This window comes from Galendromus occidentalis, unplaced genomic scaffold, assembly GCF_000255335.2.
Source record: "Galendromus occidentalis unplaced genomic scaffold, Mocc_1.1 scf7180000077495, whole genome shotgun sequence".
Lineage (NCBI taxonomy): Eukaryota > Metazoa > Arthropoda > Arachnida > Mesostigmata > Phytoseiidae > Galendromus > Galendromus occidentalis.
Genome location: NW_003805483.1, coordinates 636754 through 759004, shown reverse-complemented (window position 1 = coordinate 759004; position 122251 = coordinate 636754). Strand labels below are relative to the sequence as shown.

The 122251-nt window shown below is 52.0% G+C and overlaps 15 protein-coding genes and 1 non-coding gene across 16 annotated transcripts; 7 read left to right on the top strand and 9 right to left on the bottom strand.

The window, feature by feature from the left end:
* The first annotated feature begins 629 nt into the window (after positions 1–629).
* TRNAT-AGU (transfer RNA threonine (anticodon AGU)) lies at positions 630–703 on the top strand. The gene has a single exon. It is a non-coding gene; the product is annotated as a tRNA-Thr (tRNA).
* An 8284-nt stretch (positions 704–8987) lies between these two features.
* Positions 8988–32897, bottom strand: LOC100908743 (collagen alpha chain CG42342). Its single transcript, XM_029112324.1, has 6 exons — positions 32477–32897; positions 20280–20489; positions 11396–11539; positions 10370–10582; positions 9844–10281; positions 8988–9575 (listed from the first exon to the last, which is right to left on the bottom strand). Exons 1-6 carry the CDS (start codon positions 32895–32897, stop codon positions 9457–9459), a joined length of 1545 nt encoding a protein of 514 aa, XP_028968157.1. The 3' UTR covers positions 8988–9456.
* A 736-nt stretch (positions 32898–33633) lies between these two features.
* Positions 33634–34411, top strand: LOC114828389 (uncharacterized). Its single transcript, XM_029112337.1, has 3 exons — positions 33634–33853; positions 33980–34188; positions 34283–34411. The coding sequence occupies exons 1-3, from the start codon at positions 33634–33636 to the stop codon at positions 34409–34411; spliced, it is 558 nt and encodes a 185-aa protein (XP_028968170.1).
* A 1357-nt stretch (positions 34412–35768) lies between these two features.
* On the top strand, positions 35769–38329 carry Dlc90F (dynein light chain 90F). The gene is made up of 5 exons (XM_018640653.1): positions 35769–35921; positions 36295–36330; positions 37563–37686; positions 37793–37870; positions 37975–38329. Exons 1-5 carry the CDS (start codon positions 35898–35900, stop codon positions 38043–38045), a joined length of 333 nt encoding a protein of 110 aa, XP_018496169.1. The 5' UTR covers positions 35769–35897; the 3' UTR covers positions 38046–38329.
* A 188-nt stretch (positions 38330–38517) lies between these two features.
* On the bottom strand, positions 38518–44734 carry LOC108864622 (general transcription factor 3C polypeptide 1). The gene is made up of 10 exons (XM_029112326.1): positions 44648–44734; positions 44443–44523; positions 44136–44288; positions 43953–44019; positions 43762–43862; positions 43545–43676; positions 43282–43415; positions 42951–43189; positions 42593–42828; positions 38518–42446 (listed from the first exon to the last, which is right to left on the bottom strand). Exons 1-10 carry the CDS (start codon positions 44732–44734, stop codon positions 38520–38522), a joined length of 5157 nt encoding a protein of 1718 aa, XP_028968159.1. The 3' UTR covers positions 38518–38519.
* Positions 44735–45903: 1169 nt separating this feature from the next.
* On the bottom strand, positions 45904–49161 carry LOC100908605 (uncharacterized). Its single transcript, XM_029112336.1, has 10 exons — positions 49009–49161; positions 48776–48922; positions 48411–48678; positions 47856–48252; positions 47473–47716; positions 47160–47395; positions 46847–47062; positions 46504–46764; positions 46208–46394; positions 45904–46084 (listed from the first exon to the last, which is right to left on the bottom strand). Exons 1-10 carry the CDS (start codon positions 49159–49161, stop codon positions 45959–45961), a joined length of 2235 nt encoding a protein of 744 aa, XP_028968169.1. The 3' UTR covers positions 45904–45958.
* A 1666-nt stretch (positions 49162–50827) lies between these two features.
* Positions 50828–54723, bottom strand: LOC100908465 (sodium-coupled monocarboxylate transporter 2). The gene is made up of 12 exons (XM_003746359.2): positions 54177–54723; positions 53684–53752; positions 53460–53579; positions 53207–53361; positions 52965–53105; positions 52731–52860; positions 52554–52639; positions 52263–52378; positions 51883–52037; positions 51550–51752; positions 51263–51360; positions 50828–51124 (listed from the first exon to the last, which is right to left on the bottom strand). The coding sequence occupies exons 1-12, from the start codon at positions 54507–54509 to the stop codon at positions 50946–50948; spliced, it is 1785 nt and encodes a 594-aa protein (XP_003746407.1). The 5' UTR covers positions 54510–54723; the 3' UTR covers positions 50828–50945.
* A 2682-nt stretch (positions 54724–57405) lies between these two features.
* On the bottom strand, positions 57406–60022 carry LOC100902705 (protein AAR2 homolog). Its single transcript, XM_029112340.1, has 7 exons — positions 59765–60022; positions 59017–59101; positions 58606–58882; positions 58389–58501; positions 58142–58284; positions 57863–58070; positions 57406–57735 (listed from the first exon to the last, which is right to left on the bottom strand). Exons 1-7 carry the CDS (start codon positions 59874–59876, stop codon positions 57555–57557), a joined length of 1119 nt encoding a protein of 372 aa, XP_028968173.1. The 5' UTR covers positions 59877–60022; the 3' UTR covers positions 57406–57554.
* A 1080-nt stretch (positions 60023–61102) lies between these two features.
* On the top strand, positions 61103–64411 carry LOC100902561 (dipeptidyl peptidase 3). The gene is made up of 10 exons (XM_003746319.1): positions 61103–61381; positions 61485–61728; positions 61854–62046; positions 62273–62435; positions 62513–62769; positions 62877–63127; positions 63219–63343; positions 63421–63666; positions 63781–64007; positions 64146–64411. Exons 1-10 carry the CDS (start codon positions 61281–61283, stop codon positions 64364–64366), a joined length of 2028 nt encoding a protein of 675 aa, XP_003746367.1. The 5' UTR covers positions 61103–61280; the 3' UTR covers positions 64367–64411.
* Positions 64412–64428: 17 nt separating this feature from the next.
* On the bottom strand, positions 64429–65343 carry LOC100902281 (diamine acetyltransferase 2). The gene is made up of 3 exons (XM_003746318.1): positions 65135–65343; positions 64823–65033; positions 64429–64729 (listed from the first exon to the last, which is right to left on the bottom strand). The coding sequence occupies exons 1-3, from the start codon at positions 65231–65233 to the stop codon at positions 64530–64532; spliced, it is 510 nt and encodes a 169-aa protein (XP_003746366.1). The 5' UTR covers positions 65234–65343; the 3' UTR covers positions 64429–64529.
* Positions 65344–69779: 4436 nt separating this feature from the next.
* Positions 69780–72578, top strand: LOC100908322 (vasorin). Its single transcript, XM_003746358.2, has 7 exons — positions 69780–70044; positions 70229–70417; positions 70554–70700; positions 70779–70844; positions 70925–71156; positions 71463–71726; positions 72556–72578. Exons 1-7 carry the CDS (start codon positions 69799–69801, stop codon positions 72576–72578), a joined length of 1167 nt encoding a protein of 388 aa, XP_003746406.2. The 5' UTR covers positions 69780–69798.
* LOC100908178 (probable 4-coumarate--CoA ligase 5) lies at positions 72489–74317 on the bottom strand. The gene has a single exon (XM_003746357.2). The coding sequence runs from the start codon at positions 74260–74262 to the stop codon at positions 72607–72609; it is 1656 nt and encodes a 551-aa protein (XP_003746405.1). The 5' UTR covers positions 74263–74317; the 3' UTR covers positions 72489–72606.
* Positions 74318–75655: 1338 nt separating this feature from the next.
* On the bottom strand, positions 75656–85809 carry LOC100901988 (uncharacterized). The gene is made up of 5 exons (XM_003746316.2): positions 85600–85809; positions 85134–85232; positions 78193–78284; positions 77378–77454; positions 75656–76223 (listed from the first exon to the last, which is right to left on the bottom strand). Exons 2-5 carry the CDS (start codon positions 85207–85209, stop codon positions 76154–76156), a joined length of 315 nt encoding a protein of 104 aa, XP_003746364.1. The 5' UTR covers positions 85210–85232; positions 85600–85809; the 3' UTR covers positions 75656–76153.
* A 614-nt stretch (positions 85810–86423) lies between these two features.
* On the bottom strand, positions 86424–87308 carry LOC100902421 (uncharacterized). The gene is made up of 2 exons (XM_018640656.1): positions 87163–87308; positions 86424–86699 (listed from the first exon to the last, which is right to left on the bottom strand). The coding sequence occupies exons 1-2, from the start codon at positions 87200–87202 to the stop codon at positions 86479–86481; spliced, it is 261 nt and encodes an 86-aa protein (XP_018496172.1). The 5' UTR covers positions 87203–87308; the 3' UTR covers positions 86424–86478.
* A 472-nt stretch (positions 87309–87780) lies between these two features.
* Positions 87781–89515, top strand: Ostgamma (oligosaccharide transferase gamma subunit). The gene is made up of 3 exons (XM_003746315.2): positions 87781–88027; positions 88220–88498; positions 88605–89515. The coding sequence occupies exons 1-3, from the start codon at positions 87950–87952 to the stop codon at positions 89229–89231; spliced, it is 984 nt and encodes a 327-aa protein (XP_003746363.1). The 5' UTR covers positions 87781–87949; the 3' UTR covers positions 89232–89515.
* A 5272-nt stretch (positions 89516–94787) lies between these two features.
* LOC108864621 (uncharacterized) lies at positions 94788–100341 on the top strand. Its single transcript, XM_029112335.1, is given in 5 exon segments — positions 94788–95763; positions 96671–96976; positions 97323–99311; positions 99454–99753; positions 99854–100341. Coding segments are annotated over 5 exon segments (4059 nt in total).
* The last annotated feature ends 21910 nt before the right edge of the window (positions 100342–122251 follow it).

Below are 122251 nucleotides of genomic sequence, written 5' to 3'. Positions count from 1 at the left end.
CCCACGGGAAGCCATTCTAGCGAGAGCGAAACACCGATAAACACCGAGACGCTGCAGTGCACCACGGCGCAGGGGGTGGGAGACCGCGAATCGCTCGTCCTCCTCCAAGAATCCGAGCAGGAGGTCACCGTCACGATAAGGCTCAATTTGTGAATCGCTCCTCAACGGATCAAACTGGATGACTGGACATGCTCTGAGTCAAGTAGGAAAAACGATAATGGTCTCCTTGACGATACTGCGAGTCGGAGCAAATCTCAGTCAGTGGGTCAGCTTTGATTAGTGCGTTCGAGCAGATGCGATAGCGCTCCGCTGTCGCGGGGACACAAGCAGATGACTTTGTGCGGATTAAGCAGTTGTCGCCATTGCTAGCGACAGTCGGGCGGCCGCTGATGCTTTGTACGGCCCTGCGCACGGACATCGATAATGGTCGGAAGAATCGGCTGGGAATACAGGAACGTCATCGCATATGTTGACAGCATACTTGATAGTGGATTACTAGAAATATTTCATCATATTGAACATCAGTCCTGCGAAACCTGTTTCATCGGGAGTCGAGAACTATCGGCTCCGAGATGCGCAGAGCGGAGTCAAATGGATTGAGCTCGGTGTACAGACGCCCATGAGGCGCCGGCGCCGTGGCTTAGTTGGTTAAAGCGCCTGTCTAGTAAACAGGAGATCGTGAGTTCGAATCTCGCCGGAGCCTTCTTTTTCTCGGTGCTCGTACCGAGCTGCGTCGAAGAGCGAACCGCCTCCGTCAGACCGTGCTTCTTGCCGTTTCCGGCACCTGAACGGTAGGCCTTGTGACTCGTGTGCAGCGCGAGACTTCGCACTGTGATTCATCATTTTCACGTCGCAGCGAAATCTTGAGAAAAATGATCGCATGACTTCTGATGCGCGATGCGGAAATTTCGTTCTCTCCCGTGGATCCTGTGCATGATTTGATGAATAATGGCAAGGAGTCATGAGGAATGCTTTCTCACAACTGAAAAATCGTCCCGTCCACCGCATACGGTTCCTCCCATGATGGGTTCGCGTGTTCCGGTGCGCGATTGATTTCACTCGCTCTCGTTCCGGATGCAAGCCTGTAAAACCGATTCCGAAGTTGGGGATTTCGAGCCTGCCGTCCGATTTACTATCAGATAGATAATTCAAGTTTTTCCTCGGGATTCACCAGGGAAAATGTTCCGGCTATCAGGTCGGGTGCTCAAGAGCCTCACACATATGGTACCGCGTTATCGGAAGAGACAGACGCCGCGCCAGCGAGCGAGCTCGCTTCGCTTGTAACATTGCGTGAAACTCATTTCGGGTCCAGGATCCGAGAGTCGGGCGTTGAATTCGAGCTTGCAAAGGCGAGTGAGTCGAGTGACCACGTGGGTCGGAACCGCGGGGTGAGTGTGTCCGAGGTTGCTTGTTCGTGTGAGTTTCCAACGGACCCGTCGCTATCTAATCGGCTTCTCTATTCATCCTCTCGCGCACTACTGGCCGGCACCCGATTCAGAAGTCAGCATCAACATCAGCATTTGTACCAGTCAGCAAATCACAGCAGCAGAAAGAACGGTCACCTAGCCGACGAGACCTCAGCTCCGTCTGTTGAGAGCCGTTCCTTCTCTTTCGATAAAATCTATTTCCCTCGATTTCTCAAAGCATACGAGCCTCTATCCTACAGCAAGAGTTTATTATTCTCCTTTGTTCCGCCATGCGATAAGGATGTTCAATTATTCTCACATGCGGGATGGAAGACGTACGAGTCTCCGAGAGCTGAGCATGATATTTTCCCATCCCTAGAACTCTCGTGAGATGCATATTGGGTTTTGAGAGCGAATGGGTTGCGAGAGGTGGCCGAGTACCCGAGTATTTCACTTGCAGCGGAGAAGGCTTCGCAACTAGGCCTTTCATGCGCCATCAAGGCCAGACTAGAACGGCTCCAGGCTCGTTCGCAAAAACGTGCGTCAGTCGTCTCCGAAAGGTCAGGGTCCGTATCGCGTTTTCCGTCACAGAGCGTTGCTGTAACGGGAATGCGAGCTTTCAGCTTACCCTGACGCATTTCCCGTTTGTCTTTCGAAAAACGTCCCGTGCTCGTTTTGTAACTGAATTCATCGCTGATAAATGTGGTCGTCAAAAATCACGAGCAAACCAATGACGAAGGAAAACGCGTCGAGATCGAGTCGATATTTGTATGGGCGTCGCATTCTTTTTTTGTCCGCGATCCCAAACGTATGCTATCTGACACCGCTGCTGGAGAAACTATTCATCATGCGCACACCTCGCACGACATCGCTCGTTCATTGGTGGTCGGAGCGGACTCAGTCAGGCATTAATTAGCAGTCCATACGCCCTTCCCCGGACCGAGATAGCGCGGCCATACGTTTACCACATCTGTTCCCTCCGCTGCTTATCGCTCGAACAGTTGACAGCAGAGGACGCGCTATGAAGCAAAGCCGACCTCACCGGCGGACGGGGGACAGACGCGCAAGCCGCTTCGGAGAGGGTCCGCTGACGAATAACTCCCGTGGAAACTCGAAGCTGGCGGAGAAGAGACCGATCGGAGTGCGTCTGTCTTTGCAGGAGATCTCGAGAAACGACGACACAGCCTCTCGAGGAGACTGAGCCGTCCGGTGCTGCCGTCAACGTGCACGTACTAAGCCAAGATCACCATTTTCATCATCAGGATCCGCAAAGGTACGACTACTTTGCTCTGAGTCAGAGAATGGCGATCTCCTGGAAATAGGTCGCGCGCGATAGCGGGAACGGGGAGGATGTACTGTGAGCGAACACTTGCTCTCCATTAACTAAATGACTGATCTGCATATTCTGGCGAGGCTCGGAGTGAACATTCCAGGTGCTTCGAGTTTCCGCCTCCAATGTTCTTGTCTAAGAAAACCGCGCGACGCAACCCCCGCCCCCTCCCCACGGAAAGACATCCCCCTTGTAACCTCCGTAGATCTTCCCCGAGAGATTCCCTCCTAGCAAGCGAATATCCGCCTGCCAAACTGTGGTACGGCCTTGGGAATATTCTTGAAGGGTGACCTGAGAGTGTCTCATGTGCGGCTTTGTTTCAAGCTAGCTCCTTTTGTGCGTTCAATCCGCTCCCTCGGAAAGTCTGTCCGCGGAGCACCACTAAGTTTCGTATTACGGGGACGGATTTGAAGAGCGCTCTGCTCTTCCAGGGGAAATTCCACGAAAACGTCGTCGTGCATCCGACGTCAACGCGAACTTCCGTGGATGTTATTCGATACCGCCGATAAAGGCTGGACTACCGCTCCGAATGTTTGTCCGATTTTTCTACACACAGCCATGAGTGGGATCGATCCTGTCGCTCAGAGGTCGTGAACGCTCGGTGTTCGGCAAGCTCCCGCATGCTCATCGCACCAGTAGACACGGAATGCACGGAAAATGCTTTCTTCCGAATTCGGCCCGAACGATGAGATCGGCTGTTCCTATGATGGCAATCGTGGAAAGCTGTTCCTCGAATTCAGGATTTGGAAAGAGTCTTTGTCGGATGAGAGGAGCTCGAATCGGTGAAATTTCCCTCTCGTTTCTCGTCGATCCGGATCGCAAAGGACCAGACTCACAATTAGATACGGCGGTGCCGGAATCGGAATTCTCCAAGGTTCTGTGCTCTAGCATTATATCAGTCCATGATATCATACCCCATGTTCAATGAGCGGCAAGAACCATTACCGATTTCCGTGGAAAAAAGAATCGTTGTTTCGCTTGGTCAGGAATCTGTCCCCTTTTTCTCCTCCAGTCAGACGCCGCTCGACTGGATGGGTTCGTGAACGACCGATGGAAATCATATTCGACAGGAGCACAGTGGAAATAATTTCGCGGCTGTTGTCGATCAACTTTATGTCGCTGTCTTCAATGGATTCAGCTGGCAGCTTGTCATACCTGGGCGGCCCAGAGCGAGCCCTCCGGCTAGCACCGGGTCCCCAGAGATCCCGCGAATTTATGCAAATTCTCACTTGCTCGATTTTCCAGTGACATAATTCCTTGACGTGGTGACGAACCCGTCCTGATGACAAGCGATGAGCGATAATCCATTTTCCCCATCCCATGGCTTTGGGGCGGCGACTCCGAGCGGAACAGCGATGAATAAATCAGGAGCAAAAATGGTTCAGACGAGTCTGCCAGTACCGTGCCCGACTAGAAACATAACGCGGGGAAGACGATCCGGGATATCCAGGGCGTCCGACAGAACATGGGGTCAGAATCATTCACATTCCGACCGTCACGTCCGAGTCGAAAAAGCCCTGATTCGCTGTGATCGGACCAACGACGTGCAAATTAAACTAACAAAACGTTTCGAAAATAATAGTTCCGTTCCGAACAATTAATTCCGTGTTCGGAGTGGAACCGAGCGTGGTGTGCCTCGATTTTTTCTGTTTTGGAGGAATTTCTCGACTTCGTTAACCTTTCGAAGAAACTCACGGGTCGGGGCGCATTGACAACAATCGATTGATACCCGCCGAAACCCGAGCGCCTGCATTCGGTGCTTTTCCGTCCTCCCTCACGTGCGTCATTTTCTCACCCTGGAGATCTCGGAGCCGGAACAACGTCATCAGCTGTTGAGGGAACTCCGTCCTGCTCACCATGGACCGCAGGAATGGATCTGTGAGGCTCCGGGTTTCCAAAGGTGCGAATCTGCAGCAGCTTTTGGCGCGAGGGAGCACTGACGGCGTGGCAGTCTCGGGTACGAAACTCGAGAGATGTCCGAGAGGTGCGCCTCCGCGGGGGATCGTGTACCGGAACTTTGGTAAGACGCTGTTGAACTCCGTTCGACGCTGAGGAAGCTCGACATCTCGATTCACCCACATAAGCTCTATCCGAGAATCGATGAGAATGTATTATAAGACCTTCCGAGCCACTATTTCATCATTGCATAGCATCATGCGGGAGGCATGTCTCTGAATATTCGATATATACCGCGACGTGCCTGAGCAGCAAATTCACGCAATTTGGCAGCGAAGTGGCAAGCGCCTCGCAACCGGAGGAAGAATGGTCGAGGAGGCGCAAGGAGAGTCGTCGAGGATCAGATATGCGCAGGAAAACAGAGGGTGGCCGCTGGTGTACAATTTCCAGATTCCCCTCTAGGCTCATCTGGAACGGAACTTTTCCCCGTCCGAAAATTGCTCGCTCGGATGTCCTTGAATCACTCTGATGAGGTAGATGCCGCTATGTTGCAGTATAGAGCTCGGCTTTCGACGGCTGCCCGGCTATGGTCTCGCTTCGTTATGTCGTTGCGTTGCGTGCCTCGGCGACGAACAGGAAACTCATCAGGAAGTGGGGCATGCAAGAGGGGGACGCCTTTCGACAATGGCACCACTCCTTCGGAAATGCTTGTCGGGCTCTCCACGCGGAGTCGACTCCGCGCGGATGGTCCCTCAACGCCGGCGGTCGATTACAGTTCTCCGCGCGCGACCGAGCTGCTCCGAGAGCGTACCTGCGATTACAGCTCCTCGCGCGATCCGCAAAGAAAGTCAATCAGGATCTGCTGAAATTTCTATCAACGGAACATCTAATCCCCGGGGGAGCTCGTATTGTGCGAGATCTTGTTTCAAGGAAATGAAGCCTCCGGCGAATTTTTTTCGGGGAGCTTCGAGTTTCCGACTCGTTCCGGAGATTGCGTCGCACAGGCTCTAAACCAATCCGGAAATTTCCAGGCTACGTCATCCGCTACGATGCTCCGCGGATTGAGTGGCTTCGTTCGAGAGCTCACTGAAAACACTCGAAAGCCCCACAATTCTGTCCTCGAGACCGATTTACGCTTCCGTGTACAATATCTTGCAGGTTCCCTGTTGTCACGGCCCTCCTCACCCTGGAGGGAACTGCCGATATTGGAGCGTTTTAATAAAGATTCTCTTGGGCTTTTGTTCTTGCTTGAGCCATTTTAGGGGCCAGTCGATGTAAGCCCACTCGAGCGGGACAAGGAACGGAGCCTCCGCTGGCAATTGGCATCGAACTCGTACGGTGGAAATTCAGGGAGGGGACTGCGAAGAGAAGTCCCCCTCCCGTCCTCGTCGGACTGGAAGGACTCGAATCTGCTTTGCGAAACAACAATCGAGTTTACAAAGCTCAGGATATATGTCGGCGGCAGCTCAACTGTACCCGACGCCGACGCCGCCGCTTCGAGAGCTGGTTTCGATCTGTGACGAAAGCTGTGTCATTTCCTGTTGGCGGATCGTCGCGCAAAACCAACACGATCTCAGACTCATTCCCCGGCGTTCGTAACGCGCACTTCCGCTCAAATCTACAGGAACTGCGGTCCACAGAGCCCGAACGCTCGTTCGTCTCTCGGAAAATGAAGTCCCTCGGAGCGATTCTTCTCTGCGGGAACCACATTCCAGAACCTACGATTCTATCGTGGATTGCGCATTATTCACGGAGCGTAGGACCTCACACGGAATGCGGGGAATCTGTAGGCGGGATCGTGACCCCCTCGAACTCCGCATGGCGGGTCGCGTTTCGGAATGATTAGTCTCGACTTCTCCTCATGAATCATCGAACTGCACCGCAGATGAGCTCCCTAATGTGTCGCGCAGATGATCTTCAGCATCAGGGCGAATCATTCTCCATCATCTTCTCCAGGAAGAGAGTCCCGAAGGAAAAGCTTCTTCGATTCCGCATGATTTCAGGTTTGGATAATATTCAGGTGAGGAAACTCGCCCAGTCTAATTCCTGGACAGAGATCAGAAAATATCTCCCTTGAGACTTGAGGCACAGCGGATTCAGTCAGGGTGGTGAATGAAGAGAACATCGAAAGATCCTCCGCTCTCTGAGGGTAGAAGAGCAGGATTCGAGTAGGAGCATTATTGGAACCTGCTCCAAGAGCTGATATAGATTTTGCTCGCACAAATTTGCGCTGACTGTATGGGTGGAATGCAGAATCAACGCGGGTTCACTCAAGGAAAACGTGTTGCATAAAAATTTTAGTCTTTTTTATATAAATCGTAATTGACTCGCTGCAGAGAAATCCTTCATTAAGCTTGCAGCGGCTCTGAGCCACCGCCAAGAGTTTGCTGCATTTGTGGTCTGTGAAACATCTCGGAGTATCCATCTCCGTACTGTAGCTGTGCATCGATTCGGCTTCCGGCTCCGTCCTTCCTAGGAGTGTCGGTGCATCTCTGTATATGAGCATTGATGGTAAACCCACTCCGCTTCATGGGCACGTTTGTCTTCTGATAAACTAAACAACACACTGTCGTCTGGCAGTTTCCGAAATTCTCGCGGGGACTGCTCATTTGTATATCAAGTCGTCAGGCCTCCGCAGACTCTTTCCATGTGGTAAGAATCGATCAGATCTGCATGTGAGGGCCTCCGTGGATACAATGCATGCGACCATTCCATGAGTTTATGTCATCTCCGTCGACGGAGCCTGATCAATGCAAGCAGCGCGGATTCCCGGAGAGATCTCGATTCTTGTCTCCGATGAAAAAATCCTGAAAGGCAACGAGGAAGGTGCCTGCCAATCGATGAATTCGCGACACAACGGAGGAAACGGGCAGAGGAGGAGGAAACGATCGATTGATCAGGTTCCCTCGGCATGTCCTATGCTTCCTCGAGTCAGGACGGTTTCGCGGACTGAAGGTTGGCAACTTGAACTTTTCGAAAAGGCACCTCCTCAGCGTCCCTGTGAACTCCGGCTGGGGAATTTCCCCCAATGATGACACTGCTTGGGCATCCTTGAAGTGGGGCACTCTTTGTAGCGATCTGTTTGGATGTCCGCGCTTCTTGCTTCATTAGGACCCGCTGGTCCCAGCGCATTGGCCGTACGCTGTTCATTCTACATGCAGGTGTGCTCTGCAGTCACGGAGTTCCCGATCAATGCGGTTGGTCCGGCCTCGTGCTCTCAAATTCGGGACGGGGGATACTCGTCCACGGGAGATGTATCTAGCACAAGTCACCGTTCCCTCCCATGATTCTTCTAGAATCTCGGGCGAGATCACTCGACGAGTGGCGCAAGCGGGACTCCAGAGAATTTCTAGGGGAAAATAAGAGGACGTCTCCGAGAGATCCGGTGGGAAGTCCTCCAATTTCAGACAAGCTCCTTCCGAATAGGTCTCGATTTCCCGTCCGCTCGTCGTTGACAGGTGAAGTGTCGATTTTTCTTGACAGGGTCGATGAAATTCCCGCTCACGACGACACGTGTCACATGAGACCCGGTCGAAGACCGTCCTCCCAGCGACGAGAGCCGACACTGACTGGCACCGCCATTGAGATATCTTCGAGGACCTCATTTGCCTTTCTCCGCTGGAGCTCTCGAGACCCACATACGCTATGTGTTTACCAGAGCGCTCAGCTCTCACGTCACTTACATTCGATCTTAGAGGCGCTCACATCCGCCTCATTTTCAGAATATGGGAGGGGGACAAGAATCCATACTTTTGGAAGAGATTGATTATCGGGAACAATACCCTTCTTCCAGCCGGAAAATTCTCGCCCACGGGACTCCTGTCCAAGTTGCACGGGAGACAGGGAGCGGATTTTTTTCCGAGAGGTTTTGGCATGTGATAGAAGGAGCAGTGAGTGATGACATCTTCCCGAAAAAGTCTTAAGCTCAGCAACCCTTGATTTCGGATTCTGCCTCCCTTGACGTGTTTCTACGGAAAGTGGTTGGATTAGATAGCGGAGTGCTGGAGAAAAGCTGATGCTGAGTGCAGAAAACTCGGCTCGTCGAGATAACTTTAGAGGGAGCGACCTCCGCCTATATCAGCAGCGTCGCATAGGCAGCAAAGAACAGAGACAAAACACACAAATGACACACCCTCAGGACCTCACCCCACCGGGGCGATGTTCTGCCGAGTCCTTCGGTATCCGAGCCAATGATGTGAACATGGCGAATCCCGTGGGATGTGAGCGAAGAGGGCAGCGATAGTTTTTTAACCAACTGTTTTTTATTCGTCATGTTCATCTCGTTTTTCCCTTCTCAGCAATCAAACTTCTCCACGACCCGGAGAACCAGTAAGCTAACACGTGTAATCAAAATCACTAGTCGGAAATTCTCCTCGTCTTCTCTCAATAGAACAGTCTCGAACCTCCGCCAAGTCGAGAAATTTCGGGCTATGGCTTTATTCCGGGTGAGATATGCAACTTGTGTTCGTAAATAAATAGTTTGTACGGGCTCGCGTTCGATACAGAATTCCCTCGCAGAAAGCCTGCGGGTGAAGGATTGAGTATTCTCTCCGGAAAACCCACAACGGAGAGCGATCGCGAAGCTTTCAAATCTCCGACGAATGAATGCGACGAGCTTTTTCTTCACCGAAGTCGAGCCCGTGTACAGAACCGGTACCAGCTCTGGAGGAAATGCAGGCCATATGGAAATGTGGAAACATGAAATATACACAGTGGACTCTATGAGTACGGCTGCTCCGCGAGACTGTCGATATTCGCTGCCTCTCGTTTTAATTTATTCGCTATGTACACAATGAGAAGAGGGAAATATTTCCACGAGATCCCTTAATAGGCGAAGGACTCTCCGCGGTCTCCCTTACGACCTGGCCGTCCCCGTGTACCGGCTTCTCCTTTCTGACCGGGAACACCGGGAAGACCCATGGGGCCATCCTGCCCTGAATCACCTGTAATACGCAGGAGTGGGGTCAGCAAAACTGCTCCTCTAAATTTCGAAGCTGAGGGCAAACGAGGAATTCGTGACCATCCAAGAAGTCTCCCGGTAAGCTTTCTATCTGACCAGAATGTATGTTTCATCAAAAGTGGAATAAAAGACAGTTAACGAGGCTTTTGACGATGCACCGATATACACTCATACATGATGAACGTATTAATCGAGACGACCGGTGAAACCATTGAATGAAATCGAGAATGACATTGGGACCTCCCACTTGCCTTTTTCTCCAAATTCTCCTTTCTCTCCGATGTCGCCCTTGTCACCCTTGATTCCCGGGGGGCCCTGAGGACCCGCGGGTCCAGGTGGACCGGGGATATAGCTGTTCATCATGTTGTACTCGCGATCGAAGGTATCCGTGTTGATCATACCTTGGTGCGCTGCAAACTGTGGGGATGAATCCGAACCTCTGTCGCCCCGCTCTCCTTTTTTGCCCTGAGATCCCGGCAGACCGGGGGGACCCATCATGCCCATATCACCCTTGTCTCCTCGGGTTCCTTTGTCCCCCTCTCTGCCGGGTGCTCCTGGGAGGCCTGGGGGTCCCTGTAAGCCGAGGTCGCCTTTCTCTCCGTTGCGGCCAGGTGCACCCGGGAGACCGACGTCTCCCTGGATACCTCGCTCGCCTCGTTCGCCTTTTTTGCCGACCTCGCCCTGCTCCCCTGGAATTCGAGTGGAGATGTCCAGTCGCCGCCGACCTTTTCACTTTCGATGAAATCTTCCAAGAATCAGAGCAAAGATTGTATTTACCTTTGGGACCCATTTCGCCCTTTACGCCCTGGAGTCCGGGTTTTCCTATCGGTCCTATTCTTCCCCGCTTTCCGCGCGCTCCTTCTTCGCCACGATCGCCTCGATCTCCTTTCGATCCCATTTCCCCCTTCTCTCCCTGAGGACCTGGGGGACCTTCGACGATTTGCACCTTTCCATCGGCGGAATCAAGCTGCACCACACGGCCTGGATCCCCTGCAAGCAATTATTTTCCCTCGCTCAGCCTTTATTGAAAGCTCGTCTTCATCCTCAGCGAAAGGCGCTATAAATACCGCTGCCAATAACAAAAGCTAGGGCCCGCCTCGCCGCCGACTTTTACAGCGAGTAGCCCAACGCATGATCTGAGGATAGCACATTCTGCGTCTTCTGCTCTGGAAATTCCGGTGCCTCGAACGAAGGCTTCACAGTGAGTACGATCAACGGACTCCTTGTTCGACTGGGGCCCAATACAACGAGGAGGTCGGAGCCTCGATAGGTCGGTTCTTTTTTTTCCTCTTGCCGGCCTTCATATGGCTGCCTAGGCTTCCATTGTCGACCGCGATAGACGAACATTCATATCCTCGCCGGGCTCTCGTGGAATCTTTCTCGTCGGGTCTTCAGAGACTCCGTGCTCGCCGAACGGACAGCTCAGCAATTCTCCATCACAATGAATGATTACAGGAGAGCACAGAGCTCTTGCTTGCCAGGGATTAACGAGAGGACGTGCGGGAATGGCCGCCAATCACTAAGATGTGCTGGAGTCAAAGTTCATCGTCCATATCCATTTGTACTTAGAAGTCAGTCAACGTGGTCAACTTCTTCCGGAAGCCTTCCTGTCGATGTCTTCCTTCTAGTGGGAACAGCCATCTCGCTCGACAAATTGAAGCGAGATTCCCGTCCGCTCGATCGGGATATTCCGCAACCGAATGTCCAGCATCTGATTTGGTCCGCCACGGACCTGTACAAGTCGCATGCGGAATCAGGGCACTTCAGCAGAGAAAAGATAATAGAGAGAAACTCGCAACGAACCTTTCGGTCCTGGCGGACCCATCATGCCGACAGATCCGGGAATTCCATCTTTGCCAGAGAGACCGTCCTCGCCGTCTCTCCCGGGCTCCCCTGGGGAACCCGGAGGTCCCGGTTCGCCGGGTGGACCCAAGCCGCCGTGAGAGCCTAGAACACGAAGAGAGCCAAAGTTAATCGTTTCAGCTTACCGAGATGCAGGCTCTGAATAAGCAGACCGTGACGGAATTAAGTTGCCTTCTAACACCATTCGAGCTTTTACGAGACTCACAAGCGACAATTTTACGACTGCGTCGACAAACAGAGAATGGAGCCGGTACGAGCGGACAACTGTTTTCTGCCGGGAGAGCCGTGGAATGGTGTAATGAGCGGGGAATGCCCGGATTGGGACTTCGGGGGGAACGACAAGTAGAAAAAGTTCGCTCCTACGCGCTCTATCTCTTAATCGCAAGCAGGTAGTATAGATCTCTCTCCGAGCAAAGACAGACTCGGGAGTCGCTCCTTGTTGTCGCTCCTTGTCCCCCCTCTAGGGGGCTCCAGGCGGATGCTGATAGCAGATGTGAGATAAGGGCGCTTTGGCTGCATATTTTTCTTGCAGAGCCAAATCAGAAGCCTCGATCTCTGACATCCGACAGATGACTATCACTCGCGATCGCTTCATTCCTAGGCTACAATTCTCCTTTGAGTCGCTCTTTGAACCCTCGAGAGATTCAAGCAATCTCTCGTCCCGCTTAGTTCCTAGTCTGAGCTACAAGCGGGATTTCGATACAGCTTCATTCCTCCTGCCGCGATCGAGTCCGTTCGCAGCTAATTGCCCCAGACTACTATTTGCTCTTTTCTGTATTATCCGAATGACGTCCATAGACCGCTAGCCGGACTTTTTGTAAATAGGGAATGGCGCGAGATGATCCTCCCCGGATACTGGCGAAAGCCGTTCGCCGTACACTATTATGAATGGTACGCCAGGGATCGTTTGATTACCGGAGCTGCGGTTTCGGTCGGGTAGGAGAGTTTCCGCACAAAAATAGAAAACACACAATTCAATTTGGCTTTCTGGCAGCTGGCATGGGTGGGCGGCTAGTTCCATTACGTAGCAATCAGGCAGGGCAGGGCCCCTTTACCACGTACCGCTGATCAGGCGGTACCCGACCGACCGACTCGATTGACGTTGAATTTCAAACAATCGACGTCATCGCTTTTTCATCCCTCACGCACGCTTCGCTCGTCTGCATACGCGACAATACGAATATTCCGAAGGGAGAGGAGGACGCGTTCTGAGCTCGAGGCTAAGGCTCCCGTCGTGTCTCGGGGCTGGACCGAATCAAGAGAAAGGAGAATCCAACCGAGCTGTAACAATAATTATTCCCCTGGAACACGGGCAGGGTCTTTTGAAACGTGAGTTATTTTTACGACACTGAGCTTCTGTCCAATTTACGCCCGGACAAGACTCGAAGTCACACCGAAATGTGATCGCGTCCTCGCTCGGGATGTCAGATCAGCTCAGCTACACCCACATGGTGTCGCTCAGATCACGTCCCCCGCGTGCTTCTGTTCGTCCTCCTCGTCTTTTACTTTTTCCTCCCTTTGCGCTCGCAGGCTCGACGAAGCCCGCGCCTCGAGCAGCGCGGTCTTGAGCATGAGACCTCTTCTCGTGGATGGGAGTCACCCAATAAATCAGCTGCTTGACGGATTGGCTACCGACTGCGACAGATTACGATCCGCCCACATTCTATTGACACACTCAGAGTAAGTAATCGAGTTGAGAGAAAAATCCTTGCCGAGCACCTCCGAGTCTCTCAGACCGCGCTTGTAATTGAGAGCGGGGTTCTGTACTAGGCCTTGTCCTGTGGAAGAATGCACCCTCAGGAGGAGTCAATTGAGGAAGCCCGGCATGGAGCCCCCTATTTATTCCGCTTGGGAAGTTTTCGACCCGGGGAATTTCCGTTGAAACGTATGTTTCAACGGATTTCTGAATGCGGAAGAATTGCTTCTGCGACCTGCCATCCCCCTGTCTGAATTTCGTCCAACGGGTTGCGGAAATTCCCCGAGGATGAAGCGCCCCCCGGTCCGTAAGGTCCGCTTAGGTATGGTCATTCTGTGAGACTTCTTGCGGTCGTTCCAATTTCCCCATTCCCGAATCCGCGAGGCCGTAGTTCGCATCAGTTCGTGCCGAATTCGCAGTCTGGCGAATAAAGTCGAACAGAAGAAAGATCAAAGAGATTCGGAGCTCGTATGTACGAGCTCCATGAAGACGGTCCTACCCGCAATTGGCGTAATCAGTTCCTTTTGTCCCGACTCTATGGGTTCGTTCCTCCATGCTATAAAAATGTCCATTGACTCATGTGTGGGTACTTTCCCTCCCTTCGAGTCCGCGCGGTTGTATTCCAGTGGATAAAAATGCTTTCCGGTCCGTCCCATTCAGCTTTGTCCGCTCTTTCCCGGATTTTCGCGCGACTCGTTCACAGACATGGGATTGTCGTGCAGCAGTCAGCAAAGCTGGATAGTCGGTTCCTCCCTGGGATCTGTTGGTTTTTTCCTGGTTCATGGCGAAGCTACCGCGAACAACTCGGTGAGTCTGAGAGCCGATGTGATTGTGAGGGCACAGAGGCTCACGATTTTCACTCGACGACACGGTAGACGTTGGAGCGGCTCAACGTGGGACACAAATTATCGGTGATGCCCAGGTGGTGTTCTTAGGTTTCCTTGATGGTGAAGTGACGAAATGCACGCATTATACGTCAAGTCTGTCTAGGATGACACCCATCGGGACTGTCAGCTGTCCGGACCAGAACTCCTCGTCTGACTGAGTGCGAAGTCTTTCGATCGTCTCATGCGAGCGTCCCGGTTTTCCCGCCTCTCCGAAATCGAGCGGAGCCCGGGAACGTCCTCACTCGCATGAGCCCGGGTCAAAAGTATCCAGATCGTTCCCCCTGTTCTGCACCTCGACATGTTCCGCGGAATGTGAGCCCTCGCGATTCCATCTTGCTCATTTTGTTCCGCGGTCTTCAAGTGAATTTCGTCGTGAGGATCCGCAAATCTCCCCGATGCAGAAGTGATTGCCAAACGTAAGCCGCATGAGTGCAGTGCGAAGACCGGAGCTTTTGTGTCTGGCTCTCGCTTCGCCGGCGGCGGCCCCTTCTGACTGAGATGAGAACCGCAGAAGAAGCGAGAGAAAAGAGATTCTGCAAGATTAAAAATACCTAGGCGGATCGTAATTCAGGATCAGCGACCGTTCCGCGGAACATCTCCTAACCGACATCCTCGCCAAAGAGAATAATCCCACTTGAGTGTCCCATTCTTTTCCGATTCCTCGTCGCCGAAGCGATCAATGTTCATTCGAAAGCTCGGCAAGAATGAAGCCGCCTGACGTCCGAAAGTCCCTTGTCGTATCTCACCAGGGAAACTTCGACTCGCTCTCGTGTTGCAAACTCGTGCAACTGTTGCTCTGCCGTCCCCGGTGATTGAGAACGAAGTTGCGGGAGAAGGCTTGTCGCCAGAGAACGAAGAGTTTGTTTTAACGCATAACAAACGCAAGATGGGACGTGATTTATTCACATCGAGCCGCATGGAGGGATTGATTTCACGATGAAATGAGACGACGTGTCGAGTATAATGTAGCGAGTTCGGTCTGAGGGAGCTGCTCGGTGCGCATCGAGACTTGGAAACAGCAATAATCGTAACAATAGGAATCTCCCCGATGATCGATACCTGTCAGAGTTTATTCAGAGCTCGCGGAAATTCGAAAGTGCCGAGTGATTACGCGAAAGCTCTCGAGATGCCAGTCGACTGTTTCGCTCGATCTCCTGGGATGCGTTGTTATTCTCTTCTCGTAGGAATGGGTATCCCGTTCAAGGCCGACGCTCCCCACGCCACCGTCCGAGATCAGGTCGCTTGGTTGTAAACGTTGTAGAGCCACAAATCTTCACCGTCTTTACAGAAGAGTTTGCGTCGTCGAATGAGAACTGTGGAGCTCTTTGTATCGTCGATGGAGGAAGGGGAAAATAAGAACGACTCAAACCGGCTCGTTCGGTCCCGAACAAACAGTCAGGGAACGGAAAACGTTTCTGCTGAACCGTCGTCGACGGCTCCTCCCGCGCCCGCCTCCCCATCCGAGCTCCTTAAGAACCAGTCAAGCAGCCCGGCTCCTTCTGTTCCTGAAACTGGCGATTGAGAGCGAAGTTCCCGCACCCTCGAGCGGAGATCCGTAATCTCGGAGTGCTGGACGTCGCGATCGGAACGATGGGATCGGGGATGCCGCTCCGAGCCGCTTTGGTGTCCCCCATTGTTCGTTTCGAAGAGTCATAATTTTCTCAAGAAGAATACAGACTCCACGCTGTCGGAGGATTCGAATTGAGGGTTGCTCCATCGCTCGGCTCGTCCGTCGCTTCATTTGTCGACTTGACCTGCCGTTCGCCTGTCCAACGCTCGTTGTGTCAGCGATTTAGTGCATCCGAATTGATACTTAGCGGTATATCCAACGACGTATGTCCACAACAACAAATATCGAATGGAGGCCACCCGCATGTATCCAGGCAGTCAAACGAGGAACAGTGTCTGGCGGCCCGTTAGGCCGGCCGGTCGACGCTCAAGGCTTCAACAGGCGTCGAGGGGATTATCCACTCCGCCTGTGGGATTATTGTTTTGCCTTCAGTCACCTTGAGCGAGATAAACACGTCTAAATATAGAGTCTACCTCTTCCCAGGCCTCTGGCTCCCGTTGACTCGAAAACCCCCGTTGGAGTCCCGGCCCAGTGAAAATCTACGGAACCTTCCCGCAATCATCGACTCTCTTCTCCGCGAGCGAGCGGAGGACTTCATCGCCTCTGAGCGAGTTCCCCCGATCACGGTTACGGAGACGATCGGTGGAGGACCTATCGATCATTACATATTTTGTTTGCCTCGAGGCTTTTCGTTTGCGCTTCAGAAGACGCTGCGGCAAATCCGAAAACACCAAGCGTGCCAGCCATCCGTTATGCCACCGTCGGTCGTCGGCGAGAGGGCATTTCTGCTCTTTCAATCACGACATAGACACGACGAGAATCATCCCGGCGTCACCCATGGCGCGACGTCACCCACGGCGCGACGTCAATTCCGCAGAGTTCCTCCGGTTCTTAGAGAACGACTTCAGTTCTCCGACATGGAGAAGACTCCCCCATCCGGCTCAGCACCGAATGGAGTCACTTCCCGGCCGAGAATCCCTGGAAGTTCGAGTGCTCCATTGGATCTCCGCTAGACCAATAGCCCCGCATCCCGGCCCGAAGGAGAGGCTTTTTTTTTAGCAAAGTTCAAAGTTCCGAAGTCGTAAGGGAGGGATCGAGCCGAACAGCGGCTGCAGATTTAAGTGGCACCCAGACGGACCAACGAGCGAATGGACGAACGGACGGTTGACCGGCCACCCCGGAGGTTCCGTGTCGCCGATGCTGTGGGGTACTTGATGCGAATCTGATAGAGCCACAGCTCGGCACCGATCCCTCGCTGGGTAGCAATCGACGTTGAAGAGATTGTTCGGGGCTTGGATTGTATTTGGATGTGTTTGTATTTGTGTTTCCGGTCGTCGTTTCCGAGGAACGCGTCTCGCCCCGCGAATCGGCACCGACAGCAGCGACAACAATATCAATGAGAGACATCGCAATTGAGCAAGAGCGATCTAGAGATGTTCCCCAGCAGAAATCGAGAGCTTCTGAAGACGCCTCTAACCCCATAGGGAAAAACGAAGAGGCCGAGCAAGCGACAAAGAGGCCGAATCGAACCCCAAGCTCGCTAAGGAGCGCTGACGAAAATTGAAAATCCCCCTGTTCGAAGATGTCGGTGACAGAATACCTGTGGAACATAATTGGTATTCCTCGGATTGGAATCCCCGACGAAGCTGCCAGAGCCCGATCCGGGCCCATCTAGGACCATCGGTTCTTCCGCGGGGAATAAATATCTTCTCCACGAAATGCGCTTTTGGAAGAATCAATGTCGACGCGGGACCACGGACCGATGAAAGGCCCGAGTTGCTGGCATCTTAAAGAATTGTTCTTCTCGGTCCCGAGACTCGAGCTCACAAACGACTGTTTGGAACGTTCTCTTCGCGGGAGACGTCGCGGTGGCTCGAAACGAAATTCATCCAAATAATTTATGGCCAACCGAGCGTCGGACTTTTCCTCCAATCCCATCGATTCTTGGCCGAGCTCGTTTTCAACGTTTCATAGCTGTTTATGGGCGTGGTGTCGATGCTGGTTGTGGTGTTGGTGCTATCTCTCCTTCTTTTTGCTGCGGCAAAGTATGTAATTTGCATAGTTCAATAATTCCGGCGATGTGGAATGTTTTCCAATTCTCGAGCAACCCGAAGACGATTAGCCGCGAGTTCCATTAAGCATCGATTCCAATGTCCGTCGCCGTCGACCACGAATGGGACTGATCTGTGTAAGGATTCTTGGAGTTGTTGGACACATCATCAATAACCGCAAACATTGCTCGATAAGACGAAGACAGTTTGCAGCAAAACCGACCTGGAAGCGAGTCGGAAACAGATGGGGGGGGATTGATGGATGATGCGCTTCTCAAGCCCGCAATCGCCGTGAATTTTTACTCAAGATCGTTGTCGGGCCTGCGTAACCTCTGTGGGATCCTGGGTGCTAAGAAAACTGGGCACGTTCGTAAGAGTCCACGGGACTTACGGATCCGGAGTTCGAATTTCAGATCCATTGATCCCCTCGAGAACAGGACGACAGCGGGGGAAAGAGAGCGAATGTCGCTCGAAAATTGGTTCTGACTTATTTTTCATGTTCTGAAATATTCCCGGACTCCACCGCTACGAGACGTCTGGAATTCTTCGATTTCTCAATCGGATACAGACAGAGCAGTGATTTGGAAGAATTCCCCGCTTTCGCGACCAAGCACCCAATCAGGAAAATTCGACTCGCCGTCAGTCGTAAGCATCGAGCTTCGAAGGCAGCGATCGACAGAATAATTATATCATCTCGAAATCATGCTGGCCAGAATAATATGCTACACTGCTGTTTGCCTCGTTCCGCGGCCCATTACGCTACGACAGAGCTCATCACGTCCCGAGTCACGACTTTTGGAATTATCGGATTTACGTCCAAGCAACGAGGAGCGCAGTTTTTTGTTTTTGCCTCCCGATCGCCTATTGATTCCGCCGGGCAAGATCGAATTACGTGTGAGAAGGAATAGCCTTCGCCGTATGAGCCCCGATTTCGAACGTTCGAATAGTGGGAGACCAACAAAAAATGTCTCGGCTAATTATTATCGATATCAAAAAGTCGCAGATGAACAGCGGGAAAACATCTGGTCGACTGCGCTGCACTGGAATCCATCCCCCGCATGAGGAGATCTCACTCAGTCAGGGGAATAATTCCGGTCGGTCCTTCCCCCTGCGGAGGGAGAGCCGAGCTAAACCTATTCTCGTATCGCAGAGATTCAGAAGACGGAGAGGATGATCATGTACTCGTCGGAACGATGAGACAGCGAGGAAAGAACTCATCCCGTCATTCCAACTACATATAGCGACGACCCCGTTGTCTACCAACACTGCTAACACCGTACGAGAGGAGTCCGGATTACGGAGGCCGACATGTCGCTCTACGAGGCCGACAAATGCGGACCAGCCTCGCCGCTCAGCTTCACTCTCAACGGCCGTGATAACCTCTCCTGGAGGAACATGGCTCCCACGACGCTCGGACACCGGTTCCAAACTCCGGGTCCTGGTTTTTCCTCCTTCCCGGACAGGCAGACTCCCACCCTTGAGCTGAGGTGACTTTTTGAATCTCTCCCATGCCGATTTAGAACCGCGAGAACAATGGTCATAGTTCGGGAACCCAGGTAAGGAGTCGAAGTTCCTAATCTTCGCTCGGAAAGCGAAGAACTCGAATTCTCTAACAACATTTGACGTTGAACGGACGCAACGGAAAGCGGCGGCATCCAGCTAAGACGATTACTTCTCGCTAGTCACGTTACAATGACCGCAGCGGAGAGATCACGAAGAAGATTACGGGAGCTGACAATGCCCTTAACACCGATCCGGGGCATCGTCACGCGCAGCCACGCCAAGCTGTAATCAGGTGCTCGGCCGACACGCTCGACCCGGGCTGGTCTCTAACGGCGCTCGCGTGCTCTCTTTGATAAACGTAGATAAGTGTCCGACTTACTACCGGATGTACGGACTAGCAGAGCTCTTCTTCCTCAGTGCGTTGGTCAGGGATTCGATGTTTTCGCCGAGCGAAGGGTCAGAAAATGTCTCGGCGACGCTACGATCCGGTGTAAGGCGATCATTAAATGTCCCGCTCGTCACCCGGACTTCGAGTGCTTGACCGATCGCTTGACCGATCCGCTGAGTGAGTCGAGACATCGAATTACTCTGATTGCTTCGCCGTTTCGCTCGCTGGCATCGCCGACGCTTCTCCGTGCCGCTGACGCACCTCTAACAGAATTCGGTTCCGACGCTGAACGACGCACGCATTTATTTGCTAAGCCCAAGATCCCGCTGTGCGGTGTGGGTGGCACGCTGGCTCGTTTGCCCGCTCGTAGCGGAAACTTTTGACTGGTATCATACAATTTGACCCTGCCGACCAGAGGGAGTCATGGAGTTTGCGCAAACGCACCGTTGGCCTTCAGCGTCGAGCGTCTCGTGTGAAGAAATGAAGCGACCAGGCAATTGCACGTTCGGGGAGTTGCTCTGTTTGTTCAGGTGCGAGGCAGTGCGAAACCTCACGATTCTCCAACCGTGGCTCGTACGGAATTGAGGCAAATGAAGGGAAGGAACGCTTCCTCTGACTGAGTGAATGCGGAAAAATCTGAATACCGATTTTTTTTCCATCTTTAAGGTGAATCTACCCCCCTCCCCTTAGTATGGTACCCGCAACGGAAACGAAGCTGTTTGACCTTACCTTTCGGTCCTGGCGGTCCAGAATTGCCAGGCAATCCCACGGCGCCGGGTCTGCCGTCTTCGCCGCCCTTCCCGGGGGGTCCTACAGGTCCAGGCTCTCCTTTTTCACCTTTGATCGCAACCACTTCCATATATCCAAGAGCGCCTCCCTGGTGCAGTCTCGTTGCTCCTACGGACCGTTTGCGGCTCTGCAGGATCACGTGAGCGTCTCCTGAAATATCAGAGGGATCCCGTCAGTTTCGCCATCGATTAGAACAGGCTCGGAAGAGGGTCGAGACGAGAAAAAGTCTCCGGGAAACCCACAACAGTAGCGATTGAGATCAACTCCTGCCGTAATTTATCATCGCAGCATAGCCAGCGAGCGATCTCAAGCGCTCTGGCCAACGAGAATCAACTAAAGAAACGTTTTATCTGATTCACTCCGATAGATTTTCTCACGGCAATTTGATCAATGAAGACAAATAGGAATGGGCAATAAACGAGGCCCAATAGGCGTACGTCGTTCCCCAGCGTGTTTGATCTACGCAAATTCTTCTGTATACGAGCGTTCTGATAGAGCTCAGAGTGCTGTGGAATTATGGCGTGGCCAATCGCGCCGATAAGGATGATTCCTCTATTTGGTCATGGCTCCTCAGGATCAACATGGGACACTCCATCAACAGACGATCTACGGAGAAACTCATCTCCCGCGGTACCTGCGCCCGTCCCGAGGAAATTTCCCTTGACATTGGAGTCAAAAGCCTTCGTCGAAATCAAGATCCGCCGCGTGGGCATTTCCGCATTGTCTTTCGCCCTTGTCCCGCTGCTTTGATTTTGAATTTCAGGATCTTTGCGGTTCAACACATGACGTGCTCCTCCCAAACATCGGTCCCGGAGGAGGAGTTGAACCGCACGGGCCCTCCATGGGAATGCATATTCATCATGCGAGAGTTCCCATGCGAGGTTTCCGGGTCAATGCCATTCGATGACGTCTGATGTTCCCCTGAGAAATCCCAAGAATCCCGCCTCGCTCTTGTTCCCGCTAGGACCAAAGAACGAAAATGAAGAATCTAAGGATCCAAGGGACCAACCTCAACGAATCCTCCTACAGAGAGCACAGCGGCGTGGGCTCAGCGGGATCTCGGGCTTGGGGAAATCTTGGCCGGCTCAAGCGCCCGGCTCTCGATGGCAATGGACAGACATACATATAATACTGGATGTCTCCTAAGACAATCGATGATGGCAATATATATGACGATAATGCTTCTGTTCATGCTGCGTTTCTCCGTGTTCACTGAACATCCAGTAATGATATGCACCCGACCATTCCAGCGCTTGGCTCCGAGAGCCTAGCTTCGAGATATTGCTGTTTCGATTCCTTTGGTGTGCAAATGCGCGAGGCGCTGCAGAGCCGAGTACGCGTTCGCTTCCTGAGCCGTCGTTTGGGAGACGGTCGGTACAAACGCGAAACTGCAGTTAAACGCTCGCTGTGACGTCAAACCTTGCCGTCCTGTTAGCTCAAGGAGATTCGCTCCGAGTGACGGCGGAGTGCAATGAACGATTCGACTCGCGGACTCGCAATAACATTCGGAACGATGCGCGGTTGGAGCTGAGGGTGGAAGGACGAGGAAGAAACCTCACAAAATGCATAAGAAGGCCACTAAAGTAAGCAATGCAAATTTATGCTCGCCCAGTCACTCAGCGCTCTGCTCGTGTAGGTGGGCGCTCATTTTCGGCTTGAAGCTTCTCTGAGCATTCGCACGGGTCGGAGTTCTCGCCCGTAATTTTCCGATTCCCGACGCGGCGAACGCCTCGAGCTCCCAACGTACGAGCCGAAGGTGTTTGGCCCACAGCAATTTCAGGGACTCCCGCCGCAAATTGTGGATCGTGAGCAAAGGGGACAGATTGAAGATTTTGCTAAACCGATCTAGTCGGGCCGAAACACTTGCCTGAAAGCCGAGAGGCTTCGATCGGCGGTCGTCTCGGTTTATTTTTTTGCAACGCATCGATTGGGTCGCCCACCACCGCCATTCGAGGAAATGACCGCTGAGAAAAGCGGCGTCTCGTCGGCGGTAATTAGGCGTCGCGTCGATTTCACCATTTCCCGCTTGGAGGGGAAGTTGGACGAAAGTGGACTGAGGGCAGCTAGGAAACGGCTGAAACATCCCGCCCGAAAGCGGACCGAAGACGAGACGAACAGCCACTTCTTGATACAGCGCGTTTTTCACCGCTTATCCGCTGGTCGCGGCGCTGACTCTGCGCCAAACTCGTATCCATAAAAGATTTTGGCTCAGTGACGAAAACACAGAAATGTCGCAGCACCCCGGTCGGCAGAGTCAGTCTTCTTTTTTCCTTTTGAGCGGCTCCACGCACGCTGGAGAAACCGCACGAACAAGAGCAGCAGGAACAAAGACGAGATTTTTCTACCTCGTTTTTTTGCGCGACAGCTTGAGCTACCGTTCGTGGATACGAACCATGCAGCAGATCTCGGTTGACAGTGATCTCGACGAAAACCCAATCCGTGTTACTCCGTGATCCCCGTATTCGGTAATTTATGCTGAGTTGGAGATGGCCAGTTCTTCATCTCCGTCGAACAATGAAAATTTCCCAGCAACCAAGGGACTCGGGGATCAAACCGCAAGACATTCGACGAGGAGCTCACAACTCGCTGATTGATGGACTGGTTAGGTGGCTGAAGGTGACTTGTGGAACAGACAAACTCGTAAAATTTCACTACGGGCGGGACGGCACTCCGATAAGAGAATTGACGACCGACACGACAACGTCACCATCCGGGCCGGAGATCTCGAGAGATACTAATCGACTCTTGCGGCCTTAGCTCGGGGATTCCGAACTTCTGTCAATACTATTGGGATTGGGATCGTGCTAACTTCGTCGAATATTTCGCTCTCCTCTGCAAGATTCGAGCCGCACCTCGAGATGCTTATTTAATCGCTGAAATACTACCGCGGTCGAGCTGCGGGATGACCGAGAACCTTGCGGTTTGAAGACGTCGGTCCCCGAACATCCAGCACGAACAGATCGTCCGTCGAGTGAAAACAGTACGGAGATGGAATGAGAAGGCCTCGCGGAAGCCAAATCGAACTCGCCTGAATGAGACGAGCGAGAAGTCGAGGCTGCGGTCAGAGCAGAAGACCGAATATCTCCGGCTTTGGCTTATTTGATGATCCATCAGATGACTATGGATATGTTGCCATTTCGCTGGTGGCAACTATCGATAACCAGCCGGACGACGACGCCACCGACCGAGTCGGGCGGCATCACCGCTGGCGAATACCCCGCCTTCCACAAGTCCGCCTGACAAACCATCCGACCAGACTGCAGATCCAATAAAGCCGACCGAATAACTCGACGAGCGAATCGTGAGGGAACCGAGACGGCCGAGTCATCAAGAGGAAAACAACCCATGAAATCAAGGCGATTACGGCGCTCCGCAAGACCTTCGGGAATTCCCAAGTATACTCTGATCCCCCAGAGGGTGGTCGCTGTGGCACACCACCGAGTTCTATGGAGAGATTTCCATCGGACATTAAATCTGTCTGGAAAATAAGCAGCTGATCCCTGCCCTTTCCGCGAGGCAAAAATTGTGAAGAAAATACTGATATGTGTTCCCCTCGCCCACGGAGGATAGTAACTGCATCTTCGTGTGAATTTTCATTCGCTGTCGCAGCTTCCCGCGCCATCTAAGCCGGGAGCCGGTGACAACTGACTGAGTCAGACCGGGCTTGACATTGAAGAGGTTTATACTCGGGACTTGGCACCTCCGAAAGGAAAGCCACCATTGTTCTCGGCGCTCGAAATGACCAATGCGAATTTCAAATTAGGAAGAAAGAGGAATAAGGAAACTTCCCTCCGGCCCCTTTGTTTCTTCTTCGAGCCTCGAGGGTCGAATAAATAAAATTACAGCGAAGCGCCTCGCAGGTCCCCGCAGCTGCCGAAAAGAAAAACCTGCTGACCTTCTTGCGGCGCTTCCTCCCGAGGTCGGGACGCTCTCGCAGCTTCGCGCCCCCTTCGTCGCCACTATTCCCGAAGTGGAGCGCCGAGCGGCAGCCCAAAAAAACGCTGCTGGTTCCGTACTCGACTCGAATGTTTCCATTTCTCCGCTTTCTGTCGCTCGCTCTGGGACTTAGCGGGATACACGTCGCCTCCTCGTGAAGTCTCTCATTAAAGTCGTCTTCGGATATACGGGAGTCTGGTCACGTTCACGTCAACTTCGATTCAAATTAGGGGAGCCGAAGCAGATCCCCGAGGCGTCTCGTTTGCTCTCGGGAAAGGTCAAAGGGGAAACGCGCTCAATGAGAAAGTAAGTGACTTCTCGGACGATTGTCGGCAACAATAATGGTTCGGGAGCCTTCGAGGTACTTGCCTTGGGCAGCGAGTATTCCGCTCCCCCCCCCCTTGCCCCGCTTTCTGGCCCATCGGACAGTTCCCAACCGAACTGGAATTACCCAGACCCTTGGCAGATGACGGCAGGTCATGTCGATACGACGTTCTCGAGGGACGCAAGATTCTACTCGTACGATGATCTCCAGGATTCGAATGAGCGAGTCGAACTTTCAGAGTCTTTCGGTGGTACGCACATCTCCGGAGAGAAGGATCCAGACCGCGACCCCGGAATCGTATGAATGAGAGCGATCAATTTCGGAGGAATCGGATGAAGGGAGCTTTGTTGAGAGCTGAACCGTTCGGAGGAACCGCATTGAAAGGCCGCTATTCGGATCGAAAATCTGCTGAGCGGTGACATCGTAGGAGGTCAAACAACTCTTCGATCGATGCTTTCGACAAATTTTATCGGATCGAAATAACAGAAACCCGTGAGCGGCATCGCTTCTGATGCACGTTCACGATCTTGTGGGAATTTGAGAGTTTTATCTTTCTGTAACATAAAACACTCTCCAATAAAACACGAAGCGATGCATACGCAGGAGAAAGCTGAACCGTAACGCGTTGTTGCGTGCGGGGCTCTCCATCGGAGGGCTGCCCTACTGAATTGTACTAGTCCACTGAGTGAGAGCCGTCGTAGTGATGTTTCCTCAGGATGTCTCGACTGATATTGAGCACCCTGATCACCGAAGCCCCCGAATAGACTCAGTCAGTCAGAAAGCCTCTCGATGATCCTGACGGCTAATTGAGGTAATTTGCCGTCTCCCTACTTGCCGCTGAAGGGCTATTGGATGTAAGGAGCGAGAGTTTTCCCATCGAAGACCGAAGGCGTCGCGAAAGATGGAGATTAAAGATGATTTTCCCGTGGGGAACGGGCGATCCGGAATGAGCACGGGTGACTTTTTCTCTTCCTGTATTTCCCCCGCGTCGCTCTTTCCGGGGAGGAGGGTCGACATGGGACCAAACGCAAGCCGGAAAAAAAATTCTGACCCAGTGGAGCACAGCATGAAGGCAGGATTCGAAAGTCGTGGCGCGGAGCTCATAACTCCGGAGGAGGGAAAATAATAATCCGAGGATTGGTTCGTCGATGGAGGATCTCGTCATCTCCATTCGCGTAATGGACATCGACTTTCCCGATCAGGGCACGATTCATACCGATTTTCTCCCAATAACTCGATCGTGAAAATTGCGTCTCGGCTCGCTCCACCTACACGCTGTACCGCGAGCCGAACGATCGTCGAGATCCTCTGGTATAGTGGGAATCTTCTTCTCGTTTGGGCCGATGGATCTAGCCGGTCGAATGAGTCCTTCTCTTGCTCGCAAAATCCCGCATCCCGGAGACGCAGTCGGAATTGATCGCGGGAATCGCAACTCGGAGTGGTCTCGGAGCGTCGTAGCGCATCGTGCATCGATCATTTTTCAACGATGCGTCTTAAAGCTTCAAAAATAATGATTATCGCCACCGCCGCCGTCGTCGTCGGAGAAGTCCTAATGCAGTCAGTAGCCGCTGTCATTCGATCCGCCCCAAGCTGGGCCTCGCCAATCAGCTCTGAAATCGCGATCTGATATTGTAGCACTTGGCTGCGAAGAAATTCACGCTTCGGCTGGCTGGTTGGCTGGTTGCCTGCCTTCACCCCAATTCAACCAGAGTTTACGAGTCTACCGCCTCGTGGCGCCGACGAGAATGCTCCAGCGGGCCATTGCCTACGCGGTTGCACCTCGACCGACACTTGTTGTCAGAATAATTTTTTCACTGTACCGAAACAGCTACAGTTTTACTGTATGAAATTGAATCGCTCTGTATGACTGCGGGTTGAATGAGCCCTTGAATGGATTTGCATCGGGTCGGATACAGAGGAGCCGCGAGATAAAATCCGTGCAGTCGATCAGATGGGACGAACGAATGTTCTCTGATATCTGACAGTGCACAGAACGGAGGGTGTGTTCTTCCGACTCCACCGGAGATATATCTTTCTTTGCGCGGATACGTCTGTGAGACCTAACGGAAAGCCGAAGAAAAAGCTTGCCTGCATCCGTGCATGCAAACAATCATGCATTTTCGAAACAATAAGCGAGCCTTCTCTGAAGAGGCATACGCGCGGACAGAGTCGTAATTCTTGAGTATTTCACCGAGCGCAACCCCCGAAACACGAAACGAAAGCTTTCCCTCTCTAAACGAGAGTGTTGGCGACCCGACACGTCTCTTGTGTAAGGCTGAAGAGCGTCACTGGTTGTTCGTCTCAGAGGCACCCAGCGCTGATTTAAAATTCTCACTTCGCGAGAAGGCGAAGAAAAAGAAGGGGAAGAAAAAAACACAAAAAAAGATCCTTCGGCAGCTGAGTGGATCCGACAATTAGGACGAAGGCATCGACCGACAAAATAAACACGAGAAATTGAAAAGTTCCGATTTCCTTCCCAATGAGGATGGGCCTCGCGCGCCGGTCCCGAAAACCGACTAGGAATAGAAGCAGAGACGAAAGGGAGGATCGGTAAGTCACCGTTCTGAATACACTTTTATCGACCTACCAGGGAAAATCAGAAATCACTAAAAGTCGAGCTCGAGCCATGGTCTCGCGACGAGAATGTCGACTGTCGATCAAAATTAGTATGCCCGACGAATCGACGTGAATAGCGACGGGGGTTCATGCAGGGAGACGTGTGACTGCGCTCATTGATATGCAAACAAGATCGGTGCTCTCTTGTTCACACCGCTTGCTGCTCGTCAAAATATGGCTTGCTACGAGCGACAAAGTTCCGCTTGTCAGTTTCGAATGTCAACATTGCAGCCATCAAGGATGAGCAACGCAGAAGTCGCTGAATCCTCGGGCATGTCCCGGGAACATTCGAGCGAGAGGTCACGAAGCGGAACAGCGTATATTCTGCAGCGTATGTATGCAGCAGTTCATTTTCATTTTTTTCGGGCTGGCGTAGCACCTCCCTATTCAGATAGACACATGATTCGTAGGAAGCTCTTTTCGTTTCTTTTCCTATCTCCTCACTCGATACTGATTCGAATTGAAAGGGCCATTGCCCCTGTTGGCCTCGGTGCCCATCTGATTGGAGGGCACACAGATCTGGGCGAGAACACATGAATAGCTCGGAGACGACTCTCCGACAGCATTGTTAGACTGTCGAGTTAAACTAGTCTGGGATGAATTCATTTAGCGAGGCTTGCATCTGCCGCCGATCTCGTCAAAGTTTTTTGAGAGCCCCGATGATGGCGCCTCTCAACTTATCTCGCCGGAATATCTCCACCAAGCCGAGAAAAATTTTGAATTCAAAGCAGCTCGAACCTCCTGACAGCGCACAGCAGATGTGTCGCACCAGCCGGGAGATTGCGCGCCTAGATTTGTCCTGGGTGAGGGAGGAAGATTTTTCTCCCAATTTTCCACTCCTCTTGTGTGTCCCATGGCGCAGGGAATCCGGACCGAATTCCAGAGTCAGCCGAAATCTCAAGGAGACCAGAAGACTACCGAGTGCTGAGCGCTCCTGTCTATCCTCGATGATTTCCAAGCCTTTCAACAGAATAGGAAGGAGGAGATGGCATAAAACAGCCCAACGCTAAAGTAGGAAAAAGCATTGATCAATTCGATGTCCTTCCGCCCGTTCTCGGGCAGCGACGAGAACATCCGGTTCTATGCGACTCCCTTGTTTTCCATGGGCCTTCACAATCGAAACCGGGGGCAAACTCAGATTAGGAAGAGCATTGGCCGCACACACCCGCCGTATGCTCGCAGACACCCACTCATTGCTCAGCTCCCCACAATAAATAATACCAGCCTCATGATGATAAGCGAGGCTCCCCAGTGTTCTTCCTCCTGGTTTGCGAAACCTGTGGGAGATTAGAAGAGCGATTTGGGTGCGGAACAGTTGCTGCTCCATCAAAAGCCAATATTCGGTAGCACAATCGCCGGACGATCGGAGAGGATCCGAACCCCGCGCTCTCCGGGACAGAACATATCGACCACACTGAGTACGCAAATCCGGGTTTCATCCTGTCCCACGACGACAGGCGAATAGCAAGACCGGCATGCTAACACTACAAGTAGTGACTCTGTGGCAGAAGCGGCAGAAGTCGCGTGAGACCGTACATTATGAGCTCAGACGCAAACAGATATCGATCTCGTAAAGTATGATTAAGCCGAAAGCGAATGCGTTCGACGGAACGATGAGGGGCCACCGTAAGAAACTCCCTCGCACGAAGCGCGGACGCTGGCATAAAGCAATTCGCTGATGCTGAATGGCCTGTCACAAGGCTATGTGTAGCCTCATGAATACGGTGGCGGCCGGAGCAGCGGAAAAACGGGGAACAGGCCCGGAGACAGCGTACGAGGCTGTCCTCGAACACTAGCGAGGCGAGCACGGAGAACCTACGGTGAGGAAAATCCATATGGCGTAAATACTCGGTGTAGGTAAGACGTAGGCCTCGTCACTGCAATTTTGTCCGTCCGCTGGCTACGTATTCCGGCTAATTAGATGTACGCCGGAGGGAAGGATTTACGAGACAGCGGAACGACTATCAGGAGAAGCTGTATATGGCATTGATTCTGGGAAAGTGAAGCCCTAGCGAGGTAGTTCACAACGTTACATTAGACCGCCGCCACCGTAGCCCTTCATCTCTCGCCATTCGTCCTGCTAAATGAGGTAAGAGTCTCTCCTCCGGTCTTGGTATCCAGACCACGTTGTTCATTTGTTCCAGTGTCGGTGAGCGCAGGCGGCGGGTCGACGGCGGCGATACAGCGTAACGGAGGGGATTCAGGAGAACCGGCATGAGGAGGCGGAAAGGGACGGACGACAACCGACCGAAGACTGACGACGACTTGAGCTCCTGTTATTGAGGAGCGAAAATTGAAATTCTTTGCCGCTGTGATCAGCCAGCTTCATTCATTACAGGAACGCCAAGGCCTGCGTGAGATATTTATTTTCGCCCGCTCACTCGTTCGTTTATTTTTTCCTTCTCCCTGATGACGCTCCCCCGGTATCAGATCCTGACGGCGGCGTCGAGGAGGATGCATTTCTTATTTTTCTTCATGTACCTACTCGTCGAGGCATTCTCGTTTCGCGATGGAACTCTCTCCGAGCAAAATCAAGAGGGGGAGCGACCTACATGTCACGTGAGCTAACCCGATACCTTGCTCGATCCGTGCGTCCTTTCCGGTCATCTCACAATGAAAATAGAATCTACAGAAGTTCTTCAAACTCTCGCCGGAGCCGTGACTTTTCAGAGTATATGGAGAGACTCACAGCGGTGCAAGCTTCATGGGATTCGGAGAGTTCTCCTCCCCGAACCGCGATCACGCTCGCGCTCTCTTCCTCGATTGACCGTATTTCTTCTTGGCCTCAGATTTCTAACGGATATGACGATGATTTTCGTGCATTGTCCGGTGACTTCCATCGTATCTTTCGCGCCCGCAAGCTCTACGTGAGTGGAGACGCTAGCACCGACGCCGCGGTCAGTTTTGGCCGCGTCTCGGATATAATCTCCAGTGATCGCGACATCGTTGGATTCCCATAAATATTTTAGTCGGCGCGGCGACACAGCTCTCCCCATGGAACCCCCGCTAGAGCAGTCACCTCCGGGCGGCTTTGAGGGTGGGGCCACACGTTCTTCGAAATTCGATTTTCCAGTTATTACTTTCGAAGAGCTATGGGATTTTTTCGGGACGATCGCGTGAGAAGACGATCTCGAATTGCCTCGCTGAGAGTGGTTGCCACTCGAATCGAACGGAAATTCTAGTTGAGCTATTGCGGCCCTCATGGACAACCCTCCGTTCTGAACGAAGCGTCGAAATCACATCTTGATACGTCGGTCGTCGTGTTGGCTGCATCCGCGGCAGCCACGACCGGTGGCGCTCGCCCAGTGTGAAAGTGATCTCTGTGAAGAATTGTCTGCGCAGCGGGAATCCTCAAACAAAACCCACACTTTAGACGACTATGACGAAAGGGAGTATAAGGGACTGTTTTGACTTGCTTCGAATCGACCGCGGCACCAGTCGACTCTGCTGCGACAGTTGCCGATTGTTGCTTTGTGTCCTCGAGCAACCGGAATCGAAGCAGTCTGTCAGTATACGAATTCCACTCGGATGCTTTCATTGCAAAAAACCGGCCACTAGCTCTCATCCGCTTCTCCTTTCGAGCCGTCCGCCGACTGGACACTCGAATAGACAAGGCGGAGGCCCCCGGATTTTCATACTGAAACAAAGAAAGAAAAACAGGAGAGCAAGCTAGAAGAAGAACGTCGAGGAGGATCGGAGCCAACGGCATGGAATGGGAATGTCCGAGCAATCCGAAATTCAGGAAACGTCCCGCTATCAGTCGTATGCTGTCTGGACGCAGGACATCTTTACGGCTCTCGAGACGACTGGAATGGTCGTCGCGTCGCTCCGTCTAAATGTAAAACCCCCCGAGATTTATTCGGTGAGGAGCAGGAGAATCTGTCCTTCTTGAAACTGCAGTCCTCAGTTGCGGTCTACTTATCCCTATTGTGAACAGTCTCACGAAGAGAGATCCTCTCTGTACAATGATGATTCGGGCCGCTTGCTTTATCCCCAAAGAACTTTTCCAGCGAATCGAGTTCTCATGCTCAACGGCCACATTCTGATTGTGAGACGAGAAATCAAACGGCTTGCTCCGCTCAATCATATCAACTATTACTGCTCCCGTTGAAGGATCCCACAGCATACATATACTGTCGCTCAAGTTACGCGGATGATTGACTGACTGGCTGACTGACTGAGTGTTTGAGCGTTAATGTAAGTCGAGGGTAAATATCTGACCCCGGGAGAGATCGTCTGCCTATGGTAATGTATCGATAAAGACATTGGGGCCCCCCGAGCCAAGTTCCTGTAGCCGTCGAAGCTGCTGAGGTAATTTGAAGAGGTGTGAAACAAGGCTTCACTTTGGTCGCTTGATTTCTCGCTCGCGTTCGCCGTTTCGCTCGCTCATTCCCTCCCTCTCTGGCACTCGCTTCCTTGCCGGATAACTATTCGTCGTGTCTTCGGTCAGTAGCACGAGACAAAACCTTGTCGGCTCATCGGGAGCGCATCCATTTAGGTTCGAAGCGATGCAGCGCGTACGAGAACGTCGACGGGAGACTCGGGTCGATCGGGGAATCTCGCTTAGAATTTCCTCGAGTGACATCGCGTTGGCTCGACCCATTACGCTCATATCGCTGTATCTCCATCTCATTCACAATTAGCGAATTGAAATCAAGGACAATTATAACCCATCACTGAGGGCATCCCTTGATGAATGGGGATAGCGGAACGCGTTCGTTCGTGAGTCAGCTACCGTATGAGAAGAAAAGCGAGACAATCAGTAACAAGGGTGAAGATGGAACGATTTTCTCCCTTGAGATCACTTGACGAGAAACGCTTGGAAACGTACAAGATCTTTTCCGTAAGCGCTTGTCCTTGCGAGCGTGGCGTGCTTCGGCGAGTTGAAAAGATAAAGTATGCGCAGATTGAATCGTAGATCTCATCGAGTGACCTGTTTCATGAGCGGCCGGAAATTCAAGGGGAAACCTCAGCTACTTCGTGGCTCTTTGGAGGGATTCCTCAAATTGGTCCATAAAATCTACCCATCGGACGATCCAAATTCGTTCCGAATCGAGTCAAACGTCGCGAGGCGTCCCGACTTCAGAAACATACCCAGGTTCCCGCCCGGGCAATATCCACGAGTCGATCTTGGAGCTTGCAAAATTAGAGACTCCACGCCGATCAGAGCAAATGAAATGAATTTCCTAATTTGTCTTCGGCGAATCGCTCGAAGTTCACGCAACGCTCTCACGTACGTGCCACCACCGCGAACACCCACCTTTGTCTCCTTTGGGACCAGGGGGTCCCGGCTCTCCTCGCGGCCCATCTATTCCGATGGCACCTGGGAATCCTGGTCTGCCAGGCTCCCCTGGGGGGCCGGGAGGTCCGAGTTCACCCCTATCCCCCTTGCCTCCACGCTTGCCACGTCGTCCTGGAGGACACGCACAGCCCGTGGTCGGAGTATCTCGCTGGCGTCGGGAAAGGGTCACAGCTAAGGAATCGAGCTTATTCTGTTCAACGGAAAACGATCCGATGGCCGCGCGCAGAGTCTCGAGTTCGCGGTGCTGGAAGAACAGCTGGGCGGCACAGGCTCCGATCAGACACGTATTCAGAGTAATTGCAAACCACAGAAACCGGCGAGATCTTGGACCCGGTTTTGTCAATGCCGTATAGGCTGCCTGTTTGGCAGCGACAGTCATTTCGATGGAGAACTCGACACAATGCGTGGACCTTGGTAGGTACTAGCACGAAATTCCACACTCGACGATTTTGCCTCTCTACATCGTCGCCTTTGCGCACGCGTTGGCACTGTCACAAGAAACTTTATCTAAGCTCCCGCCTCACCGAGAGTTCAAACGCAACTAATATCCGAGGAGTCTCCACCTGGAGAGGGGGTATCGGCGGGAAAGGGTCGCGGGGAAGAGGCTCATCCAAAGGCACGAGCGACGGCTGCTACAATTCGTATCCATCAATCCATCAACCAAGGTTCCGAATCGCTCCGATTGAATACCGTATGAAATATATCGGCGATCGGGTCCGAGCTTGTTTGCATCATTCCTCCTCAGGATTATCCGTCCTGCTGGGGGGAAATCGTGCGAGTTTTCAAATTGAGACTATCTGGGTCGGATTTTAGCGTCGGAACCACCGGGTAGAGTCTTCATGTGCGAGGATTGGCTTATCTTTCTGACGACAGAGTATACTATCCGCTCAAATAAATATTTCTGACCGTAAAGCTGAGCGGGAGCTTCAACCGAGCGTCAGTTTTCGGAATTAGGCGGCCACGTTCCCGGATCTCGTTCACGTTGTGCAGGGGAAGCGCCCGGACTGAGCTCCGCAGTAGAGACAGAGACCCGCTCGCTCGAAGGGCGCGAAGCTCCGCGATTTTCTCATGTGGTTTCAGAATTGTTCCTCGCGTAGTTCCGGTTGCCCTGAAGCATGTTTACCCCCTTCTCCTCGATAAACTCCAAAAGAACGTCTCAGGACGCTCTGAAAATCCTTGTGAGGAGTTCACCGAAAGAAATCGATGCAGGCTCTTGTTCTTCGGGTCAAGGAATATTCAGGAGCGAGAGCATACACAGCGATCCTCCAAGTGGCTGCATCTTCAGCACGACAGATAGGAGCAATACAATATTCCCCAATGCGGCGCGGAAACCCGGTAAGTTGAGAAGCAAGTATTCAGAACGATATCCGGACCGTTGGCTGCCCTTCGAGCGATATACTGTTTCGACATGAAGGCAGACCTGACCCTTGCGTCGATACTGAAATCTTCTCCCCGATTAAGGTAGCAGGCTGGGTCTGAAGCGAGTCGTGACGAAAACGATGAATGAGGGTCCCCCGAACAAGAAGGAACGAGAAGCTACCCCCCTGCCGAAAGGGACTCGATGCTTCAGCGTGCTGTTCGCTAAACCCCAGACAAAGAAGAATAAGACCTGGGAGAACGACGGCTATCTAATCGTGAAGAATAGTTCCCTGACGCTCAAAAGTACTCAGGTGTGTTAACTGAGGAGATATATCATGATACGATCGCAAAGTTCAGGAGCTCGAATACGTGAACCGATCCTCTAATTATCTAATTTCCCCATAGGGCGATATCGTCTCCTGTGGACGGCTCATCAGCCAAGTTCTTGAGGAAGGCAATCAGTTCGGAGTCGGGGATAAGGTCGTCCAGATTCAGGACGAGCTCCTCGAGCTGCCGCTCACAATTCAAGGCTGAGCAGGAGCTACCAGGCTTGGCTCGGCTCAGCCTGTCCTACGACGCTTCCTCTGGAGCACCTAGTCATTTGTACATGCATACGGACCCTCTCACCATATCTTATTAAAAGGGAGTAAAAATCTGTACCCCATGTCCCAATCAGTCCATACGGGGAGGGAGAAAGGTCATCCGCGCCAAAATCGACGAATGTCCAGGATCTGTCTTGAAGAGGCACCATGCTCTCGCATGTCACCATATTCCAATATTATCTCCGCGATCTCCACTCTGTAAAACGCGACAATGAAGCCTAAAATGTTTCGTGAGTTGCACCAATTTGACACTGTTGTAAAATTGTACAAAATGCCGACACTCTTAGTTTCGTCCAAAAATCCTACGGTTCTCCTTAGACGCCTCGTAGAGGCCGGATCACGGGACATCAATCCGAAGTGAAAAAGCTGCAATTAGTTTCTTGGAAGTGAGACCTTCGACACGGGATCTCATGGAGACGGGATCCGCGATGAGTCTCTCATACGCCGACGTCTCTTATATGGAGTTTCTAATGACTCAGGAGTGCGTGCGGACACGGGGAGCGGCGATGGGAATCAGTATTTCACTCGCGTATTCTCTCATCGGAGGGCTCGACTATAGCCGGCTCAGTGTCCCTGCTTTTGCATTTTCCGATTCTTTGATTGACATGCGGTCTCGACGCCTCATTGTTCGGGAACCATGCGTGGGGAGGCAATGCGGCCGGTAGGATTACTAACCGATGCGAATAGTGTGACGGCCAATTCATATCCGAGGCGCAATAATTGAAAGTCTTGATAATTTATTGAGTAATATTCGAATTCGTGGACCTTGCTGCGCACCAAGCGGCTGCTCTGACATTCCGGACATGAATTCTATTATGGGGCTTCTCATCGAATGAGCTCTCAACCTAGGGACAGTGCTAGCGCGGCGGCTCCGACTGCCAGCGAAGGCAAAATTGACGAATCTCATCAGCTCGGACGGCTTCAACGAACTCCGTAGCCTTCCCGAGTGGTTCTGGCACCATTGACCGTGTCGTTATCCAGTTCTCGTTCCATAACCCCGGGCCGAAGGCTAGTAATTCGATTGTGCCGCTGGCGTCGCCTGGGCAACGTCGGAAAATCCGATTCTTCGAGTAATCTTCATCCTACGAGAGCTCCCCTGATCGATTCGAGACTTTACGACGGTTGCGAAATTTTTCGATTCCAATTTGTGCTCCATTTACGAGTTGAAGTTTCCGAATCGGTACATTTCTCTTCGATCGAGGCGCGCCAGGAACTCTCTCCTTCTGACAGTTCGCCGAATCGTTCCGCCGTGTGCGACCCGCCCAGCTCTTAGTGCCATCTGATTCACGAATTCTCGTCCGTTCGTTCGACGACATAGTTTCATTAGTAAGCAATCGGCTAAGAGAGAGGATCGTTCCCGACCAAGCGAACAACCGAAACTTCCTCGAGAGTTCTTGTCATCAGCGTGGACCGGAGGAATGGGTGATATCACGACATCTGAGGTTAGTTCGACAGCACCCAACGTTCAACTCGAGACAGCTCACCAGACATGTTCACACGGATTTGCTTCAGCATTCGATTCGTTCCAATCACGTCTGAGTATCCTGCTCGAGATTGTCGCCCTTGGTTCCTCTGCGTCGAGAGACGTATCAGCAGACAGAGGGAAGGTCCCTCTGTCTAGGGATCGGGGCCCGTGGGGGCCTAGCTGGGGTTCCATTTCTATACGTCAAGTTCTGAAACTTGGAGTCAATATGCTCCCAAGTTGCGGAAACATCCTGATTCCGATACATATCATGCGGGATGGTGATCGGGCTCCGGGCCCAAGGAGGTTCCGGTACTCGGGGGCACGGAGACTAAACTCCTTCTTTGTTCCAGTTCGTTGTGGACGAAGTCAGTACCGTCATTCGAGAGGTGAGTCCGACTGATTCTCATGATTTTCGAATAGCTCCTAGTGTTCGCACGGGAACGTCTGCCTCGGGAACCCGACCGACAAGAAATACTCGGAGCAGCGTCTCATGGGCAATGTTTTGTTCCTGTCGAAAGAGGCTGCCGCTGACCGTGGTCCCTCGGAAAAACACACATACGCCCCGAGATTAAAATGTCTCCATGGCCTTTTGCATTCAATCCATGATGAGTCGTCCATCCGATGTTCAGGTGCCTACGGATTGGTATAGATTTCATCGGTGAATCCTTTCGGCTATTTCTCCACTCATCAATGTCCCCCTCATTCGGGAGATGCGGCGGTGACCTATCAATTACAAGAGGCGAACCTCTGGGGCATGACTGTTCAGCCGAATGTCTAATGTCGAAGTCCGAGGGAATTGGATACTATTGGACCCCTATCGTCCCAGCAACCGAGTGCAGAAAACGTTCTGGCGAATGCGAAACGAGCCGAGCCCACCAGCGGGGCTCGGAGATTCCGCCTTTCGCCCCGCAAACAGATTGCTGAGTGACTCGCGTCAAAGCGTGGTCACCGGTGTGGCTCCTTTCTTTTTTTGTGATGACAAGCAGTATAGAGCTCGATTGCTTCCAACATTCCTCGCTTGACCTTGATTCGGATCAGAGCGTGGGACTTCACAACTGTACCGATTTTCTATGAATACAGAGTCATCATGAACGGTTATAATCTTCGTCCAGCGACAACGCTCGGCAGCCTATCCTAGGGAGTCACCCGAGCTTCACTCGGAATCAGACTCCGTCGACCTTTAGGCTCGCTCTCACCGGAAGAAAGCGAAAAAGGGCCTCTGAGTACTCGGGGGTACCTACACGATAGAGCTCACTGAGTGAGCCCGTCCACATCTGGCAACCGACTATTGGCCGCCTACGTCCGCCCCTGCATTAGGGCTTATTAGCCTAGATGTGAAGCAAGTGACGGTCGGAGGGCAGGAGTGAATCCTTTTTCTGGGTCACGGCCTGGTCACTCTCGCAGTAGATGTATCCTCGGACTCTTCCGCGCGGGAATCCTGAGCCTGTCGCGTTGTGTCAGAGCTCGTCATCATGGTCGGAACGAAACTCTATGCTCCCGTCGGCGGGGCTGTAAATTAGGCGGGATATGAAACTGACTCCTAATCGATTTTTGCAACGGTTTGTTTTTCCTGGGCCCTAGAGAATAGTGTTCTATATTCACTTTCTCTTTCCCCCAGGCCGTGGAACAAATCATCGGTGGCAACATCTACCAAGCGTCGAAAGTCCCCCAATGGACCAACACCACCGTTGAGCACATACTGTCTCAGTTGACGAAGCAGAACAAGCAATTGAAATATGTCGGTGAGTCGATCATTCCGTGTTCCGATCTTTGTCATTTAGCGAGACCTTGTGCAATGAAATAGAATAAATGAACAATCCAATCTGATGGAGACTCTGATTTTTTCAGTCACTTGTGTCATAATGCAGAAGAATGGCGCAGGTCTGCACACTGCAAGTTCCTGTTTCTGGGACAATACGACGGATGGTGAGTGTCTCCTGATCTCCTTTACGGATATTCAATAATCATTCTGTGGATTCTCCATGGAATCGTTGACCATCCCCGTCCTTAGCTCTGCTCATTCTTTCCAGGGAGCTGCACCGTTCGGTGGGAAAATAAAACCATGTACTGTATGGTTTCCGTCTTCGGACTAGCCTTTTAAGCAAAGTCATTTTGTTGAGGTTGTTCGTCAGTGCAACACTTTTGATGAGGATATTTAGAGATGCTCTTGGTCAAGAGCAGTCATCCACCTATGAGAATCATTCAGCGGCCAATCAATGCACAGATCTTTATGTATAAATAAATAATAAATGAAGCCGGAATAGTTCACGAATTTCAGTTCGGGCACCGCTAATATAAATCATACGTTTCCTGATCGTCGATCAGTATCGTTGGCGGATTATTAGGTGTTCATTGAGTTGTTTGGAGAATAAATGGCTTCTGCGAGTGCTTCCGGACGAAATTATCATGATGTGGACTAGAATCGGGAGACTTTTCGAAAGACGGCAGTAAGAAGTCTGTTCGATCATAATCAACGATAGAGATTTAATGTCTCACCGAAACGATAAATATATAATCTTGATCTATCCAAAAGCCCAGTGGGATGAAAACATCGAGTTTTTCGATCCTTAGATCGTCAACCAGAAAGATCACTTCTTTGCTGGAGACTGGTTGTGAAGAAGCTGTTGATCCGCAGCATGCCATCTTCGGTCGGCTCGTAGAACTTGATATCGTCAGTTGACTCGGAATCGTCCAAAATGCTCTGTCCGATGACCGGATCGCTGAATAAGTCTACGCTCTCGGGTCCTGGCATTTCAAGGAATGACCGTCGGATACAGCCCAGCTTCAGCAGAATGTCAACGAGGTCGATGACTTGAATGCTTGGCTCGACGACAGAGCAGAATCTATCCTGGAGATCGGCTTCGGTTATACCTGGATGATCACAGATGAACGAGAAAATAGCGAGGAGCATCTTCGTGAATATGTTGACGTTCAGGCTGCCGTCCGGACACTTCCACATCCGCGGCACAAACAAAAGAGGTTTGCAGTTCTCGAGCTGAGCCGAGATGCATTTCATCTGTCGTCTCCGCTGCCGATGGTTGACTTCCGTGCTAGCCTGGGGTCGTTCTTCCACCGGAGGCGCATCTTCCGTCGTGCTGCTCTTGTTCGAGCATCGAATACGCTTCCTAGGTCTCATATCGTCCATTGCGGTAGACACTCTCTTGCGCATTTCCTTCGGTATTCGATAACTTTTTATGAGCCACGGATTGGAATAGGCGAACGCAACGAATCTCTTCTGGTTCACGCCGATAGGCAACAATACTTTCAGATCACAGAGAATGTTGGTGATCTCCTCTAAATAACTGAATTTTCCCGACTGGATAATCCATAGCTGCTGTAGACTGAGACCCACTTCTTTAGACGCGAGGACCAGTCGGTAGGTTTTCATCGCGAACTCCAAATCGCCGGCACCGATCTTTTTCGAAGATTTGAACTCTTTCTCGATAACGGCTTCGGCGTCTAATTCACTCAACGAAGGATCGTAGTAGGACTTCAACCTCTTGATTATCTCCCCGTGCAAGTCGTTCCTGAGGATATCGCCGCCCTTCACCTTGTGGTGATAGCAACCGAAACTGAGGTCGGTCTCTTCCTTGAGTGCGCATTTTATCGGCAGAGGATTCAGTCGCATTTCCTCGTCGTAGCGAATGTTCTCCATATAGTCCATCATCCGCTCCCGCGCAGCCAGAACGCTGCTCCTGCTACTGTTCACGGTGTTCTTCGGATTCACTCTCCCGGATCCCTTACGGAAAACGAACTCTATGGGGCTCTCGCGAAACTCGTAGGAAACCTCCGCGAGCCCGTGCAAGGAAAGATGAGCGAACAGGATCATGAGCGCCGGCGTCGGATTGTCGTCGGCTATGTCCACGGTGCGGTCACGCTGAATTTTCTGCATCTGCTGACTCATCGGATTGAGCACTTCGTCATGGTACCGAAGTTTCATCATGAAGTACCATTTGAAGCTGAGACTATATGGCAGACCCGGGAGGTGCAGAATGCGATCGCACGTTTTGTAGTTCTTGCTTTTTTTCCTCGCGATCATCTGACTGTCGGTGAGGCCTTTGAGAACGACTCGGAGGAGCGGATCGGGATACCTCTCGTAGATCGTGTAGAGAAGATACGACCAGTTCGTCTTGCCATCCAAGGCGAAACTCGCGATAAGGATCGTGGCCACGGTCGCCTGATGCACGTCGACGACATTCAACGGCTCTCTGTATCTGAACGCGGTCCTCGACTCCTGGAGCTCGTCGACCTCGAAAGAATCCACCTGCTTGAGGTCGACTTTCGAGGAACACTTCACTCCCTGTCGAGACAAGGACTTGCGAGCGACCTCGATCAGATCGAGGAATAACTTGTGCTTGACCTGTGCGTTGACGCTGTCCTGGATTTCTTCGATCCGCCTCATTATCTCTGGCTCGCGCATGATATTGAAACGCATCGCTCGAGCCACCGCGTTCTTCTCTGGATACTTGAGCAGTTGTCGGAGCCGGCGAACGCTCGCGTGCCTCGTTTTGTCGTGACAGCTTTCGGGAAAGATGGACAGAAGCAAGTCTCGGAGCTGGGATGCCGGAACGACGAGCCTTCCATGGTCGGGATAGACTACCGAGCTCAGAGTTTTCACCAGGAGTAGGATATAGTCGTGTTCGGCGCGCCATTTCACTCGTTTGAGATTCTTCATGTTCTTCAGAGCTTCGACATCACGTTCGTCGAGCTTGACGGCTTTCCGTCCCTCCCGCTTGTACACGCGCTTGTTCCTGATAATGAATTCTTTCCGTTTTTTCACGGGAGGATTATTCGCAATCGGCACGCTTTCCGGGATTGCGAGCGCTCGCGACGGAAGCGGACCCTTGACATGCTCGTTCTTTTTGACCTTTACTCGGAACTGTTGCTCGATGACTTTGAGCGCCGTCACTGTCTCGAGGCTTTCTTTGAGTTTTTTGTGCGATTGACGCACAGCCGACCAGTTGGCTCTCCGATGCGCGTGCAGTCCCGAGTCGAAGCCGCAAGCCCCCTGATGGTCTCCGGGCGGGAGACCTCCATCGTCCAAGCCAGCGCTGTCGAGATCATAGCGTCGCGCAGCCTCGACGAGCTCGGGTTTCTGACCGGAAGCGTAGGCGACGTACGTCTGCGACGCGAGTTTGCTGTACATTCCCAACGGTGTGCTCATGCAGATTTCCTCGACCCGGGTCCAGAAGGCGAAAATGTCCTGCTCGCTTCGCAGGAAGAACGACTCGAGCAGGAAGTCTTTCTCGTCGAGGCCCGTCTTCAGGAATCCCGTCCGTCCGGTCGTGTCGACGACGGTGATTTTCCTGTTCAGGAAGAACCACACCTGATCTTTCTCTTTGTGTTTCTGTGGTCCGAAACGCCCCAGACCCATGTGACTCAGAGTGATCGCTTGCTCGTGCAATTGATAGAGCCAGCGTCTGTTGAAGAGCAAGAGGTCGCGCATCTCGTCCGGGAGGTACCTCAGGAGATAATGTTGTTTCACGGGATCGCCCAAGTACTCTTCGATGCCAGGTACTTCGAACATGACACTGGAGAGTTGAATGAAGAGCGACAGAGGGCACAGTAGCCACGCATCGCCCAAGATACACCATCCTGGAGAGCGTTCGGCTGCCAGCGGAGGAATGAACTTTTTCCACGACACCTCGTCGTGGTAGCTCACGATAGCGTCGATGCTCACCAGGGACCCGCGGCTCGGAACCGTCCCGTCGTAGCTGTAGAGCAGGTAGTGCAGGAATTCGTACATGAGCTTGGCTCGTTTGAATTTCGGCTTGTAGCCGTATTTCTTCGCCATGGCGGGATTCGGTGTGGGATAGCTCTTCGGCGGTCCGTCGTCGGGCGCACACGTTAGAGCCTCGCGGGTCCTCGGCGGATTTAGCGGCTTCGTCTTCTCGTTCAGGTGCCACATCTGGATGCAGCCCTGGACGAGCTCGTGGTCGTCGCCGACGTCCGAAGCGCAGATCATGAGCAGCTCGCGCTCGCCTTTGCTCGTGTCGAGTTTGCAAACGACTGTGTTTATGTAGCCGGTCTCGTCTAATTTCTGGAGGATCCTCTCCAAGCTGTGCTTGCACAACTTGTCTTTGAGTCCGGCTTCCTGCTCTTCGCGTCGGAGGATTTTCAGAAGTCTGTAAGGTTGCGGGATGACCTTCAGCTCTCGGGTGAGCTCCACGATACGCACGGCCCGGCTCAGGGTTCTCTGGGTTGCGAAAGTCTTCTTGATGTCGGTCGAGTTCGTCTGGGCGACCGTGGATCCCTCGCCGGCTGTGATCGCTGGGGGTTCGATTCGTTGGAGCGCCGAATGGTTCACCCGAGTCGTCACGTCGGCGTAGACTTTGCTCACGTAGATTGTCACTTGTTGTCTACCGATGGCGACGCAATGCGAACTTATTGAGTTTTCCTTGCAAAGCGTCTTGATGATGTTACGAACGAAGCGACGGGGCAAAGCGAGATGTGAAGCCAGTTGCGCCATGGTCATGCCCGCCGCACCGGATCTTTCGATCGCCTGGAAGAGACGCAGATCAACACTATCCGATCATCTGACTATTCTCAGAATCTCTCTTCTATCTTCAAATAATCATCATCATTACACAGAGCGGGAGAGTACGGATATTCGGTCTCCATGTGCCAAACGAACCGGCTGGTACTCACCCGATATCCGCTTTGGATCGCGGTGTAATTGAACGCCGTACGGCTACCGTCGTAGATTCGATTTATCTGTGAGAACAACGTGGCGTGCTCTTCGGGTCCCTCGATTTCGTCTTTGAGATCGTCGTCTTCATCGACTCCACCCTCTTCGAGTTTTACTTCCGCTTCCTGGGCCGCTAGATACTCGTCGAATGCTCTCCTGTTCAACTGGATGACTCTTGCCAGACGGACGCTTTGAGCTGGAAAACGACCCTTCGTTGGAAAACTGAGCCTCTGTCGTATCTCACCAGTCAGTCGGTGAGTCGAGGGTTCACTATCCATTCAAGCTCGGAATAGGATGGGAGACATCGGATTCACGCACCTTTCGTTATGTAATCCACTGGGGTTGCGTCCGGCTTGTACTCCCTCCAAGAGATGGTTTTGATTTCGAATATGTTCTTGTGAGATCCTCGGATGATGCGCTTGAAGATGTAACCGTGAATCGAAGGCAAATCCGCCTTCATGACCGAAATTTGCTCCCAATGATTGGGTTTTTGCAATAAGTATTCGGCGGCATCGCGGACGGCTTTATCTTGCGGAGATTCTATACGCCGGAAGAACCTGGAGAGTCGCGGAAATAGATTGAGTTGATTTTGGATCGGAAGAATGTCAGACAATTGTCATCGAAATTCCATGAGTCATGAGGCACGAACCGCCGCAGATGCAAGAGGTTCCCGGTCTGCTGCTTCCCGGGGAGGTTGATTCGACAGCTTTGGGCGACGACGAATCCGTAGGTGACCAGTTTTTTCTTGTAATAGAATATAGTTCCCGGGCTCTCTCGGAATACCTGTAACGACAGAGATCGGCGGTCGCCTGAGCTTCGTTTCTGGACGGATAGGAGGAAATGAATCCAGAGGATCCGAAGTGATAAAGTTCGGGAGGACACAATATTCTCGATCTCAATGTAGGTCGATACCTTCATAAGACCGTTAGGTCCTGGAGTTATTTCGCCGTTGTATCGAGAGCGTCCGACCCGCTCAAGGAGGCAGTACATGACACCCCTCATCGAAGATATTTCGTCCGATTTCACAGCGGGGCCACACAGCGTCTGACGTAGTCGGAGAAAAAATCCGTAAAATATCCCTTCTCTTTTTCTCTCTGCATTCACACAAGACGATGAGCATGAACTTTACCCTCGATCGAGTCGCCTGGTTGGCGACGATGACATGGTCCCAGCCGAGAAACTCTTCGGCCTGCTCGAGATTCTGTAAGTTCGGATCGCCCCGGACCGATTCTGAAATGCCGGCGGCAGGATGTCTATTAATTCATGTATCGACTTATCCTCTCGGAGTCCGAATGGGGATTAAGGAATAAAGCTCTTTACCTGTCACGTCGACTCGCGTATCGAAGGTCGCGCAGCTGCCCATGACGCTTCCGTTGTTTTTGACGGGCTGCGGGAATATTTTTCTATCAGAACTCGTCTCAGATATTGAATACCATGCTAAACCCCATCCGGTAAGCTATACAGCAGAGAGGTGGAAAAGAGAACACTCAATGGGTTACCCACCCCGAACGGGTACGGATCAACTCGGGGGGCGTAGTTTGCCTGTGTGAGGACCCCCATCTCGTCCATGTATTCCGGAGACATACGATCGAAAATCACACTATCGGGACGCGGTTCGGGCAAACGATAAAACTGAAGTCGCTTATCACGCAGGACCTGGAAGGGTCGATATACTCAGGATTAGAGCTGTTGGAGCCGTCATCATATTAGATTCTCCGGCTACAAACAAAAAAAGGAAAATGCCTCCGTCATGATGGGGATCTCTCCGCGCGATCGAGGACGGACCGTCGCGTCGCTCACATCAGATTACCTTGCCCCAGATGAACTCTTTGAGCTGATCGTCGAGCTCACAGCCGCCTTGTTCAACATCGTATCGCTGCTGCATGCGGCTCTGTGGGAAGAGACGAGAATATTCTTGACTTGAATCACGCCAGAGAGGTGTATGATCCCTCCACGATCATCAATTATTCCCGCTTGATCCTGAAGAATCGAGATCGTCACTATGCATCACTTACCCATAGATTGGGGAGCGTGGAGCCATCGAGGCCTTCCAGGGCAACTTCCTCCACGACGTCTTCCGAAACTGTCAGCAGATTAAGCATAGTGTTCCTTTTTCCAGTGAAAATGGAAGACAGGCAGCAGCGGCGCGATGCCGACGTTCTTCTCCGAGCAGTTCGAGAACGAATTTGAGTTGGCCGAGGAAATCTATCCGACCACGGAGAAAGGATTCACATCGTTCCGCGCTGATCGATGGATTCGCACTGAACCATGGAACTTGATTCTCATGATCGTTCCATGATATGGTGAACCATACTCTCTTGGTGTTGCATTTCTTTCCGGTGAGTTCAGAACTCGGAATCACGCTCTCGTGTTTGTTTACATCGACACGGCGCCCTTCCCCGGTCCCTCTCCACTTTTGGCTCTCCATCGCTGGGCTTCTCCGGGGACGCGCGCAACTCGCAATCATTAGCTCGCGTGTGTCGGACATGGGAGATCATGGGATTACGGACCTCGCACGTCGTGGAGAGCTCGCGTCTGTTGCAACTGCTCCATCCTAGCGGTCGGAACTGAGAAAAAGCGGCCAGGACGAACCTGCTGGAGACTTTCAGTGACCCAGCTGGCCCGATCGAACCGTATGAGCATCACTCGGAGGTGCGATCGTCCTCATCAGGTCACCCCCGACGTCGAACCGTCGGACCCTGGATCTGTATTCCCGCGTCTGCAGCCGTGATCAAGAGCTCCAAGCCACACCGGCAGAGAGTGCGTAGAATCTTCGGGCCGAGTAGAAGTATCAAGCCGATCCCATCTCGAAACCTTAACACCGAGTCACTGAGAACCGAGATACACCGGAGATTGTGGCCGAGAGACATCGCGGAGCACCCAGATGGTCAACTGATGGCTCTGGCTACGGCCATTGTTCCATCTATGGCCTGAGAATCCGCCTAAGTTCGGAGCATGTCGCGGATACTAGTCCGAGACCAACAATGAGCTGGACATCATTCCATCGGAGAGTTTTTGGTTCTGTGTCGTTTTCTTGTATTCCATTGATGCCAAAATATGAGATCGCGGATGACGAGCCGGGGAGGAATAAAAGAAACTTCTTTGAGCCCTGAGATTGAGAACGCATTCCATTCAACAACGTTCGCTGGTCATGCGATAAATTATTTCGCCTATTTATTGGTAAGACAATAAGAGCCAGAGAGCACTCAATCTCTCATGGCGGGCCATATGAGCAAAATACGGATCCGAATGTTTACAGTAAATCATCTCCTAACAACTAGACTTCCGATATATATTCTAACGATTGTTTGTAATACACAGGAATTTCACGACGTGTCCAGCCGAATCATCCGAAGTTTTAATCGATCTGCCAGAACACAGGCTGCTTCATTCGAACCTCCGCAATAATGCGACGACGAGAACACAGTCAGAAGACGTTCATTTTGCTGGACCTGGATGGATAAAGTAATTCGGTAAGTTTGAGCGGAATACGATGATGGAGCAGCTAGATGGAGTTTCCCAGATCAACTCTGAGCGTTTCGGGTACGTCCGTTTGTGATTGCTTCGACTCTCACCTGGAAGCCCGCCTGTTGAACTTCATGCGCGCGGATGACATGCGATAGCTGATTCGAGTCCAGAAACTTGCTCAAGGCCCTCGAGCTGAACATGTGCGCGGTTCGTCTCTTTGGATTTGGCAGGAAATCTTCGGAATACATCGCGTCGCCATCCTCCGAGGGAATTGCCGGAGGTTCATCGGATTTCCTGATGGGAAAAATTCTCAAAATGACGATTATCTCTCACAACCCATCGTGAGGAGTGACTAGACTCGCGAAAGGTCGTCACCGCCGATCCGGCACGGATATCTACTCACGAGACGGGGTCACTCCACATCAATTCCCAGGCCAAGGGACTCTGCTCCTCAGGATCGGACAGCGGCTTAGGTATGTGATTGATAGCTTCGATTCCCATAGGTTGACCGGAGATCTCCAGGAGCCAATCGGGCGGGATTCCCCCGTGCACGCAGAACAGTTTGTCATCGATCACTGCCGCCAGCGGCATGGCATCGAAGCATTTGTTTATAGCTTCCCAAACTCGGGTTCCAAGATTTTCGCCGAATTTTTGACAACATTCGCTGCATGGAAAAAGTTGAGTTAGGAGGCGTCTCAGCTGGAAATCGGAAAATAATCCAATGTCAGGTTCGCGAGCCCGCCCACCTGTGGAACCCGAAGATCTTCTGCACTCCTCGAATTTCGTGATTGCCTCTGAGTAAATAGAACTTCTCGGGTCCTAAAAGCTTATCCGAAAACAAGTGTGCTATGACTTCGAGTGAGTTCGGACCTCGGTCCACGAAGTCACCCAGGAAAAGGAATGAGCACGGAGTCACAACTGGCCCCATTCTCCACAACGCCTTCTCGAAGCACATCAGATCCCTGTGGAGAGAACCGGGGGAATTAGGACCGACGACGAGGCAGATCGCTCCGGGAGAGGCTCTGGTCTATTCAATCGCGACAAGGCTACGACACCGACCTGTAGTTTCCATGAATGTCCCCCAAAATATAGGTGGGGCTCCGTAGTCGCAACAATCGCTCTTCCTTCATGAGAATCTTATAGAGTGAGTCACAAACTTTCAAAACGCTATTCGCAAGAGCTGTTCTATCAACGTCTCCCCAGCTGAAAGCAAGCTTCGGTGAATTTTTCGCCGAGGGCGGAACTTCATGCTCGAAATATCGTAGAGCAAGCAACAGCTCGTTCGGATGGTTTGCCTGAAAAGAACGGCGCGGGAATATCAAGCTCTCGCTCGTCCGCAGCAATTCTCATTACGGCCTGAGAGTGTACCCACCTCGTTGAAGGAATTCACCGAAATGGATCTTCCCATGCGTTGCTCCTGGCGATTCTGTGCGACGGAAGCGATTCCGCGGTTCTGGTTCTCGTCGCGGGATTGAGCGTCCCACCAAGTCAACGCCTCGCTCACCGAACCGGTCCGCCGAACTCGGACCGTGTGCAAAGCGATGGTATAATTCTGCTCCTCGGGATTCTGCTCGTTTTCCGAAGCACGGCGACGCTTCGCAGCTTTTGAAACTTTCCTAGAGGACGTCGAGTCGAATATTGAGTTGAATATTCAATTGATTTTTTTGCCACACTCGTGGGGTACATGGAAGATTAGGGTCTGTGGGTGTCTCGCAGAGACCTTCGCGCATGTCCACAGCATGCACGTAAACTCACATTAAGCTCATTTTGTGAAAGGCGGACGACTTCGCTCGGAAGAGAGTCGACGTCCCGCGGTACTGCAGATTGCCGAGGGCCTTCGAGAAAGCACTCGATCCCAGCAGAGCTGTTTCATCGAGATTGAAGGCTCTCCGGGCTTCCGTTATAGTGTGTTCGAGATCGGTCAGGCTATCGGAAGACCGAGCCTGCTCGACGTCCCGCACCAGAGCGGCTAACTCGGCCTTGTTCAGGAAACCGTCTTCGTCCCGGTCATAGAATCGAAAAATATATCGAGAACGCATTTCTCCGGATACGTCTCCGTGAGCGGTGGACGGCTCTAGACATGCTAAGGCGCAGAGGACATCGAAAGGCCAAGCGAACGATGAGATGGGCTGGCAGCAGGCTCTGAAGATGTCTAAAACAACGAGGAATAAAATCCCTGATCGATCAATGATGATCATGAATACCGTTCCCGATCGATTCATGAGCCATAACACTGCTGAGTGAGAGCGGGTGTGAGTGGCATCTCCCGGATGCGACTCACGCCGTTTCTCGTCTCGAGATCGCGCTCACCGATCAGTCCGGTAGGCGAATCGATGTAGGTATTTTCCATGAATTTCAGAAAACCGCTCCGGGATATTTTTTCACATGGCCAAACCGAGTCCAGGAGCTCAGCCGACAACGCGCCTCTCCTCTCGTCGGTGAAGCGGGCGCTCTCGAATACCTTGTGTATCTGCGATCGCATATCTCTCTGCACTGACATCGTGTCTTCGATCGCGATTTCGTCAAGTTGTGAACTCAGGTAGTCCGGAGAGAGGAAATCGTCACTGAGGAGTGCGCTCTACGGGCGGAAACGAAAATATCTCCATGGAACTTCTATGCTTGACCACGTCCCAGAGCTCCGCAACCACGACCCTGGAGGTTGAGACATTTCCTACCTGATCGACCTCAGGGATCGGAGTCCAAATACATTTTCCGCTTTTAGAGGCCACGGCCACTTTGAAGATGACGTTCTGCCACCAGGACTCTCCTGACTTCGTCCGACGAAGGAACACGGCGGGATTTCCGCACGGCTCGATCCGTAGCTGGATGCGGTAGAATCGAACGTCATCCGCGAGCCTGTCTCTCGGCTCCTCACTCTCTGTTTCGCGGTGATCTCGCTAGAACTCACCTTCTCGATGAGGTACTTGTAGCTTTCCGCGTAAGACTGCGGCGACTGCAACACTTCGAACGGTAGCCAGAGGAGACCGTGCTGATCTGTGGACAGCGCGAGCTCTCTGCCGAAATGGGCCCACAGAGAGACCGCTTCGCGAACAGGTGGCATCGTTGTCGATGAACTCTAGTCGGGTCGCACGTCGGGCCGTACAGTTAGGCGAAACCGCTCGGACGAAACCGTTCACTATTGCATGTGATGCGATGGATAGGGGAGTAGAATGAAAACCTTTCGTCGTTCGGTTGAGAGCTCGCAGAGATCTCGTGCGAGAGAAAACGCTACTTTCCCCACATTGTCTCGTCTGTCACGGTTAGAGCTACGAATCGACCGAATTCGCCCCAGGGGGAATACCTCGGATCAGCTGTTTATTCCCTGAATTATTGATATGTGCGCACCACAACAACAGGTACTCGAAAATGATTATCTCGCAGCGCATGAAAGGCGACTGCAAGCTGATGGTGTTGCTGCTGCTCGATGATTTGCTGACAAGGCCCTCCCTCTCCCTTGGAACACTGCTGACTGAGTGAGAGGGAGGGTCTTGTCTGCTGATGCAAGGCTTGATTTAAAATCTGAAATTCTTGGGGACCTTTGCCCGGAGTCTCCAGCTCAACGAACTTATAAGGGGCGACCTGACGAAGAGGTGCCCATGGCGGGAGTTCCTCCCAGGGGCAATCCCCCCGTATAGCTTACGGGAAGAGTCGACGCAAGCACCCAGGGGGAGAGGGTAGATCCCGCCGTATAATAGCGCGAACTTGAAATGATCTCACATTGCCTTATTCTACCCCGAACCGCAAGCTTCTCCGTCTGCCCATATGTATGTATATTCCTCGTGTGCACATTTATTGGTGAGCTCCGAACGAGTTAGCGAGCACGGTGGTGAAGACCTCCCATTGCAGGACCTGCTAGCCCATCGAATAGTCATTCGGTGATTCCACAAGAGGTGCATCCAGTCCGCCGATACATAAAAACTCCTTCGGAAACTTGGGTCCGGCTCGAAGGGAATCGACCGGGAGCTCCTTTCAGTACACCATCGCCAGGATCTGTCCTACACGAAAGGTTTCCGAACCGCTCGGCCATGTGCACCGTTGGCGACAGCTTGGACTCTGCCCACTCGCTCATGACTTCTCAAGCCTCAGCGTCCAATTTGTGTTAGCGGTCAGGCGTTCGGGAACAACAGATCTACGAATGTCATCCCCCGCTCATATGTTTTAAGACCTTGCATCTCCACAGATGATCACGGTTTCGACGGGGACTGGGACGGAAAGCTCAAGCGACTCGCGGTCTTGCACTCGATGGGAGCTGAGGAAGGATGGGACAGAGAGTTCCACCGGATCTGAGGTTAATTGAGCAAGACCTTCGAATTAAGGCGATAGATAGACTGCTCTCGGATCCGATTAACGGAATTCATTCTTGAGAAGTTCTTCCGTTCGTTGGTGTCAACATCCTCGTTCCCAGACAGCTCAGATGCTCGGTGCCTCTGGTAACTGCTCCTAGACCCTGTCCGGGACCCTCGTATTCCGCTGAGATTTTCGCGGACAGTTCCACCTCTAATATCAACAATCAGAAGCGATCTTTTCATGATCCATTAGTTTCTTGATTCATGAGCTTCAGCAGCACTCAATGCGGAATTCGCCGCTGCGTTCTCTGCAATCATCGTCAGCAGACTCCCGATTCTAGCTATTCCAATCTCGGATGGGCGCTTGTAAGTCGACAAGAGCCCGCCTGAGGATCGGCATCTACGACCGAAGGGAAAAAAAGCGCCGATGTGAATGAGCGAGGTTTAATAATTCTCGAGCGAGTGATTCGGTAACTCATTTCAGGAATCGGATCGAGCGGATCCGACTGCTTGAGAGGTCCGATATTACATGAGATCATTGATTGTATCCGAGGAGCTATCAGCTCCGAATCTGCGTTTTAAGAGGTATGTCCTCGACACGACTCTCTTTTGCATCGTCGTCCGACCCCAGATCGAACCAAGAGAGGACGTCCAGTGCTTTCGGTGGATTCCACGAGAATTTCTCGTAGCAGGTGTAGTTGAATAACTCGGGGTCAATTTTCGTGGTCCTGTTGCCACCTGAGAATCGCAACGAATTCCAATGTACTCACGTGCTTGGCCGAGGGGAAGTTCCTCAGCACCAAAACTTAACATTCGAATTCCAGGCACTGGAGGATCTTTCTTGGAAACCGGTCGTCAGAGATCTCAAGCACCAACCTGTGAATATGCTGACCAGTACCGCAACACTAACACAGATCGCTAAGCTCATCGCCGGTATGACGTACGGGTGAATTTGATACAGTTGGAGGATTCCGCTAGAAAATCAGAGCGTATTGCGAAGCCTGATGGGAGCTCTTCGACGAAGTTATAGCAATCATCGTCCATCTACCAGCAAACTATCCCTGTTCCACGGTGGCTTGTTTTTTTCGTTCGCAGCGGATCCAGATCGATCAAAATGGATTCGCGATACCGACGAACGCTCCAAGCCTGGAACCTGCGCTCACCTGGGCTGGATAGTGCGGAGTACGGGTTTCGCGTAGAAAACTGTCGTCCGGTAGTCGACCGTGGAGACGGCTAGATCCGGGAGCGAGGCATTACAGAACTGAACCACAAGAGGTAATTGGGTCATCACTGCCGGATACAGCAGTTTCCCTACCGCGCTCCACGCACAGATAGTGAGCGATACGGTGAAACCAGCGATTGCGCCCTGCAAGGAATAAACTCTAGGATCTCCTCTCGGCTCTCAATCGTAGAAGGGTCAATCAGGAGTTCCGATTGGGAGTTGGCTCCACTTGACAAAGCTCCATATATATTCGTGGGTGAAGATCTCGCCGTACCGGTGTGTTCACGAAAGGCAAGGTGACACCGCAGAGGAAAACTCCGCAAGTCGGACCGATGATAGCTGCCGATATTCCAAGTGCAGCGTGGAGGATGTTCCCGACGTAAGCGCTGAGGAAACCAAAGCCTATCGTGATGACTCCGATTGTCAAAGCTGGAATTGGGAACACTGCTTCTGGAGTCGAGTCAGGTATTTCAAGATAAGGACTCGCTACACTTCCTCTTGATTCGTATGCAGCCTCGGCAGGGAATACCGGTGTTCATATTATATATTGATGGTGAGGGTGTTTTTTCGTTCTCGATGCGCGAACTGGAGGCCGGCGGGGGCTCCGCCGAAAAACAAAAGACCGATGAGCACCATGAGACGGAGACCACTCACCGATGAGCCTGGTCACCAGAGTCGCCCTGTTGTCGGCGAAGTTCTTTGGCAGATAGGGAGCCAGGAAATCTTCGTATATGCATGCGGACATCGAATTGAAACCCGACGACAGACTACTGCAATTGAAGATTGAGAGTGGAGAAGAAGAGGAAAGATTGGAGATCTTACGCTCCTCACTTCAGGTTCCCGCTGTCAGTCCCCCCAATCGTTTGGATGTGATTGAACCTGAGCTTATTTTTCCCAAGTCCTTGGTCCCATCGAGTGATATTCGCTCTCAATGGCTCAAAGTACCTGAGAGATCCCGCGAATACGGCTGAGACGAATAGTCCTGGGATTCCCGGCAGGTTCAATCGCTCGAGAACGAAGTAAGGCATCAGCTGGCAACGGAGGTCGGTATTAGCTGAATAAATTATTCTACACCATTTCGATCGGCACAGAACACTCTACATCATCGTGTAAGCGCTTAACCTGATCTGCACTTTTGATAAAGCCGCGTCCAATAGGATCGCATCCATGGTAATAAGCGTAGACGGAAAGGCCAGCACCGAAGGCCATGGTAATGGTCGAAGCAACTCCGAGCATATTCAGGTAAACAGCTCTGTCAATGAGGAAAAGAACTCTCGTCAAACTTGGCGCATCCGGAGCGTCAGAATCATCGGCTTTGCTTGATAGAACACTTAGATGCTCAAATCGAGTACTCACACGCGCGCTTTCGCCGCGGTAGGCAAACTGCAGTAACGCTGAATCTGCATTTGATTCATGCCATTTGCAGAAAACCAGAGAACTCCCATTCCGACAAAACAGTTCCAGAAAGAATCGGCCGCGTAGGGATTGATCATCATCCTGCGAAACGGGGAATGAAGATCGATAGCAAGAAAACGTAGCTAGGAGGAGGGCATTTCTTTTAGAGGTCTGTTAAGGAAAAAGAAATGATCAACTCGAACCTGAAAACATTCAGTCGTCCCGCTTCGTTCGCCCTCCGGAAAACTTCGGGGAGCCCCCCAACGTCGTAAACCGCCTTAGCGAAAACCATCACGAGTCCGAAGAACATGAGACTCATCTGGACAACGTCTGTCCAGACGACCGCTTTCATACCTCCCTGGAGTATCAGAGAAAGATCAGTCAGGAGGTGAAAACTGCAATTTTTGAATTATGCAATGCTCCGCTAAGCTGCCAACTGTCGAAAGCTCGACCCACGATAGTTGTGTAGAAGGTGCAGATCGTTCCCACGGCCAACATGCTGACTGGGACAGCCAATCCCGTCACGGCTTCCACCGCTACAGCTGGAGCATACAGCTGCACGCCGAGGAAGATCAACTGCAGAGAATTCTTCGAATTTAGGAATAATCACGGACCTCTCATCGCGCCGACATTACATCGTTACTCCAACTCTCGAAGTATGCACAGCTGAATGAACTTACAACGCTGAACAAGGACGCGGCCGATGCACCTTTGCGCAAAGCTTTGGACTGGAATCTCCGTTCGAGATACTGAAAAGGAGGATCTGCCGCTCAGGACCTTGAAACAACTGGGGATCCCATTCGTGAACCATCTTTCCCGGTATCGCCTGTATACTTTTGTAAGTATTCGTTATAATGGTGATGGTAAGCTCTAAGAATCCTGAGGGGGGAACACGGATGTTCGGCCAAACTCAGCCTAATATCGTGGCAATTCACCCTAAAGTGGATCCCGTGCAGACGTTCTGCGGATCAATTTTAGATGAAAGGAGGGGCGGATCCAGCTCCTTCTCTCGAGAAGGAGAGGGCGGGGGCGCAAGCCTGATTTCTAGGGGGACCAGAGCCGAAAATGGTGACGCGCTCCCTTGCGGCCCAGGCTATAGTATTGGGAGACGATTCTTGGGGGCATTCCCCCCTCCTTCTCCCCTGGATCCGTCGCTGAATTATTGGTACTCACGTCGTTCATGCTGGTGAGACGCAGTCTATAGAAGACCGGTACCATCAACTCGCCCGCGCAGATGGTCGCGAACATCGAGCTCATTACTGAAACACTAATTGCGGCACCTCGCGAGTAGACCTCGGCCGGATATGCGAGCACTGTGATGGCGGACATGAAACTGGCCATCAGCGACAAACTCACAGGAACGACTCCCATTTGACGCGAACCCAACAGAAACTCGGCATTGTTCTGCTTGCGTCTGTCTTTCCACGCGAAGAACATTCCGATAAAAGATGACAGCATCAACGAAAGGACCAGCACCGCATAGTCCAAGGCGTGAAACGAAGCCATGAGGACACTCGAATGAGTCTCTTGATCTCACTGAGCAGCCGTGTCACACACGTATGACTGATGAGGGCGAACGGGAGGGCTAACGTCCGCCAATCCGAACTTGTCAGTCACACTGCTGTGAATCGAATGCCGCTACTTTTCATTGGCATCAATCGTTTGCCTTGACAAAGAGGCTATAGTGTTAGTGGAGTTTCTGTGTTGGCACGTAAAGAGCAGATTCATTGGAGCGAAGGTTCTCGCCACGAAGTTTCTCTCTTTACGGCGCGGCCGTAAATAATTTACAGGCATGGACAAGGTTGATCTCAGCCCTGAGAGAATCATCTCAATCGTCAAGGGATGATTGGAGAGGGCCTGGATGGAGGGAATAGCAGCTCCGATAGACAGAGGACGTGTACATCCTCGATGATGGGGTAGCGACGCTTTCTTTCGCTCAGTCCTCTCGATTGCGACCGGGGTATCGTCCGTAAGTCTAGAGATCCCCTCCTGAAGATCGGTGGTACACTCCCGATTTCACAAGATATCTAGAGAAGGACTCTGCGATGTTCTCCGCGATGACCGCGACCATTCATCGGTTCACTAACTCGATCGCTTTCTCTTCACTGCACGGAGCCATCGCATCGACGAAGTAAATGATTGCACGAAGGAATCATCTGCAAATCACGTTATTGCACGAAACCATCGCATCGACGAAGTGCGTACCTGATTGCACGGAGGAATCGTATCTACGAGGTGAGCGATTTTATGTCCGATAATGAGGCCGCAATCCTGATTCACGGCCTAAACCACAATCGATTCGGTGGAGCGAAACAGCTAGGTCATGCTCTTCTTCTCCGAAAAGTTTTATGTGTCTGCTGACGGAATACTTCGCGAGTCGAGTTCTTCATCTGGGCAGAACTGCATGTCGGGAGCGCCTCTACGCGGACCACTATACCGTCGACGAAGATCACGAGAATTGGGAAGCGTCGGAGAATTTCGGAAAAGTCGCTGGCTCTAGGAGCACTCGGAGCGGGAAAGCTCGTGTAACTTCGGGCACGTCGCTTGCGGGATGCCCCGATCATCTCGTGACTCCATAGCGTGATTTCGACCGTGGAAAATTTCACGCAGGTAGTGTCATGACTCATGACACTACCGTGATAGGACGTGAAACGCCTACGCCAAAACGGTGAACAAAACCCAGCTCTTTTTCATCATTACAAAATCTGCCACAAATCTGTTGATGTGATCCGTTTCCTCCGTATCTCCAGTGGGTACTGAGTGCGTGCCAGCCTCAGCTCAAGTCGCTGCCGCTCAGTCAGCACTACCAACTCAAGTCGAGGAACCGCCGGTTCCCGCTCAGGGCTCGTCGGGCTCTCGAACGAAATCTCCCCAAAGGCTTCGCGTGCAACCAGAGCGCGCCGTCAAGGGTTGGAAAGATTGTGTCACCATGGCTGGTTTCAGGCGTTGAGACTGGGACAGTCGGGGATTCTCTCATGCTTCTCAGCACGGAAATACCATCATTCGGAAAATAGGGCTCGAACCATATGCAGCTCCCTAATACTCATCGATAGTTATTAGATACATATACTAGACTAGGAATCAGCTTTGAAATCCAATGTTCATAGGCTCTGGAAACATATTCATCAAGTAACCGCGGAGATTATCAGTATGATTGGAAATCGGGTCGTGAGGGCCCTCAACATTCTCAGATTCATTTCAAATTCGAATAGAAGATCGTCCCGTAAATTGTCTGCCGATCAATACAATCCAACAAAAATTCTGTGCACAATCGAGAAAGTTCTAGCCTCTCAAAAGCGGCGTTAAATCGTTACATGAAGGACGAAGTACATTGAACGCGCCCCCCAAGTTGAAATTAAAGACGTTTCACGTCAAAACGCCGCGGGAGTAGTGATGACACTCCTTTCAGGAGGAGGGCTCGATATCGCCGGCGCCGGATCAGCTACCACCGCGGATGCTCCCGGAGTATCACATTCGGAGTAGAATCTCGCACTCGCCTCCATACCCCACGTACCTCGTGACGGTAGCGCCTGGCCGTTCCTGGAAGTCGATGTGCCGATGAAAGCCACCGACGCAGTCCAGAGAAAGTATTCGTGTGGGTCTCAAACGATTCCGTTCATATGTCTGCTGTCGCGTTCTCAGATTTGATGAACTCGTTTAGCGTAACTTCAAAAGAGGTACATCTTGGACTCTTTTTCATTCTTCCGATTCTCTCCGGATCGAAGGAAGAGCCCCATCCACTCAGTCGAACGGGAACAACAAAGTACCTACAGGATTTCTGCTTGGAAGCAAATCGCTGTGAATAGAGTTTTGAGCTAATTGGAAAAAATAATTTGTCCGCGGTAACGCAGCTATAGAGCTCTGATCTCGATACCCAATGTGTTGATCTCGGAATTCCTCCTCCCCTCTCAGGGGATGGCAATCTCCTGTGAGCTCGCCGGCCCGATGCTACTGAGCTCGACCCTGCCTCAGGAATTTAGCTGCGTTGCGCAGTTTGCCCTCATTCATCTGCAGCTTGCTACGCCACTGTCGATCCTCCAGTTCAGGCAAGTGTGGTTGAAAATCGCACCGATATTCCGAAGCCCCCGTGGAGGAACGCGCCTCCTAATCGATCTTTCATGAAATCAAAATCGAATCGAACACCTAATCCATCCATATATCGGATATGGAGAGAACATTCGGGCGTTGTCAACGACCTGTCGCTTCTGCGAATTCGTTCGCCGCTTCGAATGATAGCATGACTAGAGCCCCCGCAAGAGCTCGAAAGCATCACAGCGTCCACGACACCGTGCGCTTTTTTGTTCGCGCTCACAGCTCCATCTCATTGGAAGCTCTGCGGGAGGTGTACGGACATTCCAAACATAACAGTGACAAGAGAGTATTCGATTTATAAACAACTCAATGTGTCCAACTCTCGTCACCAGATCGTACGAAGAGGGTCGTGCACGACGCTATCACATTTGTTTTTCAGACATCTCTTCCCGAAACGGTCTCATCCTTGATACTGTAGGGTATGTCATTCATTTGACCATGCTGCCACCGGGAGGTATCTCACTCCACCTCAACGATCTGAGGTAGATCTTCTTCGGCTTCTTGGTCAAAATCCCATTTGAAGTAACGCGTCAGATGCGATTGGAAGCGTTCTGCTCTCCTCCGTAATGCTCCGCCCTCCGGGGCAGAGTCTTGTACATTGCGGAAGAATGTGCTTAGAGTATCCGTCAAGAAGTTTTCCCTGCAATCAAGAACCCAATCATTGAGGAGCTCCGAGGAGGGCAACGAGTCGCTCGGAGACATCGAGAGATAGAGGTCTTCAGTCATTGGAAACGGGATTCGAAACCACAAATGGTTTCCTGCCTCACCGGGACACGATATCGAGGAAGAAGTCCTTGGGAACTTCTTTCAGCTGGAAATGCAGTATTGAGATGAAGTTCAGGTAGAAGGTTTCCAACTGGCTCGCAGCCATGGCTGCTCCAGCCGAGCAGATCACGCGCACAAGTTTCTTCCAACACTCGAATCCCTCGAAACGTTGACCGCACAAGAAAACGATGAAGGCGAATTGAAGTTCCCCTGTAACGAGACCATCATCCAGTTCACGAGAAATGATCCACTATCCTGATTCGGCACAATGGTTTTCCAACGAAGGAGCCGATAATCGATCTTACCGAGAAGATTCTCTGTGCCCACGCTGTCCAACATAACTCGGAGCACATAACTCCCATCCATGCCGTACTGCGTGATTTGAGCAGCTGTAGCTCCCTCGGGATGTCTTCTGATGGGAATCCTGCAAGATTCGGAAAGTTGTAGCGTCGCATCTTCTCGATATCAGCCACGAGGCAAGAACGGATTTCGTGGAAGAGGGTCCAGCGCGACATCCTCAGCACTCACGGAGTCAATCGTAGGGCGCTCTTAGGCTCTTCTTTCATGTCCGGTAATCCCTGGTCCTCCGCCCCTGCTGCTGGTTTTTCGGGCGGATACTTTTGTGGTATCAACTGCTGAACCTGCGGATAGGCGTCGAATCTGTTCTATCAAAAATTCCTCATGGGTAGGAAAGCTCCAATTAGGTCCTCCGGAACTGCTCCCGGGTGTACTCATGCGGACATACCGAATAAATGTAGCCGTCTTCGGGCTGGACCCTCTGAACTACTGCAGCGGTGAGTTTTTCGGTCAAAGACAACCAATGACGATACGTTTCATATGGGTAAGGACCTAGATGTCGGTCCAAGTTTCGCCTGTCGGCTACGAAGCGCTCAACTTGCTCGGGGTCTCTGATTTCTTCCAACATCTCGTCTCTGGGGTTCCATTCGTACACCACTGTTTCTCTCTCGATGAAATTGTGGAAGAAGCCGGTTCTCGGCGCTACGCTGCCGTTGAGGGCGTTACTGAAACGGTAGAAATTCGGTTTCTGATCGGATGAAGCCCGGTGTGGCTCGCCCCACACAGCCGCTAGCGACTCCGAATCGGACAACTCGACTCATATGTCCAAGCTATTATGCCTCTTGCCTGTTTTGCGTACCTGAAGTAGATGAAATGGACGCCTACGGGTATCATCTTCACACCGCGGAACCTTTCCCCGATCTCCCACTGCTTCATATCGACACCTGACGAGGGAGATCATTCCATTGAAGTTTTAGAAACCTTGAGCCAGTAGAAAATACTTGGCAAAACCGCTTAGAATCTCAAGTTCTGGAGTCAGAGGGATGAGAACCGAGATCATTAAGTGATTGGAAAGGGTCTCGGGCTGTGCAATCATGTGGGATTAATTTAGGGTCCGGAGAGACCCAAATAGGTAGTATGGATACACTGTGAGCACCATCCGCAGACTCTCGGCGGGAATACTTCCCATGACCGTCTGACACGCGAATCGCGATGGATTGACTGCACTCGCTCGAAGATTCACTAAGTTCTTCGTGGTCTACTCAGCTGAAGTCGGATGGCCGAATTCACTGGGAAAAGAGGCTCATCGAGACCAGCTCACACCGTAGCGCGTTCAGCTTGGAATGCGATGGAAATGTATGGTGGAAGAGCATAGGGCCTGGGCCCTACACTACTCCTTACTAATGCTTCGGAATCCCGTATTCCATGAACTGACTCGGAGGTGTCAAATCGTCCCGGAGCACAAAAAAAACAAAAAAGTCGTCCGGCGTTCCGGCGCCACCGAATAACGGGAAGGTTCTATGCAGAGCTTCTGCAGGATATCGATTCTGCTCGGGACCACGAGGTCTAATACTTGGACCAATAGAGGCTTCAAGAGGGGTAATTACCGAATTCAGATCCAATGGGCAGATTCAAGATCACCAGAGTAGCTCCTCTTTCAGACAGTCGTTGCACGAGCTCTGGATTCTTATCGTAAAGATCGTCCGATTCAGAGTCCATGGTCGCTCTGACTCTGAGTTAGAGCTCGATTCGACAATTCCTACCCACGATTGGGACAGACAGCGCGGCGTCGAGTTCTCTTCCGTTTTTTTCCGGGAGCTTCGCGCTGTCCGACCGGCTCAGTCTGCCCGCGGCCGATCAGCTGTGCGCTTTCGGCTGCTAGTGTGGTGATGCTGTGGTGTTATCCTCCCGGCAGCGCACGAAACAGAATAGCGTGGTAGCAATCGATTCCCCCGATTGATATCAGGCAGTCAATGTCGCGCGATCTGGTCCCTCCATAGAGCTCCCTTCGAGCCGCATAAGTGCATTTGGCATGTTTCGGGCTATTTGCATGCTATGAGTGGTTCGTGCACTTCGAATTGGTGCTCTCCTGGTGCGGATCGTGAGACCCAAGTTCAGCCGCTGGTTGCGGCGCGAATTGAATTCCTCCCATCTCGAGCTCCGTGAAAAAAGAAAATTCTACAGTGAGTATCGCCTATTAGATGCGCCAAATCGAGTATCAGGATCCACGTCGTATGCTCGGGAATACTGGGAGCCTCAAACCGGCGCTCTCTCGCAGCTCAGGCGTAGGCTCGGCAGGTTTCGCATGAATTTTCCTTTCTCGAAAACGGAATGGCTTTTCTTAGTGAATCTGCGATCATATGTTCGAAATATCTATCACATGCTTCATGGTGAGGATGTCAGGAATCGATACACGGAGCACCTCTTTGCTGCTGTGCTCAACCTTTAAGGCGCGGGAAGGAGGAATAAAAACCGTAAAGTAGTCGGGCGGTGATACAGAACCCCGCCTAGGGAAACGCGCGGAATCAGAATCGTCTCGAAGTCCGCTTGGCTGGAAGAGCATGTCAAATGAGTTTCCTGGGGGGAAGCTCGGATCGCTCGGTCTTGACGCGATTTCTTGCTAGATGGAGAGATCACCGATATATCATTCCACCGCTTCCAGAGAAAATGTCTTCGGACCCGATGTTCTATCACAAGGAGACGAAATTCATCGCGAACGACGTCTTCCTCGGCTTCAATAATCTCAGCCTGCGACAGAGGCGTTACCTTCATCATCTGTCGAAGTACATCTCACGCTTCATCGCTCCCTCGCGCAGCTCCCTCGTAGCTTCCCCTGGTGAAATCTGATGATTTCTCATCTTCGATAGGACTTCTGCAAGCAGCGTATATAGTTTCCCTGGCTTAGGGCGCTCTACCGAGCTTAGAACCATGAAGAACTCTTTCCATTATGAACGAGGACGAGTCGCGCCATAGTCTCCAGCGCAATAATTCGATAACACTGGATTGCTTTTAAGAGCCGCTTGGGAAGGACATCTGATCAACCTCGTTCAGACCTCACCCGAGAGTCCCTTGATCTTCATATTGCTACATCGTATACTCAGATATCGGCCAACGCTCGCCGAAATGAGAGACTTCCTAATTACGAGGCACAAATTCAGCCAGGCTGATGTCGACAATCTCTACCTGTACGCCGCGGCCTTCTTCACAAACGCAGGGAATTATCGGTGAGCTTTGGGACGAAAAATAGATATCTCCAAGCTCCTTGGGTAACTCTCGAACAAATTTGCGAGTTCCCCGCTACTCATTGAGTCGCTCCCTGTTCTCCAGTGCTTTCGGCGATAGCAAATTCATACCGGATGTTCCGCAAACCAAATTGGCTACAGTCACACAAGAAGTACTGGGCCCCGCAGAATTTCATTTCTACAACAGCCACTGTTTTCCGAGAATGTACGACTACACTGAGAAAGTCCGACTCCTGGGATATTTCCCACCCAGAGGTACCACATCATTCTTCTCGACCAACTGCACAGAGGAAGACGGGAGATTGATCACAGCATTCCTCATTTCGAAGGTGAGTTGCGTATTGCAGATTATCCCCCGCAGAGCTCTGCCGCCCTCTGGTGATTTTTCCGGGCGGAAGTCCGAGCACCAGGCAATAGGCAGCGAACTCAGAGGCGAAACTCATCTCCTTCCCAGAATATCGAAGCATTCAATCACAGAGTCCTCAAAACTATCGACCCTGACGGAAGAAGCGTTTACGAGATTCGTTTCGCCTCGGCCGAAACAACAGATGACTTGGACACCTCCCCAGAGAACATCATAGGGACGGCGCACGTTTACGAAGGTTCTGTGATCAAGATGACGCGAGGCGACTACAGGAAACTTCTGGGTATGCTCTGGTGGTTCGGGAAAGCAAAGTCCAGATTTGAGATCCGAGATTTCTGAGACCTCGCCGACGTTCCATTCGGCGAGACGTCGGTCGTAGGGAGAAGTCTCAAGTCAAAATTGTCGTCTACGAAAAGAAGGGGCTGCCTACTCCGTACTCCAATCTAATTTGTGAATATGTGTGGGATTCCCCTGGAACTCTTCGGTCAGGACTCGCTCATATCTTCTAGCCGCGGTCAATGAAGAGCTCCGAGAAGCGACTAATTACCCCCGGAACGGCCAAGAGGCGGATATGCTGAACTTGTTCATCAAATCGTTTGAAATGGGCTCTTTGCAACATCATAGACAAGCCAATCGGATCTGGATTAGAGACAAGCTGCCTTTCGTCGAATGGTGAGACCCGAAGAATGTCAATCATGGGGTTGCAAGCAGCCCAAAGCTCTTCGAAAAAATGCTGCTCTTGATTCCAGTCATTTCGGTTTCGTCGAACGACACAGAGATCCTGCTGGGGGACGAGCCTCTTTTGAGGGTTTCGCGGCGACAGTGACTAACGAGATGACGAATCGCCTCATGAAGCTGGTGCAAGCGGCGCCTCAAATCACTGAGACGTTTCTGCCGTGGCCCAGATCCTTCAACGTCGAACGAGAGCTCTCTCCGGATTTCACGTCGCTCAATGCTATAGCTTTCTCGGGACATTCCATCTACTCTGGCGTCAATCTTCCACACTGTGGGTTCCTCGGGCAGAGTAGAAAATCACCCCCGCACTGAGGGTCCCGATCGGTGCGAGATCACCGCTCGCGCATCTTCTGAGAAGTGGGAGACTTCCGTTTTCAGATTCTGAAGTCACGCAGAATGAATGCTTCAAGAGCATCCTATTTTCGAATCACATCATACACGAGCTTGTGACGCATTTCTTCACGCCGAGAGATTCCGAACTCCTCCTCAAGCATCGTGTGAAAGCCACTGAAGCTCAAGTGATTTTCCGCGAGCTCTTCGGTCACGGCACTGGGAAGGAGCTGCGAGAAAACCGTTTGGGGAAACTGAATTTCAGACGGGACCTCGTGGATCCGCTCACGGGGAGATCTGTGAGTTCCTGATGTTCGGCACGTATTTTCTAGCTGAGGAGCGCCATACTAATGAGCAAGTCGCGATCTCTTGACGTCTATTCTCTTCAAGGTATCGAGCTGGTACAAACCAGGTCAAACATATGAAAATGTCTTCGGGAAGTTTGGCTCCTCGATGGAGGAGTGCAGAGCGGATGCCGTGGGAATTCTTCTGACCTTGGAACCCTATATTCTGAAGTGAGTCCTTCGCAATCGATAGATGTGACTGTGAGTTTCCTTATGTGAGTGTCACCCGCCACCCGCTTGGAGTGCAGGTACATCGGTGTTCCCGACACGGAGGCGGAGAACGTTGCCTATGCCAACTGTCTCTCAATGATGATAAAAGGACTCGTGGCTCTCAAGACTTACGATGTGAAGAACAAAGTTTGGGGCAATCCGCATGCTCGTGCGCATTTCGTGATCTTGAACGTGCTCCAGCAAAAAGTCCCGGGATTCGTCTTCGTGAGAGAAGTCGTTGACAGGAATACGAATTCGCGTAATCTCGAGCTGGCCATCGACAGGTTTGTTCGGCGGGGTCCCCACCTCCTTCCTTCTCTCACCTACTGCACCAATTCTGGAGAGCAATGCGAAGCGAAACGGGAAATGCTGATATTTTTTTCGATGACATCCCTCAGGGCGAAGCTCGTTGCAATCAGGAAACCTCTACGGGAATTCGCGCTGCGATTGCATGTATTCAAATCGACAGCTGACTTCCAATCCGCCGAGTTTCTGTACGACGAGTTCTCGGATCCCGCGTCGAGAATAGTTTCGTTGAACAAGAAATTCTCTGATATCAGACACATCGTTGACCAAGTCGTCAAGGAAAAACCACTGGTGGTTCAGCCAAACACCTTGCTCAGAGGTGAGCTGGATGCGGCACTCGGTCTCTCGCTGAATTATCCCCATATTGATGAAGGAAGCGATATTCGCTCCTCGGCTCCGCCTCTCGGAGCTCGGATGGCGCAACTCAGGAACTGAGCCCATAATGATCTCATTCCAGGCTCGGAAGCCGTTATGATATCATACGAGCCCACGGTCGAGGGCTTGTTGAGATCGTTCATGGAACGTTTCAACAAGATAGAAGAAAAATATACAATTCTGAAGGATATTTACGTCCAAGACATGCATCATTTCCCTTGGGAGGCTTCTTGTTCTTCACCGACATTTGATCAACTTTTTTCCTCCCCCTCCTCCCAAGGTACTGATGCTAAGGATTCGTAGAGAACTGATATAGCTAATGAATAAAGTGACTCAAGGGTATTCCCGAATTTTACCAAGAAGAGAAACTCTAGGCTCTATCTTCCAATTGCAGACATTACTCTTTCATTATTTTTTGTCTCCCGGGGGAACTGGATCGCGAATCCCCCACCGGAGCGATTCCTTATCAAGACGAAGACTGATCAGGCTGACTTAATTTCAAACGGTATGCTCGCACACCCCTCGTGGTTGTTATATCTGAAGCTCCCTGGCTTTTGTAGAATTTGATGCTCGGTTCGTTCCATGAGAGCACGGCGAAACGTAGGGATGAGCACTTCTCCTGCACACCATGGGCTGCGACTGAACGCCAGAGAGCGACGCCGATCCCTGGAAGAGGATGTTTCATCATCTATCTCCAGTGCTCCGAGGAATAAGAACTCTCCCCATGACACTCGACACCTTCGATATTACTAGGGTTACCTCGGTTCCGGTACGCCGGTTTGACGTACAGGTCCTCCATGTAGACGCTTCGGGAGTTTGACAGGATGTCGTGCTTGAAAAAGTAAATGCTGTAGCCGACGATGTCACATTCGCCGCACGGATCCACGATCGCCGCCACTTTGGCATGAAACCAGGGCTCGCCGTCCGCTCTGAACCCGCTGCACTTCAATTGCTCGACACGCAAGCGGACCTGATTGGGAAGTTTCTACAACTCTCAGTGGACGGCCGTCACCGTGGATTTATGTTTTTCGGACTTATTCTTAATCTAATACGTTTGAGTGTATTCGCGACCTGATCAGCCATTTTCTCATAATCAGCCAGCTCCACGATGAGGTCCAGGATTGCTTGAGTGTCGCTCTCAGTTGCTGCTCGGACTATGTAAGACACCATCGTCGGATTTTCTGCAACGGAGATGAGACTGCCTTGAACAGAATTATTGCTGGAGGTGCGCACTTTCGATCACCTGGCCGTCCATGGAACTTTCGTCAGCTGGATGCCTCTCTCCCGATGCATCCCGCTTGGGAACCCTCTCCGGGAACAACATTGGGAGCGGCGCGTTTCCAAGACGATCCGCTCCGGTGGCTCTTTGAGATTTCATCCTCGAAACGGGAGTGGGAGCGTCTCCTAGATCGACTAGGGATGGCGGAGCGTTGGCTCGACGATCGACGATGACCCCTCATTCAGATGAGGGACACCAGCCGTGGGTACCGTCAGAAAGACGGAATCGTTAGTCAGCTCTGGGTTCAGGGTTCCCTGAATACCGTAAACATTCTGAAGAGTCCACTTTGCGACCGTCCAGGACCTGCCCGTCCCTGAGAGTCTCCCCGTATATCTCTTCCTGCAACCATCGGGAAAGATGAGTCCGGTCATTCATTCCGGCTTACTATTTCTAGCCAATCGAATATGACCCTGGAGCGTACGAGAAACTCACACGAGCGAGTTGGAGACAACTTCGGCACTATTGGTGACTCGTCTCCACAGAGTCCTAAACTCAAAACTGCCTGTTCACAGCAGACTGTCCGTCTTATTCATCTGTACTCCGGAACCTGCCCGTCTTCTTGACACTGCCCGAGTACCAGAATATCTACGGCATCTCAATCCAACAGCGAAACTTTCTTAAGAATTCCGGCGAATGAGTTTCAATATCTTTCTTGACATGTTTCCATTTAGTCGCCACAGCAACCAGTCGAATGTAAAACGCTATTATCAAATAGACCGTCTTAGACTCCACGTTCTGCTGACTGCTGACCGACGATGCGGTGAACGAGCCGGATCCATATCTAGACCATCAAACTAAGGACCAGATACCAGTTCATTCGCCTGACCGTCCGTTCGATTGGCGCCTGCTTTTTTTCGAGCCGAGGAAAACTAACCCAAGGTCGACTATTTGGAAGCAGGTTGAGGGAAGTTGTCCAGTCCCTGCCGATGCGAGCGAGATTCAAAAGCGAGCGAATAGAGATCCAATCGCTCCATCCCTGAACACTTCGCTGTCTCCTCCGTGGGGATTGGTTACAGGGGATGACGAAGTTGTAGGCTTCTTTAAAGTCGAAACAGGAATCACCACGCAATGCAAAGAGGTGCTCGGTGATGACGAGATCAGAATGAGTCAAGCCAAGCCGTTAAATCTCACCAAAGAATTCTACTCTATCAGGAGATCACTCGGGAATCCCAATTCGAATTTCTCAGAACAACTGATCGATGAAGCACACCAACGCAGATTTCCGACAGCGCCCATCCGCCTGGTACACACTAATGGGAGGGATTAAACTTCTATCACACTGTTAGCATCCCGCGCCTCTCATCAGGGATTTTCCGAGCGGATGCCTAATCTCTGGTGGTAGATTCGCGGTGCCCTGTTCGTCTTGCAGGTCAATCAGCGTCATCGTTTGGCACATCCTGCTGTTTATTTTCTTTGCTGCCGCATCTGGTCTGCCGGAGTCTGTCGAGGAGATGCCCATCCCGAAAAAGCCCCCGAAGTTTCAATTCCCGGTGCATCCGTGTCCGCCGGCGAGCGAAACCCACGCTTGCTCATCTCTCCACACTTCGACCGATCTTGCCATTGTCAGATATTTCCGCATCCCGCCTGAAACACCCTGCAGCGAATTTCCGAGCTGGTGGCGAGGTTTCTGGTAGATCTCAAGGGACTGGGGTTATCTATCTCTTGGAAGACTTCCATGTGATAGCCAGACGGGGAAGCTGATCGAGCGGAACTGTTCTCTGCCTTTCCAAACCACTCCTCCGACCATCGCTGAATTAACTTTGGACTTTCTCCCGGCGTTCCAGCTCTTGCTCTTGAGCATAAACGTGATCTAGCGGTCTCGCGTCAATTTCATCCGAGTATCGTTCCTTCGAGCTAGCATACGTTCTCGAACCCCGCCGCATCGAGACCCGGCGAAAGAGTTTCTTCCTTTTCCAGGGAAGCGTATCGCACCGAAGCTTCTGTGAGTGACCCAACTTTTCGAAACAACGGGGATCGACCAGTGGGACTTATCCGCTTTCCAAGAATTCAGCATTCTGGACATAATCATAGGCGAAGAGTCTTCTTCCCCCCGTTTGAACATCGCCGAGTACGGTGAAAGATATTCGAAAACGTGAGCCCGATGTGAATTTGGGTTTGGTACGAATATTTCCTTGCATAGCGAGAACGCGGGAATAATTTTCTTTCATGCTCACGACGTGAAGAGCACAGCTCACGGAGCGCTCGCGAGACTGCTTCTTTCGACGTCGTTTAGGGTCAGTTCTAACTCAGCAGTGTCTATTCAGCATTGGCGTTACTGCTGAGTCTAATGCTAATTGCGGATGCTGATACCGGAACGTCTTCTTATGCATAATATGTAGATCACTGGGACACAACTCAGGGTTTACGAGAGAAATGTCCTCGCAAGGCCCAAGCTCCGTCTTTTTCAGATTGACCTCGTTGACTTCCACAGGATTCGCGTCGATTGGTCGCCTTCCGCGCTACACCCTTCACATCGGACGTATGAGCGGACAATCCGTATCTCTGACAGCGAGCCTACTCGGAAGTCGAAAACGACAAGCAAGTTGGCACCTTCTAGCATTATTGATTCCCGGGAAGCCATTCCATTCCATTGCGATTGACGCTTGGCTTGGCTGAGAGCTTCCGACGCGGAGGAGCCGTCGATTTTCGGTGACTAGGCACTAGGCGGAAATGACACGTTCGGGGCTCGATTCCGTCCAAGGGGAATTTTTGCATAAATTGGAGAATATGGGTTCCGGATGCACCTATCCCATGATCTGTCGCTAGGTACGCACGGAATCGATTCGAGCTCTCCGAATGCCGTCGACAAATCCTTCAAGAGCGAAATTGCATGATCATAGTTGGATCTTCTGAATTCGAGATCTTAGAGAATTCAAGCCTGTAATAATGAATGATTTCCCCGCTTGTACACTTAAGTCCTGATTATTCTCACGAGAAAGTTGGTTCCACCCCGCGTATTCCTGATAATTTCCCCGGGAGTAATTGGTGTCGGCTAGAATCTCGCCTGGAGTCACTTCGCAAGAATGATCCGCATCTCTGACTGCCTAGTCCTGTGTTTCCCAACAGTTTTTCCCCAGAGGCCCACATTCGGAGTACGGAAGCTGTCCATGGCCCACCAGCGAACACAGAATATTTGAGGGAGCAGACATCTCAGAGAAAGCAAAATGACGTTGACGAGAAAAAAGGTCCGAAAGCAAATCATTGGCAAGGGTGATCTCCCTGTACGAATTCAGCTTTCGACGCATCTCGCTATGAGCCTTGAATCGATAGTACGGAAGACCCGGAAGTCCCGTGACCCCCTGGAAAACCGCCGTGACCCACCGGTGGGGCACTCGCCCGCTTCGGAAACACAGGCCTAATCGATTCGAGATGGCTCAGCCTCGTTGAAAATTTCGAAGAAACTGACTCGAGCCGAACGAACAAGACATTAAATCACTTCAAGTTTTGTTCATAAGGATCAAGGAAGGTTCTCGAACGCGCGTGAAGAGCCCGAATCTCTCGAGTCCGATCGCTCTGGCGACAGGTAGCAGAGCGTTTCACTTCACCTGAAGCTGATTGTCCCGGACCGTCTTCAGGCACGTCTCACGCTTCGTCCTCCGCTCAGCAAGAAGCACAGAACTGAGAGCAGGGACCGACTTTCCGGATGCACCTACGGTATTGCGTCTCCGTTCGAATCTTTTCAGCGGTCGGTTAAATACAGAACGCTATCGACAACAAGACCGTCTTAGGTTTCGTGACATGCTGACCCACACTCCGCCGAACAGACTGGAACTTCTGCCCGGCTACCGGGCCGAGGAGTTGATACCAGGTCGCCGGCGAGTTCGATTATCGCTATGTTCATTCGGGCAAACTCAATCAAGGTCGGCCGCCGTAATAGAAAGGAGCTGCCTAGTCTCGTATCATCAGCTCTAGACTCAGAAAATGGAAAATTTCCACGATATCGACGAGTATCGGTAACGTCGAATCACCCTTGATTGGCCGAGCTGATGTCTGAGCTCCACCCGACGAGCTCTCACGCTCAACGACCGAATACATGAGCCCGGAGAAATGTCGGAAGGATCTCAGAGAATTTAGAGAATGTTTTCTCAAGGCAGTCGACCCTTCCGAGTTCCAGGAATCGCATATTCCTGGAATCGGACATTTTTCCCATAGGTGGTGTTACAATTATTGACTCGAGCACGAATTCGTTGCTCTGAATCAGACGCTTCCAGTCGCTGGTTGAATATTCAACTCGGCGTCGGGAACGATTAAGACAAAGCCTGACGTGTGTTCGCTTATCTGAGGCAATGATTAGAAGAATCCGCGAAACTGGAAGAGTAGTCGCATTAATCTGAAACCACTTTGCGCTCTAGCAAATCCCCCGCCTCTCTTCGTGGATCTTTTAATGGAGGCGTAATCCCTTGTAATAGATACAAATGCGATGCCCCGTCCGTAGTCGGGGTCAATCGGCTCCATCATGCTGTACGTTCTGCTGTTCGTGCTCGGTGCTGCCACAGCGGCTCCGTCAGAAGCCGTCCTGGGGGAGTCGGCTCCCCAGGAGCCTCCGGAAGCCGAAGTTCCGATCCTCCAGTGTCCTCTGGCAAGCGAAACTTACCCTTGTTCATGTCTGCATGTGAGGGCCGACACTGCCGATGTCAGATGCTACGAAATTCAACCGTCGACCAATTTGCAAAAGATCTTCGGTCTCGTTTCGAAATTCCAAGTAAGTTCAAGAGTCACGTCCGAGTCAGGGTTCCATCATATCGATTATTTCCCTCTCGGAAAGGGAATCGGCTCATAGGGGAATTCCTGGTCTGTGCTCCTCTCGATCTCCTGGCGGATTGCTAGCGAATGAGTCAGATCTCGTGATTCGAGCAGCTGATGACCACCACTCGGGATGTTTGCAGATCAGCTACCTGACCATCGCGGACTCAATTCTGGATCATCTGCCTGCCGAAATTCTGCTGCCCCTAGACATCAGCGTCATCAAGTTGTCTCGCGTCAACTACACCAGGCTCTCGTTCCTGAATGACCTCGCCCGCATTTATCCCGTGCCCAGACTCCTATATAGTCTATATTCGATCGAAGTTGACCGGGTACGTGGTATTTTCACCGATTTCAATGAAGCATGAATCATTATGGGCTCTCTGGAGAGGGCTGCAGGTGTGGAGAAAGAAGTATCTACCGCGAACATTTTCTCGTGGTTTGAGATCTCGATTTCGAATCCTACAGGCGAGGGGGATTGACAAATGGGACTGGTCCGGCTTCCAAGGATTCAGTGCTCTTGATCGAGTAATAATCAGGGAGTCTTCGTTCCCTCGATTGACGAAGTCCTTCGGCAGCTTGCCCAACACAGTGACCGAGATCAGCTTCGAGGATGTGAGACCCTTGCCGAGATCCGATTCATTCGAATAATTAATTTCTCCAGTAATGAGGCTGGATGTGCCTGCTTCCCAGATACGCGATATGGAGAGCATAGCGTTCGGAGCCCTCGCCAGACTCCACAACTTAACGACATTGAGGGTCAGTTCATGCTTTTTGTGAAGGGCGAAATCGTGCGATAAAGGAGGTCCTCACTCTGTCACATGTCTGCAATCTTTCAGATCAAAGGCACTCCGCTCGACGTTTTCGAGAGAAATGTACTCCCGACGCCTGCGGCGAAGCTTCGGGTGCTTGACCTCTCTAAGAATCGTCTGAAGTCGCTACCGCTCGATTTCCTAAATGAGATGCCTGCTCTGCAAGTTCTTTCGCTCAAAGAGAACCAATTGGCTTCGTTGGCTGCGGCGACATTCGCTCCCATCAGCCTGCGGTCAAGACTTCAGCTCAACCTGGCTCGTGAGTATGCGGAAAATGGAACGGTTGACCTCGTCTTCGGCTGATCTGTGAGCGATTCCTTCCCCGCGATTCCTGCGTACAGGATATAGCGAATTCCCGCTCAAAAGGAACACGTCGCGGATCAGACGATTTTGATCCGAATAAGCGGAGAATACGACTATCCCGAACCAGAATCAATTGAGCCCAATCGATCGAGACTCCTTGAGAGCGATCCGATTGAGCGGAGGTTCCCACTTCGGTGGGACGTGTTTTGATTGAGCGGAGTTCACTGCATCGCGTTTTGAGAATTCGCTGCGACCTTTCCAGGTAATCCATTCAACTGCGACTGCAACCTCTCCTGGCTGAACTTACTGTTCTCGAAAAACTCGGCAATCTTCGGGACTGATCTTGAGATGCAGTGTTCGGAGCCTGCGGCTCTCAGAGGAGAGTTCCTGCATGCCCTGGAGCCCAAAGACTTTCAATGCCCTAGATCCTATAATTTACTGCCTTTCCAAAGAGCATACGATTCTAATCTTCTGGAGTTTGAAGCTGAACGCATTCCCCAGCCCGCGTTCTTGAGTCAAGCGGAAGGTAAGTATTGATCAGTAGGACTTGACACAATCTCAGCAAAAAAAAATCGATCCTGGAACAGAATAAATCAATTCGCTTGCACTCATTCTGTTGGATTCTATCCACGCCTGAATTTCTCCCCGACTGACACCACGCGAACTGTCAGTAAGAATGGATTCTTCGGAAGAATTTGATTCCTGTGTTTCCGGCTGGTCAATGGAATCCCCTTATCTCCCCACGGAGGAATTTCCGGGAAGTCCCCGCTCGGATCCGTGTGCAGCTGTTGGGTGGGTCAACGAGTTTCTGAATGGATCATGCGAGGACCGCTAACGACTGCCGCAATTTCTTGGCATTCATGCAACGATTCCGTGAGAGTGTATTGAGGATTTCCGCCTAGAAATCCTGGAAGCGGTCGGTGGAGCTTTTCGGTGGACTTAGGACATATCGTCCCGTAGAACCGTAGAATAATCTCAATTTTCTTTTTCGTTCTTTGACTGCAATCCAGCAGCTCGCGGAACCATGCTGACTGTGGTCATAGGCGACCGCGAGCTAAGAAGAAGCACAAATATCTTGATTATACCAGAAATGTTTCATTCGATGCGATGTCCTTGGGCAATGGGCTGTTCCGCGGGGCAGCGGAACCCGTGTCATGAAGTCATGAGCAAAATGCTTCAAGAAATCGCCTCAGTGTATATCCGACAATAACAGCAACCATAACAGAAATTGAAATGTCAGTCATAATCGCACACCGTGTAACACAATCGTCCAACGCCGACCGAAGGTCTCGCATCTATTCTGGAGATTGACGGGTATGCTTATCCCTGAATCAGCGGAAATTTTCCTCCGTCAGCGTCGCTGAAGATTCGGAAATGAGGTGCTCGAGGTATTGGGGGCAGGTGGGTCATTCTGGTTTTGTGCACACGACCTTGCCTTTGAGGAAATTGTCTCTCAATGAAAGTCGCGAAATTTTTCCGTTCCCGGTTTTCGGAACTTGATCCCACGAGCAGAAGTAAACCCCACCGTAAAGATGTTTATAAATCGATGTCAGCTTCCGTACTCTTTCTCTGAGTTCAGCCGACAAGGCAGCGTCGGCTAGGAAGCCAGGCCGAACCGTGACGAATGCCGTCGGGGCTTCTCCCAGCTCATCGTGGGGCACCCCGATCACGACAGCCTGTTCTACGGCCTCGTGTTCTCTCAAGATCTCCTCCAGCTCTCCGGGAGACAAGGTGTCGTCCATGCAGATGATGATCTGCTTACACCGATCCACGAGATGGATCGATCTATCATCAGCACCGATATAGGCCAAGTCTCCGGTTCTCAACCAGCCATCGGCTTCAATGTTCCGGGATTCTGCGGTTTCGTTGAGGTAGCCGACCATGAGCGAGTCGCTCTTCAGCATCAGCTCACCCACGCTTCCGTCTGGGAGCTCTTCCCGGCTGTTCATGTCGACGATCTTGATGGAGACATTCGGAAGCGGGCGACCGGCACTGCATTCCATGTCTCGACTGTTCCCAGTGAAGGAAACCGCGAAGTTCTCTGTCATTCCATAATTGTTCGAGAAGAGACAGGGACTGAAGAAATCAGACATCAATTTTGCGAATTTCGGTTGAAGGACCGATCCGCAGAACATCATCAAACGCAGAGATTTCATTTGATCTCTGTATCGTGGGAACTGTGGCGCAGTCGCCATGATCGCTCTGCCGCTAACTTCGAGTATGATGGCGACGGTTATTCGATTCCGCTCGACGATCTCCGGGAAGTTTATCTTCACGTCCGTCCTGGCTAGAACCACAGTACCACCAACGTTCAGGGTGATTTCCGAAAAAGACACCTCGAACGCGTAGAACAGAGAGGTAGCCAAGAGATAAACGTCTCCGTCCTGGAATGTTTTCGGTCCTCTGATGATCATTTCTGATTGTCCCGTGAGGCTCTTGACCGGATGCTTCGCTCCCTTGGGTTTTCCTGTGGTGCCAGATGTATACGTGATGATCGCGATGTCCTCTGCCGCGCTCTTGCACTCCGGCGGCGTCCACGTCGTGTCGGTTTCGAGGAGGTCGTCGAATAGAACGACGTTCAAACTGTCAGCATACGGTTCCAGCAGCTCTCGATTGCCGAAGAAAATTACTTTGGTCCGAGCGACATCGGAGTATTCTTTGAACGTGTCGCTGACGAGCGTGACCGTTTCGGGGTCACATAGAATGTATTCTACTCCCGAGTCGCGAACTTGATACACGTATTCCCTCGTCGTCATTTTTTCGTGAGGGCGACAGAGGACAATCGATGCATTCGCGAATTTCAGCGCTTGCATCGTGCAGAAAGCTACGATCGAATCCTTGAGGAAATACTGCACCTTCATCTGGGCTTTCACGCCTCCGCCTTGGAGACAGCCCGAGATCTTCTTCACGTATGCCAGGAAATCTGCATATTTCAAACGTTCACCGGTCAGGTTGTCGACGAGAGCCGTTCGCTCGGGGTGTCGACTCCACAGGCGTCCGAAGTACTCGTGCAACGGCTCTGATGGGATGACAATGTCGTCGAAGTCCGATTTGAGTACCATTCTGAGTACGTTAAGAGAACGGGGACAACGGTCAACAAGTTACGGAAATGCTTCTGGGAGTTTCAGTCAGACGCAAGACAACGTCGATCAGACCGATGGCTATTGTGGAGAGTGAAATTTCTGCGCCTCTCTTATCGGTATGCTTTCAGACTTCCTACGGAACCCATCAGAAAGAATCGCGTTGGAAATCACATTCCAACCGCTGACGATGGTGCCAGTAGTCGTCCACACGTCAGACGTGGATTGTGCGACCGAAGAGGCGATTTGAAGAGTCGCGAGCGACGTGTACTTGCTTTCCTTTGCATCCGGTGACGGCCTCGGGAGAGGCAACGAACAGAACCCGCCACAAGCAAGCCCAGATCGAGTTTCTCGTTCGGAGATATTCGGACCAATCTCGCCTCAAAGATTTCGATTCCATGCGGACATTATCGAGGGTCTCCCCAGGCGGCTTTCCTACGAGATAATTCGAAGGCGGGTACAGGCTCTCGGATATGGTTTTTCTCTTCGTTGAAAAAAAATCGTTCCATCTCTAGAAATTCCCAAACCCGCTCGAATGAATGATCGGGAGAAGCATAGGTTGTATCGGTGCCCAACTCGTTCAGGGGAGACCGAGCTGGGCTTCGGTAGTTCAGAAACGAGACGGCGTTAAGTAGATGCGGAGTTTTATTCAGTCCTACACCCGAAGCATCGCATAGCATGCTCCGCACGTAAGGTTCCGCATTTTCGATTTCCTGGAGAAGGTTGGCATCCGGAAGGAAAGTAGAGGGTAAATGGCGTAGGAAGATTAGTTCGGCAATTCAGGAATCTGGTTTCTTTCTGATAGCTCCCCGTGAGATGAGGACAAGTTTACGAGAGAAAGGCTCCAACAACTTCGCCTGAAGTCGCTAGGAACTCCCGGACCAGCGGGATTTCAGAATTTCTCAGACATCGTGAGTAGTATCTGAGGCAAGATAAGTTGCTACTATAATCAATATTATAATGAGAATCTTGGTTGGTATATTACTTGATGTGAGCTGACTTCATCATATACGGAGCTAGGCCTCGTTCGCCATCTTCTGGTTCGTATCAAACAAGTTTCCACCTCTTCGCCAGTTCTCTACCGACATTGCATCGTGAATAATAAGTCATCCTTAACATCATTCGATTCAGCGGCAAGACCCTTGGTCGAGACTCGGTCGACGCACGCATAGAGAGCGAGGAAAGAGCAATAATTCCTTTCGTCGTCGGGGCTGCTCCCCTCCCTCCGGGGACTGCTCGTCTAGCGAGAGAGAATTCCCTGAATATATGCAAATATACGGAAGTGAGTCGCCTTCCGGTTTGAGGGGGAAGAGAACAGACCTAGGCTGAGAACTGCCATCTTCACGCATTTCAGTTACGACGATCAGCTCGAATGCGTTCGCAGCTGCGAGCTGTGTCCTCATCTGCATGATATTTACACTGAGCATTCGTTGTAGGATGATAAACACAATGTCTTCTTGACTGCACCACGGATCAAGTTAAGGTGATTTGATGATGAGCTCATTTTCCATAACCTGCCTAAACATTGGCCTGCGGCGTTGCCAGAACGTCGTCTCTCACTCGAATGAGTCTATTACAGCAGCGGCTGCCGTCGGATCGCTGACTTGCCCGACTGGATTCTCACGGTATCCGACACAAAGCGCCGATCGGGTCCTGCGGGCCGACATTGACAAATTTCGGAGCAATTTCCCGCTAGGTACGCAGAATATTCGTGGCTTGCGAACTCCCCCGCTTGGCGTCTTGCGTCAGGTTCAATTGATATCGGAGGGGGAAATTGTCATCTTGATCCGTCGACGGTGGCGGCCTCCGCTTCATCCTGTTCTCTTGTCCTTTGGTATGCGCTGATACACTTTTGATCGCCTACAGTTGGCGTTCACAAGCGCGACATGGTCCCGTCGTCCTCCATCATATCATCTTTGTCGCTTAAGAACGATGCCTCATATCTGTCGAACAGAACAACAAGCACCCGTTAGAAGGAAAGAAAACACCACGACCGAAGACGACAAAAATCTCTTAGAGAGAGCTGTTCGGGACAGCCGGCTTTCAGACACCGGAGATAGTTCGAGAAACAACTACATGGCACAACGGAACGGGGGAACTGGATCTCGGATATTGCGGGAGACTCTGGCGTGACCAGAGGAGCGGGAGAACCGATTGGAGTCGGAAATGTATATGTCGCGATAAGTCGGACGATGCGATACGTCCCGAGTATACAATATGTGCGGTCCGTGTGCATGGCCGAAAACATTCCGAGAGAGGGAAGGAGGACTGAGAAACGGGGCAGAGGACAGTTCGTTCCCTCTCTCCCCCGCGAAGCTGAATTTTTAGGGAATGTCCTGGGGGAATCGGATGCGCATACTGTGCATTAGTCAGTCAGGTGCAGAAGGGAGTGTCTCCCATTCGATGAGCAGTAGGAGAAAAGCGGATGACGGCGGAAAAAAAAACATAATAACTCATAAAAATATATTCGAACCTTTAATTCAAGGGTATCCTCGCTCTTAAGTGATATATCTCATATAAAGGGAGTAGAATGCCTAACCCAGCTCGCTTTCTGTATCACCCTTGTTCTTCCCGCGACTTCGCTTCAATATTACAAGGACTGAGGTTGCGGGGATTTCGCTTGAGCTCGAGTCCATGCCCGCGGTGGGAGACTCGCGAATGAATCGCTTGGTCCTCGCCTTTATCTACAGTGATGATATGCTGACTTTAGACAGGCTTATATAACTTATTGCATACACACGGTGAGCTCGCACTGGTTTTCTTGATCCCGGCACTCTTTATCTCCGCCATGAACATCGAGCGTTTCATTCATTCTTTGTACAAAGACTCGGAGCGAGTGAGTGCCTCGTCGCCTATCATTGTTCTTCGAGTTATTTGGCCGTGTTTTCCCTCGCAATGATCGAACTTGGCCGGACTCTGCCCCTCATCTAGACCGTTCCTGGCTTTTTCTGTGATGAGAACGATTGAATTGGCTCCTGATGATGAATGTTCACATCGATGCGACTCTAACTAACACCTCATTAACAGTGATTGCTACTTGATTTGGTTTCGAGCTCTGGCTGTTCGGGCATATTTGTAGCTGGACTACTGTTCGTACCCATCTTCGATGAGGGCTCCGTTCCCTATGGGGGTTCCATTCGGCTTGGACGGTGTGACCTCCTTGGCCTCCTCGAGCTGTAATAGAAAACGTGATATGAGTTGCAATTTTCCGGCTGAATCGAGGATTACACGCGGATTCCACAAACTACGGAGAATAATCACTTCAGTCTTTCTCTGTATCTCTGAATCCAGCGCTTCCGTCTCTGGATCCATCTGAACGGGAGTTTTGACGCGGCGAACCGGACGCATGAGGCGCCTGGTGGCAGGGTCAGACCGCCATGCGGAAATCGATCGCAGTTTGGGTCGACAGATCGATATGTGCACGCTGCGGGCTAATGGTCGTCGACAATCACAGCGGCGAATGAGCATCTTTCCTGTTGCATAATGTCCTCGCTGCGGCGATGATACACAGCGGACGCCCTAATGATGTACCGATGTGTACACACACATTTACGCAAACAGATACTAAATAACCACTTTCTCCCCGCGACGACGATGACTGGCGACGAGTTTACTGTCAACACGTAACGTCGATATTCCTCACTATCCAAGAGAGCCCGGCGGCCTTGAATGCAACTCCGGGATTCATGATAGATGCGCGATAAGCCGAAAATTTCCAGACATACTTCCGTGGCCGCTCGCGAGGCGGGTCATAGATGAAGGACTACTAAATGGAATTTCGATCGAGCATGGACTCGACGGTCTCGACAATCCCGATGAAGAGGAAAACGTAGAATGGACGAGCTAGCGGTATCGAACCTGATCTAGTTTGTCGACGAACCGCGTGATTTGGAAGTTTCTCTGCGAACATACCTTGCTGGTGTCTGCGTATTGCTGCAGAAGCTCCGCGATGAACGACAACGGATCCGGAGGTTTCTCTTGCATTTCGTAGAGACGTGCCAGCGCTGGAAACGAGATGAGCATAATGAGTTGAATTCTTCTCCAGATAAGGCGACTAGGATGGGAGATCTTGTAAACTGATTGGTGGGTCGGCGTCGATCCTTCCATTTTACGATGAGAGATTCGCTTTCACCGGCGCGCAATCCTCAACCAGATAATAATCTGAGATGGCTTCATCGATTACGCAGCACAATCGATCGGGCGGCTTTCAAATCAGCGAGCATGACGTCAGACGCGAACGTCAGCCCACCGGCTAAGTGGGCATTGTCTTCGACGCTGCCATAATTTACCCCTGGTCTCCCCGATTGATTCGGTAGGAGTATCATCATTCCAATGAGAATAAACTTCTACTCTGACAGAAAAAGACGTTCACAGACAGAAGGAGGATCCACCGCTTGAGAGACCATCAGAGCGCGCGTGAAACAGCGAACAAGCGCCATATCGTTGGCCACCCAGCCGTTCCCCGACACGGTGCGTTCGATACTTGCTCAGCTATCCGTGTCTGTCGGCACAACAGGCAAACCCATCCGCGAAGTCATTGCAACAAGAGGAACGGAAAATGACCGGAGTCGCTCACATGAAACCTGACGTCAAACTTTCGACCCCGATACAGAACAGAATGGGGATATGATGCTTTCAATGCTCATGGATATGTATTCTGCGATTCCCGGTGGGTATGGGTGCGTATTCCTCAAGTACGTGGATCGCAAGAATCTTTCAAGTCTTCTCGTCGTATGCAGAGGGCGCATCTGCTTACTCCTGTCGCTGCTGGTGCTGCTGAAGGAACCGGCCATTGGAAGACCGTTCAATAAAGTGTGGACTCTTTGAAGAGAAGGTGTCAATGGTGTGCGTTTGATGACGCCGCAGCCGCCGAGCATTGGTAGCTGTTGGCAACGACTACGAGCTGATCCCCCTCTTAGCGCTTTGCTGAGCGTGTCGCTCGCGATAGCCAAAGAAGAAGCACGTTGACGACAAGGAACAAAAATCGCCGTCGCCGATCATGGCTACGTTCAATCTCACGTATCTGGACGTAAAACTCTTGTGAGCCTTCTATGTGGTTGGAAAGTGAAGAACACTTTGCAAGTGCACTAAAAAGTCTCATGAAATTCCACTCCAGAAGAGACATAAAACCGCGACGCCTGGTGTTCTTCGAATGATAAAATCGAAGCAGCACAAAGATTATTATCAAGGAGTATTCGGCTTCGTTCGTCAGCTGCGAGCAGCGAAAACTCTTTTCACTGTTCGCGTCCCGTATCAGGTCCGGAAAATGAGAAGACGACATCTGCCGATAGGGAAAGCTCAAACTCTTTGGAATGAGCGCGCGCCGATCGGAATGAACCGAATTTTCGGGCGGTTCTGATCTATCAGCAGAAGAGCTACTCAGTGAGCGAGGCGGCAACTGAAAACTTTCTTAACGACCGCGTCTTCCGTTTGTCAACGCGGGCTTCAGCAGAAGCTCGTTAGGAGCTTCGATGAAACCGGAGCCGGCGACAGCAGCATTCCCGAGCCGCGCATATGCCGCCGATGTCGACACGGGAAGTATAGCTCACTCTTCTAGCAGCGGCAGCAAACAGATAATCGGTCAGCTCCCACCAAGTGAACATTATCGATGGTGACGGCAGTGATATCGCGCGATCCTGCATCCAGTCGAGCCACGAAACACCAGTCGAGTGAAAAAGGAACCAGCACCACGCTGCCTCGAATCATGCCTGAATCGATTCATTTCCCCTAGCTCATGGAAAACAGCATCAAGTCGCGGGTTCATCGGTGTAAAAGTGTCTTTGATTCAAATTTTCATTTTAACGATCCGACTTTATCGGGATCCACCTCTTTCTTTCCAGCAACGGTCGACAATCGGTTTGTGTCATGCAATTCTCATGGAAAAGTCCTCTTTGGAATCAGATGAAATTCGAGAATGACCCATGAACTGTCGCCAGACCGAAGAGGAATAACTATTCTATACGGAATACGATTATTGAGCTGACGATGAGCTCGAGACTATTGTGGCTGTAGTATGTCGCATACAAGGATCACTCCGTCTTGCTTTCGTTGGAAACCGTCCACTGTGGATGTGCTGAAAGTAGCACAGCCGCGACGTCTCCGATTTCGTCCGGTTTCGCGCGAACCCGGCATTCCGCAAAGTCGACATTCAGTCGTAAACAAAGCAAAACGATGACTAGAATCACTTGATAATTGGCTTAAAAGAAAAGCGAGCAGCGATGCGAGGGATCCGACGTGTGACCACGTCGGGCATCGAGTGCTACATTCAGTCGCGGTCAGCCTTGAGGAGACTTCTGAGAAAAGCGGTCAATGATGAAACTTAATTCGTAATAGCGCTTCCTCGCTGTCTTCCTGTTTCTCGTCTTCTGCTTTCTGGTATGTCGACAGCTTCTGGCTCTAACGACCCTCTGGTGTCAGCATTCCGGCGAGGCTCGAAGAAAAAAACTTCTAAATTTCGCTCAGTGCGACGGAACGACATCAGCGGAGGCATCACCGATCAGCTTCGGCTTCGAAGAGAGCGTCAATCACAGCGGCGAAGGATTCTCACTCATTCACTGGATTTCTTGATCTTTAAATTGAGACTCGCCGCCTTGAAACTCGTCAAAGAATGAAGACCCACTGTTAATTTTTATTTTTATTCCCGCACGGTCTCCAAATACTCTGGGAAATGGGCTATTATGGAGACGAGGCAGGCACCGCCTTCTAAGGGTTCTTGCATGTCTGCTTAATCTCAAACTTGGGATGAGTGGCACGTTCCTCTGAGCGAGAGAGCGGCCACAGAACACGAAACGCAAGATGATGGTCGAGAGGCGATATGAGGCGTTCTCAAAGTCCCAAGCCGAGCGCAGTCTCACAGCGTTCCCTTGAATAAGCTCGCCGGGGACTGTCCAAATAAATTGGATTATCTGCTAGAGATCCACTCCGGTCATCAGGTGATATCTTTGTAACGCAATCCTTGCGAGATTTTAGGGGATAGGGATCGATGGCCAAAATTCCAGAGAATGGGGTGCTCAGGAACTGATGTACAAGCAGTTCGCGGTCGATGAGCTCTCATAAGCGGAATACCGGAAACGCCGGGGTGTAGTTCCTAGTCTGTCAAACAGATGACGAAAGTTCCTAACTTTGATCTTCCGCTGAATTCGTCGTATTCCTGGCCTTGGATCCGAAAGTGAATCGACACAATTATCCCAACAGACCACTTTCATAGCGGATATCATGAACATGTGCCACGGCAAAGTGGGTCGAAAGCTCAGGCAGTCCTTCACGGTGCGATATTCTCGATGAAATCTTAAGTCACCACTCCGAATTCTGCGTATCCATGAACTAGCTCGAGTGGCTGGTTTGCTTTGAGTGTTCCTCAAAGCTTTTCCTCGTTTTCTTTCCGTGCGTTTCCCCCGCGTTTCTGCACAACAATGACACTGGCGATCATTACCGTCACAACACAACGTCAACCGTTACACTTCACCTCGACCCGATGCGCGGGCAGACATTCTTCCACGAAAGTGAAGATCTTTCGCTTGCGTTCCCAGCTCCAATTGGGTTCACCGGAGAATCGTCGCTGTGATATTCGATCTCAGGCGCCCGAATTCCAGGAGTGTCGAGAGACTCCCTGCTAGAACACGGGATTTCCGGAGAGAATCCGAAGGGTGACCGATAACTTCAGGAATCCATATCCTAGGGGAGCGATCGAATCCCTTCGCTTCGAATTGGAGACCTGCGCTCCGGCAGGAGGGACCAGAACAGTCTCATGATTCTGACCATGACATCGGACCCCTCGAGGAGAATCGGACGGAACGTCAAAAAGCCGAGTCATTATTGTCCGACGACCAATGTCCTCGTCTTTATGACCGGATTGAATGTCCAAGATAGGGGAAGGAGCTTTACAAGGTATCGAAGCTTTTTCGGAGCGAAATGACATCGATGGTTTCGAGACTCCGGAGACAATGATTCGCTCAGCAGGGAGCCCTCCTGTGGAATGTCCCGTCAAATCTACCCAGTCGCTCACGGGTGAAGAAGATCCTAATCGAGCTTCTTTCGTTTGTTATCGCCAGTAATGCTCGGTCTTTCATGAGAGGCCGACATTTCGAACACGCACCACCCCTCGAGGCCCCCTCCATTAATCGAGCGGGAAGGACAGATGAACTACTTGTTGTCTGCTTTCTCGGGGTGTGACCAAAATCGAGTCAATCCAAGCGGAGAATTAGGAAACCTCCGGAGGAATCTCGACGTCGAGCGTCTGTCGTGTCTCGAAACGAATCCCGAGCGAAGGAAAGGCGCATCTAAGCGGGCTCCGTACGAATCTAGGCAGGCTTCCGAAAGATCCGGATATCGAAGAATACGAAAGAGGCCATTAGTATAAGGTTCTACCAATGTCGGGGCTTGACAAGATACATACTTCATGAGCAGACTTTTAATTTGGCACAATTCCAAACATTGACAGATCGCCGACACTTAACGCTTACTTCGGGTCTGAACGACGTCTACCGCTGTTTTTTGGCGGGCTGACTTGCTCCCTCTTTCTACGCCGATAAACTCTCTGAGCCAGTCAGTCAGTCGGTCGGTGGATCTATCAATCAGCCGAAGGCACCGTCAGATATTTCGCATGTTTCTGGCTCGCATGTTTCGATCGACCCGGCGAAATTATTACTAGCTTTCTCAATGACGAATCCATTGAACCGAAATCGATGAGCAGCCGCGCCGCTTCTCGAATCGACTGACAATGATGCGCATCATGCTCAGGCCCGAATAGATTGAAATTATGAATCAAATCGGGGTAAGTCAATACTAGCCGCCAGAACTAATTCTTCTGCATTCCGATTCTTCGCTTCGCGTAGTCCCAAACTTCAGGATGTTATCGCTCAAATAATGGCTAGCGGGTGATTCCGGACACGCTAGCTGGATTTGAGCACAAACACGCCATTACCGCAGTAAGGATGTTCTCACGTTGGATCCGACGAATATTCTATCCGTGGTGATCTAACAATTATTACTCGGGTCGCATGGCATCCGAAAAGGAGATTCAGGCGGATGATGTTTCCGAATCAATACTCAGATTGTCACTCATCTCGCTTTTCGTCGGGCGATGAATGGTATCCCCAAGCGGGATCCAACTCCCGATTCGGAGATTCCGCTTTCTCGTCTCAGCAACTTACGCACCGTCGATTCCTAAGGACGGCGGACTGAATTTTTGCCAAGTCATGCCGAAGAACGAGCCCTCAATCAATCCGGGTGGAGATTCTGAACGCGAGAGTCACATGGAAATAATGACGGTATTGTTCATCCCCAAGGAGCGATAGATCCGCAGGAATCCGGATGAGAAGCCGGGGAGAGCAGTTGACATCGATGGGGATTTCCTCAGCGATGGCTCACATCCCTGTAGCGGCGGGAGTATCAAGCAGCAGGCTTAGGTCGGTAAATCATTCATAATCAAGTCCTGCATTTTGAAACAATCTATGAGACATTTAAGCCCGCTGCGATATGGACGACAATCATCGCTCGTCTGGAAATAACCCAACTCGGACAATGGAGCAGCTCGTGTGCCATAGTCATGTACCAGAGCCATGCTATTCGAGTTAGCAGCGCTGGCCACCGCACTGCCGACAAATTCCATGCCACCAACCGGAACTTCTCTGTGGATCACTGCCGGTTTTCTCAATAGCGCGATGTAATCGCCATTCCCGCAGAGGATTGCGGCTACCATGCGTTTTTATGATCTCTCATCATTCCGAGCCGTCCGAATCGAGAGTAGCTGTCGCGTGTCTAGAGTTTTTCACTCCACCGTCCACACTCCTCCGCGATGTGAGACTTTGCCTCGAGAAAATCCGCTAGACGCCAGGAATATCTTGGATTTCCCGTAATCTTGGTGCGAGGTTTCGAGACTTCCCCACATGCGGTAGCTTATCTCCTCTAATCCAATAAGGCGGCGAACAATGAAGACGCCGGCTCCTCGGAGGGGCCTGATCTCGAGGATCCTCAGAGAACAACCCCAGCAGAGGAATGCCCGAAGCCATCATATGAGCGGCATGGATACAGCAGCACAGTCAAGCTGCCGGTCACTTCTGGTATTCCAAAAAAAAGTCCCCCTCAGACTCGCGCGGCCCGGGACGAACTCGCTCCGGAAATGGACGGCTCGCTTGCGGATAAGTAGCTGAACTCGAGCAGCCGGCCATGAAGACCCGCCCACGGTCCGACTGCATGGGGCGGATGCAGGAATCCTCCGGAGGGAGCGCAGTGGGGCGGTCAGCTCAAGGGGCTCAAGCAAGGGGCGGGTTGATGCCCCGGATCGGCTTCAACATGGGCGATGTAGGCTGTGGGAACCCTTGAGAGGTTCTCCCTCTGATCGGCCGCTGGGTCAGACAGAGATGGGAAGATCCCGCGCGACAGCTTGAAGGCCGCCAGACTACTGAGAGGACAGAGAATGGCGGGAATCCTGATGCGAATTTTCCGTAAACCTCTGCGATTGAGAGGACGGATGACCAGCTGTTACGATCCGCTGGCCTTTCGAGGAGAACTGAGCAACAAGCTCTTTCTTTCGGCGACAGTCGCTGCCTCGATCTTGCACTTGGAATACTACGCACAGGGAGACGGAACTCCCGACAATTATGAAGGAATTCCCACGTTGAGACTTGCACATATTCCGCACATCAATGCCATTCGGGCCGGCAATCACCCAGCTCGAAATGAACTCTCACGATCGCGAATGACAACAAGCACTTTGTTTCACCGGCGCACCAGATGCGCAAAGCCCTTATGATTGAAGGAGCTTGATTTTCGCGAGATCGGGTCACTTAACGACAATGTCCGCAAATCTTCGGTGGATCGATCCGACGCACATGGAATATTTCTGAACTCACCGCAATTGAGAGCTTGCAGGGCGCCACCCTTCTCCAGATACTTTCTGAACTCCTCTCGTTTCGATTCCATATCCATGTTCTAGGTTTTGCCGTCTACACCTGATGGAAGAAGGTGATTTTATTGAACTGTCAAGCAGAATCTGACATCAACTCCTGCACTCGTTCATGTCGGGAACGTCTGCGCCGACGAAATGTCGACTTAAGCGCGAAGCACGGCCGGCGCTCAGTTACGCTGTTCGCCTCGAATTTTTCATCGCAGTTCCCCTCCGCGTCGTCCCGATCGATAGAGGGAAAACTCCGAGCAGTGAAACCGAAATAAGAATTTCGGGGGAAATCAGACAATGATAAAAAAATATCTTCGAAACGAAGGGGGTGGGGCTGCAGTGGCGTAGCCGACGGCGAGCAGCAGCAGGTTTTCCGAGCGGGATCAGAGAACGAATGATTTCAATTTGTTAGACCCACTTACGGCAAGTCCGAGGCGAATGACGGCGGGAGTAAATTCGCGGTGTCTCGGGAGTTATTTCACGAAACAAATCCAAAATACGAGTGTCCGGCTCACTTCAGGGGAAGACCCGCACCACCAGCGGCCCAATCGGTAGCCTGTGTGAGAGTGTTGTGCGTGTGGTCGTCGGTCGGTAGGATGCTGCTGCTGCTGGCAGGCCTTGCAGTTCTACTGCTAGGGGAGCGGCGGTTGTCGAGAGGTTAGGCTTAAGTCGTGTGTGTAAACACTTCTCTTGAGAGAGGGTCGCCATCCAATCGGTGGTCACCGGTGCTCGCCCGCCAAAATTTGACTCCCGCGGATAAGTGAGGAATTCGACGTTTTGGAGTTTGCTCGTAATGGGAAGCTTGTCCCTGTTGATGTGTCAACGGCGCTTAATTTCATGTTTCCGTCATGTATGATCTTCGGCTTTCGCGTGGAGACCAATCCCCCGTTGAATAAAATTTTAAAACAGATAGAGCCCCCCCTTCCTATTCGATCGTCGGAATCCTTCCTGGAACGGGTTGAACCACCATCCTCGCTGAACGTACCGCCGGAAGTTATGGTGCGGAGCACCGCTCCAGGCCGAATTGGAGAAACAAACAGCGAGTCCTGATTCGTGGCGACCAAGAACGACCCTAGACTGATCGGAGTAGCCTGATATTCCGGGACGAATGATTGGGTCACAAATTATTTGATCTCTCTCCCCAATGATGCGAGGAGATCTTCCACCCACGGCCGCAGTCTCCGCGGTTGAGACACCCTCGGTCAGAGCTTGCAGAATTGGTGGAAAACAATCGGAGACTGTCAAGTTTACGGCATAATATTAGGCGGCTTTATTTAGATTCTACGCTGTACGACTCATTTTCAGTTTCCAATCTTGGGTCCGAGAAGGTCCGTGAAGACATTCGTCGACACCACGTATCCAACAGTAGCCACGAAGAAGGAGGTACCGATCGCTAGGACCTTGTTGCCGTACGCCGCCTGTTTCGCATACCCCTCTTGCCAGCTGCCCGAAGGCTTCGGCAGCTCATCGTAGGTTGGAACTTTATGGTTTGCGATGCGATCGCTGATAGAGCGAGTGAGTCCTGAAACGAACGAGGTAGAACACCATGAGTAAAATACATGTCACGCGAATAATGAAAGCGAATCGAATACGACGACTATCCTAAATTCCCAACGCATGACCTCCAACTGATCGCAATCCTGGAGGAAACAAAACGACTGCCGCGAAAAACTTCAAGAGCGAGTTTGTCGAACGCGAGTCGTCAAGCCGGGACCTCGAATCGTTCGCGGGTCCTAGGGAGACCTTCTGCGATAGAGACAGCCGAGAAAGGGTTCCCGAAGCAAGGTTCCGAAATTTCGACTCGCTCCCCCTTTGTGACCATTCAGAGTCCCTTCAGAGCCTGATCAGGAGCGTCGCGGCGCCCTCGGACACCGAATCTTTCAAAAAGGACACCCCAAGGTGATCCGGGTCTAAATAAAAGGACTCTTGATCCTTCCCGGAGGTTTCTACAAGCTGCGATGGGCTTCGAGGCTTCCGATACTTACGGGCAGTCGGTGGGATCACCTTTCGCAGAGCTGCGTTCATGTTTTAAGCGATTGTTTTGCTCGATGCGACCCACAAGTCAGATCGAAGATGTGCTCGCAGATTGATAGCAGAGCCAGAGGTTTCTCTTCTGCACAAGAGTAGACGTAAACAAAGGGCCCGTGATAGACAGCTCCCGCCGTCCGGGGCGGTTTATTCGAATCGAGGCGTGATATCGTCCGATAGATGATTTCCTCCTCTGCACTCCGCCCTCTGGCCCGCGGGACCAGTGTCGCCGGTCCTAGTCACGTCCGACTGGATTCAGAGCTCGATCTGAGGTCCGAAATTATTTCATCGGAGTCTCGAGCCTCAGCTTGAAGGGCCAATTTGTCCTGCCACGATTTCGGGCGTCCCGCCATTGGTTTTCATCAGATTTTTCAAGTACGAGATCCAACATCGCTCCTCCGTTCCGGGAACGAGGGGATCGCCGCCACGAGGGGCGAATCTGTGCAATTCGCGCTTTTTCCCGAATTTCTACGCACTACGGGGAATCGCGAATGAACGAATCCTTCACAGGAAGGCAAGCAGCAACCCCGAGTCGTGTGTCCTGGTTTGCGCGTGTGTGTGGTGTTATCAAGCAGCAACCCAGCTGTACACATAGGAGAGAGCCACGTCAAGACAGAAGCCGGCGTAGCTGTCGATGGTGTGCGAGCACCGGGGTTTTTGGCTTGGGAATTCTCAGTTGTTCGACCTGGAATAGATTTCATTTCCTCCATCGATCGTTCGGTTGTTCGGACGACTTCTTCGAAGATGGGTCCCCTCTTGGTCTTGGCGATCCTAACCCTCCTGGGGAATCTTTGTGATGGCCAACGTAAAGCTCTGAAGGAGGTATGTTGTGAAATTCTCGACCCCTCGTAGATGCAGATGGGTCGAGGCAGATGCTCGAATCCATGAGTCCTCATTCTGTTGGGGCCTCTATCTTTATGGAGCAGGCATAGAACGTCCGAGTTGGAATACGTTGGAGCTTATCGATCGATAAATGGTATCTCGAGTCTGACTGTCTCCCTGTGTTTCTCTCAGAGTCCGAGCCTCAGTGACAGAGTCCAGCAACTCACAGACATGAGTCTGAAACGTGCCGTGATCCGACTGAACGCAGACCGATTCAGACAGTACGTCAAGGCAGTTCCCCGGAACTACTCGATGATCATCCAGTTCACCGCCTTGTCTCCGATGAGAAGCTGCTCGATATGCCGACAGGCTCACGACGAGTTCACAGTCGTCGCAAATTCGTGGAGATACACCCCGTCCTTCACGGACAGAATATTCTTCGCCATGGTGGACTTCGACGAAGGAGAGGAGGTAAGGCATGCGGCGGAACCGGGACCGCAGAATTCTTTCGAGATCTGTCCGCTTCTATCCCCGTGCTCAAGTCTTGTGTTCAAAATCCGCTTTTCGCTTCCCGCAGGTCTTCAAACAGATGGGATTCAACTCCGCGCCCATCTTCATGCATTTCCCCGAGAAGGGAAAACCGAAGAAAGGGGACAACATGGACATTCAGCGAATGGGTTTCCAGGCCGAGGTTTTCGCGAAGTGGATCCAGGAGCGCACCGACGTCTCGATCCGCGTCTTCCGTCCGCCCAACTATTCCGGAACGATCGCGCTGTTGATCCTCTTGACGCTGACGGCTACGCTCCTCTACGTGCGCCGCAACAACCTCGAGTTCCTCTACAATCGAACGTCGTGGGGGCTGCTCGCGGTGTGCATCGTGTTTGTCATGATGTCTGGGCAGATGTGGAACCACATCCGCGGCCCTCCTTTCATGCAGAGGACCCAGAGGGGCATCAGCTACATCCACGGATCGAGTTCGGCACAGCTCGTGATGGAATCCTATATCATCATGAGTCTCTACGGCTGCGTCGTCGTAGGAATGATTTTGATGAACGAAGCTCCTCTGTTGCCCGGTGGGGAATCGAAGAAGAAGACATTCTTGGCTATCGGAGGACTTGGCATGTTCATTTGTTTCTTCAGTTTCCTGCTTTCAGTATTCAGGTCGAAAGCACATGGCTATCCGTACAGTCTTCTGTTCAGCTAAGATCTTTCGGAGCCAAATTCCAAAGCTCGGTCGGAACGACCCGAAAATTTTCCATGGGATTCGCCAAGGTCCGCAAGCTTCTAGTCCAATCGGGTCGGACATTCACGATGACAGGTGAAAGATCTTCGCGGCGAATGAAATTCTATGCGGATATCACTGGAGCCTCGCGGTTGAAGAATAAAACGGGCGGGATGGGGTTTGAATGTACAGGTGCACGATCGCACGTGAACGATTTGGATGGAGCGAGAGGATATTATTTAAAGAAGGAATAAAGAGACGATTTTTTATCGACAGGCGCATTTCCATGATTTCGGTATGAATAATGAATTTTTGTTCGCCTTAATATCATGGAGCCCGCATGAGAGGCCCTCTCCTCCTCGATGATGAAGCATCCTCTGGTCAATTCTCAGCCCCTTGAATTTATCCAGATTCAAAGCCGGATGTCATTGTTATCATCGATCCTGGGAGCCATCAGGAAGCTGCTCGGCTTCGTGAGTAGTTCAGAAGTCGCGGATGTACTCCGAGAGATTACCCGATGGAGACCCCTTGCCGAGGGAAGCGGTCGATGAGGAAAGTTGAGTCGATGAGGCAGCGTAGGCATTGTCTCTTGAATTTGCTCGGGCGTGAGGGGTGAGCTCGACGGCAATAATTGCGTCGGCTCCTCGAAGGAGTAGACGTCGCGACCGGCACTACCCCAAAACAACTGACTGAGCAATGGCATATTGGAAGGCAAACCAGCGGAAGGGGGAATGAGATGAGGGACGACCGAATCGGCATTTCACAAGGCATAGTGTACCAACCGTATGAATTCGGTTCTGAAATCGGCGGAAATTCTAATCAGACAGCTATATTTTCGGACATCGAATCACAAAGCGATTATGGAGCCTTATTCTCAGCTCCGACCCGGGGCAGGCGTCCTCGCCTTTATGTTCACTATGAAACCTGGCAACGGTGACCTTTGAACGTTGAACAGAGTTGGTATCAGTGTTCGCACGGATACTGAGTCTCTTTAGTGTCAGGCATTGCTTCGAGAAAACAGAGCAGATAGAACATCAGAGATTTCTGGGTATATTCATCCATCGTGTTCCGCTCGGAAACAAAGCCTCTCGACGTTCGGACTGAGATCTTCAAATGCCCAGCTAGGAGGATTCGAACCTAGAATACGCGACAGACTCAAAGGGTCTCGCAGGAAATGTGCCCCTTTTTGGAAATCGCTTCGGCGACCAACTTCAGAGAGCTGTATCTCCGGAACGGTTGGTCGCAGAGCGACGATCGAAGGCGCGTTGGAAAGCTGAGTCTGAGAGGTTTCATTTGCGCCAGATCGGGGAAAGGATTAGTCGAGGCGGAGATATATGAAGATTTTTGTAAATCGAAAACTACATCGACAGAGTCGCTGATTTTTCTTCTGCGGACTGTTTCCCGCGAAATGAGACTTTGTGCGAAGTTTCAGAGTGGCTGCTCAACTGTAAGTATGTTCAAGTACCCGAAAACCCTTTTTCCATTGAGTTAGGCCGATTGTATTCTACCACCATTCGGCTTGCGGAGGTTTCCACCTAGAGAACGGTTGGTCGCACGGAGCCGAAGAAAGTCGCTGTGTAGCCGATGAACCACCGCCATGATGTCATCACATGAGCATGGGTAGACCGCGGACTCGGGCTTAGCGATTCGCCGCAGCATCGGATCCTAAGGAATTTCTGCGTAGTGGGGAATCCACTACACAGAGGAGTCATGGTATCATGGACTCCATTTATCCGAGGCTCGCAGAAACTAGCCCACTGATGAGCATTCCGGAGCCCTGCTTCGGATGCTTAACCGAAATCCATGAGTCAGTCGCCAGATATCTGGAAGGATCTCACCGGGGTACTCTGACGCCTCTTCATACCGTCCTCCAGATGGAGGCTCCGCAAGCCGATTGGTGGTAGAATCCAATTGGGCTTATTCAATGAAGAAAGGGTTTTCGGGTACTTGAACATACTTACAGTTGAGCAGCCACTCTGAAACTTCCCACAAAGTCTTATTTCACGGAAAACAGTCCGCAGAAGAAAAATCATATATGAGAATAAAAATCAAGTATGTCTCCGTCCCGAGTGATCTTTTTCCGATCGGACTGGTGCAAATGGAAGCTCTCAGACTCAGCTTTTCAACGCGCCTTCGATCGTCGCTCTGCGACCAACCCTTCCGGAGATACAGCTCTCTGAAGTTGGTCGCCGAAGCGATTTCCAAAAAGGGGCACATTTCCTGCGAGACCCTTTATAGTCACCTCACTTTGACATGCACGGCCCTGCTCCGAGCATTCCTGGGTCGAGGCCGCCAATGGTGACTGTCTCTTATCCTTCTAATCTGCTTTTCTCTAGAAATCCCGAATGGCTCGTTACTCGCCGCTAAATCGTCCCAGTTCCTCTTCAGAGCAAGCGCTTCTGGCGAATCGCGACTTGTGGAGGACTCGGAATCCCTACCTGTCCGGAGGTTTTCCCTTGCCAGATCGAGTATGATCCTGCTGTTGAGCTCGGTCAAAACTTGGGTTCTCTCTTATGGTCAACTACGCGGTTTTCGAAGTGCTCACTTCAACAATTATGCGACCAGGTAACGACTGTGTTAATTCGTCGGAGAGAAAATCTTCGGAATAACGAATACTGGCCCTATAGGACTGCTGTCCGCTCAGCTATAGGGGAATCGATTCTGAGTCTTTTCGGAATAAGGAATCTGGGCATCCAGGACCGCTGTCCGCTCAGCCAACGGCGGATTCTTTCCGGAATAAGGAATCCGGGCGGATGGAGGCCCAGTAATTTTCGGACTCGATCCTTCTCATGAGCCTCCATGCTCTGCGGATGGAAGTTCGTTAATTTCCGGTTTTCGCATCCCGGAGGTTCCCGGTGTTGATTATTGTAAGGAAAGGCTCACTGCTGTCGACAGGAGTTCGATGATTCTCGGGTCTGACATCCTGGCGATTCCCGGAGTTTATTTCCCTAGAAGATTGTTCAACGCTGTCGAAGAGAGTCCAATAATTCTAGGGTCACTCATCCCGTGGGTTCCCGGAGTTCATTTCCGAGGAGAGAGCTCAATGCTGCAGAAAGGGGCTCAATAGTTTCCGGGTCACCCATCCAGAGGATTCCCGGAGTTGATTCTGGTTAGGGCTCCATCCTGGGAATAGAACTCCGATGATCTTCGGGTCTCTCATCCCGAAGGTTTCCGGATTTGATTCTGGTGAGGTAGGGCTCAATGCTGTCGACAGGAGTCCGATATTCTCGGATTTCTCGTCCCGAAAATTCCCGGAGTTGATTTCTTCAGCTTCCTCCTACCTGAGCGCTCCCGACGTCGACATCTCGTCGATTGTGGTGCATCGCCCCTCCCTCTTGGAGTACGTGGTTTACGTTGACGTCTCGGAGGAGGCGGTCGTGCGCGCGATCGCGACCGAATGCACCTGGAGCTGCCGTCCTGGAGGAATTCCTGCTGGATTCTACAAGAGATTGGTCGGTGGAGTGGCCAAGCCTCTGACTGAGTTTGATTTGCAGGAAATCCCTGGACGACGGCGTCGTCGCCTCCTTCTTCGAGACAGCTTGGATAGCTCTAGTACACAGAAAGGGGTTGCGGAGTGATCCTGAGAACGAACGACCCGTCTCTCGGACGTCAGTCAGCTGCAGGGTCTTGAAGAAGATCATATGCGATGGAATCTTGGAAAACGCCGAGGGACAGGGACTCATATCCTCACAGCCATGCGCCTACAGGAAGAAGAGGTCCAAGGATGATCTCTGATTTCCTGCGGGGGATACGAGAGGATGATACGAGTTTCATTGTCGAAGCGCGCCTCTGCCACGACGGGATGCCCGCGGGGCGACGTTCTCAGGTCTCTCATCCCGGGGATTTCCGGAGTTGATTCTCGTTACAAAGGGCTCAATGCTGGGGATAGAAGCCCGATAAATCAGCGGTCTCCCATCCTGAGAATTCTCGGAGTTGATTTCCGAAGGGGCTCCATGCTGTGATCAGGGATTCCAGCGGATCCGACGCGCGAGGTTTGCACGGTTGTCGGACCGGCCGCCCGGACTCATCAGATACATGCATACGTTTTTTTTGCATGTATAAATACATCGATGCATTAGAAAAAATAAGCAGATGTTGCCTGCAGGCGGCAACTGTCGGAATCCGCGAATCTCGGCGAATTTCACGGATCTTCGGAATCCCTAGAGATTAGAACTCCGACAATTTCCGGGTCTCTCATCGCGAAGATTTCCGGAGTGGAATCTCGTCACCACACGGCTTGGCGTAGGCTCTGTGTTGGTAAGGGCAGTCCGATAATTCTCGGGTTCCGTATCCCGAGACTTATCGGACTCCATTCTCCCGAGAGAGCTCTGGCTGGTCTCCTGTTGATAGAATTCCGATGATTTTCTTGATTTTCAACCCGATGATTCTCGATGATCCTTGTAGGGACTCAGATCTCTGAGGATGAGACTGCGATAGTTCGTGGAAACCCAATCTCTAGGATATTCGGACTCTATTGTCGAAAGGCATGGATGTTCTGCGGATCGTGCTTCGACATCTTCGGATTCTCGAAAAGCCCGCCATCAGCGCCATACTCGCCAATATGGCCGCAACAACAACTCGCATTGGGCTAGGGAGATGTTTCCCTAGACATTGAAGTACACAAACCCCCACACATAAATGCAGTCGTAGTGACGAGTTGTCCGGTTCCGTGTTCTGGAGAATACGCATTCTGCGCTCGGATGGGCACGAGCCGAACGATCATGTGAACTCGGCCAATCTCGAGAAGGCATCCTGAATGTTAAAATGAGGACACAGAACCTCCTACGAAGCTCGAATACTGGTGAAGTGCTGTTTGTTGGATTCGAAGCCAAAAATGATGAAAATCAGGTTTCTGGACAATATAGGTACATTCCAACTGCGACTACTTCTCCCGGCTACGTGTTCAGGCTGAAGCCAGTGTGAAAAGAGCCCGAACCAGAACCGAAGGCGGACTCCCAGAGCGATCAGTGCAAGCAAGGAAAAAAAATCCTATTCGGTGGTTCGAGCGTCCAGACTGCTGTCGTCCGCCGCCGCTGCCGCTTCGCTCCCCTGTACGTCAGCGAGGCTAGAAATTAGCTGTGTGCAGCGGGAAGCGGTCTTGCGGATTGTTCGGTGAGGTAAATTCGACGACGCGAGAAGGCTGTGCGAGACCCCCGTACAGTTGCCCAAGCGAACAGCAGCAGGTTCCCGCTGTCCGAGGAGGAGCCCCAGCGAGTCAGCCCCAGTCAGTACGTCAGTGAGACCGTGCCTGGCTGCCGGAGTGACTGCTCTTCTGTCCATCGGTCGTTCCGTGGATCTGTCACTCGCTCGTCCACTCGCAAGCAGCAGCAGCAGCAGTCATCCATACCGTTGTTCTGCATCCGCCAGTGCGTTTGTGTGCTTGTCTCTGGTGCGGGCAGTTCGTGTTGGTGTTTTGATTCGCTCGTTCTTTCGTTCAGGTGGTGCCTGGTGTTCACGGTCAGCGTCTTCCCTCTGGGTATCTCCGGCAGTGCCGAGTAGGGAATTCAACGAGTTCAATGTCGTCGAGCCCGAAACAAAATGACCCATGTGTTTGGATGGGTGTGGGACGGCGCACACTGGATCACCTGGCTTAATTCGTTTAGCCCACAGACGCGACCGCTCACCGACTGCGTTCTTCACTTTCACATCGTGAGTGCGAAAGTCGACTTTACGCAATTGCACCACCGGGTTCATATCCTCGGGGGGAAAATTTCGCTCGAGGAAAACCTCACCGAGCACGTCACATACGTGATCACCGATAAAGACCCCACGCGCGAGGAGCGTGAGCCGTTTTCGCGGGGTCAGCTGTTGCTCCGGAAAGCTGCCGCCAAATCATTGGGAGTGACCGAGCAAGCGAAGGAACTACGAGTTAAGCTTTGGAACGTGACTTCTTTCCTCCGTTGGCTGGAGTGTCAAGTCGACTTCGTTGGCTCGACCAACCTCAGTGGAGCCGCCGCCTTCCAATATCCGGAACACAAGCGGAACTCCAGCAAATTCATATCGCAGCTGAATATCAAGGTCGAGGACGGAAGACAGAGATTCAAGCCGCAACAGAAGCCCCTCAAAGAACCTTATTTGCATTTAGACCCCGAGTATCCGGCCAGTCCGTTCGACGAGCCAAGCTACCAGCAAAAATTCGTCAAGCGGGAGCGGCTCCGGAAACTTGAAGAAATCAACAACAATAACATTGACAAGTCGTTCAAGGACGCGAAAAAGAAAGAGGAAAACGGTGTTGGAAACAACATTAATATTAACAATAACAACAACAACAATAGTAAGAAGTCCGTTCGTGCCAATCAACCTAAGCAGCAGTTCTGCGAATGTTGCAACGCCTACTTCTTGCATTTAGACGAGCATCTTCAGTCTGAACAGCATCGAAAATTTTTCGGAGCGAACGAGGATCACTTCCGGTGCGTTAAGGATCTCATTGACAAACTTCATCCCCAGTGGATGGGCACATTGCCGGTCTCGCAGGATATCGCTGGCAACGTTCCTTCTACGACGCTAACACAAGGTAATAGTTTTTAGAATCGATATTCTTCAGATTAGTTTCTGGGCGGGAAATTATAAATGACGGATGGGACGGTCGACGGCCCGCAGCCTCACCGCGCATTCTGAAATAGTCTATGATCTGAGCTAAAGAGATCAAGCCTCGATCACTCGAATCGGATCCACGCTCTAATTTTTTTCCCGACATGGAGTTCGGACCTCCTGTGGGGATTAAGAAGATGCATCTACCACTCCCCGTCGAAAACTTTGAGGCCGTCGGGATTCGGAGAATTCGATCCGGGCTAGAGTTGATCAGCTGTGATTCGCTGACTTCGCCCAATTATGCATAAGAATGTTCCATCGAGCTCCTTCCCGTTGAATGTTTCCGTTCCCTCCGCGACGGCTGCGTGCGGAGAGCGAGAACATGGGAAAGAAAACATTGTGGATCGCCGTTACGCGACGGTAATCTTAGAGGACGTATTGGTGGTTGGCCGTGTGAGTTAGAGTGTAACCCGGAGTGCCCAGCTGCGATTGGCGGATTCCCAGCGCATGTGGTCGCTCCGCAGTCCTGGACTGGCAATGACCAAACTTGGTCTTGGCCAGGTATGATGGAGGATATTGTATGGATCAAATCTCCGCTCCTTTCCCATCGCGCCGCGAGATGCTCTGCTCGGCACCGCGGAGCTCGATTCTGTCGAAACGAGTGGACCAAGCGGGATTGTTGTGCCTCATGAAGTTGGACTCGACGAATTCAAGTCATGTTTCGACCTCGGACGGAGTCACGACGTTCGAGATCGTAACTCCCGGCTCCGTGAAAATTTGATCGCCAGAAACAGTGTCGAGAGTAAACATATCGAAATGTGCGACCTTGACCCTCACGCGATATTCCGTGGCCGTACGCTAACAGATTTGTATTTCATTTGATTTCTCAGGTAAATCCCTTGAGTATCCGGCGTTCACGCTACCGCTGGAATCGTCTCCAGCGCTCCCTGATTATCCACAATTCCCGACGACTGGAAATCAGTTCAATCGGAAACCCGTTGGTCGATCTGTGATGCACCCCGCAAGCGCCGCGTACGCCCTAAATATGCGACAACATATGCTCAATCAAGCTTACAGAAACGCCACTGCCTCGGCGCAGCAGCAAACCGGTATCGGTCCCCCTCACGGGCTCTTGGGGAGACAGGCCGGTACGAACTCTGGACATTACGATCACCCCCCGCATCATGGAGTATCAGGTAATGGAATCCTTACATTCCGGGGACCCCATTGGATAGAGCCAGAATGCGACTTTCGTCGTCGCTCTCTCGTGTTTCCGTTCGTTCGTCAGCCTATTCGCTGTATGTAACTGTTACATCAGTCGCTGAAGTGCTCACGTAACTTCCTCCCCCCCTTCCCCCGTGGACAGACCGACACGTCATTAGACTTGGAATAGAGCGCCAGAATTTCTCGCCTGTCTCCTTGCTTATATCGTAGAAACGGCTCTTCGATTCGACGGAAGACGTCGATGACGTCGAAACGTACAGTTCCTCGCTCTTTCGTCAGGTCAACAGGAATGATGATTACATTTTCGTCTCGTTCTAGGTGTCAACTTGAAAGGCGCCGAAGTTCATGAGGGGATCGCGGTCGGTGGTCATCGAACAGGAGCTCCCGGAGGTCCGGGGGGAGTGGCCCCGTCCCACAATATGGCTTCCTCGTCGACGCCGTTCCAGATACCCGACCTATTGTCGACGTCAGAAACTCTGCTAGCCGCAGCTACCTCCGGAGTCCCGTTGGACTTCTCGCGGACGTCATCGCAAACGTTTGCGGCTGCGATGATGCGCGATTTCGGTCATCTACCTCCCCCGCCGATTTCTCATCCTCATCCCATGCTCTCCCATCAAGCGTATAACCTTTCGCAGGCTGCCGCGTCTTCGCACGAGAAGATGCTCGATGACTGGCTACCCAAGCTACAAGACCAGTTGAGCCATAGTCAACAACAACAGAACTCCACTCATCAAGCCCTAGATATGTGGGGTGCCGCCCTTGGTCAGGACCAGAGCAGTCAGGCTGCCCAAGCCCAAGCCGCTCAGGCCGCACAAGCAACCGCAGATCTCTTCGCTGCTCTAGCCGGCTCGGCCGATCAAGCCGACCTCGCCTCGTTGGGTCTCCAGAACCTTCTGCAGACAATGGTTTCGGTCGAGGAAGAGAACAGGAAACGAGCCCAACAAATTTACAACCAGCAGCATCAGAATCATCTCCTTCAGTCTCAGTCGCAAGGCCAGCACAAGAAACAGTCTGACAAGGCGCAGCATCCACTGTCAACGTCATTGGCCCAGCCTTCCGCCCCAGCCCAGAATCATCACACCCAATCCCAATTGATCCCCTCCAATCAACAGATGCCATCGACAATAGCCCAAACTCGACAGGACGCACAGGAAACCTCGCTCTCTCCCGAGGAGGTCGTCGAGGATAAATTCACGCCTCGCGTTGAGCCCCAGCTCCAACCCTCCCCGAATCAAGCGACCCCGAGCCCTCAGGGAGCGAACAATCGTGTCGCCCGAACGCCCACGTACGACAGTCCCCTCCAAGCTCGCTCGCAATACAACAGTCCCTTGCCAAAAGACGAAATGGACTTCCAACAGCAACAGCCGCCGCCGCAGCAGCAGCAGAAGAAAACCCCTACCCAGCACCGATTAGAAGCACCGGCTTTCAATAATCAAAAACCTTTGGATCCCATGAAACAATTTAACTCTCCGCAGCAGCAGCAGCCACCACCCCCGCCCCCACCGCCCCAGCAGACCCTGCCCGATCTGCAGAAGTACATCGGAGCACCTCCCCAACCGGAGTACGTCCACGAAACTCCCCCTCAGCAGAATTTTCCGGGCGAGATCTCAGGTCGCCAGGCGGCCATGAACAAATACCCAGAGGTTGTGTCTCCGTTCGACGGCCAGCAGGGTCAGAAGACGCCGTTTTACGAGAATCCGCACTCGGTTCCCACTCCGTTACAAAACCCTCCTTCAGTGCCAATGAATAATCCGCCCTCGGTGCCCATGAATGAGGGTCATACCCCGCAACACACCCCTCATCATCCCGCTCATTCGAACACGCCGCAACATATGCAAAGTCCTGCGAATCTTCACGGCCGTGCGATGCAGCAGCCTGGGCCCCCACCCCCGCAGCAGCAGCAGCCGCCGCAACAACAGCACTGCATGGAGAAGTACGATTTCCAGGAGGAACTCAACGAGAAATTGCCTCCGTGGCAATCTGGCGATTTGGTGGCCGCAGCCACCGCTGTAGAAAAACACTCGTGGGGGCAGAATACTCCGCAGTTTGAAGCTATATCCAGCGACAATGGCAAACAGGAAGCCCCTCTGGCGCAGTGTGGTGCTCCACAAGAAAAAGAGATCTCCGCTGCAGCTGCAGCAGCAGCTCCCTACGAGAAAGAGCTTCCGTCCAAATATCTCAAGGGCCGCGGGTATCAGCAACCTCCGATCGGTTCGAATCAAGAGTCCAACGACCAACTCAGTTCACAGGACTCGAACTCGATGCAAAACTCCATAGCATCGAACACACCTCAACATTCAGGAGCGGGTCTTCCAACAAGGTTCGTGCGATGCGAATTTATTCAATGGTGATGGAATTTGTCAGAGAACTCTTGAGAACTGACCGAGGAGGAGGGGAGGGATCAGGCTGGAGGAGCGAATGCGGGAACTGCTTTCTTGTTCCCCATGAGGAACAAGATCGAGCTCCCATCCAAATGACTGATCATCTTTCTCTTCCAGCTTTCGGTATCAGAACGAAACGAGTAAGGATTCCTTGGACCTCGATAAGAGAACCTTTCCAAGCCAGGCCGCGGGGTCCGCCGCGAACGAAAGCTCGACCCACAATCGGTGGACGGCTCAGCGGAAAAGCGCTCGTGGCCGCTACGGTGGTATAAAGTTGAAGTTCACGCCTGCTGGTCGGAAGAGCATCGCAGCCGGCTACAATACATCCGGGAATAACCACTCGATGTTCAGCCCGAGTCAGAGCACCGGTAAGTTTCCCCAATCCGAGCTGAAGATCATCCTCACTCGCTCGCTCGCTCATCTGAAGTGTCTAGGTCTCTTCGTATCTGACTGTGATGAGATCGAGAGTATTTATCATTCCAGCCAAAGGCGACCCGTACGATTGGAACGAGGACGAAGAAGTGTCCCTTTCTCCGATGAAGCGGAAAGCCGCTGCGCAGAGCTCGCATCTGTCATTCTCGCAGTTTACACAGAAGCAACAGAATGCAATGCCCTCAGACATGGGTGTGATCGGCGGATATGGATCTCTGCAGCAAGCAAGTGGCCAAATCTACTCGCAGCAGTCTTACCAACATCAACAGCAGCAGCATCTCGCACTCCATCAACAGAACCCCCAGATGCCGCCAGCGTATCCACAGCCGGGCCATTCCCAAAACATGGCCGGCTCTTCGAATCCGGCCGGAGCTCTCGGTGCGGCGACGGATGCGGATGCGGCTGCGCAAAACAAGTGGAAGATGAAGATGGTATCGGAGACGAAAATCGTTCTCAAGAAATTCAATCCACCGAGCGGGGGCAAACCCTCGTCGTATAAGCATCATCGGAAGCGTCATCTCTAGAACATTTCGTAGAAAAGTAATTTTTGAAATTGGTACCATCTCTTTCTGCGGAAGCAGTGAATGGCCAGAGGCAGGCGAGCAGCCTTTAACCAACCCACCCTGTTTCGTGAGTGATCTATAGGAACGTTAATTTTTCAAATGCTCGGGATAACCTGTAGAGAGAGAGAGGAAGCGAGCGACTTAACTTCGATTACGAGAATATATTACGGAGTACTAAGCATCTTGCCGGAATCGGCATGAGCTCTGCATGTCCTCACTGACGCCGGTCGAGTTCAGGGCATTATGTTCGATAGTAGCCAACGCCATTGACGCGGTCGACTGACTCACTTGTTCCTTTCACTGAAGCTTCGGCGTACGATCGTCGGAAAGAAAGACCCGATCCTGACCCAGGAAAGGCGCTCGACGAATTGCTCAATGACTTCCGCTAGTTCCTTGTGGACGGAACTTCGGTTGAGAAGAAAGAGACGAGCTCATTTCGACGACACGACGACTACCATTTTTTGTACAGGTCCGAATTTTATTTATAATTTCAAACCTCTGTACCATCCGCCAACCTGCTTACTATCAGTCTGTCTGTCTGTCTATCCATCCATCTGTCAATCAATCAAACAATCGATCTACTGACGCGTCTCAGGTGACGTGTGTCTATCGGATAAGATACTAGATACTACTCCTGGTATGACTTGTCGTGCCGGTTCTTGGAGTCCACAATTTGACGAGAACGAGGGACGTGAATCGAAATCTTTCTCTGCTATGATGTAGTAGGTTTCGACAATTTCATCCCGTCATCTCATGCTCTCGATGATTGTAAACTTTCCGTCGAGGAATCCGTTTGTAAAATGATCCCGCTCTCACCGACTCAAGATTCTCAACTGTGGAAAGCGATGACGACTTAATTATGTTCTACTTCTGGTTTAGGAGTTGTTTTATTACAACATGCGATGTATTGTTTTTGTAGATGTTTTCCTTTTTTGATCGATCCTCCACGTCCGACCGAACGGTGTCCGTTGCCCTCGAGAGGAATAATGATGATTATCGCTATCATCGTCAGAAACTCATGGAAAGATAACTTCAGTGTAAATACGACGAACATGGGTAGAGCTCTATGTGAACGTACGATTCTTCTTCGTTGTTCTCTCCTACGAATTGTATCATATGTAACTCATCCCCAATGGTAGTAGCCGATCAGTGTTAGTGCATAGTAGACGGATCGCGATTATGACGATATCCTTGTTCTCTTGACGACGGATGTGGAACGTCCACAGGACTGAGCTTGCGATCGACACACATTATACTACCTATTGTCGAGCATCAAACGCATTCGGGAGGATCGCCGCCGTCTATGATAGCCGAAGAGAGGCGACAGACGGCCTCCCAATCCGTGGTCGGTGTATACTGTATGTACAAAATGACATACCAACATACTGTACATAATCGGTGCAATAAACAAATAAGCGAATTGACGACGGTGGCATGAAAGACTGATGACGACACAGCTACAAGTCTCGAAACGTTCTCATAACATTCTCGGAAAAGATTCGGAAGGGAAGCCTCACCGTAAACCTGACGGAGCAGAAAACTGCGAATAAAATAACAAAAATAGAAAATGTTATTGCCAAATATCAAGTGGCTTACAGACAACTTCACGAGTCTTCCTTTTCGACAGTCAAGTTTAGGGGCGTCTCGGTAATATCCACAGCGAGAGCGATAGCAGCTCCGAGAAGGAGCTTTGTGAATTCCCACAAAGATATCAGTGGTCGCGCCAACCGAGAGCTGCATCGTTGACAACCTCGGGAGGGCCGCGGTCACCAGTTGCATGGGCCGCACGGAAAGGCGTGCTCTATGTGGAGAAGAGAGTCGCTAGGTTCTGAGAGGAAGGGTAACGGAGCACTCGCCCTCCGCGAAGATCTCTTTCCCTTTGCCACCCGCAACTTAGGTTCGCCCTTAGTACTCAGTTCTTCAGCTCTCGAATAGCTTACGGTGTGTTGTTGGTGGAGCTTTATTCTGGGGATACAACGCGCGGCTAACTGCTTAGTGCGCAGGTTCAGTGCTCTGTGAAAGGATACAAAATTCGAGTTTCGTGCTTTCCTCCCGTTACCCTCCTCGTCGGCGTGATCCTTGTCGAGTGCTCTCGGAACACCGAAAGTTTGCAGTCGTCGAGCAACTCTGAAGTAGTGGAAAACGTTTGTGTTGCTTCAAAGTTTGGCGCGTCAGAGGCTGAGGGCTGCACGCCCCCTCGTCACTAGCTCCTTTTAGTTTTGGCTTCCAGAGCTCGAGAGAGGGAGAGTAGTGACGTCTCGAGCGAAGTTACGCAAAATCTCGAGGAATTTACTTTGATCGTGCGATACCTGCGCGCGAGTTCTGTGGCGTGTGGATGCGCAATGTGCCAGTGATCCCTTAGGACAAGTCGGGACAGCTTTGGAAAACCGGAGGTGGGTAAAACCGGACCGGATTCTCGAGGTTCGGCTATGCTTGGCGGCAACAGCGGCCGGGCACCTGTCAGAATCTATGGAACAGTCGCGCGCGGATAAAGTCCCGATGACTTTTCATGCGGTGCGACGCTTTCCGACCACAGATTCCCATTCCTCGGGGTTGTCATCGTACGGGGCTCAGGCATAGCTTGGGTCCGCCTTGCATGCTGTTTGACGCTTCGCTATCCGCGCGGTTTTTGCCACGGGAGATCGTTCGATGGAAACTCACCGTGAGCTACACGACATGTATGTAGATTCCCTCCGAAGCGACGCTCGTGAAATGTCACGACCTTGGCTTGATGCGCTGACGCTCCAGCTCAAGGATATGACAATCGCTCCCTCCGTCTCGATCCGAGAGTTCTGATCTGTAATTCTAATTCGTGTCTGGCGCACGGATCCCTATGGTGAAAATAGCGAATATGGCCCAAATGACATCTCCGATGCTTGTCAGCCATAGTCGCCTCATCGACGATGTCACGATCTGGATTTAGAGGTTCGAGCTCAACGGCCAATAACTCAATCAACGGCTGTCGAGGCTTCCAGAGTATCCTCGTCGAGCAGATGCTGAAGAACTCGTCCGAGGTCTCGGCTGGGGCTACATCCAAAGCTGTCGAAAACGGCCTTGGATCTTTATTGGTGTCCTTCTCTGAATCGAATCGAGAGTCTTGATCGCACGACTTTCTTTTCAGCATTAGAGCTCGGAAATGTTCCGGAGACGGTGCCGGCGCCGCGTCGCAACGTCAGAAACCCGCTATGAAATTTGCTGAGACTCTCCCGGCCTAGAAAATTCCGGGCGTCCCAAAGAGGGACAGTGGACGGAGTTCACAGCGTGGCTCGAGCCCGATTCGGTGAATCTTCCCAAAACTCTCCATGAGGGGATCGTGATTTTTCCTCCTACGAAATCCGAAAAGATCGATTGCATCGATGGGAGTTTTCCGGAGAGGCTCCACAGAGTATACCGTGTCAGTCCACCTGGTCGAGGCACCCCTAGGAGTACTCCAATGGCAAAATAAAGTTCCCTCAAGAGGCCTCAATGCCCTAACCGAGCATCTGGTTTCTCCCTCAGGCCGAAAAATCTCGGAGTGGCATCGAGCCATATAATTTTTAGCTTCACTCGCAGCGATACTGTATCGACGTGCGGAGACGGTGGTTGCGAATTGATAAGCTGTCTCGTGCAGCGCGAAAATCCATTTTCTCCGCTTGAGACTCATGGTTATGGGAAGCGTCCAAACGGTTCGGTCGTTTAAGCTTAAAACCCTACGATATGGGCAACTCCCCGTGAGTCTTCAGCCCTGCTGAATACAATAATGCATCTCCGATGCCCGTAAGGCGCTTTTCGCAGCATATTTTCACAGCCCGTGGATCCGCCGCGAGCGGAGGAAAAACAAGAACAACCTGTTGCCGGCTTGTATCGATTAGGTCGAGACATCAGATCAGATACCGTCAGGCTATTGAGTGCATGGCGCGTTCGACGCCTCATGTGAAGACGCGCGAGTCGTTCAGGAGCATCGTGCGATGGCGCTCCTGGAAGGAGAGAAGGTCCGCTTTCTGACGCAGCGCTGGTGGACTTGACTGGTCCTCAGTTTTGAAATCTCTCTACCGGGTTTTCCACGCTCTGGAGATCCGTGCTTGATAACTCATCGTTGATGGCTGGGACAACAAACTTGGCTCCAAATCGAAGGAAATAATTCCGATCCGGAAAATATCGTTGGAGGGAACGAAATCCGAAACCGTCTCGATTGAATATCGCCTGCGGTCGAGCAGATCCAGAGCCCAAGACAAGCGTATGCCTGCCGCATTCGGGAGTGAGTGAAAGATCTAGGTTTACACCGGAACAGCATGACCTGGCTCGTGTCTCTGATATCGACAGTACCGTTGCTCATCTGGAAGTGACGGCGGATGTTAAATTTCCCTGCGGGAGAGGCTTCCGTCAATTTCTTCTTGAAACATATTCGTCCTTGATTGAGTCATATCTCACATATCTGCCGCATGCTCGTAACAGCTGCGCTCTATTGTAAAAGTGGTCATCAATCGGAATCGAGGATGAGTGGGTCAGCGGTGGAGAACCTAAATTTTTTGAGAATATGGATCTTCGAACGCCGTCGAACGGGAAGCTCCAGCTCGGACCAGATCAAACGCAACCACTTCAACTTATCCGGAGGGGAGAATCGCCTGGCCGGAATGAATTCTGTATCCCAAAGCGGAGATGATGTCCCTGAGCTGTCAATGAGAGAGGAGTTCCACTCACTCATTCAGTCGCTCGCCTTGAGGCTGCAATCTTGGACTATTCAGGCATATCCTAGCCAGAAATGAATATGAAGAAGTCTCTCTCGGCATCTCCGCGAGCGACGCGCGCCTCCTTGAAAAATTCATTAAAGATCCCCTACTTCATCCGAGCGACGCTCGTCGGCTCACATTTCTCAGGGAAACAAATTTCCATGAGAATCCGCACGAGCGACCTTCTGAGAGCATGATGAAGCTGCTCGCGGGATGAACTCGAGCATGGAGAAGGATTCGCGACTTAGGCTCAAGAGGGAGACAGTGTGCTCTTCGGGGAATCCTGCTCGAACTATCTACCCGACCGCCTAACGGACGGCTTGATAGGAGGCATATTTCGCATTAACAGGTGACGTTAGCCATGTTTACGGCTCGATGTTCCGCTAGGCGTGTCCTACAGATAGGCATAAATCTACATATATTTACCGTCACTTCGACCAGGACCGCATCTTTCCTTGTGTGACGCGCGAAGGACACGTCACTAGCAGCGTTGCACCAGAAGAAGTGAAACTGCACTCGATAATGATCCTTGATGAGCCCCCCTTTCGGCCGAGATCCTCGGCCAGCTCAGGGGCAGCGGAATCACCAACTTGGATAAGGAAAGAGTGGAAAGAAAACGTGTCTCCGTGGGGTTTGACTCCCGAAATAAGTCCAAATCCTGAAGATCAACAGAGCAAGCAAATCGACTCTGGACCGATCCCCGCGCCGATATTTGCCACGTGGGACGATCGAATCAAATATTGAAATGAGCATCTTCGCTCTCATTACTCCACATCATCGATGAGGGCCTAATGCGAGGCCGTGGATCATCGAAGTTTCTCTCTTACGCGCTCTGACATTCACGTAATTTATACGCTCAAAACCTAATCCTTGCGGCTGTCTATTATGCTAATAAGGACGCAGGACCGAGACGCTCCAGGAGCATCTGACTACAAGATTTCGGGACAGACGGGAAATTCCGAGGGAACAGAGCGCACGGGCTCGATGGATCGTCGTCAGAAGACTTCCGCAGATACCCCGCCGTTGACAAAACGAATCCTTGAGCTCCATCGGGAGTCCGGAGCGCTTCCTCGCCCCCTTGTCGCTCAGACTAGGAACTCGTTCTCTCGTTCAGACCTCTCGGTGCACAGCTCGACCTAGCGCGCTGTGCGTAGTTTTAGATGAGTTCGGAATTACGGAATCGTGAAGGAGGGCCCAGTACCCCGTCCTAGGGTTCGTTCCACAAATCTTTCATGAGAAACGCATCCTTAAGAATTCACCCTTTTTTCAGGCCTATCCACCGCGCCGCAAACTGGGGTCCATCGACGCTCCGCGACAAGCATCAGTTTAAGCTATTAGCCGCACCGTTCGACTTATCGCTTGTTTGAATTCCGAAGGTTTCAAACTCGTACACACAGCACATCATGGCGAACGCCGACCCGATGGCCGGCATGAGTGAGGATGAACAACTGCAATACAAGATCAACCAAGGAGGAGATGAGGTGAGTTCTATGTAGAGTCGGATGACGTTCCAGCACCTGAATTTCGCCATGGGCCGTCTTGCGACACTGTTCCTTGGGATGGAGGCAGGAATATCTGAGTGTAAATCGAGTGGGTCGAATTCGATGAGGAATCGGCTCGGAAACGGAGTCGGTCCTCAGCTGGAAAATATTCAGGCCATTTCCTATGCGAGTCCTCTAATGCAACCGCTGCTGTGCGTCCTATTAGGAACAGCTTGGCGACAGAGTTTGAAATTCCATTTGGACACCCAAAGGGACACGAGAGGATCGTCGGTGTTCGAGCGAATTCCCCATCAACAACGATAGCCGAGCGATAAGCGTTCAATTTGAAACATTCCGACGACAGAGCGAACGCTGCCGGAGGCGAAAGTGACTGCTTCGAAACGCCTACCATTAGCGCAACCGACTCCATATTTACAGCCTGGGTTTGAACTCCGCCATGGGGTTCTCCCAGCTATCCCCTTATCCCGAAGACAGTTGTTCGCCGGTCCCCATTCAGCCAGTCAGCTGACCAAATAGAAAACGGACCGAACGTTAGGGCATTCCGATCACGAACAAGTCTCAGTAGCTCTAGATCCAGCACACTATACGTAGATTAGTTCATGGGGGCTTCGTTGCATTCTGCGCTGGGCGTTATTAAGCGACATTCGGGCCGTTCACGTATAGGGAGGGCGGCTTGTTGCGGAGCTCGTGACCTTGGTCGTTCGCATGCTATGTCTGCTGGACAGACCGAATGACTTGCTGCTCAGTTCGGCTGGCTGGGCGGTGTCCGCCACTAGTTGGGCGAGCACCTCCGACGCCGGTCTTAATATCCTATCCGGGCTGTCTATTTTCGTCGCGAACGTTATACCTACCTACCTGGATCGTTTCTCGGTGTGATTTAACGATTACTTCGACTGCTCGGAGCGTCGGCAGGACAGTGCACGACGGCTGCGGGAGGGATTTGGGACGATAAAGGCAGCTCCTCGACCGGCGGCCGGGGAACTTCCATCGGCAGCTGTGTCGATTGAAACATGGGAGATCCGCATCAGCTCCCAGGGCTATGAGACCTCCGATCGTTGGCGACGTTTGGATCGACGACGGGGAAAATGAGGTCGGTGGGTCGAGCTCCTGCTCGTAAACTCGTCCGAAACGACTCTCGGTGAGAGGCGACATCTGACATCAGGCCCACATTTTGCTTCGAATTCTGAGGAGGACTTTACGGCCCTGAACGTCTTCCCTGCAAGATGGTCTCGTAGGCACGCTTTACAGTTTGGCGGAACGACGTCCGGAATTCAGAAGAGCGCGAGCTCCTCAGCCAATCAGAAGATGAAACGAGAAGGACGTTTCCGTGTGAAGAACTGACCGGAACAAAATGCAGAATAGCGTCTGCGTCCACCAGATTGGACGCGACGGCTATTGAGTCGGCGGCTGCTCGTCTAACGGCCACTTCCATCTGGGGAACTTTTTCCGCGCTGGCGATACACCCGTCCCGTCTCGACCGCTAAGTTTTTCCCTCTCTGCAAGCGTCCGCCGCGTCCTAGTGGCCTGCCGCCTTCTGAGAGCCCCGAGACAGCCCGGAGGAAGAGACGGAGAACAAAAGTCAAAGATAAAAAGTTGAAAAACCCCGCTCGGAGAGCGAGAGGTTGTTGATCGACAAGACGTGTCTTCGCGGATCCTTCGATTGCTCCGTCCTCCGCTCGTATCGGTATCGACTCCTCTATTCTCCCGCCGATAGACCCGCAATGTTTTCGTTTCGACCGACGACGCTCAGAATGAATCGAGGAGCAATAGAGTATTCACAGACAGCTGGATGCGGGGAGATCATATTTTCTCGCGGAGAAAAATCTCCTCCAAGCAAATCTGCGGGCGATCCCAGACGCATCCCCGGTCGCTGCTGACGTATGCGCGCATCGATGTATTGCTGCGGCCTGCTGAGCCCGACTCCGGATAATTACGTTTTCAATCCTCTCGGGGTTGTTCCAATAGGATTGATCAGACTCCGTCCGGCATCGGAGTTGGGCATCGAATCGTAACACGCACTAATGCACCATGCGATCTCGTCGGCAGCGACTTTTCGGGAAGCAACAGGACGCGGGCCGCCGAGCCTCGTCCCGACGGCAACCCGTTTATCTGTCGGCCCGCGAGGCCCAAAGCGAACGAGTTGCGCAAGGGACAAATCATAGAATACTCAATGCTGCACGTGCTCTCGTTATTCTGCTCGGCGATGAGCGCCACGGAGGAGACTCTGTATGAGGGAGCAGCGCGGCGCGGCGTACTTCGGTGGAACATTTTCGGCCGAAAGGCAGGCGGCCGAAATCCAACAGTAAGCTCGTTCCCGTTTTTGCTTCGACCCATCCCAATCCAGAGTGCCGGCGTTTTCGCAAAATCCCATTGCGTCTCGTCCCGCGAAATGGTCATGCGGCCACAATGCCATGAGAGCAAGAATTCGCTGCAATTTTGAGTTCCGCTCCCTCGAGCTGGATTTTTCCTGATGACATCACGCGTGAGATTAGAACCGTGCCTCCACTCAAGCGGGTTCGAAACTCAGCTGGAGCAGATTTTGCCATTCGCTCGGTTGTATCCAGGATGCAGAGAGTTGACGATATGTGTCTACCGTGCCGTCTGGCGACGGCTCGTACTGACTGTCCTCGTGTTTGTATACCCTCGTCTCCCGTGGCTCCCCGGCTACGGCCTCGCACCCGTCTGCTGCGCTTGATGATCGTATGAGCGCTCCTGCGGTTCGGCTTCAAATGTTTTTGCAGTCGGAAGAAATGAGTAGCTGCGGTCGGCGAATGCGCGTCGAGCAGAGCTACTCTACTTCCATCCGTGCCCGCCACAAATCCCTCTGAAGGCCTTTTCCCTCATATCCTTCACTCGTGAGGAAGAAGAAAATGATATGCTCCCCTGATCCCGTTGTTCCCATGATGGATGAGCTGCTCCCGGGCTCAAACAGGCAGGCTGTTTGCATGCGCAGAGTCACGAGCGCGATGACGGCGACGTTACGCAACTCTTCCTCATGTATATGTACCTTAGATTCGATCGAGAACCACTGATGATGATAGCGCTTTAGAACCTCGCTTCGAGCGAGCCCGCCCCGGCTGGCCGTTCCGTCTAGAACGAACTCGGGGTCAGGGACGGGGCACGATCCCTGGAATATCCTAACGAGTCCTGTTCTCGCGTAAAACAGGATGTGACCATAGCCAATTATTATTGGAATTCCGAACGTTTCGACTGCCTCGAAACCTCGGTCACAGCCGACGCCCGATTACGCGGGAATTTCCGGCCGTAATGGAGAACCTTCCGTGTGAGCTGGCCTGAGCGGTACGTGTCGATTTTACGAAAGGCGAGTTATACGTTAGGAACACTCGTCCACCGACGGTCCGTTCTACGTTGTATGTTGAGAACATTCGAGACTACACCGTGATCTCCCTATTACACTTATTAGAGTTTCCCCCCTCTCTTCTAGCCGACGAGGCGTCGAATCCCCTATCGCGAGGGTAGATTTGCACGGTCACAGCTCCTGTGTTGTCCGCGTGAGAAATTGCCGTTTTACCTCGTCCGGAAGTGACTGCTCTGTGAGATTCGCTCAAATACTAGGAAATGGCGTATTCTTCCCGTCATTGCATGACCTTGTGGCTCTTCGGGAGGACGGGTTGCCCCCCTCCCACCCGGAGCCTCTTGCAACACCTCTCCTGTCCGAGCACCATCTGCTGAATGTGTAGTTGGGCCTGCTGTGCTCCCTTCGGGAGAACGGTGTTGCCGTCGTCCTCGAAATGGCATACGCGTATTGGGAAAGATAAGAGTCCACCGAACAAGCGTAAATGGCCCTGCACAACTGCCGCACAGAGACGTTCCCGCGTTTTTTTATTCTGTTTGTCAGAACCGGGGGCTCTAGCTGAATTGTTAGCTTAGGGGGAGTCTTTACGTGAAATTGTTTCGAGCAGCTCTGATCGTCTCGATGAGGGGATTCTGCACGCACGAGCGGATCACTCCGAACGCGGAATCCTGACGGAAAGAGCTTGCGATAGAGGACGGAAGCGACAGGAGGGATCAGACGTGAAATTTTTCCCTCTGTCTGAGAGCAGAAAAAAAAGTTCAATCCCCTCTTACCGCGTCGCTCGCGACATTATCGTTCCGCCAACGAATAATTCGGGAAAGTTGTGCTGCTGGAGTTGCTTCGCAGAATCGAAGGCGTCGACACTTTGCAACGATGCGCTCTGAGGCTCGTCGGGTTGTGAGACATGCGGCGCAGTTATGCATGCGAGTTCTCTCAGGAACGAGGACGACGAGGGAAACGAAAAAAAAATACGGTTCTGAGTTGAGGGAACAGACGAGTCTTTTGGGAATCTAGAAGTCGTTTGTCGCATGAACAGCAACGAGAGACATTACAGCAGTCGAGGTCATCATCCTAATGATACTGTTGAGTGAATTTTCAACCACGTTGCAACCCTCCTGCTCCGAGGTTAACCTCAAAGCGGATATTCTGCGGCAGACAGCAGAAGAGTTTCCTTTGCTGGATCTTCGAGCTAGAGAGCGCCTTCGCTCCGGACCGCAAACCCGTATTTTCCGAATGCCGACCGCATTGCGCGGAAGACAGACGCCGGCGTGCTTGTACGCATCTTCGCGGATAAACCAAAATGACTTTCTCTGATATCGACGGGCTGCGAGACCTCGCGGTTTCGCCATTGTTATCAATAGCGTCCGGATTCCGGTAATAAGACTCCACCCGTAAACGAATCGCGGCACAATAAAACCTTCATCTCGTTCCTCGTTGCTCAAACGGACCTCCGGTGGACAGGGACCGTCTCCGGGACCCATGGCCTGATATAGATTCCGATATAGGGGATGCCTCTCCGGAATAAGGGGATTGGAGGAATCGAATGCGACACTTGAGGCTGATCGAAGCGAGCGAGCGGTTCCCAAGCTATCATTTCCACGGCAACTTCCGAACGTCATGGTAGGTAGGTATCCGAAGCCATCGAGGGATAGAAGCTCAAATCGAAGCGAGCGTATTGCGACTCGTCGCCAAAGCACTTCCCCATCCGGGATCATCTCCTATCCGCCTTAGTACCCACCTGGACTACATCGAGGGACCAATCCCGTGTGTCAACTGTGAGTGTCAACACACTCAAAGCGGTTTGCTAAGAAAGAAACGACATGGGATCTCGGTCGTCGAGCGCTTCGGAGTGCAGCGGTACCATGCTCTTTCGTATTGCACAGCTCCCGTTCGGACGTAGCACGAACCCCAGCTATTCCAAGAGGATATTGATGCAGATTCCGGCTCTCGACATACATACATATGTATGTACGTCGTCAGTCGGCTATCGTATGACCACTATCCTAGCCAATTATCATCAATCCGGCGACGCTTCATTTTCGGCAATGGACATAATCGAGGCGGAAATCGAATATCCGTTCTTCTCCGAACACCGTCCCCTATAGGGCGCAGCGATGACTCCTGCCGCGGCGGGACAACCCCCTGCGGTTCACGTTGCGGTAGCCTACGCATGTTCTCCAAGATTTTGAGAAGCGGCAGATTCTTCGAGAGTCCAAAGCTTCGGAGTCTCGTTCATTGCGAAGCCACTCCGCAAGGATAGAAAACCACCGATCTGCGGCTGTCGACTCGGAGAGCTCGGTGAGCAGACTCTCGAATTCGACCGACGGGGTTCGGATCAACGATTCGGGAGACCTTATCGACTGGTCGTCGATGACTCGCAAATGTTTACCGTCATATTGAGAGCATTGATTTACCGAGAGGCGAACTTGAGCTGCGGAGCTTCAGCTCGGAGTCACGAGCTTTCCGATAGATGCTCCCCCGCATCACAAGCGGGACCTCCCTGGGAAAGAATAAATACAATGCCTCCCCATCGCGCATCGCGAGATTCGAGCGGAAATCGAACGATTGCTGCTCCGCTCGCGACGGAACGTTTTTTGGAAGACTTCAACCCAACGAGCCGCCCTCGGAGATCCCGCCGGAGGTTTCAGTTGTCTGAAAGACCAAAAACTGAAATCAGTGGTAATGTGGTAAGTGGTGTGAGCGAGCGGACATCTGATGACAATGACATTGACTGTTCGCGTTTCATTTCGGTGTTCAGCTTGATCAAGCAAAATAATGGTTGTCCTCCCACGTTTCACGAGTCTGAGAGGACATCGTGTACGTGTCAGCGGAGCGCACGTCCAATACATTGAATTTCGGGATACGAGTGACTGCTCCCCGCGACCCGTCGTGCTCGTATACGCGGATTAATGTCCGGGGTAAACAAATAGGAAATAAGTTATTTCGCCCTGACAGGACTCTTCGATCGGCCTCGCGACTACTACGCAGTTCAGCCGCCCCGTTTCACGCTATCTTCCGCTCCCTCATTGTTTCTTGCGATCGGTCGACTAGCGACCGCGATACGCCGACGAAGAAAGCGATCCGGAAATTCCTCAGTTCGGTGGGAAGTGGTTCCATTATTTTCCGCTAGAGACGCAAGCTAACTTAGAGACGCGCATCGACGGCAGAAACTCCAAGGCTGCGTCCGCCTCTAGTTTGTTCGCCGAAAATACTACGCCATCGTAATTTAGGCTTTCGTTTTGTTTGTTTCGGATTTCTCCCGACATGCGATAAACTCTCCGACGGAACGACCTCCGAAACCTGTCTAGGTCCTTCTTGTGTTCGGGCCGAGGTTCGTTGCTTATCATCACGGCCGTCCCGCTCAACCCTCAGGAGCGCTGGTGCCAATCGGCTCTCCGGAGCGTTTTTTTGTACGGAGCTCAAGGTCGAGGGTATCAAGCCAACTCCCCTGATAAGGCTCTATTTTCGCTTCAACTGACGCGGTAAATTGGGAGCCAAATCGTCACTTATTGACTCAATCTGTGACGTTTTCCACTGCTCTCACGTCAATCAGTCCCCCCTTTCACTCGGCGGCGGAGACAAGGGAGCAAGGAGACCTGGTCGCCGTACCCTCCGATGACCCGCTACGGCCGCGACGGGCTCGTTCGCAGACAATATCCGTTTCGGATGACGAGCGAATTTCAGCTCCATAACTTCCGGGCTATTAGCTCAGCACATTAGTTCTGCGGAACGAGCAGCGCGAGCAGACATGCGGTTGAAGAAGTGAGCTCCAAGGTGAGCTCAATGAACGAGGATCGCTGACGAACTGACCGAGTTCGTGAACGACCGAGTCATGGAGCGAATTGACTCCTGTACGATGGCTGTCGCACTCCGTGGATGGGCTCGCTAATCATCGACGCCAGCGAGAACGACTTCGCAACGCTCTTGCGAGAATATCTCCGGCTGGAATCGAATTGGCAACTTGAAGGGAGAAGTTTCCCTCCTGCGAACGAAAATATTTGACGGAGGAATTAGGACGCTGAGGGGACGGCTCCTGTTCAGAGCGTGCAAACTGCGAGCTCACCTCGTTGAACTCGTCGAAATTGAGTTGACTTGCGCATCTTCGCCCGCGCGGAAGGTAACGGCTTCGCCTGTCAGCTCTCTGCGTTGTCGGAACCAGCGTTTCTCCTTGCGTACCCTCGCCATGAGGCTTATCGGCCTTCGGAGCCGACCGGCGAGGCTTCGACCTGGGCACGACCATTCTATCTGGAGGAAGCCTACGCCAATCCTACGGCTCGTAATTCGGAACTACGGGATGAGTTCATAGATAGACTTTGTCGGTCTGCGCGGTGGACGTTGGAAGATCTCGCACCAGTTTTGGGCGTAACTGAAGTCGCCACAAAAAAGATATCGCACGAAAGCGACTCTAATGGGAACACCATTCCTGCTTACGAGCCGCGAGTGGTCGGTGGAAGCCTCAAGCGGTGTCATTTCGCCAATTATGCAGTCCGCAGACGTCCGCGTAATGCTGTCGAGCCCATTGTCGACACCTGTTTGCGGCGAATCAACCCCACGATTGGACGCAAGCCAAGACGAGGCCATTGACTGAGAAACCGTCATCTCGTTCCGATGCGGTGAACTCGAGAACAAAGAGACGGGTGATGTCCGACTTCCAATCGGACTCAATTGATGTTAACTCATGTGTTCGGCCTGATGGGGCAAACGGTCCGATTCTTCGAGAGGAAACGCCCTTACGCTCCTCTATCCAGAAAACCCTCAAATTCCTCATCACTCATCATATCCGGCGCAGGAACACCCACTGTTCATTCGAAAGCGAACAGCTGAGACAAACCAAGAGCGTTCAGACTCGAGTTCTCTTCTGCGGTCCGCGCGGCGAGAACCACCGATTGGGAACTTTTCCTGGATTGGAAACCGACCGTTCTACCGAGCGAAGGACGGAGCGAGCGCACCTCCGATGGACCGACCACCGGCAAAGCAACCGCCGACCGACCGATCGCTCGCTCGCAAGTATTGTGAACACCCGGATCGCTGCGTCGGAGGTGAAACGTAGTCGTTCTACCGCCTACTCGTCTCTCCCCCGTGGCATGGAGCTGTTCCTCTCCCTCCGGTAGTCATCACGTCGTCGGTCGCTCCGTATTCGGAGTCAGTGGCTTAGACCCGCAGTATGCTATCTACCAGGAAGCGGGGAAAAAAGCCAGCAGAAGAGGGAGTCGAAACCCCAAGATCGGAACCGGAGTCGAGCGAAAAACTTATCGAGGACCACAGAGTGATTCGCGATCGAGCGGATGGAGAAGGAGTCGAGAGCAAAGCCGACTTGAGCACCGAAGGGAAAAATCTAGGGAACGGTCTTGGAATTGAAAGGCGGTGACGCCGACGACGATACCTGGAGCAGCGCTCGGAACCGTCGCCAATGAGATTTTCTTCATTTCGAAACCCTCATTGGAAGGGGTCCCTCGATTAATTTGGTGGACGGAGAAATATGTTTCGTCACGTTTTTCGCTTTTGGTGGGCGCGTCAAAGGGTCGCTCGCCCGCCTCGTGGTCAGCCCGTCGACGGTCCGACCGACCGTCCGTCCGTTCATCCATACAAAGGACGGGCTCAGGTCTTGCGTGTCCGTTGGCGTGCCCCGCTGCATCAAGGGCATACGTAGTTTGAGGATGTTTGAGGAACCTCAGTTGGAGAAAAATACTGGTCTGGCAAGCATTCATCGTGCGCATTCGAATCTGGCCTAAATTTAGATTCAATTATGCGAGTCGAAGCGCATCAAGTAATGGGCTCGCTCCAAGATTCAATAAATTAAAGACAGTAGACACTCGGACTTCGATCGAGACTCTGTTCTGTGTCTCCCCAGCTCGGCGGTCGGCGGCCTATTGCGGAAATTTTCCGCGACGTCTTCTCCGGAGGAGGAATCAAGCCTTTTCCGTTTATTTCGTTTCGCAGTCGTCGCACTCAAGTCGGAATCATTCGCTGACCCTCGAAGTCATCCTGACATCCTGGGAACCGGGAGTGATGTTCCCGCTTCCCGCAATGTTTTCCCGTATACGGTACGCCCGGAGCGAGTGACGAAAGCACCGTCGAGCACTTCTTTCCGCTGATTATGCATCCCTACTAAACAAACAGAAGAACTTCGCGCCGTTCATTGTGTGATGTGACTCTCCATGGGAAGGCTCTATGCTTTCCGCCCCCTGCCTCCTACCACCGCCGTGCCTGTCGGACGGCGGTAGCGTCCGTGCTCCCGATCGTCTGACCGTCGCCCCCGCTTCTGCGCTTTCTTTCGCCACCTGTCAACATCTGCGGAGCGCTCCGCTCCCTGAGTTTCTAAATAACGTCGTTCCAGATAAGATAATCGTTAGAGAGGGCGAAGCGAACTTCGGACAGGAATTGATAGGGTCTTGTCGGCCCATCTAGAATGCCCGGGAGATTCAATTCCTCTAATTATTGTCAGGCCGCATGGCGGCTCAAGGCCGGTGGCCGAAAGCGGTCCGTTGTCCCGAGAACCAGGTTTTGAATCAGCCAAGTCAAAGGACACAACGACTCATCACCGGTCGACGTTGATTTGTTGTGCGAAAGCGTCTCGTTTGGAAATTGTGAGCTTGTTTGGAGGATCGTCGCTGTCCTCGCGAAACTAAGTCAAGATTTATGAAAGGCTCGTTAATGGACCCTTGAAGGCAACCGGATGAATGGAGGGGGAACATGCATCCGTGCGCCTGTTCGTTTTCACAGACAATTAATTCAGCGCCCATTGAGTGGTTCTCACGGAAGAGAAGGACCCGCTCTTCACAAAGGCTCCCGTCTCCACCCCCGCACCGACTGACTGACTGACTGTGAGAGGCAGCCGCTCATATCAAAAGCCCACGGTATCGACCGTGTCGACTTCCGATCGAGCTTTTCCGAAAGAGCATCATCCGGTGGTCTTTGTGGGCCTCGATTGGAATTCCGCCCGTCGTGCGTCCCTCCTCCGGCATCGGAGCATGTTAGCATCCAGAGAGGGCGAGAAGGGAGAAAAGGATGTTCAACCTCGGGCCCCGGAGGGGGAGCAACAGGTTGAACGACAATTCCTTGGCTACATGACCCGAAGCAAATGGAACAATAAATGAAGCGAGCCTGCTCCTTCATTTGAGCTTACCCCCCCCCCACCTCCCCCTTTCACAAATGAATGCAAATTTACCTACTTTGCCACCGGAACACGGCCTGGAATTGATGGCAACCCGCTCCGTTCACGTTTCCTTCCGGTGGAATAAATGGACTCGAGTTCAGTTGTTACTCGTCGGAAAGTTGATGGAGCTCCGACTGTATCGCCGCTCCATGGATCTGACTCTCTGAGTGAACGAAGATCTGAACGAGTTGCACGGTGAAGCTCTGCGGCGATGAACCGGCGCGGTATCGAACACGCGTTCCTCGCGAGCAGACGGACGTCTCCCGGAGGCTTTTGATGGCCGACACGAAACGCGTGTGTGCTAGTAATTAGAGTGTAATGGCTCGGGTTTTGTTGTGAGGTCTGTCTGCGACCTGCGGCCAAATGCACATAAAACCCTCGGACATCATCGTTTATGACTGCGAGCGTTCTCGAACGACAGTTGCCAGACGATTGAGAGATCGGGAGCAGGGAAGTGTTTATTACTTCAGTCGGAGGCTCCCGCTCGACGCCGAAGACCTCCACAGCCCTGGAAAAACGGCCGTGTATTCGAGCCTTTGAGAGGCGTTGTTTTCAACCACGGAATTCCGTGGAAGCTTTGTGGGAGCTTCCGCAATTTAGACGTGGGGATGGCGATCTTCTCGACTGTCGACAGGAGTTCCCAGCGTCGTCGCGTCGGCTAACTCTTTGAGCGGGAATCTCGATTTAGAGGCCCCCTGATGATAATAATCGGAGCTACGGACAACCCGTATCGCCGTATTCCGACCATTCTATTCCGCACTTCTCGGTCTGCGTGGCGGCGTAGCTTTGGCCGAATGAATGGAATCTGGCGCAGTCGTAGAAACCCTTGGCACAAGGCATGATCGACGGTTGTTCCGGAGTACGGAACGGTGACCGCGGGAGTTTCCGGGCGACTCTGTGAATAAAAAAGTTCCCCATACACCAGCGTTAGTTTGCCCCGTGCCTACAGGACTACTTTGTCGGCGCAAGCGCGGACCTACCTCACTGCGAGGGAACTGACGTGAACAAGCTCCGTAGCGCTGAAGCGCAGGGCGCGGTCGAGCGCGAGACTGCTGGCTGTTCGGCGCCCGTCGTCGTGTTTCTGCTGCTGCAGTTGCCCCTCATTGTTGTTCTTGTTGTCGTCGCAGTTGTTGCTCGTGTTTCCGAAGCCGAATGTCAGCACAGCAGAAAATGAAGGACCGCACTCCGCCTCGAGGAACCCTTCTCCCAGCTTCTGATCGATAAGAAGCTGCTCCTTGCGGAATCCGACGGAATTCCGAGCGAATTGCGTTTCTATTTTTTTTGTGTGACGAAATAGCATGACGTCCTCCCTGGAGGCGAGGAATCCGCGAGCCGCCATCCCCAGTCCTTCGCGGAGGAGTAGCTACTGTCGGACGGCTTTCTCCCGACTTCCCGAGAGGGGCTATCGGGTGAATGTCGTTGAGTCTCAATCCGGCTCCTCCGGGTTCGCAATGGTCATCTTCTTCGAGTTGTCTTCGCGAGTCTTCCGAGAGTGTCGTCCGTTTAAAATCGCATCTCTCTTCGTTCCTGACTGCGAGACAAAATCTCCTCTTCGGAGCAGCCGCATTCGTAGAATGAGTGTTCGCATGCGAGGCTTTTTCGGGTGGCGGTGCTCGCTGTCAACCCGAGCTGTTGCCTCTTGCGGGAGGTTTTGATGGCACGCGAAGGACGGCCGAAATCCTATCGCCAGACCGGTCGGCCATCGCGCCCTCCGGTGGGTCGGCGTTCGCCATCGTTCGCGCTGCTAGCCATAAAACCTGCCCGGGCAATCCCGGAATTTCGACAGTTCTTACCTCGCGCGATCAAAGGAATCCCGCCAGCTGGAGCTCATAGCCGCGGGCTAAGGGTTTTCATCCCGATGTATGGCGCCGCCGTCTTCGCATGAGTCGTCGCCACCGTTGCTCCGCTTTTCCGGCTGACCATAATTTGTGCTGGATTCGCCTCCGAAAACTATCATCATAGAATCACGACGCTACCGAAATTTCGCGTGTCACTTCGGCCTGAATGGATTTTCGGTGAAAACAAGTCAGGGTGGCAAACGTAGTCTCCGTAGGTCTAGTGGGGGACGCTCGTCTAATAGAGAATCGCAAAGAATGGCTCGGCTGGCTGACTCGTCATCCGATCGTTCACGAGAGTTGTTAGCAATGTCCACAGCGACAAGACGTACAAGTGGACTTCTCGAAATGTGTACCTAATGGCTACAAGCGAATTGGCGCTCTTGCTTAGGTGTATTCGCTCGCTCGTACTCTCGGTCGAGAGCCGCTCTCAGTGATCTCTCGGCTCTGCTCGTTCGAGTGTTGCTCCGGGCAGGACCTCTGGCCTGTTGAGAAAGCCCGACGCCGACTGGTCAGTCGACGTAAGGGGATCCTGATGGAGAACGAATTTCCGCAGCCGTTTCGCACGACGCAGGATGCGGGAATGACTGCGCAGAGAAGGTCTGGAATCGAGTTAGGCGCCCCTGACAAACTCTCTGCAGAACTCGATCAATTTATTTAGGCGATTGCGAGAGCCGTGTCTGTTCCTTGTGCTTCTTTTGCCTTTCCTTAAAAAACGGAACGAAAAAAAGAAAAACTCCTCCTCCACTGGCGTCGGCGGCGGCGTCGGTGGCTGGGCAGGTGGGAGTAACGGTGTGCAGTTGGTAGTCGAGCTCGGGGAATGGAAACTGTGTCCGCTCGGCTGGCCTTCCAATATCAGCCCTATTCCAGCGTCTTCGTATGTGTCTTGGTTCTCTTGTTATTAGACGATCGGTTCCCTCCCAGAAGCGTACGCTTACTCCAATTATTTCGGAGGGTTGCGGTTCCGGACACGACCCTTATTTTTCCCTCATCCGAATTCTCGAGATGATCTCGAGCTCGTCCCGCAGAGGATAATCGAGTGCTGCTCCTCCGAAGTCTGAGGATTCGCCTCGGCGTCGCGGGGACCTTGTGGTCGCGGGGCCCTGCCCCTCCTCAGTCGAGGATTCTCTAAAAACGACACCTGGCCGTCATCGGGACCCGGGACCCGAATACTGCAATCGAAAGGACTCCCGTCACCCGTGCGATAATGGACGTTCCGGGAAAGCGCGAGACTGACTCTTCTCCCAACTTCCTCTCATGCCCCGGTCCAAAATAATCGAGAAAAAAAGGTCAATCGTCCTAGGTGATGTTCCATCCGATAGAGCTTGCGACCGTGCAGATTCCGGCGAAGTGACCCACTCTTAGTCTCCCGAGAGCGAGCCGAAAAAATATTGTACGTTGCGCCCTTCCTTAGAACCGACGCGACGGGGAGCGCTTAGTGCTGCGATGGGTGAGCTTGCCCTCTGCCGTCGGTTGTTTTCCGACGGAGAAGAGCACAAACTGGAACACCGAAATGAGAGACGAAATATCCCGGGAATGAGACGATGGTGGAGTCGAGAGCGACTATTATACATCACAGGCACGTAGCGAAAGGTCCGAAAACTGCAGCGGGAAGTTCGTTGATTGATGAACGACGAGCGAGGGTGCGCACCGTGCAGGGCTTTCACGGACGTGTTTCCTTTTTCCCTGCCTCATAATATCGTCCTTTCGGAGTCAGAGGTGGCAGATTCCATTTCTTCCTGGAATCCGCCCGGACTCTACGGTCGTCGGAGGCCGTTCTCGGAAATTCGTCTCACTACTTCGCGGGCGCCTTGATAACACTGGAAGGCAGTACTGTCCCTCGAAAGGAGTACGAATCGCATCGTGGGGAGAAGAGTGTATTTTTTTTTAGGAAAAAACTCGCCGTTAAAACATTTCCCTCTGGGCTGGACCATCCAGCGTCGATAGCGGCGGCCGATAAAGGAACGTGTAGCGTGGCGTGCACGGAGGCAGTTCCCCATTCTTTTCGTTCCTCAATTCGGAGGGAAGAGAGATGACAGGCGGAAACCCTCTTTAATGGGAGAACGGTGGGCGGGTGCTCCATCCCGCTTAGTAACGTCTGGAATTCGAATTCTCCGACTCGTATAAGCCGCGACAGATTTGTCGACGTCGGTGCGGCAACGGATTCTCTCGTTCATCCTCGCGGTTTGAGAGACCGCCAGCTTCGGGATATCGCAATCAGGGCTCTTTTGGGAAGAGTAGCCGATATCCAGCTCATTGGCTTGCGGCTGGATAGAATACTCAGAAGATCCTGACGACTCCGGTGATGTATTGGCTCCAATGCGACGGACAGATAACTGGAGTCAGTCGACTGCGTTGACAGCCCAGCCTCTCGTTAGACCGAGGATCAAACGAAGCTCGCGGGTGCTTCAAGCGGAGCTCTATTCAGCAGGGATTATGTTTTCTTTGAGACAAGGACGGATTATTCAGATTTTAAGATCGAGGAGCGGCGGAAACCCTCGAACATCGCTAAATCACTTCGGCTCTCACCGAGGAGAGTCTCTCGCATGTTGCCCGACTTGTCTGTTGGGAAAATCAACGGTAACGGGATCATTGAGCGACACGGAGAAGTTGGGAAGCTGTCGCCGCCCGGGAAGGAGGGGTTCATCCTGCTGAGAGACGCCGAGCTGCATCTTTCCAGACAGGGAAATAGAGGAGCTTGTTTACGAAAGGGGAGATGAATGGATGAAACATCGAGTTTCGCCTCCGTTGAGGTAGGTTTCGCCGCGACGTACCGGCGCGACTCTCAGCAGACATTGTTAGCTGAACTTGACGGCTGTCTTCTCGTCAGCGATTCTTTCGCCATCCGATGTTTCGCGCGCTAAAGGAATTATGAATTCCTGAGTCGGACTGGGAGGGAGGCAGCGAGTGGCTAATTAGCGTCGGCTATACACGGATCCAACCCAATCACCCCAAGGCCGTATAAGAATGTCCGCGTATTCACGTAAAAAAGCTGCTGACAACTTCCACAGAGGCGTCATGACTCCTGACGACCTGCGCGATATCCTGTCCTACGACATGACTTGGAAGCGAATTTCGCCCAAAATATCGAAACTCTCTCTGAACTCCCGCTTCGAATTTCGCTCGAAGAGACACCATGAGCTCGCGTAGAGAGCATTCCTTCGTAGAGCTCTGTACCGTCGCGACGCCTCGGTCAGAAAACCTCACGTCCTCCTCCCCCCCCTCCCGTACCATCGTACGACCCGCGTAGGGTTGATGGACGTCTGGACTGATTTCAAATGTTTCCAAGGTCTGCGGTCTGTCCCTCTCCGTCCCGAATCTGCCGACGTCCGACGGGGCTCCGGCTGCTCCGT

Excerpts from the sequence above, each read along its gene's own strand:
- LOC100908743 (XM_029112324.1), bottom strand. The coding sequence starts at position 32,897 with ATGACTGTCGCTGCCAAACAGGCAGCCTATACGGCATTGACAAAACCG. Across the intron at positions 20,490-32,476 it reads TGGTCCCAAAGGAGACAAAG|GAGACGCTCACGTGATCCTG; the intron begins GTGGGTGTTCGC and ends CTGATATTTCAG. Across the intron at positions 11,540-20,279 it reads TGGACCGCCAGGACCGAAAG|GCTCTCACGGCGGCTTGGGT; the intron begins GTAAGGTCAAAC and ends TTCGTGTTCTAG.
- LOC114828389 (XM_029112337.1), top strand. The coding sequence starts at position 33,634 with ATGTTTACCCCCTTCTCCTCGATAAACTCCAAAAGAACGTCTCAGGAC. Across the intron at positions 33,854-33,979 it reads CAATGCGGCGCGGAAACCCG|GTAGCAGGCTGGGTCTGAAG; the intron begins GTAAGTTGAGAA and ends TCCCCGATTAAG. Across the intron at positions 34,189-34,282 it reads TGACGCTCAAAAGTACTCAG|GGCGATATCGTCTCCTGTGG; the intron begins GTGTGTTAACTG and ends ATTTCCCCATAG.
- Dlc90F (XM_018640653.1), top strand. The coding sequence starts at position 35,898 with ATGGGTGATATCACGACATCTGAG. Across the intron at positions 35,922-36,294 it reads GTGATATCACGACATCTGAG|TTCGTTGTGGACGAAGTCAG; the intron begins GTTAGTTCGACA and ends TCTTTGTTCCAG. Across the intron at positions 36,331-37,562 it reads TCAGTACCGTCATTCGAGAG|GCCGTGGAACAAATCATCGG; the intron begins GTGAGTCCGACT and ends TCTTTCCCCCAG.
- LOC108864622 (XM_029112326.1), bottom strand. The coding sequence starts at position 44,734 with ATGCTTAATCTGCTGACAGTTTCGGAAGACGTCGTGGAGGAAGTTGCC. Across the intron at positions 44,289-44,442 it reads AAGAGTTCATCTGGGGCAAG|GTCCTGCGTGATAAGCGACT; the intron begins GTAATCTGATGT and ends CGACCCTTCCAG. Across the intron at positions 42,447-42,592 it reads CGATCCAAAGCGGATATCGG|GCGATCGAAAGATCCGGTGC; the intron begins GTGAGTACCAGC and ends CGTCTCTTCCAG.
- LOC100908605 (XM_029112336.1), bottom strand. The coding sequence starts at position 49,161 with ATGCCACCTGTTCGCGAAGCGGTCTCTCTGTGGGCCCATTTCGGCAGA. Across the intron at positions 48,923-49,008 it reads ACAAGTACCTCATCGAGAAG|CTACGGATCGAGCCGTGCGG; the intron begins GTGAGTTCTAGC and ends TACCGCATCCAG. Across the intron at positions 48,679-48,775 it reads CGATCCCTGAGGTCGATCAG|AGCGCACTCCTCAGTGACGA; the intron begins GTAGGAAATGTC and ends TTCCGCCCGTAG.
- LOC100908465 (XM_003746359.2), bottom strand. The coding sequence starts at position 54,509 with ATGGCTTCGTTTCACGCCTTGGACTATGCGGTGCTGGTCCTTTCGTTG. Across the intron at positions 53,753-54,176 it reads GTCTCACCAGCATGAACGAC|TATCTCGAACGGAGATTCCA; the intron begins GTGAGTACCAAT and ends CCTCCTTTTCAG. Across the intron at positions 53,580-53,683 it reads CCGCGTCCTTGTTCAGCGTT|TTGATCTTCCTCGGCGTGCA; the intron begins GTAAGTTCATTC and ends AATTCTCTGCAG.
- LOC100902705 (XM_029112340.1), bottom strand. The coding sequence starts at position 59,876 with ATGGACTCTGAATCGGACGATCTTTACGATAAGAATCCAGAGCTCGTG. Across the intron at positions 58,883-59,016 it reads GTCCATTTCATCTACTTCAG|TAACGCCCTCAACGGCAGCG; the intron begins GTACGCAAAACA and ends CTACCGTTTCAG. Across the intron at positions 58,285-58,388 it reads AGCGCCCTACGATTGACTCC|GATTCCCATCAGAAGACATC; the intron begins GTGAGTGCTGAG and ends CGAATCTTGCAG.
- LOC100902561 (XM_003746319.1), top strand. The coding sequence starts at position 61,281 with ATGAGAGACTTCCTAATTACGAGGCACAAATTCAGCCAGGCTGATGTC. Across the intron at positions 62,436-62,512 it reads AAGCTGCCTTTCGTCGAATG|TCATTTCGGTTTCGTCGAAC; the intron begins GTGAGACCCGAA and ends TCTTGATTCCAG. Across the intron at positions 63,128-63,218 it reads ATCCGCTCACGGGGAGATCT|GTATCGAGCTGGTACAAACC; the intron begins GTGAGTTCCTGA and ends ATTCTCTTCAAG.
- LOC100902281 (XM_003746318.1), bottom strand. The coding sequence starts at position 65,233 with ATGGTGTCTTACATAGTCCGAGCAGCAACTGAGAGCGACACTCAAGCA. Across the intron at positions 65,034-65,134 it reads ATGAGAAAATGGCTGATCAG|GTCCGCTTGCGTGTCGAGCA; the intron begins GTCGCGAATACA and ends CTTCCCAATCAG. Across the intron at positions 64,730-64,822 it reads ACCGGCGTACCGGAACCGAG|GGATCGGCGTCGCTCTCTGG; the intron begins GTAACCCTAGTA and ends ATCCTCTTCCAG.
- LOC100908322 (XM_003746358.2), top strand. The coding sequence starts at position 69,799 with ATGCTGTACGTTCTGCTGTTCGTGCTCGGTGCTGCCACAGCGGCTCCG. Across the intron at positions 70,701-70,778 it reads CCGAGATCAGCTTCGAGGAT|ATACGCGATATGGAGAGCAT; the intron begins GTGAGACCCTTG and ends CCTGCTTCCCAG. Across the intron at positions 71,727-72,555 it reads GTTCTTGAGTCAAGCGGAAG|CGTCGCTGAAGATTCGGAAA; the intron begins GTAAGTATTGAT and ends TTCCTCCGTCAG.
- LOC100908178 (XM_003746357.2), bottom strand. The coding sequence starts at position 74,262 with ATGGTACTCAAATCGGACTTCGACGACATTGTCATCCCATCAGAGCCG.
- LOC100901988 (XM_003746316.2), bottom strand. The coding sequence starts at position 85,209 with ATGGATATGGAATCGAAACGAGAGGAGTTCAGAAAGTATCTGGAGAAG. Across the intron at positions 78,285-85,133 it reads CCTGCAAGCTCTCAATTGCG|CGCTGGCACGTCTCTACGAA; the intron begins GTGAGTTCAGAA and ends TCTCGTTTCCAG. Across the intron at positions 77,455-78,192 it reads AATACGCAGACACCAGCAAG|CTCGAGGAGGCCAAGGAGGT; the intron begins GTATGTTCGCAG and ends TTTCTATTACAG.
- LOC100902421 (XM_018640656.1), bottom strand. The coding sequence starts at position 87,202 with ATGAACGCAGCTCTGCGAAAGGTGATCCCACCGACTGCCC. Across the intron at positions 86,700-87,162 it reads GGTGATCCCACCGACTGCCC|GACTCACTCGCTCTATCAGC; the intron begins GTAAGTATCGGA and ends CGTTCGTTTCAG.
- Ostgamma (XM_003746315.2), top strand. The coding sequence starts at position 87,950 with ATGGGTCCCCTCTTGGTCTTGGCGATCCTAACCCTCCTGGGGAATCTT. Across the intron at positions 88,028-88,219 it reads AACGTAAAGCTCTGAAGGAG|AGTCCGAGCCTCAGTGACAG; the intron begins GTATGTTGTGAA and ends TGTTTCTCTCAG. Across the intron at positions 88,499-88,604 it reads ACTTCGACGAAGGAGAGGAG|GTCTTCAAACAGATGGGATT; the intron begins GTAAGGCATGCG and ends CGCTTCCCGCAG.